This window comes from Clytia hemisphaerica, unplaced genomic scaffold (genome assembly GCF_902728285.1).
Source record: "Clytia hemisphaerica strain Z4C2 unplaced genomic scaffold, Clytia hemisphaerica genome assembly, whole genome shotgun sequence".
Classification (NCBI taxonomy): domain Eukaryota; kingdom Metazoa; phylum Cnidaria; class Hydrozoa; order Leptothecata; family Clytiidae; genus Clytia; species Clytia hemisphaerica.
In genome coordinates, this window is record NW_027103918.1 from 1,175,677 (window position 1) to 1,319,855 (window position 144,179).

General features: G+C 35.2%; 9 protein-coding genes and 2 long non-coding RNA genes across 11 annotated transcripts in view; 8 read left to right on the top strand and 3 right to left on the bottom strand.

Annotated features, from left to right (window-relative positions):
- Window positions 1–6,815: 6,815 nt before the first annotated feature.
- LOC136809645 (neuropeptide Y receptor type 5-like) lies at window positions 6,816–8,663 on the top strand. Its single transcript, XM_067066192.1, has one exon. It carries the CDS (start codon window positions 6,900–6,902, stop codon window positions 8,568–8,570), a length of 1,671 nt encoding a protein of 556 aa, XP_066922293.1. The 5' UTR covers window positions 6,816–6,899; the 3' UTR covers window positions 8,571–8,663.
- Window positions 8,664–23,460: 14,797 nt separating this feature from the next.
- Window positions 23,461–24,722, bottom strand: LOC136809693 (uncharacterized). Its single transcript, XR_010847011.1, has 2 exons — window positions 24,632–24,722; window positions 23,461–24,017 (listed from the first exon to the last, which is right to left on the bottom strand). It is a non-coding gene; the product is annotated as an uncharacterized lncRNA (long non-coding RNA).
- A 12,560-nt stretch (window positions 24,723–37,282) lies between these two features.
- Window positions 37,283–38,239, bottom strand: LOC136809677 (melanocortin receptor 5-like). Its single transcript, XM_067066221.1, has one exon. It carries the CDS (start codon window positions 38,237–38,239, stop codon window positions 37,283–37,285), a length of 957 nt encoding a protein of 318 aa, XP_066922322.1.
- Window positions 38,240–42,406: 4,167 nt separating this feature from the next.
- Window positions 42,407–47,387, top strand: LOC136809646 (aquaporin AQPAe.a-like). The gene is made up of 5 exons (XM_067066193.1): window positions 42,407–42,764; window positions 43,484–43,719; window positions 45,016–45,096; window positions 45,755–45,877; window positions 46,729–47,387. Exons 1-5 carry the CDS (start codon window positions 42,458–42,460, stop codon window positions 46,858–46,860), a joined length of 879 nt encoding a protein of 292 aa, XP_066922294.1. The 5' UTR covers window positions 42,407–42,457; the 3' UTR covers window positions 46,861–47,387.
- Window positions 47,388–52,030: 4,643 nt separating this feature from the next.
- On the top strand, window positions 52,031–52,836 carry LOC136809647 (uncharacterized). Its single transcript, XR_010847000.1, has 2 exons — window positions 52,031–52,268; window positions 52,479–52,836. It is a non-coding gene; the product is annotated as an uncharacterized lncRNA (long non-coding RNA).
- A 5,650-nt stretch (window positions 52,837–58,486) lies between these two features.
- LOC136809694 (uncharacterized) lies at window positions 58,487–63,374 on the top strand. Its single transcript, XM_067066231.1, has 3 exons — window positions 58,487–58,645; window positions 60,091–60,346; window positions 62,891–63,374. The coding sequence occupies exons 1-3, from the start codon at window positions 58,611–58,613 to the stop codon at window positions 63,053–63,055; spliced, it is 456 nt and encodes a 151-aa protein (XP_066922332.1). The 5' UTR covers window positions 58,487–58,610; the 3' UTR covers window positions 63,056–63,374.
- Window positions 63,375–67,168: 3,794 nt separating this feature from the next.
- On the top strand, window positions 67,169–81,378 carry LOC136809648 (kynureninase-like). Its single transcript, XM_067066194.1, has 15 exons — window positions 67,169–67,398; window positions 68,576–68,696; window positions 69,301–69,383; window positions 69,894–69,955; window positions 70,461–70,532; window positions 73,054–73,128; window positions 73,805–73,886; window positions 74,385–74,449; window positions 75,166–75,264; window positions 76,088–76,167; window positions 76,958–77,010; window positions 78,517–78,605; window positions 78,884–78,938; window positions 80,173–80,339; window positions 81,110–81,378. The coding sequence occupies exons 1-15, from the start codon at window positions 67,242–67,244 to the stop codon at window positions 81,233–81,235; spliced, it is 1,386 nt and encodes a 461-aa protein (XP_066922295.1). The 5' UTR covers window positions 67,169–67,241; the 3' UTR covers window positions 81,236–81,378.
- A 17,497-nt stretch (window positions 81,379–98,875) lies between these two features.
- On the top strand, window positions 98,876–103,232 carry LOC136809678 (uncharacterized). The gene is made up of 4 exons (XM_067066222.1): window positions 98,876–99,254; window positions 99,889–100,030; window positions 102,780–102,961; window positions 103,189–103,232. The coding sequence occupies exons 1-4, from the start codon at window positions 98,879–98,881 to the stop codon at window positions 103,230–103,232; spliced, it is 744 nt and encodes a 247-aa protein (XP_066922323.1). The 5' UTR covers window positions 98,876–98,878.
- A 291-nt stretch (window positions 103,233–103,523) lies between these two features.
- Window positions 103,524–107,110, top strand: LOC136809649 (uncharacterized). The gene is made up of 5 exons (XM_067066196.1): window positions 103,524–103,766; window positions 104,066–104,299; window positions 104,750–104,990; window positions 105,587–105,934; window positions 106,624–107,110. The coding sequence occupies exons 1-5, from the start codon at window positions 103,632–103,634 to the stop codon at window positions 107,052–107,054; spliced, it is 1,389 nt and encodes a 462-aa protein (XP_066922297.1). The 5' UTR covers window positions 103,524–103,631; the 3' UTR covers window positions 107,055–107,110.
- A 6,408-nt stretch (window positions 107,111–113,518) lies between these two features.
- On the bottom strand, window positions 113,519–119,553 carry LOC136809679 (uncharacterized). Its single transcript, XM_067066223.1, has 9 exons — window positions 119,550–119,553; window positions 118,678–118,900; window positions 117,958–118,109; window positions 117,386–117,763; window positions 116,795–116,983; window positions 115,276–115,431; window positions 114,784–114,874; window positions 114,254–114,345; window positions 113,519–113,694 (listed from the first exon to the last, which is right to left on the bottom strand). Exons 1-9 carry the CDS (start codon window positions 119,551–119,553, stop codon window positions 113,570–113,572), a joined length of 1,410 nt encoding a protein of 469 aa, XP_066922324.1. The 3' UTR covers window positions 113,519–113,569.
- Window positions 119,554–142,880: 23,327 nt separating this feature from the next.
- The window catches only part of LOC136809681 (uncharacterized), an 8,255-nt gene continuing 6,956 nt past the window's right edge, over window positions 142,881–144,179 (top strand). The window contains exons 1-2 of the mRNA XM_067066224.1: window positions 142,881–143,017; window positions 143,786–143,934. Of these exons, the coding sequence (XP_066922325.1) occupies window positions 142,990–143,017; window positions 143,786–143,934 (177 nt within the window). The 5' untranslated portion in view covers window positions 142,881–142,989. The remainder of the gene's footprint in view (window positions 143,018–143,785; window positions 143,935–144,179) is intronic.

Sequence of the window (144,179 nt, forward strand, 5' to 3'; positions counted from 1 at the left end):
CCATTCAAAAGTTCTCAAATCTTTTATTTTTTCTGTTATAAGAATATTGACTACCACGTTGTATACGAGGTAAGACTTGTTAGACAAACTAGGGGATTCACTAATTTTACTCTATTATACAGTAAAGTGGAGTGACTTTGGGTCACTTTCTCGCAAAAATCATGTCTCTTTAAGACCATGTTCAGACGTTACGGTTCTGTTCCGTTCCGAAACGAAACGGTTCCGAAACAAGTGTGAACGTCAAAATTCGAAACGTCAAAAAAGAAGACGTTACAAAGCAAAACAAGTCGAAACGTTTTCGCTCCACTTTTTTCATCGGAACGGAACTGCACCGTTTTCTTGCTCCGAAACGTTCCAAAACCAATAGGAACTCACTCGATCCGTAACAAAAATCGTACCGGAGCGAAACGGAACAGTGACGTGTGAACATAGTCTAAGATCACGTTCACATACTGTGGTTCCGTTTCGTTTCGGAACAAAAAGAAGCCATCAAAAAGAACCGTCACGTACGAGCATGATCTAAGGGTCGGTTTCCCAATAATTTCAGCCTCACTTGGAAGTTGATCTTGATTCCATCTCTATCTGAAATTCAATGAAAAAAATGCACTTCAAAACGTTTCCTTTTTCTCTGTTGCCCAACTAGCACATAACGTCGTTTCAACGTTTGTCTAGCGTTCACAACGTCCATGTTACGTCCTTACGTTAGGTGAAACAAAGTTGTGTGTCAGCTGGGTGGGATCAGATATAAATTTTCGTTCCACTGTGGCTTAGAGTTTCCAACCAGGGTTATGAGACAGGGGTGTTATAAAATGCCTTTCTACCTGGATAAAACAAAGATACAAAGAAAATAAACGAAAAAATTTAAGTTGAGGAGAGGAACAACTCCCTCCTTAGTACCCAATTTGACCACCGGAGGCTTTAAATAGGGCAGTTACCACTAACCTTTTCAAACAGGCCTGGCGGAACAACCATAAAAGCGCGGAGGTTGAGGGCTCAAAATGAGATAAAATTCGCTAGAAATTTGAGAAAAAAATCTCATTTGCTCAAAAGTGGGGAGGGTGAAGCCTCAAGTTATATCCGTCATTTTTGATCGGAGCTATTTTAAGGTGGTACTCTCAAAGAAGCGAATAATTAACGACAAACGGCGTTATCGCTATTAATTAGTGTTACCATTCGAGTACCACTTTCAATAAAAAACAAACGATCTAAAGTTTTTGCTTGGCCGGTATTGAAAAACTGCCTCCAGGGTATATATAAAGCTCAGTAAGAATTACTACCAATCAATCTCATTCCCGTGTATTCAAGGCTTTATTCACTTTTTTTGCCAACAGAAAATATGTTCTGGCGCACAACGTTGTTTCAACGTTTATCTAATGCTCATAACGTCCATATAACGTTGGATGAACGTTGAAACAACGTCGTGTGCCAGCTGGGTATGTTCTGGCACTATCAGTAAACATAAAAAGCCGTTCATACGCCGTTGGCTGCTGCTCAGGAAACAACAGATTAGCATAGCCAAAATATATTTTCTAGCTACAAGGAAAGTTTGAAAGAACATTCAAAAATGTATCCTTATCGAACTTAGTGTTGATTTTTGAGAGCTTAAAAGATAAAGAAAATTTCTAAAGCTTTGAAGCTTATTGGCTCATAAAATCTCTGCTCGTATACTAATGTTTTCTTTACATCACATAAACCGCAAAATATACGTAAGGACCATGGCGTTCTACAATCATGAACAGATTTGTGGAGAAAAACACAATAGGTACTATTACAAGGTTATAGCCCAACTTTTCAAAGAATTCGCCCCCCTAATCAATGTTGAAGCCAATGCTTTGATAACATTGTTGAAGTCAATCCTTGTCTTTCTCATAATATATCGTCCAATATTGTAAATCTATGATTTAGAATGCCATGGTAAGGGCACATTTGAGAAATTTGAGCTTCCATTAAATAAAAACATTTGAAAAATGAAGCACGCAAAAGTTTCACTTAACTGATGAAAAGACAAAAAATCAAAAAACGAAAAAAACCCTGGGTACGTTCGGACTTTACTGGTCGATTTTTTTTACCTTCCCAATTCTCTTTAAGGGCTATAAAAACAACAAGAAGTCAAAATAGCCTTTCTAAGGGTTAAGATTACCCCCTTAATGCGTACGAAAACTATGGAAAGTTAACCATAATACCCCCACCCCCTTAGGACAAAAATATTTGCAAAAACCTTTTATCATAGACATACGAACTCCATAGCGATGCATTGTACTTTATCTTAAGTTACAGGGGGCTTAAGGTCCCGGGGGGGGGGGGGTACTAGGGCAAGATGGGTTACGGGGATGCTCCGCTGGTCAGGGTACCTTTTTTAACCTCCACAAGTCCCAGGTAGGGTCGCAAAAACATCAAAATAGAAAAATCAGTCCCTCGTAGGGTGCCTATTTTTGGAAAATTTGGGAAAAAAGTAGAAAATTTGAGGAAATTTTGGAATTTCAGTCCCATTCAGAGTCACTTTTTTCGCAAATTTCGAGTCCCACGTAGGGTCTATTTTTCGAACCTCAGCGGAGCACCCCCGTCGGTCGACAAGGGTAGTACCCCCCCCGGGCTTAAGGTCTTATTGGAACTATAGATACCGGATAGACACCAACATGAAAAAATGAATTTTCAGAAAAATCTACACTCAGAAGGATTTGTAAGAATCTTTTTGTTTTTGACCTCAAGTGACAAGCCACACCCTTAGAAAAAAGAATTTGTGTTAGGATAAAGATAAGCCAAAAAGAAAGAGAGAAAATTATGCTTTTGTTTTTCAAAAAATTCAAAGCGGAAAGAGAACAGAAGAAAAACAAAAATATAACACAAAAAAATACAGTATCTTGCAGTCTTTCATTTGTGTATTTTGTCTTTTTCTACTGTATGGCACAGTATCTTGGATGTAATTTTTTTGAATTAAAAAAATTCTCTTTGTCGTTATATTTTTTTTGTATAAATTGGACAAAAACTTTTTCACACATTTAACTTGATTGGTGTGATATTAAATTCTATCATATTGTAGAAATTTAGCCCCACGACTTTTTCATAATACTGCTTTATATAACTTGATAAAGTTATTACAAAATTTTCTGTTTTGTACAGGAAATAGCTTTTAAAGTAAAGTAAAACTTGGAATAAGCGTCAAGATTTCTTCTCTAGGAAGTATTTCATTTCATAGGAAGTATTTTTTTCAAACTTAGATTCTCGAGCTTCTTTCTTTTTGGATTGAAAAGAATCTATTTGGTCGACTTCCTTGTCTCGATAAGCAGATGGGAATTTCTCAGTCGTTGGGAAGTTGAAGCTATAAGTATCAACTTTGGGGTGGAGCTTTCAATTTCTGGGATCTATAGAATCTGAAATATTTTTTAGTATTATTGAAGGTGAGTGTACCCTTACCGGAGGAGGGGGTACTTTGGTAAAACAGGTGATGGGTATGTGTGAGACATATAAGTTCTTATGGCACCCCCTTCTTAAAGACCCGGTGGGGGTATAAGACTAACAGACTAAGACTCGATGGGGATTGATATTCCCATGTTTTTTATGGCTGGGTATTTGAATTAAATTGTTTACTAGCCAGAAACTTCAGTGGGGATTGAAAAAATCGCACAATATTTTGCAGTGAGAATTTGATTATCTGATTATTTTCAGCGGGGACAAAATAAAGAGTATAATTTGAGTATAATTTTCCACTGGGATGATATTTTGACTAATCTTTCCAGTGGGAAGGGTTCCTAGTGGGTCTGTAAGAAGGGTTGTTTTAAGTTTGTCTCTACAGGGTCCCATAACCACTAAAATCACAAATTTCCCTCTCAAATTTTGTCACGAATTTTGACTAAAATTTGGCAAAAATCTGGGTCTCAAAAATGTCAAAGTTTTATCTCCCAAAGGGTCGATTTTCGAATTTTGACTTGGGCAAACCCGTGATGATATTTCAGGGTACTTTTAACCACTGGGCAATTATTTTATATTTCGAATGAACAAATTTTGAGTTATGAATTCGTAAATATGTTTTTCATTTTTGGTTAAGTTACGTAAATTGGCCATTATGGAATCAAATGCTCGAATCTGTAAAGGCGACCCCTACACAAATCGAATGTTTGTTTCCATAAGTTCGGAACTTATGCTACTTAAAGGTTTTCTTTTTGCATTGTAAGTGTTCCCGTTTCATATTAGCCCGGGGTCCACTTAAAGCTTTTTGATAGACTGAATGGCGCAATTAAGTGGCCCGGTAGTATATGGTAATATGCTTTTGCTTAGCCGGACTGTAAAACAGTCCGCCAGATTTTAGTTGTTTTTGGAAGGTAAAAACAGTATGAAGCAATGTTTTTTTATTTAAGGGATTGTAAATCTTTTATTGATGTTTGTTTCTCATTTTTGATTATATCTTTCAACTCCAAGTAGTTTTTTTGTTATTTGGATTTTTAACATTTTCTCTCAAAATGGCGACCTCGCCAGACCCTCCTAGTCTACTTCACTGGACTCAGCGTCATTAGAAAATTATCAAAAAGCAAAGTTCAGCCAATAGTAGATCTAGTCTACGTGATGACTAGATTACGAGATAGTTTTCAGTTTTGTCGACTCAGCTAAAATATCTTAAAATATGCTGACTCAGCAAGAGACATTTATATTTCAAAATGGCAATCTCGTCAAATGCTCCTAGTCTACTTCACTGAATTCAGCGTCATCAAAAATCATCAAAAAGCAAAGTTCAGCCAGAAGTTTCATATCAGACACATAATTCATATCAGGACAGTGTCTGCCTATTGTTATATTGTGCTGATATAAGCAAAAAAAGGTTTTTCTTTTCCTCTTTCTGACCAATCTTGCTCCACATCCGTGTCAACTCAATATCGAAAAGCTTGTAAATCAAAATCGATGAGTAAACAAACGATATCACTCTTATTTAAAAACAAAACCTGTAAGAAAAAATGAAAGACCTCTATATAGTGCGTGTAGCACGATGTCCCATGAGCCCCCCCCCCAGCGGTTGGCGTGATGGCGCGATGGAGGGTTTTTCGTGGCGTAATGACGTTAAATTTTGAAAAAAATGGCGTGATGGCGTGAAAATGAAGTGTCGGCGTGATCGTGAAATCGAGTATTTTAGACGTGATGGCGTGAAATCGAAAAAAAATTGCGTGATGGCGTGAATTTTGGGTCCGCTGGGGGAGGGGCCTCTTCCATTCCAGCAATACTATTGTCCGGGACGAAGTTGATAAGCTGCTATCAAAAAGGTATCATTTATCTTGAAATGCTTCCAAATATTTGATCCAATGAGTGAACCACAGATAAGAATTTAATTTAGTTGTGCACAGCATGAGACCAGTTAAGTGATTATGATGATGTACAAAACGGTGACATAACGTCTTTCTAACATCCAAAATAACGTCATTTAAAAAGTTTAAAACAATCGAGAAAGAAATGAGAAAGAAATGAAAGTACTTCATAACACTTTGATAGATGTAGTAGAAAGATAGCCAGTTATGGATTTATCTGATACCAGATGTGGAAATATGTAACGACACGCTTTGCTCTGAAGGTATGGCATATTTGTCCGATCCTTTAGAGCTTTAGCGTGGGCGGCCGCCAATACGCCATCGGAATATCAGATAAGTTATGGATTGAAGAGTGCACCACAAAGATCATAAATAACTGAAATTCAGCGATCTGGTGGTAAATTTATTATAGAGCTCTAAACAGATATCTGCTCTGGATCTTTTTTTCGGGGCTTGTATTTTCGTGTATTTTAGTGCTCGGGGTACCTAAGGCACTCCCAATTTCATTTTCTATATGGAAGTGCTTCCAAAAAAACAACTAAAAAACATTTACCTTAAGGGGCGGAACCTCATGCGACAATTTGGGAGTGCTTTTAGGTACCCCGAGTGGAATTATTTTTCTAAGGCAAACCAATAAGAAAGCGAGGAGAAGTGTAAAGGGACGGGGGAAGCTCAGATTTTAAAGGGTTCTAAATTTTGTTGCAAGAAAAATTCTGGCTAGAGAATTTCGAAAATAAGCAGTGCATTTAAACCCGGGAGAGGGCACTTATATAGTCCGACCCACGGCATGTGCCGCCCTTAAGGGTAGGTTTTTCGAAACCCTTGAAATGCACTGTAAGGGTGTACTTTTGATAGAGTGCACTACAAGGGTCTTCTTTTAACTGGATACACTATAAGGGTGTGTTTGGGGAATACTGAATTGCAAGACTGACAGTAAAAATCTGATGTATCTTTATAGTTTTGACTCGCACATTGTGTCGACATCTTAGGCTCATTCTCAGATGGCTTTAGCAAAATAAGATATGCAATCAAACTACACTGTAAGGGTCAGAAGCTTTCGGTAAAATGAACTGTACGGGTACCTTTTCACTGCTCAAAGGCTGCACTGTAAGGGTCCGATTTCGAAAGCCATTCTTTTGGCCGCACATCCCGTCGCTTAGAAATCGAGTGCCCCCGGGCTTTAAACTGAGTTTATCGCAAAAGAATTCAAAGAGCGTACTAGTAATTTAAAGCAGATGTTAAAAACAAAAAGGTTACTAATCAAGTTTACTAGGTGTACTAAATCACTTGAACAAATTCTCACGTAGTCTTTCTCTTAATCAAACTTAAGCGTAGCCTAAACAGGAAAGTCTATCAAAATTTGATAAATTGGTTCAGAGACGAGTACAAATTAAATAAAGAATCCTTTTTTCGTTATAATTTATCAGTCGCAGACAATGTTTTGATTAAAAAACTTTTTGAACAAAATTTTAATTTTATGTATCTTTCCAATCCTGAATATTTCTCTGTTTTATTTTCAGTTTGGATAAAAAAGAAAGAAGTTAAAACAAAAAAAAGACAAGCGGACACGAGTTTTAATACTCAATTCTACAGGAAAATACAGTAGCTATGAGCACTACAAATGCGACGCCATCATGGCCAAGCAAAACAAATATCACCACGGAAACATATGAACAAAATACGTCACTTTCAACATCCGATTTTATCGTGGTCACGATCTACATCATAATATTAGTTTTCGGATTCTCCGGAAACTTGATAGTGGTGCAATATTTCGGCTTCCGTAACAAAGTACGGCGCCTGTATCATATCTATCTTATCCATTTGGCGATCGCTGATCTTATCTCGGCTACCGTGACTTCTGTCTACTTCATGCTATCCGTTGTTTCAGGATACACGTGGTATTTAGGGGAATTCTCCTGTAAGCTGATCTCTATCATCGCTCCAGTCACGGTCAACGTATCTGCCTGGTTGTTGGTCAGTATCGCACATGAAAGGTACCGAGGCATCATAAGTCCTTTTAAGCCTCGATTAACCAAACTAAGAATCCATTTAACGGTAGCTGCAATATGGCTTGTGTCCTTTCTGATCTTAACACCCTACGCCCTCTCAGTCCGCCTTAGTGAAGGTTGGTGCCGAATGAGTTGGTCAAGCCCCGTTTACGAGCTGACGTACGCCGTCGTGACGTTAGTGTTCCAAAGTCTGTTACCAATCATATATATGACTTTTACGGTGACACGTATTTTACACGTATTACGTAACAGGATGACGGAAGGTAACGTTCACGTAAGTACGCGGTCAAAATTGAGTAATTTTTCACGGGAGACTTCGTTTATGTCAAATTCATTTCACACCTCAACAACAACAAAATATTCATCATCACAAGAAATACAACGTAGCGAAAAACAACACTGTACTCTCATGGAAGAAAATTCGCCGTGTCAGCAAAATTCCCCACATTTGACGTATGAACAGCCATCACCAAATACGCATCGTCAGCAAAATTTATCACCCATTTCACTAAACAGTACCATTTCACAATTACGAACAGAGTCTAAAGCAAAAACATTGAGTGTACCTAGTCTAGTGGTTGCTATGGAATATTCTGTAAAAAATAAACAAAAATTATATGAAGTTGCTGACTGCTCTCCAACAAACCTTGAACCTCTGTTGAAAAAAACTCAATCAGTTTTGTTATCAAGAAAACAATTTAGCCAGAATGATTCTCCTACATATTTTGATATACAGAGCACTTCAGAAAACAAGGAAACCAGAAGCCGTAGCCCCTCAGTGGAGGAGACCATACCTGAGAAATCATTCAGTAGACCTCCCTCATTTCGTCGTGGTGGTTCAGTTCGTATAACAGAACCTAGATCTAACAGGGGTAGTATTTATCGTAAGTTTTGTAAACTGTTTACATCAGACTCAAAAACTAAAGGAAATCCGGTGCGGCAACAACAACGTATCGCAATGTTAGTTGTGACATTTTCTGTCTTCGTAGTGTGTAGTTTACCGTATAACATGTTCTACGTTGCTGCAATCGTCATTTATGATTTTGTCAAGGATCATACACAATTAGATCTTTTACGACATTTTCACGTGTGGTTGTCAACTTTGGTTGTATCAAACTCTATAATGAATTGTTTTATCTATGCTGGTATGGATAAAGGATTTCAAACTTATTGTAAACGTATCATTACCTGCAAGTGTGGTCGTAAGGAAGATATAAGACGCATTGGTCGTGGTAGTCCAACGAGAGGCAGTATACGAAGACATTGAAAACTTTGATTTATGTTTTTAATTCGAGTACCTTATTGGCCAAAACTTAGTTGGCCTTAATTTTAGTCGGCCTTGATTATTAGTCGGCCCTAATTTCAGTCACCTCGTCAAAATTTAGTCGCTAAGGGCCGACTAATAATTAAGTTTTGGTCATTTTTAAATTTTTAGTCGGTCCAAATTTTAGTTGGGCTAAATTTTTAGTTGGCCCTAATTTTAGTTGGCCCAAATTTTTAGTCGGTCCTAATTTTAGTCACCAAGCCAAAATTTAGTCACTTAGGGCCGACTAAGTTTTGGCCGATAAAGTAAATGTTCTTTTTGTTTCTATAACGAATTCATTTAAAAAATTATGACGACTATTTATAAGACCCATGACTATCTAAAGAGCCATGTCTTTGTCAAAGTTCCCTAGTAAAGAACTTTTAACCCGATGTGGGCCCTACTTAGACGAACTGTCGGGTATGTCGGGTATGTGCAAGCTGTAAAGTACCTTTTTTAAACCCTTCAAAGTCTCTTTTCAAAAGGTACAAAAACCACTGTCTCTGACAGGGTCCCAATATTACGAAGTATCAAAAGTGGACTCCCCCACAGGATCATAAATTCTCGTAATTTGGATTAAAATTTGGCTAAATATTAGGAGAAATAGTCAAAAACGGGGAAAAATCTTTAAACTTTGGCTCATGCATAACTGTCACCTCCTAAACCTAGTAGGTTTTCCACTTAGAAAAAGATATACCTAGGGATTTAATTGTTCTTAGTTTATTTCAAAAGCTAAAAGGTTTAACACATTACCTACAGTTACAGATAAATAAATAGGACAATTTTACCGAATGTTTTCCGGAATATTTTTCATCCCGAAAGCCAAACTTCCAAGAATCCATTTTGATTATTTTAGAAATTTTCCAAATCCTCGGTAGAAACTCATATTGCTTCTGAAGGGAAAATTGAATATGAAAATTTCAATCTATTTATTTCTCATTCATGTATTTCAATCAATTTCATACAAATACAAAGCAAAAAATCCTTAGCATGGCAGGTTGTAAATGTTGGCTGGTAGCCATGGAATTGGTTGGAATTTTGTGCAGCAAATGGCGCGTCGTTTTGGAACGCCATTATGATCCTTATCCATCCAAAAGTTGTTGGCGTTATTTGACATGCAATGAGCCTTTCCCATTTTGGTAACCCAGACGGTCAACTTGTTCGGATATGTTGGAATACTTGCTGCTTTTTGATTGCAAATGTGGAGTTGAAGACCAGCATTGTTCAAATCCGATTGGCACTTACTTGCGACGCGGTCGTTAGCGGCCGAACATGAGAGCCCACTGAAGGATCCACAGGTCTTCTCATCCCAGTGTTTAAGATTTTTGCTGTGAATTGTTTGGCCTTCCTTCAAAAAGCAAGCTAAATTACGACAATTCCAGGGACCATTCTTCAGAAACCCAAAAGCTCCATTCGTCAACAATGGCAAAAGTACAACGAAAGTGATTGTCTTCATTTTTCTGAAAGTAGAAAATATGAATTTACTCTAAGATTCTTTTTTTGGTAAATGTTCGGTAGTCTTGGTAAGTAATCCACGAATATCAGAAAACAGACAAAATGAATTCAAAAGTGACCCGCTGGGACCCCAACCCCACTGACAAATGTCCCCGGTGGGAAAATACCCAACTGGGAAATTGACTTCTTTTCATCCCGACTCGAAATTCATGTTTAAAAATTGCACTTCAAACCCATCGTTTCTGGATTATTTTACAATAGAATTGCTATCCCCATCGGGATTTCAATAGGAATTTTTATCCCCACTGAGAAAGAATGTTCCACCGGGGCTGTGAGTAAGTAAGTCAGTAAGTCAGATAATACAAAATCTAATGTTACCTTATCTTCCAGGTGCTGGTATTTCTAAACTTCTTCCTTTTGTTTTGCGATTGTTTACTCAACAACTTGTTAAGGCTGTTATGATTTGAAGTCAAATCTGAGTCTTATTTATACTGAAGGAGTAATGAATGAGTCAGTGATAGAAACAGATTTCAAAGAGAAAAAGATTCTAATTACTATCACATGCTTTCCGCAAACTTTCTTGACGCAAGGTTCCAATTCAGTTTGAACCGCGTTAAGGAAATTCTGCTCAAATAAAGCAATGTGACTGAAAGTTTAAGATAATAACATTGATCAAACGTCTTTTGGACATCATCTTCGAATGGTAACCGAACTCCTTTTCATCGTATTTATCACCGATAGAAGAAAGAAAAATGGCGAAACCATTTCACAGGACAAAGGATGGTCTAATTACTTTGTACCACGTGCTTCCGTTAATGGAAAAGCAAAAAGAAGAAACCAAAGTTGCCAAAAAATAGGGCGATTGGAAAATTTACATCAACTGTTTTAATTGCTTCCTTTTTTACTTGTTAAACTTACATAGATGAGGTTAAAGTTTCAGAAGGAAGTTGTCCACAATGTTGAAGATAATCTGATTACCAACGAGTTAGGATATGTGCTTTAAAACTTTTTATACACCACTCAGAGACTCGGTGAGACCGTGAGTATCAGAGGTTAAGTTTTCAAAGAATATATTAACCTATGAAGCTGACCAATAATAGGAATTTAATGTCATCCTTGTTAACCCCCCTCTCTCTCCCGTCGGTGAGACCCCGACTCCATATGGAAATCGTTTTATACACCACTTTGTCATAGACTCAGTGGGACCCCTACTGGGAAATCTGGCCAAAATTCTGTCTTCGATAGGAAAAATACCCTATAATTTCAGGCCCCTTTGGGAAATTGACTTTGATTTCATCCCTCTTCGAAATCTAATTTAAGAAATTGCACCCAAAACTATCCCTACTGATTATTTTGAGCTTGGAATAATAGAATTTCTACAAGAGATTTCCAAGAAACGAGAGCAGAAAATGAAACAATCAGACTTTTTTGAAAAATTATGAATTCAGTATTTCATTATTCTAACTCGAAAATACGAGTCTAGTTCGAAACTCATGTAATTCTAACAAAATTCTCGATCCCTTGAGAATTCGAATTACATGAGTTCAACTGCAATAATAGCCGTACGTGCCTGAAGTCTTTCTCTGCAGCGTTTTGGTGTACGCCATCGATTTTAACCTGAGTTTTTTGTTAAAAAGTGCCAAGGAACCAAAAGTTATAGTTTTACTCTCAAATCCCAAAACCAAAACCCTTGATTCGATTAATTAAAAAGTAGTACTTTATTCCTTTATTACCACATGCTTCCGTGAATCGAAAAAGCAAAAAGAAGTGAAGATTGCCAAAAAAATGTGGTTGGATCGGATAATTAAACTAAACCGCTAATCATTGTTAAAAATCACATGTGAATATGGTCAATTCCATAGCTATAACTCCGATAACTTTGGAACACACGATAAAAAGTAATTATTCCATCCCTTGTCGTGTGAAAAGGTTTCGGCATTATTTCCTTTTTTAATGGGTAGATAAATACAATGAAAAGAAAACTGGTGACTAGTCAAAAATGATGTTAAAAAGACGTTCGATCGATGTCCTTATCCTGAACTTTCATCCACATTGCTTAAGTTGAGCAGAATTTCCTGAAGGATGAGGAACTTTACGTCAAGAAAGTTTGCGGAAAGCGTGTTTCTTCAAATCTTAATAGTAATTAAAATCTTTTTCACTTTGAAGTCAGTTTCTATCAATGACTCATTCATCTCTCATTCAGTATAAATAAGACTCAGATTTGACTTCAAAATCATAACAGCTTACAAAGCTTACAAAGTATCAGCAATCTCACAACAAAAGGAAGAAAATCAAAAATACCAACACCATCAACTTAAGGTAACATTTAATTTTTCATTCCCAAGGGGGGGGGTTACTACCCTTGCCGACCGAACGGGGGTACTCCGCTGAGGTTCGAAAAAGTGACCCTGAATGGCATTGAAATTCCAGAATTTTCTCAAATTTTCTACTTTTCCCCAAACTTTTCCGAAAAAGGCACCCTACGAGAGACTGATTTTTCTATTTTGGTGTTTTTGCGACCCTACCTGGGACTCGTGGAGGTTAAAAAAAGGTACCCTGACCAGCGGCGCATCCCTGTAACCCATTTTGCCCTAGTACCCTCCCTGGGTTTGCATTATCTGACTTAAACTTCATATATTTACAATATATACACCCCCTTCTCAGTGGAGATAAAAATGACGGACTGAAACTCGATGGGGATTGACATTCCCCTATTTTTTATGGCTGGGGTTTTAATTGTTTTGTTTTCAAAATTCAGTGGGGGTAGTAAAAATAGTAAATACTTTGCAGTGAGGATTGGTTTATTTGATTATTTTTAGTAAGGACAAAAATTAAACGATAACTTTCCACCGGGGACGATGTTTTGGCCAATTTTTCCAGTGGGGGACCCCTTTGTGGGTCTGTGAGAACAGTACTGGTAATAAAAGTGAAAATTTAATTTTATTGATGTTTCGGTGTATTATTTACACCATGATCAAAACACTAATCGTGAGCATTACTGAAATGAAAGTCTTTGAATTTTTTACTTGGCCGATAGAATTCTCACAAAGAACTATTTTTAGAGCTTTTCTTACATTGTTTTTTCAGGAAAATGAAGACGATCACTTTCGTTGTACTTTTGCCATTGTTGGTGAATGGAGCTTTTGGGTTCCTGAAGAATGGTCCCTGGAACTGTCGTAATTTAGCCTGTTTCTTGAAGGAAGGTCAAACAATCCACAGCAAAACTCTTAAACACTGGGATGAGAAGACTTGTGGATCCTTCAGTGGGCTCTCATGTTCGGCTGCTAACGACCGCGTCGCAAGTAAGTGCCAATCGGATTTCAACAATAATGGTCTCCAACTCCACATTTGTAAACAAAAAGACGCAAGCATCCCAACATATCCGAACAAGTTGACCGTCTGGGTTACCAAAATGGGGAAGGCTCATTGCATGTCAAATAACGCCAACAACTTTTGGATGGATAAGGATCATAATGGCGTTCCAAAACGACGCGCCATTTGCTGCACAAAGATTCAGCCAATATTGCCATGGTTACCACTTCAAATTTATAACCTGCCATGCTAGGATTATGTACGTTTCTTGTAAAAAGCTTTTTGAATAAGAAGAAATAGATGAATGAGAATTTTCATTTGTAATTTCACTTATAAGTACTCTCTGCAGATACTGACATTTAAAAACAAGATAGGTAATTGAACTCTTACCTTGAATCTTTAAAAGTAACATAATGGTTACATCTAAGTAAAAATTTCTAGAAACAAATTCTGAAAAAACCCTGATCAGAATCCAAATACAATGTTTACATATTTTCCAGATTTGCAGATCTCATTGCCTAACTTTTTCTTTCCATTACCTACTTTTTACATGTTCCTACTTTCATAAAAACATATCCTCGGGGTTTGGGGGAGTTGATTATGTTTTGCCAAGACTGTTTGAACGACCCTTAATTTAATCAACTTTAATCATCCAGTGGGAATAAAATGAAGGTTCTAAATGCCAATTACAGGCACTGGGCGAAAAAAGAGATTTCCAATGTGTGGAAAGGCGTGGAAATGTGACAATTCCACATCTTTCCAATGAGTGGAATGATTGTCTTTCCACATCCATTGGAAAGTTAATAAGGTTACCTTTCTATCTTTCCACAAGGTCATCTTTCTAACTTTCCAATCAGTGGAAAGATCATTACCCCAACTTTCCAACTATTAGAAATTTCACTTTTCAAAATGGTGGAAATACGTAAATGTCAACTTTCTACATCTTTCAACTGATCAAAAATTTCATCTTTTCACATCGATTGGAAAGTTTGTAAGGTTACCTTTCTATCTTTCCACAATATCATCTTTCTAACTTTCCAACAATTAGAAAGTCCATATTTCGAAAAAGTGGAAATACGAGGAAATATCAATCTTCCACATCTTTCCATACTGTTCAAAAATTTCATATTTTCACATTGATTGGAAATTTAGATAGGCTATCTTCAAGCATTTGAAAATTTTAGATGTTGATTGAACTTTGGAGTCATTGTCAAATTTCACACGTCTATTGAGCCTAATCAAAAGGAAAACATTTTTTAGGATAAGCTTAAAGATTAAATTGCTTGTCTATTTTCTAACCCTAAATTGAGAGTATTGAGCCGGGAGAGATTCAAAGATATGTAAAATTAAAGAATCAAAAATAGTCAAAGTACAGATTTAAAATCTCCTGTCAGATTATGAACAATTCAATTTTGAATTTTAAAGCTTCCAAGAATACCTCTCCAATAAGAAAGCACCAGGAATTTTAACATCGTAAATTGTTTTGTATGTTATGTGTGTTATGATGTTAGGTTGAAAGTATATGGAAAATTCTGAAAATAAAGGAAAAAAACAATTAAATTTTAAGAATCGTGGAATGGAGTTTTATAGAATAACGTTCTGTGTAAGACAATTATCATTTGACAGACATAATTAAAGTCTGTTCACGATAAGTGTGCACCCTGTTTCCCCCACAATTTTTTAAGCATTGCTTAAATATTAATAAGTTTGGTACCATTGGAAAGATATCAATGAGTGGACTAATTTTAGGTTTTGAAAAATTACAAAAAATGAAGATGAAAACGAAGAAGAAAAAAATGAACTTTTTGTAGAATTGAGTTATGATTATCATTTTCACAAGAATAAAATTTCAATCTTAGAGCGTTATCAATATGAAAAGATTTTTCAAAAATACTCTTTCAATCAAAAGATATTAAACAAAGTTTGCCTCCACTTAACCTCAAAAAAAGAAAAAACACGGGATTTTTAGAGGTCAATCAGCTGTAAACATTGTTTAATATCTTCTGACTGAATGAATATTTTTGAAAATTTTTTTTCACAGTGATTTTGTTCTAAGATCAAAGAGACACTCCTGTAAAAATGGTTTTTGTACAGCAATTCTACCAAAAATTGATTTTTTTCTTCTTCATTTTTCATCTTCATTTTCCATATTTTTTTGAATTTTTATTATTTGACATTATTCCACTCATAAGTGACTTTTTAACGAGCACAAAATCACAATCTACTTCAAATTCTATCAAAAGTTACAGCCTTTTTTATTTCCACTGCAAATTATTTTGAGACAGACTTTACTAATGTCACAGATTTATATGTCATTTGAAAATTTAAACTAAGTTTATGTAAGTCAGGGCACAAATCCCTTGCCAGACAGTTACCTAAGCAATGCAACAGTTATAGTTAGATTTAGGACTAGAAAGACACATAGGAGCCAAGAAAAACAGTTTGTACAAGGTGTAGTAAAACAAACACGTGCATAAAACATATCAATTTTAAAGAACTCTTCATGCAATCAGATGCGATATGAACAGAATTGACCTCAAACTTTTTCTTTCTACCTTCTTGCTTTGTTTTGTTTTTTTCTCCCGATCGAATGAATCGGATTAGACCATCATTTTGAAACGTTATTAATTCTATCGAACGTCTGAATTAAATCGAACGTTTGATTGAAAGGAATCGATTGTTTATGAAAATGATGAAATAGAGATCCATTCTCGTCAAAACTTTGATCTTATAATGACCATAAGAAGAAGTTAACTCAATATGAGTAAAAAGTAGATTTCAAGGAAACACAGAATCTGTTCTTCAGTTTTCAACCTACATAGGATTTCGGCCATTTACGAAAATATCCTCCTATATGATGGAAATAGGGTTATGCAGGTAGGCAGTGTTCATGAGACTCCACCGTACAGATAAGGATAAAAAATGTGTTCCTTAAAATAAAAAACACGCGCATACTAAATAAAAAACAACGAAAAAAGCAATTTGAGAACCTGCTCAAAAAGTTAAATTATCAAAATGAAAAAGTAAGTACAGTCCACTCGCTAAAGTCGCCACACCCTTGACATGCCACGAACATTGTAGAAGTACCACTGAAGAAATTTAACTGGAGTGGACTGCCAAATCCCACCCTGTGTCTGCCACACACATTTTACAGTCAAGGAAGAGGAAAAAGAGTGGAAAAGAAGTGGGAATTTCAGAAATGCATATGCTGCTCTGCCACCCAATCTCTTGATAGAACGATATATTATACTATATAGCTAAAACTGAAGAGTTATTTATTATTGTATTTCAAGTACTTCAATTATTCAATAGACCGATGTGTATAAAAAAGACTACCTTAACGTGTATTAATATTAGCAGATTTGGCGGTTTTTAGGCAAAATTTGCTAAATGAAATATTCGTCAAAATTTTCAAAATCGCTCAAGCGCCAATTTAAATACCTGCCAAAATTAACAAAAATTGGCAATTGCCAAATTTTATGAAAACAAATTTTTCTTTAAAACTTTTTAAGATTCTTTTCTTTTGTAAGTCATAAATTGAATAAACAATAAAACTTAAATTGAACTACTGGGTGGGCCACAAAAAAGTTTCACTCTTAAAAGTAACTTGAGTTTATAAGTTTTTGACAAACAAAGTCCTTTGCATTGGAAAGAGAGTGAAATTATGTTGATCTGAATAAAAAGTTTGCTTTCAAAAAGTGCTCAAAAACGTCCAAATTAGACCTATCAAATTTCTATAAAAAATAATAGTGTATGTAGGTGGAATTGTAAGAGTTTTTAGCTTCGTTTGTAGAAAAGGGGTAGAGCTAAATTTTTGATTGATAATGATGATAGAAGGTCTAAACAATAGAACAAAAAATATGGTGCCTTTTTCTGCATTTGGGTCCCGAGATATAACATGACGTCACTTTTCCCAGACAAAGCTCTAAGCCCTGCAAAACCCCAGAAAATTGACGAAAAATAAAAAAAATTAAATTATGTAACCACTGATACTAACAGAAAGCTCTCGAAAAACGATATAGAGGACTTATAAGCGAACATAGTTGATTTCTCAACCTAACTTGAGAAAAATGATGTCAAAGACATCAAATGTGACACTTCTGCAATGCTTTTGTCGTTTTTTGACGTCAAAAAAGTATAGAATTGACACTTTTAAGAGCTTCCACCAATTTCAACAATCAATAATTGTTTTAGTTAATATAATTGTTTTAATTACTTTAATTAAGCAAAGGGTTTTGGATATATGGTGCATAACTTCTCATTAATTTGATAGGTCGAATTTGGACGTTTTTGAGCCATTTTGAAAGAACATTTTTTATTTACTATAGCAGACTATAGTTTGACATATAATTTTTGATCCAGTGAAACCAAATTTGATAAAATGACCCATCAAATTTTAATTTAATCTTCCCTCTTTGTAATGCAAAAGATTTTGTTTGTCAAAAATTTAAAGAAGTCGAGAGAAATAACTTTAAAGAGTGAAACTTTTTTGTGACACAACCAGTAGCTATACAACAAACACTTAAGATTTGTGATATAGACACAAAATCTGTGTGTAGTAAGATTTGTTTTAACTTTAAGAACATTTTAACAGCATAATTTATTAGCCTCTTGGCCAACAGCTAAATTTTAAGTGCACACAAAAATTAATAAACTTATAATATATTAGCACCGTGGAAGGTGTCTGTGCTCAAATTTCATTTTTCGCCTATCATGAACAACTTCACACCTTAAATTTGTACAAAGTTAACTCATTATTTCCTCTTTAAGCCTTTCAAAATGATTGATTCCAAAATTTCCATCATCAGTAGATAAGTCAAAACCCCATTGAAAATCCAAGACACTTTGTGGTACATCAATTTCTTCAATTTCAACAGCTTCATCATTAAGAAATTCTGAGGAATTTGAAATCAGCTGCGCACCATACATATTGTCATTTAAGTAGGCTGATACGCCAGGCTGATCTTTGTTTTTCTTGTCCATCATTCCACATGTAAATAATTGAAATGGAGATTTATTTCTTTCCGTTGAGATTTGATGATGATTCCAACCATTGGCAAATTGATCAAGAGATGACTGAATTCTAGGTAAAAACACCTTGTGTAAGCAGTATAAGTCAAGATCATTACATCTGTCAAGGATTTCATTTTCTTCCATGAATCTAAATAAAGAAATGTAATGACTAAGGACACAATGGGTGGTATCATAGTGAAGTCTTTCAATGCGTTGATTGTGTACTGAAGGACCTTGAATGTATGCTGAATGAGAGTCTTTAACTGTTCTCATGTATTGAGCTACTTTGACATTTTCACCACCATGATCACTCCTCATTCTAGCTGGAACACCATACTTTTTTGATGCATGTAAGAATGCTTCGAGAACAGTACTTGAAAGATTATCGGGGGCACACTTGAGGTAAGTTATCAACCTGGAATATCCATCAATACAGGCATGTACAACAAACTTCCAGTGAATTAATTTGTGGAGACCGTCATTGTGCCAAAGGGCATTAGGTCCTGCAACTGAATATGCCCATCTCGGATTTTTTTTATCCACCTTATAGCAGTGTTGACAGGATCGACCCTGTGGATACTGTTTCTGATCTTGATACGTTGCAACCTTATATTCTTTGACCTCAAAATACCAATGATCATTCTCTCCCCTGCTAAAGGGTGTTCTTTCTTTAACGAAGAAATTATACAGTCCAGATCATTATCAGAAATATCGGTGTATTTGTTGGCAAGAATTTCTGGATGATTGGTATTGAGGAATCTCCACAGTGTTGACCGGTGAACTCCAATCAAATTTGCGATATCTTTCCAGTTAAAACAGAGGCTTTGCAGGTTCAACACAGTTTCAATATTGATATCATATGCTGGACGTCCTTTATTTTTCAAGTGTTTTAATTCAGATTGATATGAAGAGAAGTCGGCAGGTGAATCTTCATCTCTTTTTCTAGCTAGCATTTCACTCCATTCTGCTAATAGTACACTTACTGCATCGTACAAAGAGGGTATACAATCGTCACCAATGTGATTCAAGTCTTGAAATCCATTTTCTTTGGCCACACTAAGGAGGTTTAGGGCATTTAGAACAGTCGATGACTTACCCTTCATTAAATTACACACCTCTATGTTAGCTTCACTAAATCTTCTGTCACTCTCCTCTGTTAAATGATAAAGATAGTTGAAAAAATCAGCAATACTTTGTTCGTCAGTGTGAGCCATGTTGAAATAATTTTTTTGAAAGCCATGTGCTCTATCATCTATGTCAACAATATAAAATACGCTTAACAACGTACAACGATAAAAATACAGACCGGCGATAAATTGCAACATGTCCTCATGTCATGAAGCAATGTCTGGTCTGCTTTTTCGTGGATTTTTAACAAACGAGTTGCGAGTTGGTCCTACGAGTTGCGAGTTGCTATCAAATATGCGAGTTGCGAGTTGGTTTTTGCGAGTTGTGAGTTACGAGTTGCTTTTTTAACCAAAAGTGCGAGTTGCAAGTTGAAAATTTCACACTAGACATAAAAATCGCGAGTTGCAAATTAAAATCGCGAGTTGAAAATTAAAATCGCGAGTTGGAAAATCAAAAGTGCGAGTTGAAAAATCAAAAGTGGGAGTTGAAAATTAAAATCGCGAGTTGCAAATTAAAATCGCGAGTTGAAAATTAAAATCACGAGTTGGAAAATCAAAAGTGCGAGTTGAAAAATCAAAAGTGCGAGTTGAAAATTAAAATCGCGAGTTGCAAATTTTAATGTGTGAGTTTCAACCAGTGTGGAGAATTTTGTTGTTAGGGCGACATGTCTAGGTTCAAAATTGGAGAAAAGTTTTGTATTGGAAGCATAAAAGCTGATAGAAAACTATTTATACTGTGAAACTCGTGTAATTCGAATCTTAAAATTTCATATAGTAGGTGGTAAAATAAATATTTACGATAGAATAAAGAAAGAAAATCCTAGATTGGAAATAATAGTTGTACTCGTTCATTTGTGAGCATTGGCTCGATAGCTCTCATTCGTTCTGTCATGTCCTTGCGCTACTTTGAGAATCCCGACACTTTTATCGCAACAGTGGAACTGCACACTGAGATCATGTCAGAGGAATGTTTTGATTCACTTCAATGACCCGCCCCGCTCTGGTTTCGAACGTTTTGAGCGTTCGATTTTTATAAAGCCACTTACTTTTCGAATTACGAAAACATTCGAAATGACGAAATGAAAACATTCGAACATTCGAAAGTGTCGTGTAGATCGGGCCTTAATAAAAGAATGTTTGAAAAAGTTGAGTGTTTACCCGTAATAAAATCAAAATACCGGGAAAAATAATTCTTTTTTGAACCGAATAAAAAAGAGTGGCGTCGACTTCCTCTCAACAGTGGGAGTTTGGATTTTTTTCTGGAAAAACCAGTAGTTAACCTTCGAATTCCGCGCTGGACGCTGCTTAACCTTAAGCTATAAGCTATCAACACACACGTACACTCACGAATAAACCCCCGCCCTGTGTTGTGCCGTGCTGCTTTTTAAACCCCGCACGCGCGCGCATTATTTCATACGGATAAGCACTATTCAATATCGTAACTCAGAAAACCAGACGCTTGATGGTCTAAAAAAATATTTCTTTACCCTCAAAATATACCGTATTTCTGCAAAATAAAGACAATAAACAAACTGCAAAAATGCGAAATTCATATAATTAAGAAAGGACGAAAGCAAATTTTCATTTCAACTGTTAATTCTAATTTGCAACTCGCGATTTTAATTTGCAACTCGCGATTTCAATTTTCAACTCGCACTTTTGATTTTTTAACTCGCGATTTTAATCTGCAACTCGTGATTTTAATCTGCAACTCGCGATTTTGATGTCTTAACGTGAAATTTTCAACTCGTAACTCGCACTTTTATTTGGTTAAAATAGCAACTCGTAACTCGCAACTCGCAAAAACCAACTCTCAACTCGCATATTTGATAGCAACTCGCAACTCGCAGGACCAACTCGCAACTCGCATATTATCAATTCACGCTTTTTCTAATACTAAAAATCGGGATACGACAAACGGTGGACCCCCAATCCCTGTTTTTTTTGAAAAACGTAAATCTGCACTTTTGAGAAACGTAAATTTGCACTTTTTGAAAAACGTAAAATTATACTTTTGAAAAACGTAAATCTGCAACTTTGAAAAACGTAAATTTGCACTTTTTGAAAAACGTAAAATTATACTTTTGAAAAACGTAAATCTACAATTTTGAAAAACGTAAATTTGCACTTTTTGAAAAACGTAATATTATACATTTGAAAAACGTAATATTATACATTTGAAAAACGTAAATTTGCACTTTTTGAAAAGCGTAAAAATGTATTTTTGAAAAACGGAAAACTTCACTTTGAAAAGCGTAAAAGTGGGTTTTTCATTGTCAAACTATATATTTATTTTTGCAACATACGGCACGTCATAATACTTGTGATGTTTGACAGCCTTCTTCAACTTGACATAACCTTGTTTCCATTTAATCCCAAAACATTGTGTAGAATACTTCTTTATGGCGACCCCGATTTTAGCATTGTCCAAAATCACGATATATTGAGTATAACAATAAAATTTATCCGTGACACAAGCCGTTTTGGGGGACCGTTATTTTAGTCTTTTACTCTAACTGCTCTCCAAGCTCTTTTTGTTTTTGTTTTTTATTTTTTTGTTAGTATTCATCCTCTGTAGTAAGTTTTTTTTTCCATGCATTTATCAATTGATTTATTAATTTATTGTTAGCTTAGTTTGGGTTCCTTCCTCCTGGCGGTATGATCTGGTGGTCCTTTTGCGGGAGGTTAGGAACCCTTAGTTTTGTACTATTTGTTCGTGTTTCATATACTATAGATAAAAAAAAAAAAAAAAAAAAAAAAAAAAAATTGTTCACTCTCCTTTCCTCATTAATTGATTTTTCGAAGCATTTTTATTGCATTTCTTATCGAAAATCACTCATCCAATTCCCAAAAGAGATTTAAAACTTTCCTGTGAGAGTCAGAGGTCGTGTTCAGACATGAAAGTTTAAGTTTAAGGCGTAAGTAGTACTAAGTTGATATGGGAATTAAGAAATGCAATGACTTAATTGCTATTTCATCTTTTAGATGGATTACATAAGAGAGGAAAAAGGAATCCCCTTTTGTATGTTTGAGTGAGGCTTCGTTTTTGATAGAGGAGATCACAAACAGTTTTATTGCGGAGTATGGGAATCTCCATACTTCGATCCATGATATTCTCATTAAAAGCCCATTAACTGCCTAAATTGCTAGAGACGCTCCGAGCATCTCTAAGTCATAAATTTCACGTTCTCCTTTCATAATTTACAAAAGGAGCATGCTTTTCACTTGCGAACTCTGATTTCGTCTATTCAGAAAACTGTTTTCTGAAAACAATGAAAACACAATGATCGCTCTCCATCGTTTTATGAGTCGTTTATCCAGTGTATAATAAATCTTTGATCTAAGTGTATAGTTTTCTTTCAAATTCATTTCCCTGGTCTCATCGTCATTAAGGATTACTTTTTCACCGAAGATGTCTCTCTATGGGCCAGTTGTCTGATATCTGGATCAGTAAATACAATTGAGTCTCCATAACTTAAACGCGCACAAATTTATTCGAGTTGTGGAAAATTCAAGTTATGGAGTAAGTTTTATAAGGCATTGTTAACTGAAGGGTTGTTCAAAAGAAGACATTTCAAAATTCTCAGCCAGGGAAAATCGTGTTGAATTTCCGTCTGTAACATTTTGTTCCTCAAAGCATATGGGTATTTCGGACAAACCCCGAGAGAGTTAGCAACATTTCTAATCTAAATTAATGGCTGCGAAAATATGCTTCAGCTCAAATCATTTGATTTTTCGTAATTTAATTTAATTGTAACTAATCATAAAAGGGTTGATTTGCAGCCCCTCCCCTCGCAAAAATAAATAAAATAAATAGATTTTTTGGAAGAACCGATTTGACTCAAGATTTATACACCCCAATTCCTCTCTAACTCTAGGGTAGGGAGTAGAGATTTTAAGGAAACTCGTTCCCGACCCCCTGTCGCTATTAAAGAGAAAAAATTAAATTGAATTGTTTCTTGTATTTTAAGAATTCATTTATGTATTTCAATTGTTTTTTTCCCGTATTAAAATTACAATTAAAACTCCTTAGCATGGAAGATTGTAAATTTTAGCTGGTAACCAAGGTAATGGGGAGTACTTTGTGCAGCAAACGGCGCGCTTTTTTGGAACGCCATGATGATCCTTATCCATCCAAAAGTTGTTAGCGTTATTTGACATACAATCAGCCTTCCCCATTTTGGTAACCCAAACGGTCAATTTATTCGGCCAATTTGGGACATTTGCTTTCTTCGCATTGCAAACTTGTAATTGGATACCACCATTGTTTAAATCCGTTTGGCACCGACTTGCGACGCGGTCGTTAGCGGCCGAACATGAGAGGCCACCAATGGAGCCACATGTGCGGTATTTCCAAGTTTTGAGCGTTCTGCTATGGATTGTCTGACCCTCTTTCAAGAAGCAGGCTAAATTACGACAATTCCAGGGACCAAACTTGAGGAATCCGAAAGCTTCAGTGGCCAACAGCGGAAGAAGTGCAATAAGAATGATTGTCTTCATTTTTCTGAAAAACAAAGGATAGTTAAACGGCTCACAAAGTGATTCAGGTAGTAAAAAAAGAATTTAAAAAAATGATTGCACGTCAATATTTGGTAGCAAGTATATAGCTGCTCAAAACAATTTAGATTAGGGTAGATTTAGACACCCCCTTCTCACACACCCAGTGGACATCCTTCCCACAGGAAAAATTGTCCACAATCTCGTCCCCGGTGGAAAATTATCCTCCAATTTTTGTTCTCACTGAAATAATAAAAAAAAAACAGTCCTGACTGCAAAATATGATGCTTTTCTTCCCATTGCCACTGAATTTTTTAATTTAAAAACAAAAAAATTGAAATCCCCGGCCATATAAGATACGGGATATCAATCCCTGTCGATTTTCAGTCTGTTATTTCTATCCCCACTGGCTGAAAAAATCCTAACGGGTCTGTGAAAAGGGGGTGTATCTAGTCTCTTTAGAAAGCCTCCATTTTGTAGGGGAAAGATTCAAGATAATAAATCTTTCAGATCTGAAAGAGGCTAAATCTACTGGTTTTTATATAAGCATGGTTCAATTAATGATCAGAGGAAGGATTCGGTATGTAAAATAAAAAGAAGTTGAAAAAATTGGAAAGTTACCTTCAATTTGTTTTATTCAAGTTACTTTTCTTGTCTTGAGTTGTCTTGATCGGTTTAATGATTCAACATGTGATGATGTTTAAAAAGTCAATTCTGACTCCTATTTATACTCAATTTGAGTTGATAGGGGAGGGGTTATAAATGAATCATTGATAAGAAACGATAAAAGGTTAGGAAATCCAAAATTGCTATGATTTAAGAAAAACACGCTTTCAGCAAAAAGAATTACTGATCGTCTGATCAACGACCAACATTAATTACTTCCTACTGTGAAAGATTATCTTTCTATTCGATGAATTTATCTTTATCTCGGTTAAGATTTTGTTACACGTGGGTGAAGCGAAACTCACCCCAGATTGAAATCATAGAGACCGATGTGAAATTTGTGCTTCAAAATCAGTGAAGTGAAGATGCACTGCTTGAACCTGAAGTAAATTTTTTCTAATTCCCCGATATTGTTAACTGTTTCTCTCAACACCTATCCCGATTGCTCGAAAATCGGATTTGAGTAAATTTTGAAAACAATATCATGTTTCAATAGACAGAGTTTACTTAAAACTGACGAACTTCAACTTTTTTTTAACTGGAATCTAAACTTTTGTATCTACACAGGAGGAGATTCAAATTCAAAAAATTGACGTACACAATATGATCTTTTTCAGTTAGAAATATGAATTTTCCTGGAGAATATCCATGATGGGTAATTTTATTTTTTCTTGAAATAAACAAAGCAAGCTTAAGGGGTATGGAGCGAGCACGCTAGTTCAGATGTCAGAGATAAAATATCTAAAGAATCCAATCAAACGCAATCTAAAATTAAACCACCAAAGTTTGGTTCACAAATATATAGAAATTGGGGAAATCATTGCATGAAATAGGAGATTTTGTTTGGAGATATTTGAAACTGGGCCGACGGAATTTACATGAGGTAAATGCCTTTAAGATCAATCAACCATTTTTATTTTTTTGAACGAAGTTGCAAATTTTGCCTTTATCCAGACTTATGCCGTTTGCTTTGTACAGTTGACGCTCTTCAAATCAGTTTTAAGGGAAATTGGAGTTTCATCAAATAATTCAGCGTATCGAATAAGCGGTGTTGTTGAGAGTTTCTTGTTGAGTCTGACTTTTGGAATTATCGAATAGTAGAACGTCGAATTACAGAGCGTCAACTGTAATGTCCAAAACATGAAAATAAAAGAAAATGATTTCGGCGTTAATATATCATAGGATCTCATCCTTAATCACTTCCTCATGAAGTGAAACTTTTCAGAAGTTGATTCACAGCGGGTAATTTTCACATGGAAATGAGTCATAGATATAATTGGCCATTATTGTTTTCCAAGAATTGAAAACTGAAGATTGCCAAAAGATTCGAACGTCACGGCGTATCCTAGGATCTATTTAATTACTTCCTTCTCATGTTAACCCTATTCATACTAGGCTTTTAGGGGCGGTTCAGAACTAGGGGGGGGGGGGGCTTTTCCTGTACCACCCCTTAACTTTTGATCTAGTGGGTCTTTTTGGATGAAATTTGGCACACAAGATCCTTGTCACGTAAGGTAACTTTTGACAAAATTTTTTTTTGATGACGTCAGTCATCATGCCCAAAGTGAGCAAAAACTGAAATTTTCCATTGTTCTTATAAATAGCTATTGTATTCTAACAAAGGCTTTAGAAAAAAGTTGCCTGAGTTTAAAATGCTTATTTTATCCTAAATATTCAATAAATTACGGTTTAAACGATATATTTGACATTAAAAATAAATTTGTATTGGAAAAGTGTCAATTTTTGTGACACCTTACTGTCAGAAATGTCATCATGCTCAAGGTGTGAAAATATTTAGGTAACAAATTTTTTTTATTTTGAAGCAAAATAAAAGTTAGGAATTTACAGAAAATTTCACGGCAAAAGCTCTATTATTTCAGGAGCTATTACCAATAGTTTGACTTCCGAACAGAAAGAGCCCCCCCTAGTACGAATAGGGTTAAGCAATACTAAATTATCCATTTGATTTTCGTTTTCCGTTGAAAACTAAAGTTCGTTTGCTTTAAGTATGCACTAATTTTTATTTTGCTTGCCAGTTTTCAACAAATGCCTTTCAACCACATACCGTCTAATAGATCATTTGGATAACACTAAAATTTCTGTGAAAAATATTTCAGAAAGATTTGGGAAATGAAAAGGAAAAACAAAGATGAAAAATAATTTTTTATTCTATGGTGCTATAAACTTCATTTTTGATTTGGAGGTACTAAAGCGAATGGATTTTAATGACGTCAAATTTCACGATAAGATATCATTTATTTCCGACAGAACCCACTGCCTTTTAAGATTTACTTCCAATTCTTCCAGTCTTAGTCTGTTGACAGTGTGTAGGCGGCAGCTCAAAAATCAATCCAAAACAAGATATAGATGAGACAAGATGTCTATAAAGATCAAGAGGGTGGTTCTCTTTTCAAAAGCCTAATCATCTACACGTGACCAAACTCTTCTCCATAGAGAGTTATCACGCTGTAAGATTCTCTGGAAAACTATTCCTGGACCCATGGCTTCAGTACAAAGATCGATGAATATTCGGACTTGGAAGATTGAATACTCTTACTTTAAGAGGAGAAAATTTCAAGGAAAGAACCTTTAGAAATAAGCCTTTACAAATATGCCAATTCTCTCACTCAATTTGCTCAAAACTCACGAAGATCACAAACGTTTTTAGTTGCTCATAAAACCAGGGATATAAAACGGAATTCTAAATTAATATACGACATACTTTTGTGATATGTTATCCATCTTTCATAATGCAACCCTCTTCGTGCTTCGGAGTTAGATAGAGGGTCAGATTGAAGTTGAAATGACTGCCAAGTAGATCTCGACCAGTCCACACATAGCGCATATTTACTCTAAAGGTCACTGCCCCTTAATACACCTTTTCGACCGTAATGGCGTGCGGTCCAGGCGTGTGCCACTTTTTTGTTTAATTTACAACCTTAAACTCGATCCAATCCTTTTTTATACTTTTTTCTATTGTCTTTAGGTGCGGAAAAATAACTGGAACAGTTTTAGCGTGGTAAAACGAATAAAAAATGCCCGGGCAACAATTGGCGGCTACGGTCGAAAAGGTGTATAGCATCAGTGCAGGTTGGCTGACAATTTAGATGTTTTCATTTATAATTGGGCTTTTGAGCGCAGGGATTGGTTAAAGCAAAACGATCTCGCCAAAATCAAACACCAATCATAAACATAAACATTAAAGCTCAGTCAAGCAAGTCAATTAGCCGTTTCTGTAACTGAGAAGCTAATTCTATGAACCGGGGTAAGACATTTACATCACTTGTGATGTTGAAGCCTTCACTGTCTAAGCTGGTTACCGAAGACCCACGATTGACACATTACCCCGATGTTTGATAGAGAGCTGAGAGTCGGCTCTGGTTACAAGATGTATAACAGAATCTAGAGGTTGAGACTTCTGGGAATCGAGCCTGGGACGCCCGCTTGCGGACACAATGATTAGACAACTACGTCAATCTGAATTCATACACTCATAGACTTTTGATTTAGTTTTAGGCAAAATGCAGCGTGGTTTTGAATGATTTTGTTAAGCAGCAAAGTCAGGTTAGATAACTATATTTGCCCAATCCCCTTTAATAAATGATCTGTTTATGAGATTGGGCTATTCCAGAAATAGTCTGTACCACCTATGTTGAGGAGGTGTGACGTCCAGGGTGGTCTGGAAAATAGGAAATCCAGGGTGGTATGGCTTTTTGAACGAAAAATTCCAGGGTGGTCAGTAAAATCGGGTTGAAAATCCTGAGTGGTGAGTCTAACGGTGTCGAAAATCCAGGGTGGTCCAAAAAATGGGAGGGAAAAATCCAAGGGGGTCCTGAAAAATTGGAAAAAAACCCAGGGGGTGACCTTTTATAAAAAAAACCTCCTCGCCATAAGGGGTACATTCTTTTTCTGGAATAGCCCTTTAAGTAACGTCAAAACATATTTTGTGTCAGCTAGGAGGTTATATGCAACACTCACAAAAGATTAGAGACTTGATTGAAGCACGTGTTAAGAGCGGTAATCACTTTAATTAGAAAGAGTGGGCGAAATAATACGATGAGTTATAACCAGGACAAGTTCTGGATTTATAAAAAAACCTCGAAATGCAAGTTTCGATGTGCTTCCTAAACCAATATCCTGTGAACATGAACTTGTTGCAAAAGATTTACAGGTAAAACAGCACCAATTAGTGCTTATGTAAGTCAATTTAAGTATATGCATTCCTCGTGACCAAGAGTCTTCATCAAGACTACAGTTAAATTAACAGTTAAATAATTCGTATGAATAATATAGGCAACATTCAAAAGCACATGTCGAAACTAGTATTTGGCGCCTATGAAATTATTTGGTCAGCAATCATTTTTGCAATTTAATTACTTGAACAGCAAACTAGTATTTGGTCCTTATGAAATTTGGAATTATTATGATGAAATATCTTAAACGATATCTTTTAAGAATCACAAAGTCGACAATAATTCTATACTTGAACTACGCTGGAAAGCATACTTAGTGCTCATCGTGAGCGTAGATTGGGATGAGTGTTACCAAAAATCACAATCACTCTTGTTTCAAAGTCCGGCACTCGATTTTGAAAACGACCGTACGTTCAGCCAAAAATCAGGTCTCTAAAATCGGACCCTTACAGTGCAGGAAAAATTTGGCTGAAAATCGACCATTATAGTGCAATTTTTCAAAATATTTTGCCATTTTCAGGGCAAAGTTTTTTTAAATTTCTTAAATTTTACCTCAAAATTCGGTATTTTCTCAAATTTTACACCCTTACAGTGCACTTTCCAAAGTCCAAAAAGCCTACCCTTAAGGGCCGCACGTCCGCCCCCCCCCCCCCCCCGGGTATCCCCGGGTATCAAAGCTGGGTACCACAGCAATTCCCCTCACATGGTATGGGTTGACCCGGAAAAAATTATGTTATGATAATAATTAACCACTACGTCAACCGTGTACCATAAACTATATACACCCTTTTCTACCTACACCTCCTTCTCCCAGACTCACTGGGAACCCTTCACACTGGAAAAATTGGCCTAAACATCGCCCACGGTGGAAAATTATACTTCTATATTTGTCCCCACTGAAAATAATCTGAGAGACCAATCCTCACTGATAAATATTGCTTTTTTCCCATTCCCACTGAATTTTCTGCCTTGAAAACAGAAGAATTTAAACCTCAGCCATAAAAAATATGGGAACATAAATCCCCATCGAGTTTCAGTCCGTTATGTTTTACCCCCACCGGCTAAAGAAAATCTACTACGTCTGCGAAAAGGGGCTGTCTACCTATAACTAACGAAAAAGAAGGTTTTCTGTCACCTCTGACTGCAGTTGCAGACTTAGTTGTTAAAGATAAAACTGTCAGTAGATACCGTGAATAGCACAGGTCAAAATCATATATTGACGCTGTGCCGACGAATCGAGTTTCTATTCAGTGCGCAATCAACGGAGAGAAAAGTAACCATGACGAGCATCCAAGATCTTGGATGAGGCTCAAAGTTGATATTTTTATTCCCGTCGTTGAAAACACAACTTACAAAAAGTCATCAATGCTTTGTAAAAAGAGTCAGTGATAGAGAATCATAACATAAAGTCTGTCTATTATTTCGATTCAATTAAAGTGACATTTCCATAATTAAAAGTTTCGTAATTACTGGTTATACCTTTGATACTCAGGGTAGTCAGTAGAGTGTACGGAGAAGAAAATCTCAACAAAGAATAAAGAAAGCTCAAACTACCTCAAAAAGTCACTAATATTAGGTACCACATGTCGAAACTGGTAATTGGTCTTAATTTTATTATTTGACCTAGAGTATGTTTGTTGCTATTGGATGCTGTATTATTACCAGGACTCTATGATTGCTGTGAAAATACCGTTAATATTTTGCAAAAAAAGTGAAAGAGATTAGATGCTTAAAATATTAAAAACTTGTAAAATTGAGACTAAATTTTGAGAGTAGAGTATAGCGAATATGGCGCTGTAGACAGGGGAGTCCAGTTTACCAAATTTTGCGTCAAGTGAAAACTGTAAATGGTCTTAGGTCTATTTGAGTTTATTCTACAGCCTTTGGCAAACATTGAAAAAAGAACAAATTAATTAATCGTCTGCTGACGCGCTGACGTCAAGAAGCACATGTTGAAATTGGTTACAATTAGCTGGTTTTCGTGAATCTTTTGTTAACAACATTGCGTTTGCTATAAAAAGTTCATTCTGAAGCTTTAATGATCAGTTCGCATCGTGGAAAAGAAAAATACAACTGACTCAAAGGTAAGTGAAAAAGTAAGATTTTGTTTTTGTTATTTATTAGTATGGGTGAAGATTGACTATGACTATGGATGGGGGCAAAATATAATGAAACAACAACCTTGCTTCAGTGAGCCGGCCAAGAAATCGACGAAAAGAGTAAAACTTGCAGAGATGAGAACTGATGATTTAGTTCTTAAGGGCTCTGACCATAGTGAATTTTTAATATTTGCCACTTACAAAATATAAAGTTCTACTTGATGTAGCATGTTATACATATTCTGTTAGGCCAATTATCCGTGAGTCTGAAAATTTAAGAATCACAATGAAAAAATCTGATGAAGAAGAAAATGAAGACTTTTGCGAAGAAGAGTATTTCAACTTTGAAGAGCTTAGTTTCGGCGAAGAAAAAACATTTTGAAAATTTTTTTGCGGTAGACGGTGTATCTTTTATCGAACTAAAATTATTTTTTCGGAAAATTTTTCTAAAAGCTTATTTGCTTCAAAATCTTGAAAATAGTGCTTTTTGACCAGTTTTCCATCCCAATTTTTCATAGAAAAACAGCCATAACTTTTGATGCATTAATTTTGAAAAATTCTTTCGAAAAATTTAAAACAGTTCAATTCTTAACGGGCAGTTTGAAAAAAATTCGAAACAAAAAGGTTAATTACCCATTAAAACTTAGCACTTTTTATAAAAGAAGGTGATGCAACATATTATTAACGTCTTTTTAAAGTTCATAACGTCATTTTTGCAATTAAATTCTTAATTACTCTTAAGGGATTTGATTAAAAAGCAATTTATAAAGGCAATTCTTTGTTGAAAGTGTTAAAGAACCTAAAACATAACTTTTATGTTCAAATACTAAAATCAATTTTCCGACTATGGCCAGAGCCCTTAATTGGAAAATTTTGACCCGGTTTACTCGGCTTAAAATTAGGCTATTCTTGACATTTTTTTCACCCGGTCATCCACTGATATAGATCTGACTAGGTCACTGATACATTGGTCGAAATAAGGATTTTGCTAACCAATTCACTGGTAATTTTTTTTTGGAAACCTTAAAATATTTCTCAAACATTACCGTAACATTCAGGAGAAAAATGTCAATATGAACTGACGGCTAATTTCATATTTTTCAGTTTTGACAGATAACATGAAGCTCTTATTCGTCATTTTGATTCTTCCCTTGGTAATCGAAGCCATCCCAGTCTACAATACAATCAAATGTTACTGGAATATCAATAATCATCAAATACAACGAGCATCATTCACGCTAGGAGGATCATGCTCCTACGTTGCCAATCAAATCGAAACATGCTGCAAGACATTCTTAAATGGACCTGACAGAGTTGATATTTGTCAGAAATATGCTTTTATGGTACCAACGTTTCCAAGCAAAGGTCACTTCACAGTGGTGGCACAGGGAAAAGTTAATTGTCTGCCAACAATATGGTCACAGCAAGGAAAGTCAATCTGCTGTACAAAATACGGGACATTTGCTACTGCATGTTAAAATAAGATCTTACTTAATATAACATCAATTTCTTATTGTTCATAAGAGGGTACTACAGTTCTTTAGAGACGTAAAAACATAATTTGTTACCGTGAAAAGCACAGCTCAAAATCATATATTTACGCTGTGCCGACGAATCGAGATTCTATTCATCGCGCAATCAGCGAAGACAAAAGTAACCATGACGACCATCCAAGATCTTGGATGAGCGTCATAGTCGATATTTTTATTCCCCTCGTTGAAAACACAACTTACAAAAAGTCATCAATGCTTTGTAAAAAGAGTCAGTGATAGAGAATCATAACATAAAGTCTGTCTATTATTTCGATTCAATTAAAGTGACATTTCCATAATTAAAAGTTTAGTAATTACTGTTATACATTTGGGAATCATGTAAAAGATTTCTTTTGAAATAAACTCATTTCAACTACACTTGGAGGTTTCTGGGGAATTCGTAAACAGTAAACTGCATACTGATACAGTCTGCTAGACATTAATATGGTAATATTTGCTCTTCATCTTTGATTTTTTCTACAGTGATTAGATTGACACATGCGCGATAAAATTTCTATTATTTGTCTTCAGAGGTTACTATTTTCTTTGAAAACTTAACCTCTGATACTCAGGGTAATAATTTGTAGCTTTGTTTTGAAGTCAAAAATCTTTATCAATTTATTATCATTTACTTATCAAGCTGTATGTAAGGTTAGTTTGTTATTTGAATCCTAGAAAGCAAAGTGGAATGGGATCTTCAAGGAAAAAATTGTTCAAAGGAGTTAAAATACAAGGGTATCAAAAAATTCTGAAAACTGTCATGTTCAGGGCGTCGATATGTATATTTATAGTATGTACTTTTTATATAGTTGACATATCTTTAGCTCTAATTGAATGATTTTTTCTTGAAGAGCCCAGCCTCTAATAGACTCCTTTGAATTATAAAGCCTTTCCTTCATTCAACCTACGACTATGACTTTGACGAACGACCTTAACTATCTTTTTACCAGGGAATATTCTTTTGAATGACGACAGTTTATCACAGAGACAAAAATATTACATTTTTGTTTATGTAAATTTGAAATCATTTGATATAATTATTTTACAAACTTACGAAATCTTGAAATAAATAATGTAAAAAGGAACATAAAAACATAAACAAATATAAGTCATAAAACTCAAATCCAAATACTCGATCCTATTCCCCTAGTCCGCTCTTTTTCTGATTCTGATAACGCTCACGATTGTACCAACGTCTGTCAGTAAAAATAAGTGATGCAAGTGGTTCTGGGTACGAGATTGCAAAAAACTGTAGGTGGATGCATAGTCATTATAAAAACACTGGTCTGGAAGGCTTTGTCTCTTTTTATTGTTAAAATATAGAGATTACGTACCAAAATCGATTTACTCTTGTCTCTCGAATAGAGGGGCGGGGGGGGGGTCCGAATAAGCAGGGGGTAGGAAAATTTTCTAAATTCTAATAAGCGGGGGGGGGGGATGGAATAAGAGGAGGGGGTAATTTGAAGACATGTTTTTTTAAACTGATATCAATTTCAACAACAAAAAAGAAACTTTAACAGATGAACACGTAAAATAAGAACCAATACTAACAAAAAGGAAAGTTTTAACAAGTTTAAGGTCTATCTATACTGTAATAAAATATTGAATTATTCGAATTTAATTAGCGGGGGGGGGGGGGTCTTAATAAGAGCGGGGGGGGGTGGGGTGGATTTTCTTTCTTCATAACAATTAGCAGGGGGGGGACGTCTATTCGGGAGACAAGAGTATTTTGCAAACTTTTTCATCATGTGATTAGAAAATAGACATACCCCAAGAGGAGGTTTTGGTAACTTGATCAAAAAGTATGCAAATCGCAACTTGTTTTTTGTTTGTAACAAAAGAAAATTGAACAAAAAGCTAAAACAATAGATTGCCAGACCGGGGTTGATGGCTATGGTGGATGTCAATGTATCATAGGAAAAATACTAATTTGTAGTATTCCATAGTCTAACATTTTAGTCTTTGTTTCTGTGATATACTCTTAATTAAATGTATACGACTTTATGGATGGTACTTGCCTGATGATCACAATTTATACAAAAGACATAAGAGATCTCTTAGAAAAATCAGTTTGTATGATTTTTGTAAAAGTATCTTAAAATTCAATGTTTGTGATGGAATTTCTTCCTCTATTATTGCACCAAAATCTGTTATTCATGCCATTCCTCTAAAATATGACGAAGAAAATCAGGTCCTACTAAAATCCTTTACAGATCTTTGGCATGTGGGGCTTTGATTGAAAGTGAAGAGATTTGCTCAGCTTGTAAGCGTTGTGTCAAAAAAAATGTTTTGAAACCTAAAAAAGAAATCACTCCTGCGTCTAAATTTGCACCGCTATCAAGAACTAACCGTGCCAAAGTGATCTTAGCCTTAGTAAAGGAAAGAGCCAGAGTCAAAGAACTATCAGGGAAGGTTGAAAAATTACAAAACGAAATGGAAACAAAAGGGATTTCTGTATCATCAGGGATGGCAAAGGACATCAATAGAATCATGAAAAATAATGAAGAAAATTCATCACCCTTCATGAAGCTATTTTGGAAAGAAAAGAAGAAAATGTCAGCCCAAGGAAACTTTGTTTACCATCCCATGTTAATTCGTTTTTGTTTGTCTTTAGCCTCAAAATCAGCCAAGGCATACGATGAGCTACGGAATTCCAAAGTGTTAATTTTACCAAGCAGAAGAACACTTCGGGACTACAAAAATGCTATTCGGCCTGAAGTAGGTTTTAATCACGAGGTTGTTGAAGAATTAGCTGAGTTGACTAAGAATCTCAAAGGTCATCAAAGAAATATAACCTTGTCTTTTGATGAAGTTAAAATTCAGGAAGACCTTGTATTTGATAAACATACAGGTGAATTGATTGGTTTTGTTGACCTTGGAGATTCTGACCTAAACTCTTCTACATTCAAGGAAGTAGATACCATAGCAACACATTGTCTTGTGTTTTATGTGCGTGGCATTTCCACTGATCTTAAATTCAGCTTTGCATATTTTGCCACAGTAGGTGCAACAGGAGCCCAGTTGATGCTACTTTTTTGGAAAGCTGTCTCCATATTAGAGCTGACTTGTAAACTAAAAGTTGTTGTAACCGTATCTGATGGAGCTTCCTTCAATAGAGCTTTCTTTAAATGTCACAAAGAATTGTCTCAATCCAATTCAAGTGTTATCTACAGGACGATTAATATTTTTTCTCCTGAACGCAGGTTTATTTATTTCATATCTGATTCCCCTCATCTTATGAAGACCATGCGCAATGCGATGTACCATTCTCAGAGGGGTGGGGTAGGAACTAGAGATTTGTGGAATGGTAATCCCATATTGTGGAATCAGATTGTTCACATTGTTCAAGATGACATGAACCGCAATCTGAAGCTGCTCCCCAAGCTGACTCTGGCTCACATCAGTTTGACATCCTATTCTGCAATGACTGTTAATCTGGCAACTCAAGTTCTAAGCTCAAAAATGGCAAATGTTATCTATCACTATTACCCTGAGTATAAGACCACAGGGGACTTGTGTCAATATATGGATTGCTTTTTTGACTGTTTCAATATCAGGTGTCAAGAAGAGGGAAAATTGAAAAGGAAAATATTTTTGGAGCCATTCCGTGATGAAAATGATTGGAGGTTTGATTGGCTGCAAAATGTTTTTCTTGTCTATTTTAATAACTGGAAAGCCAAAGTTGAGGCCAGAACTGATAAAACCGACAAAGAAAAGGAGAGGATGTTCATACCATATCAGACCTTTGAAGTAAGCCGGTCTTCAAACTCCATAGGCCGTAACTTTTACACTGTTTGAGCAATTGCCCGGCAAACTTAGACATTGATAACCCATAGGTAGGGGATCATTTTGATACAAAAGTTATTTCAAAATAATTTCAGATTTTCTTGGGACGACGGATTGGTGACGACCGGGACCCAGATATAGCCTTCTTGACCAAGTCATGCAAAGAGCTAGCATCTAACTTTGAGCTGTAGTAGTTATCATAGTGATATTGTGCATGCATGCTTGACATATGCCTTGTCAGCCCCCCTTTGGATTTTGTGACCTTCTCACAATATACTGACACACAAGTTCTGGTGGTTTTTCATTCTCTACGACTTCACTCGTTGAGATCTCATCCACCATGCCCTCAACAACCTCACTATATGCTAAAGCTTCGTCTACTACCTCAAATAATATGGAAATATCTTCTTCGAGATCCAAAACATCAAATTCAAAGTCAGTTTCGACTACCTCAGCAGTTTCAAAGTGTTCAGCCATCTTGTTTGATTTATCTCCAAGGATAGAATGAAGTTTGTTTTTATTTTCTGCTCAGTCCTGAAGTAGCAAACTCGTTTCCCGCCGAAATCTGCACATACGAAACGATCACGTGACCAAAATAAAAAAAATCTCAACCTCGGAGCTGGGACTTCCCGACCATGTATAGTATTCAATTGACATTGGTTCAATGTAGTAGACTAGGGCATTCACCATTTTAAAAAAAATTCCAAAATTGCAATTAGTAAGAATGATATTGGAAGTCGAAAAAACATCTACAACGATATCTGACAGACTAAAAAGCAAAAGCTCAAAATTGAGCGCTACCATATACACTACTTGGCCCCTTAATCACACAGTCAGCCAATTATTCAGTCTATCAAAAAGGTTAACACAGACCGTTTTTTGCTTAAAACGAAACACCTTTTCAACCATAGCGCCTGTCCGTACGGCTAGGGTCCAAAAGGTGTATTAGCTGTTTAGCTCAAGGAACCAGTCCATACCACTTACACTGCCACCGGATTATAATGTTGTTTTTGTTCCTTCTTTGTTTAATACAAAGTAATCACCATCCACATGGGACGAATCGGCCATATCCCTGGTCAAACCCTCCCTGATATTTAATCCTCTATTCTTTTCAGTCACTTTGCGTCTCAGCATCTTTCTACCAAGCCCATTGTTTTTCAATACATAAACACAGGGGTCGATTATACAATTCAAAGACATAACATAGCCTCCAAATTTGACCATTTCCTTTTTTGATCTTGAAGGAGAAATAATATAAAGCAAGATACAAACGAGCAAAGTCGAACAACACACAGAGTATGCTAACAAAAGGACCAAGATGTTTTTAGTGACCTTTCTTTGTGCTATCTGCTTCTTTCTGGCCCTCATATTATTTTCAGTATTGTTACTACCAGTTTTATGACTTTCAACTTGAGTTTGTGAACGTTTCATAGTTTTCCTAATCAAGTAATATAGTACAAACAACGTAATGATAATGAACACAAAAGCTAACAGCATTAGTGCACCAAAGATTTGTATCGCTGGGAAAATGACCAATGGAATCACTGCAGAAATCAACATAACCAGTATCACTAAAGCTCGAATCCGTTTACGAGATAACAGTCGGTGGTATTTCTGTGGCCAGAAAATTTTGACGTAATTGTTTGCTGCAATCAATATTGTAATCAGAGTGGATGACCAAAAGCATGCAGCATCCATGTATCCAAAATATCTTGGTTTCTCTTTCATTGTAGGGTTGAGCAAGTAGATAGTGATTTTGATAGGTAGATAGCCAAGGCTGAAGATTGTGTCAGATATAGTCAATGTGAACAATAATGTCTCAAGATTGCCAAATTTCCGAACAACGTCTTTTCGTTGTTTACGTTTCACCAGACAATATAAAGTGTAGATATTTGCCAAACTTCCAACAAAAAACAATGGAATTAATGCTATACCGATATAGAAATACTCCATTTTTTTTCAACTAGTTCCAAGAGAGTTTAATAATCGTGTAGCTGGTATTGTGTTCTTTTTTTTTGTAAGTTTATATCTATTTGATCAATGAACTCTCCCAATCCAGTTCCTTTAGAAGTTAGGGTCATTAATATCCTTTTAAAGCAAATGCCAAGGCCTTCATCAACATGGATGCAAGCTCCCGCTCCTTTTCTTTGTGATATATCGAACGAACAGTCGATCTGGCTTTTATAGTCGAATTATTCGTACAATTTTGGTCACTTTGAACGTTTTTAAAGCATGATATTTCACAGAATGGTTCCGTTTCTTATATTTGTCTTCGAATGTTTATTTAAGTTTCAAGACCAAAAGTGTTCTTTAGATGTTCTCATTTTCCATATTTCGAAAGTCTTTCATGGCATTTTAGTGATTTCATCAAATTGAAAAAAACGGGCTTTTTTTAATTACTAGTAGGCGCACTGAAGATTTAACCATAGTTAATTTTGAATCAAATACACGATTTCTTTATAAGAGCAAACTATATAAGAACATAAGGCTTTGATGGCCAAACTACTTAAGACAAGCTAAGAACATCCTTAGGCTTTGTGGGACCTTATTAATACGCACAAAAATATTCACTAAATCGTGAAATAAAGAATATTTTAAGAACATCAAAAAGTCAAGGACACCCGAAGGCTTCAAAACTTTTGAATGTTCTTATAAAAAACTTGTGTCTGCTAGTGTTTGTGCCATCTGTTCTTTTTTTGCTAAAGCAAGAAGGTTTTCCATATTGTTCTAAATAAAGACTCTTTGAAGGCTCTTTCAAAAGCTCCAGCCGAGTCCATGGTTTTAGTTAGGTTTTCAGCTTGTTCTTGTCATCCAACTTGTCTCTATTTAGTTATTTTCATAATTTTAAAAATTTAATTTGATTCGAATCTACGATATTTTTATTCCGGATCTAATTTCCAATTTTCTGACTTAAATTAGAAAACATGCTAATTGTTATACTCGAGAAGAACCAGAAACTTCAAGCAAATAACAATTAAGAAATCTTAGCTCTGTCCCCTCTTTTCAGGATATTCTTTTAAGCTTCATTGTAATTAAATTAGGACTTATAGTAATTTACGGTATTTCGCTCTGCAAATTACTACTCTACGGAAATTGGTAATTTCTTTTTGAACCAATAAATGCATATTAGGAAATTTCACAATATCCTACCACAAGAAAATTATCGTTATATTTCATAACTAAAGTCTATTCACGATAAGTGTGCACTCTTTTTTCATTTGCCTATAACTTTTGAAGGAATTCTTCAATCTTCATAAATTTGGTATCATTGGAAAGATATTACTGAGTGGGTACTGAGTAGAACAGACTTTATATTTGATACAGTAGAGTTCTTTTAATTCGTACTCTAGAGAGGTTATAGATAACTTAAAAGTTTCTTTTAATCGAAAAGGTTTTATGGTCCCTTCACTTAACAATGCCTTATAAGCTTTACTCCATAACTCGAAATTTCCTTATTTCGAAAAAAGTTAATCCCTTTGCATGTTCCGAGGCGTGTTCGAGTTATGGGAAATCCACTGTAATTCCAAACCCATTGAAGATAAAGGATGATTTCATCCGGGGACACTTGGTTTGCGGAATGACGGTATGTGTTAGAGTGCATTTTCCCCCAAATTTAACCCTTTTCATGCAAAAAGGTTTTTGTGAACACGTGGTATTTCTTATCAAATGTTTTCTTTGGAGTGGACATACCTATATTGAACAGTACCACAGTTCTCTACCAGTTTGCTAAATATACTCCTTTTCTTTTATAAGAGCAATGATAAGTCTAAAAGTCGCTAAAGAATAAGAACAATTTAAGAACAATATTGAGCCTGGAATTACCCAGTTTCAAGCAGTTTAGCGGTCAAAGTATAGAAAATTGGTTACGGATCCTAAAATACCTTAATTTCACCCTATAAATAAGAACAGGATAAGAACAATTTCCGTGCCAAAAAATAAGAATAGCCGAGCCTCATCAAAAATTTATTGGTTCTTATAAAAAATAGTGTATAATGCACCTGCTATCGAAGAAATTCATACCATTTGAATCAAAGTATATTCAATCACATTGAACTTCAAAAGAATCAAAAATATAAAAAAAGATTGCTTTCAATTGAATCTTTTCTGGTATTTCTCAACAAAAAAAATCAAAACAAGAAAAAGAAAAGTTAGGTATTATCTTGAAAGCGGTTAAATTTTTGGTCAGTAAAATTTTTCATAATATTTTGATATTTTAAGATTTTTTCACCATTATTGGTACAAACAAAGATGGCATAATAGATACGATAGAATATACCTTTTGGGATGGAAAGAATTATATTTTCTTATCACTCAACAACCAACTTAATCAAAATTTGGAGGAAAGGATAGAAGGCTTTTCCATTGCGTTTTTTCGGAGATCTCAAATTGATGACCTATTTCACGTCTGGTGCGAGTTAAGATTCAGAACATTCGCCTTAGCTCGAAATTTTACAATATTTCATATATGAGGCCCCCCCAGCGGTTGGCGTGATGGCGTGATGGAGGGTTTTTCGTGGCGTGATGGCGTGAAATTTTGAAAAAAACGGCGTGATGGCGTGAAAATGAAATGCCGGCGGGATCGTGAAAATTATATTTATTAGTTGAATTGTATGTCTATGTCAATTTTAGCCAATTTAGAGGGTTTAAATTTCAAAATTTTCTTGGTCGGCCCCAACTGGTGGGGCCTCCTATAGATCTCATTTTAAAACATAAAAGAAACGGTGCAAACAGTTCTATTCATCTGCCATTTATCCTTGTAACTTTCGATTGTTTTTTGCAGTTGCTAGCTAGTCTTTAAAATAATAAAGTCGAACGCTATCAGAGGGTCGAAAATTGAAAATTTTCCCCGTCAGCGCAAACCATGGTTGCGCTTCCTCCGTAACTAACATTTTCCTCTCTTTCTTAGATGCTTATTCTTATAGATGCATCAAAGCTTTATTTCAGGAAAACATACATTTGTGCAAAGCCTTAAACAAAAAGAAGCAACAGGTTTATTATGAGGTGTAATTTTAAGCAGATTAATCAAGGAATCCTATGATGTTTAAACCATATTTTGGGAAAAAGAGAGTAAATGAGGCCGATTTTAGCCATACTAAGTTGAAAATTTCTCCCGTCGGCGCAAACCATGGTAGCGCCTCCTCGTTCCCCTTTTGAAATATATTCACGCTAATTCACAATTAATGCCCATGGGTCCCGTCAACGGGGGACCAGGGGGCATGGCCCCTCATGTTGCTTGTACTTTTAAAAGATTTCCATTATTTTTACATGAATTATTTTTCAAATTGAATTGAAATGGGTCCTAAAATAGCACTTTGAACCCTTCAAAATTCAAAAATTTTCTCCGTTACCCAACCACGGTGAGCTTTTTCAATTTACTCAAATATACCTCAGCCCTCAAACCGGTGCTCTTTGATGTGAACAGTTGTCCAACAATTTTTGATATGCACAAGTCAAGATTACGTCATTTTTCCTATCGAAAACACCAAAAAAAAACTGGAATTTAACCCCTGTGTATTACTAAAGATAGAAAAACAGAGATCAAATTTCTTCCAGATTTTTCGTGTGTTTTCAATAGGAAAAACGATATAATCTAGACTTACGCATATGAGAATGCCCAAACACACATATATGTGGGCAAAATTTAAGTTTATATAACAAAATATGAGCGTGAAAACTAAATTTCTAGGCGTAATGGTGGGAAATCGAAAAAAATTGGCGTGATCGTGAAAATCAAATTTTTCAGTCGTGATGGCGTGAAATCGAAAAAAAATTGGCGTGATGGCGTGAATTTTGGGTCCACTGGGGGGGCCTCATATATCTGCAGATAAATCATACTTACATAGGATAAATTTTCATGAGATTTAGTTTTGCGTTTTTTGCGATTTTTTGTCAATTTCGCAAATTCTTGTGTGATCGCTAACTTGCAAATCTGAAACCTTATGTGTTTGTGTCTTTTCAACGTGACACGCATCGCAAATTTGCTATTTTTGACACTACAAATGCCATTGGCTGGTTCGTGAAATTAAATCCACGCGAAAGCTTTCAAAACATTGATTCATAAAAAAATTTTCTGGATTTTTTATCGCTCGAAACTAAATCTCGAAGAAAGCTAACCTCCAATAAATAACAAATCTTAAAATCAGAATTCTTTAAAAAGGTAAAAAATAAACTATGGTGGAATGCTGTGAGGAAGTAAAGCTTCCCAATTTCTACGTCTCCATCATACTAGAATCGTTAGCATCATTTCTCCTCGTTTTCATCGGTGGTTCAGTTTACGTCAAGTATGAACGTCCATACAACGTTTCAAACGTGTACGAAATAGCCGTTGTTTTTGGTGGAATGTTAACAGTGTTATCTGAATGTTTAAAAGATGTTTCGAAAGCTCATATCAACCCAATCATCACACTTGCTAGCACGTTGACAAAGAGGATTTCATTGCTTCGTGCTCTTTGTTACATTGTTTTTCAGTTTGCCGGTGGTAAGAGTTGTTCCTATCTTTTTCTACAAGTTTTACAGATAATGGAAACGTTTGTATCACCTATGTTGAGACGACGCCCCTGGACTCTTTTAAAAATTTTTCAGGACCCCCTGGGAAAAAGTCCTCAGTTCTCATTGATTGACCACCCTGGATTTCTGACCTCGTCTTACTGACCAACCTGGATTTTTATACCCTTTACACCCTGGACCACACCTCCTCAACAGACTATTTCTGGAGTAGCCCAACCCACTTTTCTGAGCGTAACTTGGCTTTTAAAACAACACAGTCTAGAGTGAACTAGTCCAGTTTTTTGGGATATTTCACTCTTTTTTTATCCACTGCTATATGATCCTTGCAATCTCTAAATAATGAATTCTGTTTTCTTCGTCCACGCCTCATCGATGTGACCACCATTTTTGCTTAACCCCCTTCTTTAACCTTCCATTATGATTTGTTGTTACATGGATAGCCTATAATCTAGGAATTTTAGACATTCTTTGGATTGTTCAAACAGTACTATCTATGAACTGAACTGAATTGAACTGAACATTAGGATTAGGACCAGGAATATAAAACAAGTCCAGAGCCTCCGATTACTCTCAGTAGATCTTTGCTTTCCTTTACAAAAAGTATTGTACCATTGAAAAATATGGTTTTATACAAAATAAGCTCCTTCTATCATTAAAAGTTTCCGATAATCTGAAGTCTTTCATTTTAAGCATTGGCAGGCGTTTATGCATTAGACGCAATGGTACCTAAAGCGGCCGCGCGTGCGGTTGGAATGACCGTTTTGTCCGCCGACACAACACTACTCAAAGGATTGGTATTTGAAATGATTTTCTCCTTTATCTATACATGGATACATTTCGCTTCAAGAAATTCGAGAGACACATTCAAAGGATTCAGTGGACCACTCGCTATTGGTATTTTCTACGCTTTAAGTCACATCATTTTAGTAAGTGTATACCTTATCGGGGAAAACTTCATCGGGGAAAATCTTTATCGGGGAAAATTTTCGTCGGGGAAAAATTCGTCACTCGCTGGTAGTTGGTAAACGCATTAAGGGCTCTGACCATAGTGAATTTTTCATAATTGCCATGTTCAAAATGTGTTTTCTGACTGATGTAACCAACAAAACTATGGCATGTTATACATTTTCTGTTAGACAAACTATTCCTGAATCTGAAAATTCAAAAATTGCATTGAAAAAATTTGATGAAGAAGAAAATGAAGACTTTTGCGAGGAAGAGTATTTCAACTTTGAAGAGCTTAGTTTTGGCGAAGAAACAACATTTTGAAAAATTTTTCGCAGTAGATGGTGTATCTTTTACCGAACAATAAAAATTTTTGCGGAAAATTTTTGTAAATGCTTCTTTGTCTCGAAATCTTCAAAATAGTTGTTTTTCATCAATTTTTCATCTGGATTTTGCTTAAAAAAACAGTCATAACTTTTGACACATCTTTTTAGAAAAATTTTCCGCAAAATTTAAAATAGTTCAATTCTTTGCGGACAGTGTAAAGAAATTTTGAAACAAAAAAGTTAATTAACCATTAAAACTAAGCACTTTTTGTAAAAGAGGGTGATGCAACATATTATTAACATCTTTTTAAAGTTCATAACGTCATTTTTGCAATTAAATTCTTAATTACTCTTACTAGTAAGGGATTCGATTAAAAAGCAATTTATAAAGGCAATTCTTTGTTAAAAGTGTTAAGGAACTTGAAATATAACTTTTATGTTCAAATACCAAAATCAATTTTTGGTCTATGGTCAGAGCCCTTAAGGCCGGGGAAAATTTTCGTCGGGGAAAATATCCGTCACTTGTCCAAAATATCGTCACTTTTCCCCGACGAAGTTTTCCCCGATAAGATAATAAGTATGGAGTGAGGAGGTGAATTCTTCAATTTACTTAGTATTTTACTGTGTACAGCTGAGTCTCTCTAACTCGAATGTCTCCTAACTCGAACAAGTTTCTTTTCCCTTTCTGTTAACAACACCTTATAAACCTTACTATATAACTCGAACAAGTTTTTTCATCCCTCCCCGTGCGGGTTCGCGTTCCACTGCATAACAGCTATTGATTGAAAAGATAAATCAAACTTTTTCAAAATATAGTCAAAATTGCTAAACTAATGTTTTCGGACATCCTTCAAAAAATAATATGTGCGCATTTTAGACTCATGGCTGACTCATCGAGGAGAGTGTAACTACAAAATAATTTTTTTTTTATCATTTACATTTTCTACATAGGTTGAGCACACTGGATGTAGCTTGAATCCAGCTCGTTCACTTGCACCGGCCATCTATGAAAACAACTTCAATGAATTATGGGTAAAGAATGCTTGCATTTTTTTAATCAAGTGAATCACAGCTTGGTGATCTTTCACTTTACAAAAGCTAAGCACACCGGGTACACCGCAATGCTTGTATTTTCTAGAACGGGATGAAATTACAATCTGTCAGTCAAATTATCTGTACAATTCATTTTATTTGCTCGAAACAAGTCAAATACTGTAAGGGGGATATATACAACATCCAGGATGGGCTTTTAGGATTTGGCTAAAAGTGGGCTAAAATTTCGTCTCCGGTGGGAAAGATACCCTACAATTTCAGCCCCACTGGGAAATTAACTTAGCTTTCATCCCAGTTCGAAATTCAATAGGAAAAATTGCACTCCAAAACCATCCCGTTGAATTATTTTCTGACCTGGGAACAAAAAAAAAATTTGTATCCATATTGGGATAATTTTCATCCCCATCATGGGAAGAAGTTCCACCGGGGCTGTGAGACAAGGGTGTTTTAAAGCTGTTCAAATTTTGTAAATTAATTCTTTGCATTTTCAGGGGCAGGAATGTTTAGAAATCATCAGTTAACGGTTTTTTATAAGAACTTCAAACATTGAGTTTTGGTATCATATAGTTTATTCTTATATAAAACACGTGTATTACTTAGAATTCCAATTCCATACACTCGATTTCTTTCCCTTTAGGTTTTCATCATTGGGCCTTTTTTGGCGGGTGCTTTGTCTGGATTGGTTCATGACTTAATCATTCATAGGTCAAAAGGTCATCCCTACCCACGTGCTCGATCATGTAGTATCACATGTTGCAAGGTAAGATAGCAAAGAATTGAGAAATCTACAACATTTTTGAAGGACAATGAACATTCCAAAAATTTAACCAATATTATCTTAATATTTTCTTTGTCACATCCTCGCGGGGAATGTAAATGTTACCAAGTCACTGAGAGTAAGTCAGATGTATGTTTTATATAAAAAATCTATATTGGAAAAATCATTCTTATTTTCTGTTTTCTTTGTTTAAAAATTTCCTTAAAGAAAGGTAACCCAACTGGCACACAACGTTGTTTCAACGCTTATCTAACGTTCATAACGTCCATTTAACGTTAGATTAACGTTGAAACAACGTTGTGTGCCAGCTGGGAAACTAATCAGGTGCAAGAACCTCAAATTTTTAAAGGAAGAAAAGTTTCGTCTCTAATTGATGAACAACCAATCTCGTACCTAGAGCCACTTACTCTTAGGTGCCAAATAAACGGGTTCCCCCGCTTGTTAATTTTTCGATTTTTTTCCAACCCCCCGGACGTTATTAGGACCCCCCCCCGTTTATTAATTTTTGAAAAAATTCCCAGCTCCCAAAAGGAAAGTTTCTTGTTTTACTCTAAAAAGCCTAAATTTAGTCTATTTTGACCCTTTTTAGGGTTTTTAAAAGTCCATACCCTCCGGGTAATTAGGCCCCCCCCGTTTATTTGATTTGAAAAATTTTTCCAACCCCCCCCCCATTTATACGAACCCTCCCCCGTTTATTTGGCACCTAAGAGTATACTACTTTTCAATTTTAATTTTCAACTTTCGTGAACCTTTCTGAATTTATCAAACAGCCAGTCCCTTAGGACTGGATACGATTTTAACTAAACATCAGGATATTTCATTTTCATTCTTAGCCATCTCGTGAAGAAGTAATTATGACAAATCGAAATGCTGTAGAGAAGGTGGAGAACAAAGTACTGACTAGTCATTCATCTGGTCCTGATATTATCATCTATCCACCACTTGGCCAAGAGAAACTCGTTTAAGATCAAAAACTAAAATACAGACCGCACTGGTCAAAAAAAGTCAGAAAAACTCAAAAGGATGTAACATGGAAGGTCGTTTCAAAGTCGCAAAGCGTAATGGGTAATCAGGATCATTATGCGCTAATAACGACTTACTATTGGTCAAATGTTTTGAAAAATTTTGAAATTTTGATCTGACCGACCGGAAACCGTTATCGGGGCACAACCAGTCCTGATTACCCATGATCCATTTCGACTGTGAAATGGCCTATAAGAGCTGACAAACAAGTTTAATACTCTATACTTTAGAGATTTATGGCAATGAATTTTAAATATAAACGATTTATGTGAACGAGTTGTTTTCTTATGATAGATCACCCGGTTGATATCGACTTGGAGGGAATCAAACACCCTTTTGTGTTGTTGCCATTTTTATAAAATTGAAATATGCGTAAGTTTGTAATCTTTTTTTTGTTCAATAACTCTTTAATACTTCCAATATGAAAATTTTTAGTTTCAAGCATAAAAATATTTTTAGTATGTTCTTATTTTCCCCATTTTTTATGTATGTATTGTTGTCCATTTTCCTAAGAAATTGGCTGTTTTCAAAACCGCAAAGCCTTAAACCCTCAAAATGTTCTTAACTTGTTCTTTACATTCTAGCCATCGAACACTGCAAAAAATCATTTCTTGTTAGAAGAAAAAAAATAACGAGTTAAGTAAAAACTTACTTAAGATGAGAAATATTTTCTATTCCGATAGGTAAGAAAAATTTTCTTAAAATTCTTTTAAGATAATTTTTCTTATACCATTAAGAAAATTTTTCTTATGTCAAGTATTTTTTACTTAACTTTATAAATAAATATTTTCTTGTGATGAGAAAATATCTTCTTTAATTTTCTTAAATCAAGAAAAAGTTCACATAAATTATCGGTAATAGAATACGCTACTATTTATAAGAAAAAGGAAAATATTACTATAAGAAATATTCTTATAAATCGTTAGAGCACCAGATAAAGTAGCTGGAAGACCTGGAATTTTATACACAACATAAATAGATTTTCATGGATAGTCACTCACTTTTCACTCTATCATACAGCTGAGCTTATAAAATATTTATGGCTGGTACTAAAAACAGCACTGGTTAAAGCACTTGAAAGTAGACCACATCCATGAATTTTACTAAATACCACTGACTCGTTCTTTCCCATTTTTACCTTCATACAGCTAAGCGAAAAATCGTTATGGCTGGTACTAAAAACAGCACCGTTTAAAGTACTTGAGAGTAGACCACAAACATCCATGAATTTTCCTGAATACGCTGTCTCATTCTTTCCCATTTTTACCTTCATACAGCTAAGCGAAAAATCGTTATGGCTGGTACTACAAACAGCACTGGTTAAAGTACTTGAGAGTAGACCACATCCATGAATTTTCCTGAATACGCTGACTCATTCTTTCCCATTTTTACCTTCATACAGCTAAGCGAAAATCGTTATGGCTGGTACTACAAACAGCACCGTTTAAAGTACTTGAGAGTAGACCACATCCATGAATTTTCCTGAATACGCTGACTCATTCTTTCCCATTTTTACCTTCATACAGCTAAGCGAAAATCGTTATGGCTGGTACTACAAACAGCACTGGTTAAAGTACTTGAGAGTAGACCACATCCATGAATTTTCCTGAATACGCTGACTCATTCTTTCCCATTTTTACCTTCATACAGCCACTGCACGAAATAAGGAGTCTACGCAGTTCCGTTTACCTCAGTAAACCCGTGCGCAAACCTTTGTAAACATAATGTTTACAACGGGTTTACACTCTGCGTAAATACGAGGTTTCAGTTCTGTTGTAAATGTCTAAAAGTGAACTCCCTGCATGGCGTAAATTGGATGTTTACAAACGAATAAATATGAAGTTTCTGCATTTGTAAATGCGATCTTTACAAACAGTTGTAAATTTGGAGTTTACTGACTTGTAAATACGAGGTTTACAATGTAAAAATTATTTTTCTGTCAGTGCGCATATGTGATATTTACAGTGCAGTAATTTGAGTTTTACGCATCCTTTAAAACAGGTGAAACTATATTTGCGCATCTCAGTGGACACGAGATGATCTCGGAAGATCTCTCAGGCGTCTCGAAGACTTCTGACAGACGCACTGAGATGAAAGACCTATCAGACGTCCCTGAGATGTCTTTCTGGATGTCTGTTTGACGGATATTTGAGGTCAAAATGACGTTGAGTCTAGTCGATTAGACGTTCTGTTTTATTTATTCAAATGACTTAGTTTAAACTATTAAAAATTACAAAAATATATTTCAAGGTCTTACAACCCAAAATTATCTCAGTTACTAATGAAAATTGTGTACCAAAATTTTTTTTGGTTAAGTTTGACTAATTTTTTAATGTTCCAATAGTTTATTGAAAGTTTTTTTCTACAGTATTGTACATGTTTTCTACCAGTTGAAAATGACAGGTCACAACAGCAACACTGGGAAAAATGTAAAAATTTCAACTAGTTTCCATTTTACGAAACTTTCACATTTCAACTAGTTTCCAGATTTGGAAATTTTTACAACGAGTTTCCTATAATTTCCAACATACGGAAATCTTACACTTGAAGTTTCAAAAGGAAATTTTTGGAAACTATTGGAAACTTTCTTATTTTGACAGACTTTCAAAACGAAGGTTTATACACGGATTAATAATTACAATCAATTAATCAATGTTGTAAAAATGTCAAAGAATGATAAAAGTTGGTCGAGAACCCGGTTTACACGGCACGCTTTATCAATTTGCCGTACGACTTGCTTGAGCTCTCAGACTTTGAAATTTTTGAGAAAAATTAAAAGGGTGTCGATCGAGGGCGCTTATACCGACTGCAGAATACCGCCCGTTATCAACATTTCAAAACTCGTCCCAGTTTCCCTTTCTTTCTCTGGCTTGGCGGCAAACAAGATGGCGATGGTTGATGCACCTCTTGCTTGATATGAAGGAAAGAATCACACAGTTAAGTACAAGTTTCTTGTCTGTTTGGAGCAATTCTTTTTGTCCATGTTCTGTTTAACCCTATTTCTTTGAAGTAATATTTTAATACAGTAGAAACGTCTTAGTCTATATAGAAAATACTGGTGTCCTGTCTTTTGTGGTTTATTTTTCTGAAGTTTATTTTCTTTACATTGATTTTAAGTCGCTTTCAACACACAGGGTACAAGTTTAGTGAGCTGAAAAAAAACAAAAATTTCTTTCAACGGGTTTCTTTAAACAATAAAGCTTGGGTTTCAAGTGAATAAATTTTTGAGTGTAAGTCATATGATGATGGCTAGTAGTATATGGGTATTAGGGTTTACGACAAATAAATTTGTGGAAGAAAGAATTGGTTTTAAACCGCTTAGTCAAATACTTGTAAGTTTTAATTGTTCCCTGGGTCTACACATTTGTTGTGTATGTGGCATCTTTTGATAAAACTTGAGACCCGCTTTCATAAAAAACTTTACGTATGGCTAGTTTATGAGTTTACGACAAATGAATTTGTGGAATAAAGAATTGATTTTAAACCGCTTAGTCAGATACGTAAGTTTTATAATTGTTCTCTGGGTCTACACATTTGTTGTGTATGTGGCATCTTTAGATGAAACTTGACACCCGCTTTCATAAAAAACTTTACGTATGGCTAGTTTATGAGTTTACGACAAATGAATTGTGGAATAAAGAATTGATTTTAAACCGCTTAGTCAGATACGTGTAAGTTATAATTGTTCTCTGGGTCTACACATTTGTTGTGTATGTGGCATCTTTTGATGAAACTTGAGACCCGCTTTCATAAAAAACTTTACGTATGGCTAGTTTATGAGTTTACGACAAATGAATTTGTGGAATAAAGAATTGATTTTAAACCGCTTAGTCAGATACGTGTAAGTTATAATTGTTCTCTGGGTCTACACATTTTGTTGTGGTATGTGGCATCTTTTGATGAAACTTGAGACCCGCTTTCATAAAAAACTTTACGTATGGCTAGTTTATGAGTTTACGACAAATGAATTTGTGGAATAAAGAATTGATTTTAAACCGCTTAGTCAGATACGTGTAAGTTATAATTGTTCTCTGGGTCTACACATTTGTTGTGTATGTGGCATCTTTTGATGAAACTTGAGACCCGCTTTCATAAAAAACTTTACGTATGGCTAGTTTATGAGTTTACGACAAATGAATTTGTGGAAGAAAGAATTGATTTTAAACCGCTTAGTCAAATACGTGTAAGTTATAATTGTTCTCTGGGTCTACACTTTTGTTGTGTATGTGGCATCTTTTGATGTGTATGTGGCATCTTTTGATGAAACTTGAGACCCGCTTTCATAAAAAACTTTACGTATGGCTAGTTCATGAGTTTACGACAAATGAATTTGTGGAATAAAGAATTGATTTTAAACCGCTTAGTCAGATACGTGTAAGTTATAATTGTTCTCTGGGTCTACACATTTGTTGTGTATGTGGCATCTTTTGATGAAACTTGAGACCCGCTTTCATAAAAAACTTTACGTATGGCTAGTTTATGAGTTTACGACAAATTAATTTGTGGAAGAAAGAATTGATTTTAAACCGCTTAGTCAAATACGTGTAAGTTATAATTGTTCTCTGGGTCTACACTTTTGTTATGTATGTGGCATCTTTAGATGAAACTTGAGACCCGCTTTCATAAAAAATTTTACGTATGGCTAGTTTTTGAGTTTACGACAAATGAATTTGTGGAATAAAGAATTGATTTTAAACCGCTTAGTCAGATACGTGAAAGAAAGAATTGATTTAAACCGCTTAGTCAATACGTGTAAGTTATAATTGTTCTCTGGGTCTACACTTTTGTTATTATGTGGCATCTTTAGATGAAACTTGAGACCCGCTTTCATAAAAAACTTTACGTATGGCTAGTTTATGAGTTTACGACAAATGAATTTGTGGAATAAAGAATTGATTTTAAACCGCTTAGTCAGATACGTGTAAGTTTTAATTGTTCCCTGGGTCTACACATTTGATTGTGTATGTGGCATCTTTTGATGAAACTTGAGACCCGCTTTCATAAAAAGCTTTTACGTATGGCTAGTTTATGAGTTTACGACAAATGAATATTTTGAAACTGTTAATTCAATAAATATTTCATGTTTTATTGTCTTTCTTTTTGCAAATATCTTATGACAAAACTTGAGAAATTAATATTGCATGGGGATTGAAGATAGATCATTTTGAAGAAGGTCAATTGATGTAGGTGTTGGGCTGTTTCTACCGTTATAAAGGTTTTTTGAACTGTCTGATGTTGAAAGACTTTGCTTTCTAAAGTGACTTATAATTTTTTTTACCCATTTTCAGCACTTCAATTGGATGGTACATTCACTTTGCTGGCTCGGAATTAGAGCTGTAATTCCTAAAAAGTAAGACTTTTTTTAATTTTTGTCTTTTCACAATAAAATTTTTATTCCTTTCGAGAATATTGCTGTCTTTCTTTCCAATGTTTAATTTGATGTCTATTTAATTTTTACTGTTTAAGTAAGTCTTTAAAGAAAGTTTTATATGATTTGGATAGCCATTTATTTTCATTTTCCAAGTAGATGGTAATCAAACTTATTAATTTTTTTTTATAGGAGCTCCTTTGACGATGCTTAGGTGAATTGATCAGTCAATATGGAACTCAAAATGGATGAATTCGATACTGCCAATGGAATAACGAACTAACAAATATGGTGGACTATCATCTTTTTCGAAATCTTGACGACACGCCAAAAACTCAAAAAGTTTTTCAAGCCACAACCAAAAGAAACCTTTTTTTTTTAATGACAATGAATTTTATCCAATTCGAAGAAGTCTTATTTTATTACCTTTCTGAAACTTAAGAATCGTTCACGGCTCAAAATTAAAACATTTTGAAAGGCTTATTTATTTAATTTATTTAAAAGACAACTCGTTTGAAAGAATATAGTCAATTTTATATATTTTAATTTATTTATTCGCAGTAATATATTTCCCATATCAATCTTTATCAACTAAATCATTCTTAACATTTACAAGTTATGGAGATCATTTTTGTCCTGTGCTTAAAAGATAAAGTCGTGACATGAATGTTCTGGTTCTTACAAAGAGTCCCTCTTGATGCATTGTCATTTTTAAAAACGATGCACATTTGAAAATTTTAATCATATTTGGTATTTTGATAAAATGTAGTCTTTCTTTCCTACTTGTAGCTTTATGTTCTATATATATATTTTTTTTTGTATAGACTTTCTATGGTATGATGATGAGAAAATAAATGTAATATGAACGTATAATTTATAAATGTCTACAATTTTCTTAAAGCATTATAGGCCGTTGTATTTATTGGATATTAAATACTTCAAAGCTCAAGTTAAAAAGTTACATTATTAACAGAATGATCGCCCTATCTCACCTAAATGAAGAGAAAAATTTCGAACAAAAATCGCTCGAATTTGACTAATTTGCAAGCAATCTTTTCGATGAAACTCGGAGTTTCATGCGCAAAGTTTCTTTTCTACATGAGCAATTTCGACTAAATTTTCTCGTGGAAACTAAACATGCACAATTTCACTACCTGTAAACCACTTGCACACTAGCACTTTAGAAAGATTTTTCCATGGGAAATTTCGAATTTCGACTTTTCCCATTTTATCCGGAAACTACATTGTAAACTTCGCCATAATTTCCGCTTCGGGAAATTACCTCGGAAATTTCGCGTGTAACCTGATTTCGTTTTGGGAAAACTATTGGAAACTACTAATTTCTATATGATTTCACCTCCAGGAAACCATGGTGAAATTTTCACATTTTTCCCAGTGCAAAGTGTTCAATCAATTGATTTCCAATGCATTATTTCAACCACCTTGATAAAAGTTTTCAAATAATCAAAAAATAAGTCAATTCATAGAATTCATCCATTCGCAAATAAGCTTAAAAATTCATTTGATCTTTTAGTTTTGTCTTATTTCTCATTGAAAATCAATCCAACATCATGTTTCGAAGGCTTCGAAGACCGATTCCTCGAAGGTTTGCTTTTGTGATTTTCCTTGAAGTTATGATGATACAAGATTATATTCTGCTTTGTAATTCATTTAAACTTCATCAATTTTTATCTAAAAAAAGAAAATACATAAGAATATTAACAAGACGACTTAAAGTCGAAAATTTCGCCTAAAGTTTAAACTGCATGGGAAAAAACAAGAAGTAGAGATGGAAGCTAATCTGAAGTCTACTTTACATCGAGCCTTGACGAAACAAATTTATATGAACAACGAGGCTCAAAATCGCTAAAAAGATAAGATCAATTTACGAACAATGGTTGGTTAATTCTTAAGAACTAATAACTGAAGGGCATATCACCAACTATAAAGAGATATTAGTTTGATTCTTATAGAGTATATGCTTATAAGAAAAATACCTTATCAGGGAAAACTTCGTCGGGGAAAAGTGACGAAGTTTTGGCCAAGTGAGGAATATTTTTCCCCGACGAAAATTTACCCTGGCTAAATGCGTTTACCAACTACCAGCAAGTGACGAATGTTTTTCCGCGACGAAGTTTCCCCCGATAAGGTAAATATGTTCATATTGCGCGCCATCCCTTGATTACTTTTTAAGAGCTACTTACCGAAAGCTATATCACCTTCTATCGAGAATTATTGATTTGATTCTTATAAAGTATATGCTTATAAGAAAAATAAATATGCTCATATTGTGCGCCATCCCTTGTTTACTTTGTAAGAACTAATTACCGAAGTAGTCTGGCCGAAATACAATAAAACAGGAGTGAACGTAGAAAAAATTCCGCGTAAAACTTTCTTGGTACCGTTGGAAGCGAAATTTTATGTAGATTATTATACTCAGAGCCTCATGATGAGGCCCTTGGGGAAAACTTTTGGTAAAATCAAGACTGAAGTGTACTTCTTCGCCCCAAAACAGATACGTTTTTAGCAGTGTACTGGTCATCAGCTACACTAAAAACCTATCAAAGCTATTCAAAGTCTTTGAAAGTTAGCACTATCCCCATGTGCTTTCGCCTTGCACTTGACCCATTTGATATCATGGATGACCCTGTTTAATTGCTTGTGGTTTCCAGAAATGTGTTTGTTGGGAAATCCCCCTCCCCCAGATTTTTGAGACAGGGGTATACATATTTGAGTGTTTTGAAAGACACCTACCATTGCAAGGATAGCACTTTTCAAGGCATTTTATATCGAAAATGGGTCCTAAGTGTTTTATTTCACCAATTTTTTCCCCAAGGGCCTCAACATGAGGCTCTGAGTATGTTAAACCTCGTAAAATTCCGCTTCCAACGATACCAAGAATGTTTACGCGGAATTTTTTTCCAGGTCAACTTTTATTTCTGCCAGACTAAATAAAGGGTATATCACCGTTTATCAAGAGTTATCGATTTGATTCTTATAAAGTATATGCTTATAAGAAAAATAAATATGGCTCATATTGTGGCGCCATCCCTTGTTTACTTTGTAAGAACTAATTACCGAAGGCTCTATATCACCTTCTTCTATCGAGAGTTATTGACTTGATTCTTATAAAGTATATGCTTATAAGAAAAAAAAATATGCTCACGTTGCGCGCCATCCCTTGTTTACTTTGTAAGAACTAATTACCGAAGAGTATATCACCGTTTATCAAGAGTTATCGATTTGATTCTTATAAAGTATATGCTTATAAGAAAAATAAATATGCTCATATTGTGCGCCATCCCTTGTTTACTTTGTAAGAACTAATTACCGAAAGGTATATCACCGTCTATCGAGAGTTATTGATTTGATTCTTATAAAGTATATGCTTAAAAGAAAAATAAATATGCTCACATTGCGCGCCACCCCTTGTTTACTTTGTAAGAACTAATTACCGAAGGGTATATCACCGTTTATCAAGAGTTATCGATTTGATTCTTATAAAGTATATGCTTATAAGAAAATAAAGAACAAATCAAAACTGTGAAGCTAAAGACACAAAGATATATGACGTAATCCAAAGAAAACCCGCGAAAATCGTCCGTGGTTATACGAGCGTGTAATTTGTAAATTGAATTTAGTGAGTTTGTCCACCGTATCGAGTACTTTCGTTTTCTAATTTTTTTAAACACAAAAACAAAAATCTCACAAAACTTGATAAGTTTTTCAGAGAGAGAGAGAGAGAGAAGAGAAAGCTTTTATTCAAATTCTTCATTTTGATTGGTTAAAAAGTTAAGAGACGTTAACAGCATGAAATTGCGAAGATTCCAGAGCCTTTTTAGAAATAATTTTGATGGACATTTTGATATCAAAAATCTTCTTTTTTGATTATACAGACGATTTCATAGATATCAAATTGAAATAACTTACCTTTGAATGTTGATGCATACTTTTCACACCCCGTTGGCTTCGTCACTTCCTTTGTTTACTAGGAACAGCTACACAATCTTTTATGTTGAACTTTTTCACAAGTGGGTGTTTTTCACACATTTCATAATAGCGCGTGTCTTTTTAACATCATTAAAATAGAAAACAAAAGCAAATTATGCCGCAATAAAGGTGTTATTGCGAAAGTTTAGTTTTACAGTCCTGCGTAAAACTCGTTACTCTTTTTAACAAAATATAGATTGCGCAGAAGTGATATTTCTGCATGCGTAAACTTCACATCAAGTTTACGCTTGCGCAGAGAAGATATTTCTGCATGCGTAAACTTCATAGAAGGTTTACGCTGCGTAAACCTTTAGTAAATATCAACTTTACAAAAATGATGAAATGCGTAAACGTCTTATTTCATGCAGTGAGCTAAGCGAAAATCGTTATGGCTGGTACTACAAACAGCACTGGTTAACCCTATTATTATCAGGCTTTTTCGGATTTTGTATTCTCAAGGGGGGGTGTTTTCCACCAGCCTTGCTTAACTTTTGATCTAGAAAAGATATGGACTTGAAATTTGGCAGAGATGTTCTCTACCATAAAAGGAGTTCATAGAAAAAACTAGGTTGATGACGTCGTCATAAAGGTGATGACGTCATCACAAAGTTTCACAATTATCGCTGACCAATGAAAAAGTAGTATTCAATAAAATAGCAATTAAAGTTGAACGAATGGAGATTTTTCCATTCTGTTTTGAATTTCTAAAAGCCAAAAAGAATATCTTTGACATATTTGCCGTTTTTTAACATACTAATAAAATTGAGGTTTAAAATCTATGCAGAAAATGAGTAAATTGTTTCAAAAAATAATGACGTCATTTTTGATGACGTCAGCAGTTTTTGAAAATTTTTTAAATATTTTTAAAAATATATTATTGATACCTAAAACCTGTCAAAATTTGAAGTCAGTTGGATGGCTAGATCAAAAGTTATACTAAATTTAAGATTTTGGGATTTTACAGGGTTTTAGCTGGATTTTATGATATGCGTGCACAAAAAAGTCATAAAACCTGATCTGGTCGGTGTATAATTGTAAAATTTAGTATACATGCTGCTAATAGAATTATATTAAAAGTCAAAAACTTTCAGAGTGTTAAAAAATTTTTTCAGTGAGCTATTAGCAAAAGAGTGCAAGCCTGGTGGAAAACACCCCCCCCCTGATAAAAATAGGGTTAAAGTACTTGAGAGTAGACCACATCCATGAATTTTCCTGAATACGCTGACTCATTCTTTCCCATTTTTACCTTCATACAGCTAAGCGAAAATCGTTATGGCTGGTACTACAAACAGCACCGTTTAAAGTACTTGAGAGTAGACCACATCCATGAATTTTCCTGAATACGCTGTCTTACTTATTCCTTTCCATTTCCTTCAATAAAATTTGCTTAAAGATTTGCTTTACATGTATCAGCTTATAACTGTGGTATGTTATAGCTTTACAGGCAAAAAAGCAATAAATAAACGATAAAGTAACAATGAAAGAAAAATACTTATCTTTTAAGTTTTTGAAGACACGTCTTCTCGCACCGCGTGCTTTTTTGAAAATTAAAATTTTACACTCAACAAACCTATATCTTCTCATAGCATTTTGGTACTATCTTTTCGTCAATTTCCAGAGAAACATTTTTTCAAATGTTTATTCGAAAGATAAAAGAAATATGTTAATAGGAGTAAAAGCCTATTGTTAAAAAATACGCTTGCTATTGATTTTCGCCCTTTTTAAGAAAATTTAAGAAAATTAATATTGTAATTTTCTTAACATAAGAAAAATATTGACAAAATCTTTACAGTAAGATTATTTTTCTTGAGCGAAAAATTCAGTATTTCGACTTTTGAAAATTCTAAGAAAATGAAAAACACGTTTTCTTGTATTAAGACTTAATTCCTTATTAGGAGTTTAACTTTCTTGCTATAAGATGTGTGACTTTCTTTAAGAAATGATTTTTTGCAGTGAAGCCTTATGTTCTTATATAGTATGTTTTTATAAAAAAACGTTTTTCTTTTACACAACATTGAAAGCATAAATTTAAACATGCAAGGAAAAAGAAGAAAAGAAAAGAAAGATTTAATGAGGTGTGAAAGTTTTGTTAGCTTTCCGAACTTCATTACGACGTTTAAAAAACATTCGAATTGAAACTCGAACATGCTTCAAAAGTGTGTTTTGAGATTGCGTGTACTGAAAATGATGTGACTTTTTGTCAACAAAATCTATACTCAAGACAGCCGGCTCCAATGCAAAGATATAATAAGTAGAAGTATGAATGAAAATGAAGAAACAAATTGAAGAAAACTAAGTAAAGAGAACGCTGAAAATGTCAAAATTTTTCTGTCGATGTGTTTTATCGAGAATCAAAGGAAATTAAAAAGGTATTTATTTCTCATTTTTATATAATTTTTGTTTTTATATAAAAACATAAATATAAACCCTGGATAAAGCTATATCCACCATCTTCGATCGGAGCTTTCAAAAGTGGTACCCTAATGGAAGCATAGATTTATAAAGCCGAGGTAGGAAATCCTATCTAAATCACGTGACATTACAACAGAATTTCAGCGCTTGACCAATCAGAAGCTTCGCGGGTTTTCGAAAACAATAGCAGCAATATTTTTTGCGATATTCATTTTTTTTTCTTGGAAGAGCTTAAAGCACTCCATCTAGCCCTTCGGGCTTTATAAATCTATGAATGGAAGCACTACTCGACGTGGGTCAAATTATAATCCAATGAAATTTTCGTTTTTTCACCCACATTGAGAAATGGTTAAAAACGTAATTGTACAGATCAAATATTAATCAAACGAAACTAATCCCTGATAACTGGATAAATCGACCCTGAAATAACCTGTGGGTAGAAAGAACAACATCATTGAGAGAAAATAGTTTTTGAAAGATTTAAGCACATCCCCTTCTCACAGACCCAATGGGACCCCAAATATTGTCCCCAGTGGAAAATTATACTCCAATTTTTGTACCCACTGAAAATAATCAAATAAACCAATCCTCGCTGCAAAATAGTATGCTATTTTCCCCATCCCCACTGAATTTTCTGACTTGAAAATAATAGGAATTAAATCCCCAGTCATAAAAATAATGCGGAAAATATCAATCCCCATCGAGTTTCAGTCTGTTATTTTTAACAGACCCCCCCCCCATTGGCTAAAAAAAGTCCTACCGGATCTGTGAAAAGGGAATGTTTTAGCTAGCTTGGAACAAAACACATCAATTCTTCATAGAAAATTGAGCGAAAAAATCAATCACATAAATCCGCAACTTCTTAGGAGGGAGGAGGCGTCTATAATCTTTCACAGTGACCAGATGAGCCTAAAGACAATTTTTTTATAAGAACGTCAAAAAAAGGTCAAACTTTTAGACGTTCTGGGTTTAAAACCTAAAGATTTTCTTAAACTAAAAGCGTTATTTTTTTTAGCATCAAGTGATTGTGTATTTTGGTCTTACATCCCTAAGAAATCGTGCTTTTTTTAGGTTTTGCAAACGACTAAGATATTTTTGTCTTGCATACTGTGTTCTTGTATCAGAAAACGCGCATAATTAAGTTCAAAGAAGGTGGAAAGTTAACTGCAATCATATACGAGAATTGCGGGATAAGAGTAGAATATAAGCTTCCAGCCCCCTTCCCCAGTGGCAATGTTGAAGGACATTGGAAAAGTCAGTGGGAACAGCGCTTGCACTAAACATTGCCACTGGGGGAAGGGGGGCATTCCATTGTTTTCCAGCATTTTCCAGTGTTTTTCTCAAACATTAAAGTCCATGGTTGTAGTAAATTCAAATCTTAACTTTACAATTTCTTGATTAGTTTGGTTTTCATGATGGTAAACGGAAGACTGAAGAACAACGCTTACACAGAACTCAACAACAAGTCTTGCCAATGTCCCAAACATGATCAACGTCAAATCAACTTGACCATAAATTACTCAGCAACAGAAGAAAGGATTTCATCTTGTCCTGCTTACGACAATGTGATTACACCACCACCGTCTTATAGAAGTTTGTGTGGATGTTTTTTGACAGACGAGCCACCGAGATATCAAGTTGTAACTGGACGACAGCTAGTAAGGAACTTTTGGGACCTTAAACATATACCTTTCACCTATGAATGAATTTATGATATTTTTCTTTAAGGTGGTAGTCTACCGAGAAATGGAAAATCATCGAAAAAATTGTCTAATTTTGGTTTTTGGGTGTTTTGAGATCCTTAGGTCTTTCTGAACATCTCCTGGAAATTTCAGAGAGATATCTTTATTTTTCAGGTCGCAGTGAGCATTTTTGTCCTGCTGGGTGCTTGAAAAATCGCCCTAGCAACGGAAAAAATCCCGTTGCTAAGGACTTATTTTTTCAATCTCGGCCGAAACATAGCAATGTGATACGCCAAAAGAAAGCTCTTTTTACGCCCTTTTCGAGCGTCAAAATATTATTTTCCGTGGCATTACGTCATCCTTAAAATTAAAGATGGTAGCTTCAGTAGTGTAAACATCAAAACAAGCTGAAAAGCAAGCTGTTAGCATGATTCTGCAGATTTCTTGGCAGGTTTTAGATCAAAACTTAATTTCTTTGATGGAAATGATTTGTTTAAATGAAGAATAGACTCTACAGAAGCCATAAAGTTGCTGTACATTGGTTATGTTGCTGGATTTCTACGAAAAACATTTAAGTTGCCGCCATTTTGTTTTGAGGAGCATATAGGCGGTGAGAGGCGGTGTGTGCTTTTTGGTGGCTCACATAATGTTTTGTAGTGGATTTAAATGCAACTGAGATATTTCCAAGCACAACATGATGTAACAGAGATGGAAATGTGCATTATAATGAACTGGACCTAACTTCTGGAGACGCACATTCTCATCTGACACCCGCCACTCATAACAGCCTTCCTTCGGTCAAGAAGCCAGCTCATTGCTCATTGTCATCTAGTCTATGTGAATAAAAATATGCACACAAAAAGTTTTCATGCCTACAGAGAGTAATGCTGGACTTTCAATGAACATTTTGACACACTTATGTGGCTGTTTTCACCCAAATTTGATGTTATCGCAAGATTACCGCAAACTTTGCTATGTATACATGACTTTAGCGCAACATGTTTTTGTTGATTTTTGGATATTTTATCAATTTTTGTGAAATGTTTTACTTTAACTTTTGAAACCTGACTGGTTGGATGAGTATATTCAGTGAAGAAATTTTTTGAAAAGAGCTTTCCAACTTAAAATAATACCCATTTTTGCAGACTTTTGCCTTTTTCTTTGATTTTCTCAAAACGCGTTTCCGGGGGTTTGCATTCACCTTGTCAGAAATATCTTAGGATTGAGAGTAGCTACAGACTTGAAATTTTCAGGGAAGTTTCCTTACATGATTGTGTATTGAATGAATGGATTAAAAAGTTTTAAAATTGGTTTCCTGATTTTTAATCTCAAAAAAGCGTTTTTTTCAGTTTCTTACCCCCTGGAAAAAAATTTCAATTTTTTTTTTCACTCATTCCAGACCTTTTCTAAATATTAGTCATTTAAAAAAAAAACTAACTTCATAGGTCAAGCCGACTATTCAGAAAACCTGACACAAGCAAAATAAAGTATTTTACCCCCTGGCTGATTTTACCCCCGTCTTTGGTTATTTTTAGAATTTTTTTTTATTTTTAGAAATGTTAATAGTTGATATACATTTCCTGAAAATTTCATTACGAAATGTAAAGAAGTTCTTGAGTTATTGCAAAAAATGTGATTTTTTGACTTTTGAAATCTGGCGGTAGACTACCACCTTAAAATTAGGTCTTCTCATTTTCTGTTTCAAGCATTATTGAAGCAAACGTTCAATTTGCGTAAGGGAATGGCCTTTACAGATTTGGAAGATTGCTTCTATAATGGCGGGAAATTTTGTAATTAAGTTAAAGATAGAACAAAAAGTTAAACATCCAAAGGCTTCAAAGATTTCGGATGTTCTTATAAAAAAAAAAAACGTGTATGTTGAAAACATAGAAAGATATCTAAATTTTCGTTGTTAATAACCTGGGCGTGAACTTGGTATTCTCATTTATAAACGTTCGCCGCTTCTTATTATTTTTTTTCTTTTTTGTTCCACCCGGTTCTTAGTGTAATCTCATGCTTAGGGTAATTCGATAGACCTTTTTGAAAGCGTTAATTTGAAATATCTTGTGTTTAAGTGCTGCAATTGGCTCTGTATGCACCTTAAAACTATGTTTCCATACCTAATAAATAGCGTTCTAGGTTGTTTGGAAGGTATGTCATATTCCTCGCCCAATTATGAATGGTGCCAGTCGTGGTGGGTGACAATTTTTACAGAACTCTACTACTTATATCAAACAGCTTTCCGTGGCCTATTTAAGAACTAAAGTCTCTGAAATCTAATGTAATATAGCATCAACCAGAAATTAAATATTTATTATATTGAAATTCTGGATCAACTTCCCTCGTTTCATATTTTGAAATCTTTGAAAAAACAAATCTTTCTTAAAATTTCAAAAAAGTTTAATATGCACAGGAAATTAATTCAGAATTTCCAATCAGAATTGCTAATACAAATTGTCTCGGTAATAACGTTTTTAAGTTCAGAAATTAATATTCTTTTCAATACTATTTATTGTTCAGGATTATGGTACAGTGACAACTTCAACCATTTTCGAAACACAATTCGTCAGGACAAGCCGTAATGCATCGTTGAAGCTGTTGGTTGTTGTATTAATTCTATTGGCAATCAGTTTCATTGCTCTCTTAGTATCTTTGATATTAGGTTGTTATTCATGGAGATGTTAAAACAAAAATTAAACATTATTAGTTTCGTTGTCATTATCGTAGTGGGTCGACCGAAATTCGAGCAAACTGGGGAGGCAAGATACAAGAATATGATTTTATAAATCATAAAATTTTGACTTTAGCTCCCCCTATTAAATGTAAATATTTTTTGTAAAAATTACATGAGTGAAACGAGTACGAAAATCTTTGGGTATTTTCTCTCTTTTTGGCAAAAGACTGCCAATTCTAAGGTGCAAAAAATCAAAGGGACGCCAAAATTAGTAATCAGAGACGTCTTTTGTGCCCTTTTTATTTCCACGCCACAACGCCCCCAAAAAAGTCGGCTGGGGAGGGGCACTTTTCTCTTGAAAAAGAGTTAGAGTGTACTAGCCAACTTTGACTACAGTGACATAATTCTAGGTATGTGTATAAGTGCAAAATTATTTAATCTATTTCAATAACTATCTTACGATATGTAAATTAATTTATGTTAAGTTACAATACGTTATTTCTAATATTTTCTAAATAAAAATTTAAACTTGAGATTACTAACTCAAAACTTTTAATAAGAACTATTGTTCTGGAAAATAAGCTCTATTACCGTCCCGGGGGGGGTACTACCCTTGTCGACCGACGGGGGTGCTCCGCTGACGTTTGAAAAATGGACCCTACGTGGGACTCGAAATTTGCGAAAAAAGTAACCCTGAATGGGACTGAAATTCCAAAATTTTCTCAAATTTTCTACTTTTTCCCCAAATTTTCCAAAAATAGGCACCCTACGGGGGACTGATTTTTCTATTTTGGTGTTTTTGCGACCCTACCTGGGACTCGTGGAGGTCAAAAAAGGTACCCTGACCAGCGGAGCATCCCCGTATCCCATCTTGCCCTAGTACCCCCCCCCCCGGGATTACCGTCCTATATTCTTATAATCTGATGTTTACAGGACGGGTCTGACCTACTAAATTTTATAGTAGGATTTTCGTTTATTTTATTTTATTTCGTTTATATTTAGCATTGTCCTCTTTAACTGAAAATAAAAAAAAAGCTTAGGAGCTCGCGTTTGCTCTAACAAAGTGTGACCAGTGAAAGAATGACAAAATTTGATTGCCACATTCTCAACTGTCACTCCAAACTGGCAAATTCAATTCATAGCCCAAACCATGCTATTCATTTCACCATGGATCTCCAGGCTAACCTGGTGTTGGACCTCTGTACCCTGCTGATTGAACAGAATTGGCAGAAATATCGTTTGAGTGAAAAAAAAGATCAAACGTAAAAAGCCAAAGATCGCGAAAACCAAGAAATTAAAATGTTTAATGATCTTTCGATCTTTACAGATCTTTATCAAGTTTCCAATTGCTATAGATTTTGATACCTTTCTTTAAAATCAGTGAAAAAGATACCCTGAAAAAGATATAAGATATTTATAAGATTCTCATTTCTCCACTAAGATTCTTGTCACTTTTCTGGAATCTTTCCACTATTCTTCCCGAGATAACCGGTATGAGAGTTGAATGGGTTTGTTTTCTAGCGGTACGGAAAATCTTGTGTTTACTCATGAAACTACCTAACTTTCCGGTTTTCCGAAGCTCATTTATAAAGAAAACGACGGTTCATTGGGACGTATTTACTCACTTCCCTTGTTTAAAAACCAGTACCAAATATTTTCTGCGATTAGGCGATTCGAGTCTTTCTATAATTCGATATAATTCACTTGATGGTCGAAGTAGAGAGAGCATGAACATGAGAGAGTCAATAACTGTACCTAATCGGCTCTATACCTTTACTTTCTTATAAATAAAACATATCAGTGACAATACAGGTCAAAATACGACTGTATTATGTAATGGAAAAAACTAATATTTTTAAAAACAATAAATGAACATAAGTTATGTGATTATCAGAGACATGCATTGATGAATGATGTGATCAAAGTTTATGACTGAAAGCATGTATAGTTTCATTTGCAGAGGGAGAGAGAAATATTCGAATATGTGAAAAAGCAGTTGCAAGTTCAGTGCAGTAATGTTACGTTACTTGGCCTTGGTATAATGGAGTTGCTTGTTATAAACTTTTTTCAACTAGTGCTCGCTGAATATTAGCCTGGGTATCCAGACTCAAAATTTCAGAAAAAAAACACTCTTACCTCAACATACAAAGTTTCTAAAATCTTAGAGTCTGGTGCAACTAAAATAATTGGGTACAGTTTGTTTGATACTGCCTGTGAGTGAACCCTTGTTGACAGACTGTCAAAACTTTGTAAACCCAGGCAGACACACATAATTAACTTACTATAAGACCTCTTTTACAAACTAAAAAAACTTTCAAAACTACTTTAAGCTACATAAAAACATCAGTCACATTTATAAAGGCTCTTTTCCAGCGGCTATTTTGTTTAGAAATGAACCTGCGTTTTCATTTTCATTTGTTTATATTTTTTTGCAAGGTCAGCTTTTTCCATAAATTATGCGCGCGCATCGAAAATATCACAAACCCCGCGAAAATTTTGCTCAGTGACTGGGCGCGTACTGACCAATTAGAGACACTCGCATATGCAGGGACAGATATCCCTGCAGACGAGTTACTTGGACCAGACCGTAAACCAGAGACAAAATATTTAAAAAAACTAGAATGTGAAATAGTTTACGGTCTGGATATCCAGGCTAGCTGAATATCAAAGGTTTAAACCTTTTGATATTTTGAGCCTGGGGATTATTTAGACTAAATTGGTGTCGGGTGTATGTGTTAGCCTTATAAGGGTCCCTTTTTATGCCCTCGAAAATCTTCCATACAGGGAAAACCATAGGCATAGCGAGAGACCCTGCAAAATTTATGGATGAGAGCGGTTTTTACGACACTGTAATTATTTCTTTGTTTTATCAAATCAAAAGATGATGAATATGTTCTAAACTTCTGCACTCCCTCATAAATTTTTGCAGGGTATTTCGCTTTGCCTATGGAAAACTATAAAACAGAAATTTAGATTTCCACCGGGGACAAAATTTTCCATGGGACGTTGGGTCTAACCAGATCTGTGTGACATGGTTTTTACACTTCAATTTACGTATGACCAACAGATCTTTGGAGCTTTTAATAATGGAGCTTAAAATCCCCAGCATTACAAACAAGGAATTATTATCCCTTTTAGCATTTATCTCTATTATCTTATCCAGAATGACTCTAAACGAAAACTTTTATAAGTTTTAAAATACTTATGCATAAAATTTAAGTGTTCCTGAGTATATGAATGATCATGATCACGACTACATCACCACCTGATATCCGATGCCATCATGGGACATCTTGTTTGCACCTGCAGGTATCGTGTATTTTACAAACCGGACCAAAACTGCTATTTTTTGCCTAAATGAGTCAGTGAAATTTTGACATATATGTATGTATATATACAGGATAGATATTAGAATTTTATAGCCAAAATTTAAGCCAACCTGAAATATCAGTTATACTGAAAGTGAACACTTTGGGTAAAATATGGACCTACTGGTGAGGATTGCAAGTCAAAAGTCCCCAAGAAGTCCTAAAGTAATAGCAAATATATATGTGTGTTTTTCTGCGACGGAGACGGTTAGCTTCGAATTTGTCTAGATCCTGATCAACTGAGGATGTTGGTAAAAAAACACTTTTATAGTCCTTGATTTTTCGGGGCAGAATTGCAGTATTCTCCAGATTCCTTCATTCACTCAACTTTCTATCAATGCACTGAAAAAGAGCCTTCATTGAGTTTTACTGAAATGTAAAGCAATCAATTTTATATATGAAATACTTGGTCGAAAATACCATTTGAGTTCTCTCATTTTGTTCAAAAGAACCAAAGATGAGTTAGTAATACAACGTATAGCTTTAAAGGGACATAAGTGGTAAAATGTAAACATTGCGCGAACCACGTGTCATTAAAGAGAACAATTATTCACGTGTTCAAAACAAATTTGTGAAACAATCAAAATCAGCCATATTTGTTTTGATTTTTGATTTTGACATGTGACATTTGTTTTGATTTTGTATCCCGCTGCACACAGTTTGTTTACAAATTTCGTCAGTACTTTTATGTCCCTTTAAGAGTGGGTTGGATCCGAGATTTAAATGATTAATTCTCATTTTAAAATATATAATTTCAGCAAAATTTGCTCAATATAAAAAATAAATCGAGCTAAGTATATACATCAATCAGATTATTTGGAACACTATAATGGAACATCCCTCGGTTACTTTGAAGAACTTAGCCAAGGAAAACAATATATATGACATCACATCAAAGGATCTGGCAACTTTACTGGACAAACAAGATGAGCTGTCTAAATATCGGAAACAATTTGCTTACCCAAGAATGAAGACATTGCCAAAGGGTATGTTACATTTTAATTATTTTAATTTTGGTATCGTTTTTCAAATTTGTACTCTTGATCTTTAGATAGTGTAAAACTATGTTCAGACATTATGGTTTCGTATCTCTCCGGTATGTGGTTTACGTGTTCATACTGATTTTGGAACGTTTTGGAAAAACCATGGACATATAAAAGAGCAGTTCCATTCCGATGAAAATAGTGGAGCGAAAACGTTTTGATCTGTTTTGCTTTATAACTTCTTCTATTTGACGTTTTGAATTTTGATGTTCACACAGTGTTGGGGGACGTGTCCTTTCAGAGAGATACGAAAAAGTAACGTCTGAACATGGCTAAGATATTGCAAGTTGTTGAATCCCACATCACGGTCTGCCCCTAAAGAAATGTGGCGACTGTGTGACGTAGTTATTCAGTCAAAACAGTTAAAACCGCGTTACATACACTGACCTTTATATACCCTGGACAAAGTTTCTCAATCTCGGCCAAACAATCTTTGATTGGGTTTTTTGAAAAGTGGTACTCTAATGGTGGCACTGCTCAATAGTGGTGTAAATGCATCGAGAGCGCTAGATCTACTTTTCCTCAAAAACTTTTGATGATGTAGCGCCGTTAGACGTTAATTTTCAACACTGCAATGGCTTCTTTACGGGTACCGATTCAAAAAAAAATCGATCAAAGATTGCGGATATAGCTTGGTCCAGGGATATATAAATGTCAGTGGTTATATCAGACAATCTCCATGGCCCCTTGGTTCGAAACAGAGGATTCCTTTAAAGCTACCACCTGATCATCTCCAGCATGGCGTTCCGGAGATGAAATATTTGGTTCTCTAGATCACTTGATGAGTTTTTCTTTTCTGCCTCAAAACGAAAGTGAAAGAAGCTTGGTTCTGAAATTTATATTTGATTTGCGTTCGCGTTTAATGCAATCACTGTGCTCATAAGCTCATTTAAAATTCATCCTAAATCTGAATGAAAATAGCTCAATTTTTCAAACCAACACAAACAACTTTCATGGCGCCAAGCAAGAAAGTGAGAGAATGGTCATGATTGATCAAATTGCAGTTGCAAAGATAGGGACAGCTAGGAACAATAAAGCTCCATTTAGTATTCTATAAAAGATATCTGTGCATATTCATACTGGGCTAGCAAACTAAATACTCCCCTTATCCATTTTTCAGTTGATTTATCCATCGTGAACGGTGAAGAAGATTGCGTCTATTTATGTGGACACTCATTAGGACTGTGTCCCAAGAAAACTGAAGATGTCATGATGGAAGAAATCAAGAAATGGAAAGAAATGTGAGAAGTTTAATTCTTTCTTTCATGGTTGCGATTTCTTGTTTTTCCTATTCTTCATTTTTTGCCAGGCTTAAATTCCAGGGTATTTTCCGAAATTTTGCGACATTTTCCAGTGGAGCTGGGGTCCCAGCGGGTCTGTGACACAGGGGTATAATCTGTAATGAGAACAAGGGATTTTCTTTGATAAGCTAATTCAAATTCATGTCAAGCTCTACCCACTGCACCTTAGTTTTATTTTTGATGGTTCTGATAATTCACCTATGTCCAAAGTAATATTCAAAAAGGATCTAGAGACAAGATTTATTATCAATTGAAATAGACGTTTTCCTGGATCTTCTTTTCTCTAAGCTTTCTGACACTGACTGGTATTCCTCGGGTACACAAAATTGACAATGTGTGAATTCATGCTATGCATCATTGCATTGTGTTCCACGGACCCAACAGCTGATTGGTTGAAAGTGACGTATTGACATATTTTACGTCATTTTACAACCAATCAGTGATTGGGGCCGTGATGTAATGTCAGAAGATATTGTAATGGTGCATATCATGATTTGAAATTTCTCAATCTACCAAGTTAACCCAATTTCCTCTTTTCACTCAGGGGTGTAGAAGGACATATGAACGGCAAATATCCTTGGGCGTTCATCGAAGAATACATTTTCAAACAGATGGCGAGATTAGTAGGTAAAGGTCTTGACAAGATTCTTTTACGATTTAAAGACCATATATCGGATAACATTGCAATATTTATATAACTTGTCCACTCCTTTCTTCATTGAAATCATGAAGTAAATATTAGATATGTAGAATCAACTTTGCTTCATTATTCAAGATTATCAGTGAGTCACCAAGACTGAGAGAAATTTAAAAAAGGTCTACACTAGAACCACTACTCTCTAATACCATATTCCGTCGTATTATGCTTAAGATTCCCATTCCCGCACTATGATCCCACTGTCACCTAGCGGAAATGACCAGGAATCTGAAAATTGGGCAGTTTCATCATTAAACATAAGATTTTCCATACCTTTGAAAAAAAAACCTTTCCAACCGCATGGCGGTTTCCTGGGAAAAATAGCGGAAAAATCCCGGAAAAGTCAGGAGAATCTTAGTGTTGGAAATGAAATCTTAAGCAAAATGACGGTTGTAAGTTTTTTAAACTGCATACTTTTTTCGGACTTTTTCATCTATCAGGATGCAAAGAAATTGAAGTTTGGATCATGAATACATTGTCAGTCAACTTGAACGTCATGATGGTATTACTTTTCTGAAAATTAAGTATTCAGTGAACATATAGACATAGTCCATTGCAAGCTTAATCTGCAGCGAAATACATCAACGTGATTTATTAGTTTACAGTTTGAAAGTCGAACAATATTCGAATCTATCTCTTGTTGGAAGAAAATTCTTTCTCGAAATTTGATTACAAGAGAGAGAGTCTGATGTACTTCTCCTTTTCAATAAACTTAATCAATAATCATACTTGGTAAAAGAAAATTTCTAGCATCTAATTTTATTTTGGTCTTGATCCTCCGGCCAATATATTTGGTAAATGATGTGCATACAATCAACTCTCTTTAATTCGAATCTCTATCATTCGATTCTTCCTGTAATTCGAACTTAAATATTAGTCACCTCTGCAGAAAACTGGTTTGAATTACTCTCTGTAATTCAAATCTTTCTCTATTTCTAAGATCGAATTAGAGAGATTCAACTGTAATATTTATTTCCATATGATTATAACTTTCTACTTGTTACCAGGTGCCATTTTACAGACCTAACCCCAATCGTCATAAAATCTTGATTGAGACTGGTGCATTCCCTTCAGATCACGTAAGGATTTTTATTTAAGATTTTAAGGCTTCAAATGAGGCTTCTTTTTGAAAAGTAGTTTTTTTCAAATTTTGAAATCTTTCTTCGAAAGTCATTCAATTTCAAAAATAGCTTTCACCTCCTTGGACGAGAAATTCAGTCGGTAGAGCAATGCTTTACAATTCAAGAGTTGCGGGTTCGATTCTTGGTCACCGCAACTCAGTGAATAAGTAGCTTTGATTTAGTACAGTAAAACCTCTAATTAACGGACACTCTAAAAGGCGGACACCTCTAATTAGCAGACAATTTCATTTTCCCCGGCCGTTTCCTAGTCAAATCCTCATAAAAAAGTTTCTAAAAGGCGGACACTCAATTAGCGGACCCTCTGATTAGCGGACAAATTTTATCGCACGAAATGGCCAAAACCCCTATTTTAGCTCTCCAATTAGCGGACATTGAATATCAAACGGGTCACAGACGTTCGAAATCGAAAAAAAAAATTTTAGACATTTTTATTTCAAGCCCTTGTTAGTCTTATTATTCAAATTATTTCTACAAATGTCAAGTTTTTCCTTGACCCATTCAACGAATTTAGGTGGGCCAAAGAAATCATAAATCACTGGTACTTCAAGTCCGTACTCACCACCTCGATTTAACCTCTTGCCAGTCACTCGAGCTCTTCTATGGCCAAGTGTCTGCAGATAAGTACTCGAGACCCCAATTTTTTATTTTCGACACCCTGGGATGGCCTAATTTCCAAATTTGAGCTCCGAGATCAAAAGTTTCTAAAAGGCGGACACTTCTAATTACTGCGGTAAGATACTGGGACCTGAGAGTAGGTGTAACATTCCACCCATTGAGTTTCAATCCCGAAGGGCTAGAGGTGAAACTTTAACCCTTCTCAGACAAGAAAGTGCATAGAACTCGCCGTAATCATGACGACGGATTGTATCTAGCGGTTTCTTTGTTTACGAGGACTACATTTTTTTTTAAATCAAGCGATAGATTTTAGTTTCAATCCGGCATTTGTGTAAAAACTACGCGCGGGCGTTCTGGATGGGAAATAAGTGGTTTCATTTCCCATCCAGGATTCACGCCTCTAGCCCTTCGGGCGCTTGAAACTCAATGGTTCCACCTCAGCATTTGGCCTACCAGGTTTAGCGCAAATAGAAAAGAGGATAGTCTCGTCTTCACAACGAACAGCAGAAACGTCACCAGGAAAAGCTACGAGCTTTCTTGGAGGCAGCCGACATCAACACCAAACGAACGACGGAGACACTCAATGGAAAAGGTGTTTCAAATTGGCTGACATCCATCCCTTTGAAGTAACAAGGTTTCGAGCTAACCAAGCAAGAGTTTTGGGATGCCATCAGAATACGATACAAATGGCCTCTCGACCGACTCCCATCAACTTGCGCGTGCGGATCATCGTTCGATCTAGCACACGCACTCTCGTGCAAGAACGGAGGATTCGTATCTCTGAGACACAATGAAATTAGAGACATTACGTCCAAACTGCTAGGAGAAGTATGCGTAGATGTAAGAACTGAACCCTTATCAAACGAACTTAATAACGAAGATCTGCCAAGACATGCAAATGTCTCACGCGAAGCGAGACTGAATATAAGCGCTCTCAGTTTTTGGACTGCTGGCCAAAGAGCATTTTTTGATGTGAGGGTTTTCAACCCGTTTGCTCGAAGGTACAGCAATTCAAAAACTGAGAACTGCTTATCATCCAATGAACGCGAAAAGAAGAGACACTATTGTGAAAATATTTTACAAGCTGACAATGGGACTTTTTCTCCGCTTGTTTTTGCGGCAAATGGAGCGATGGGACGTGAATGTACGTTATTTTACAAGCGTCTAGCTAAAATGATAGCAGACAAAAGACATGAAACTTTCTCAAAAGTTACTAACAGCATTAGAACTATCATATGCTTCTCGCTAGTTAGATCTATTGTGAGATGCATCCGTGGATCGAGAGGTAGAGTACGACTCCCTCAAGATGAAATTTAAATTTTTTCTTTCTTTCTTATACAAAGAGGATAGATTTCCTCACTCTCGGCTCCACCGACCACCACCGGATGAATATACTTATTACAAGTGTTAGAAATAATAAAACGTCTATCATAAAGTTGAGCTATGGTTATAAAGGCTGGTCTCCACTTGCGCGCGCTTTGATCACACTTTGTCGATCAAAGCTATAGGTCAAACAAAATGAAAACGTTCCATTGGCACGATTTAACGTAACGGTTGAAAAAAGTTAAAAATGTATTCAACTTTTTTTTCGAGTGCGCGCTACATTTTTATGACGTTATCCTTTTTTCCAAGCAAAAATGAGTGCGAAAAGTTGCGATGGCAGCGTGAGCAAGTAGAAACCGGCCTTAAAGCTCATGAAATTCTAACAAGCGCTCCTCTTAGAGGGGTAGTCTCGAATCCTTTATATAGACCCCAGATCTGACTCAACAAAGATTTAATGAGGTTTTGATGGATCATCATCTATTATTACCTGTAGTGTTTTCTTTTATATCTATTTTAACAGATAGCAGTAGAAGCACAAATACGCTATCATGGATACGACCCAGCAACTTCTCTTCTTATTGCTAAACCAAGAACCGTGAGTAGATACTTTGTATTACAGTAAACTTCTCGCTAATTCGAACTTCTACTATTCGAATCTTTCCATAATTCGAACTTATTTCCAGTCCCCATCAAGAAGATAACGACTTATTATACTTTCTGTAATTCAAATCTCTCAGTAATTCGAAAAAATAATATTCCCTGTTTGGGTTCGAATTAGCAAGAGTCAATTGTATTTGTTTAACAACTTCATAGTCACCAGAGAATTTATATACAAAGAATCCTATCGTATAAGCGGGAGAATAATTTAGAAAAATAGTCAATTTTCAAACCGTAGATGCTGTCCAGGTAAAATAACTTTTGGAAGATGCTGACGGTCGTTATTCGTTTGTCCCAAATAGACCTTATCGGAGTTTTTAATTTTTCTAAAAGAGCGATGCATTATGGGATTGTTTCGGGAGTATTACAATAGAATTCTCTCGAGGAACTTCTAAGAGATTTCTATTGTAATACTCCCGAAACAACCCCACAATGTATCGCTTTTTTAGAAAAATCAAAAACTCAGATAAGATCTATTCTACGGCTGCTTTTTCTCAACATAGTGCCATTTCGGCTGTAAAGTATGTTTTTTCTGTGTTTCAGTACTACTTGTTAATGGACAAAAGCGCACTACTAGGACGTTCATAAATAGGTCTTTTATTTCCATTATCTAGGGCGAGGAAAGTATAAAGATGGATGACTTGATTGAATTGATCGAGAAAGAAGGAGACGAGATCGCTCTTATTCTCTTTGCTGGTATGAGTTCTACACGCTTTTTTATAAGAACATCCACAAATTTTGTACCATGCGCAATGGTTGGAAATGCTTGGAGATAATAACATTTTACGGGAATTTGGAATCAGCTACACTCTTTTTACTAAGTTATATTCACGGGGAAGTTGTGAAGTCATGAGCATGCTCTCTAACGTAATTTTCAAAAATAATTATTTTCAGATGCTGTTTTCAGCATTAAATTAGCTAGATTTTAACTTTTCAAGCACGGAACTTTTTAAATTTTCACGCTGTCAGCGCACAACATTTTTTCAGAAAATAGACATGTTCGGTTATCATATCATAACTAAAAAACTAGAAATCTTGAGATAAAAAGTAAGATATCCCTGAAAAGCTAAGTAAATTCTACAACTTTTAGACCAAGTACCAGACCAAAATGTCGAGGAAAGATAAAAAGGAGATTTTAAGATAAAATTTTAATCTGGATAAATTACATTTTTATTTTTTCATTGCGTTCTTTAGGGGTACAGTACTATACAGGACAATTTTTCGATCTCAAAAGAATCACCGATGCTGGACACAAAAAGGTATTGAATTTGTTGAGATTTTCTTTCATTCCACTGGGCTAGTCCATTTTTATATCCATACAGGGTGGACGAATATTTCCAGGGTGTAACCCAAGAAAAATGTCATGTAAGGAGTTTTTTTTTCATTTTTGCAGGGGTGAAAAGCCACTTTAAAGTACGAGGAAGAATTTTTCCAAGGGTTTCTTGCAAATTACTGAAAGGATTGTCCCCTGGAAATTCTTCTTCGCATCTCGAAGTGAGTGGATGAACTAAAATCAATCTTTTACACACAGGATATTTTAGATTGACGTTTTAAAAAGCTTTCCTCGGACATTCTGGGGATTGTTCTAGGATCAACCCCTCTCTGGAAAATTTCGTGCAATTTTATATGGATATAAAATTTAATGGCCAATTAGATAAATGTTGCTGCAAGCTAAAATGACGCTTGTTATGCTTTTGTTTCTCACGGCCGTAGCATGAAGGTAGATCATCCAGCTACGGTGCGCAAGGTTGTGGGTTCGATCCCCAGCCGGGTCATACCAAAGATTCCCAAAATGATACTTGATGCCTCTCTGCTTGATGCTCAGCAATTAAAGAGACGGATCAAGGGTAAGTGGAGAAATCCAGGGAAAGAAGTGGCGCCCTTTCCTTCCTTCGGGTAGACAGCTAGAGAAAAGGGAGCCTCCGGGTCGCCCTCGGCTGTGGCCGCAAACTAACTTACTTCTCACTTTACAAAGGGTTGTATTGTTGGATTCGATTTGGCACATGCTGTTGGTAATGTGGAATTGAAATTACATGATTGGAATGTGGATTTTGCTTGTTGGTGTACTTATAAGGTTGGTCAAAATTGTCTTCATTTTTTATTGAGCTCCCACTGTCGAGATTTATCGCTTTATTTACCTGTTAATCAATTCACCTTTTCGACCGTAGCCGCCAATTGCCGTGCGGGCATTTTTTGTCCACTTTATCCCACTAAAGCCGTCCCAGTCCTTTTTTCGCACCTATAGACAATAGAAGAATGTGTCAAAAAAGGATTGGATCGAGTTTAGTGGGATAAAAGTGGCACGTGCCTGACCGCGCGACTACGGTCGAAAAGGTGAATTAATATGAGCATTGACTTGGAACAATGAAACATTCTTACTAGGCATAACATTTCTTTTACTAGACTTCTCGTATTCAGGTCTCGCTAAACTGGACTGGTTGGGCTATCTGTGTGGCTGTGGAAAATTATACTCCAATTTTTGTCCCCACTGAAAATAATCAAACAAACAGATCCTCACTGCAAAATGTTACGTTATATTTTCCATCCCCGCTAAATTTTCTGACTTGAAAACAAAAGAATTTAAATCTCCGGTCATAAAAAATATGGGAAGATCAATCCCATCGAGTTTTAGTCTGTTATTTCATCGATGGTTATTTATACCCCGCCGGCTGAAAATATCCTACCGGGTCTTCGAGAAAGGGGGTGTATATATCAAACAGTATTAGAGTTCCTTTTTATTCCCGTTTTGAGATTGTTGGAGAGAAATTCAGTATATTCTACCTCGTGGTCGTGGTTTAGATACGCTAAATCTTTTGTCTTCCTCTTGAAAACTTAGAAAGCTAACCTATAATGAGCTCTATTATCCATATGGATTTTATTATTAATTTTTTCCTTAGTATATGAACTCTGGACCAGGAGCAACAGGTGGCGTATATCTTCACGAAAAATATGCTAATGAAAATTATAATCTAAAAAGGTATTATCCTATTTTACACTTGAAGTCTGATAAGTTTAAAAATATAATCCCGTTGAAAAATAAGAGCTGTGTTTGGCGAACGAAAGTTTCAAAATGACAAATTTGCAAAATAGTCTCTCTAAAAGGCAGGATTTTTCCCTTTTTTGGGTCATAATGGTACAAAAACCATACAATGTTAAAAATAATTCTCTAAGGTTAAGAATTTTTTCAAAAATTTATCACTTTCCCCCCAATTTTGTTTCTCCAATGTATTCCTTTCAAAAATATTAAGCCACTCTAAGAGTCGGTTTTCAGAGTTTCGGTCTACACATACTCTACCGACATTCTTTAACCTTAGTAAACCCCCTAGATATCGCATCATGTACTAGCTGTTGCTAGTTCTAGGTGTACTGCATGTTTCTCAGGAAGGTTTTACAAAATAGATCAAAGATTCAAATGTTTAGGCTGGTCTCCACTTTTGTGACGTTTTTGTAAGGACATTGGTCGGCTGAAAAATGAAACAATTCCATTGGTAGAAATTGACATAACGGATGAAAAAAATAGAAATTCCTTCAACTTTTTTTGTTCGCGCGAAAATATTTTATGACGTAATCTTTTCTTCAGGCAAAAAAGGTTAAGAAAAAAAACTGGCCTTAACTTTCTTCTGGTCGTTTTTTTATTGTCCAAGGGAATAATCTTATATTTAACTACCGGGATTTAGCATATAACAAGAGGAGTTTCTGGATCATAACCCTGTCAACGCCACAACCTTTTCTATTTTATCGTTGAAATTCTTTCGATTAACTTACAGACACGCTGGATGGTGGGGTGTTGATTTCGAAAATCGATTTAAAATGGATAACAGTAAGATTTAATCACCAGTTTTTCTGTTACACATTTTTTTATAAGAGCGTCCAAATTTTTTGAAGCCCTCGAATGTTCTTGAATCTCTTAAGCTTAAAAATGTTCTTAACATGTTCTTATTTTTACTATTTGATTGGTATATTATGTATTCTCCTAATAATTTTAGTGTTTCGGAGTCGATTAAGCGTTAAAATGTTCTCAACTTGTTCTTAATATTTTGGCCATCGGAACATTCTATTCTTAATAGTTTTTCTTATAAAAAAAAAGATTTATCAGAATAACTAGGAACTACTGATGTCTACAAGACCTTTAAAAGATGCATAAAGTTAGTTAAAGGTTTTGTTTTTATATAAGAGTAATATCGTTTGCTTACTCGTCAATTTTAATTTATAAGCTTTTTCACATTGGATTGACGGGTTGTGGAGCAAGAAGATCAGAAAGAGGGAAAGAAAAAAATACTTTTGTTTATATCAGCATAATATAACAATAGGCAGACACTGTCCTGATATGAAAAATATGTCTGATATGAAACGGAAACACTTATGTAAAAATCAGTAGCGGCCTGGCTAAATTTTCTTGGTGGTGCAAACTATGAAATTGGCGCCCCTGATATTTTTGTCATTACTTGCACCCTCCATCATTAAGTGGATGGAAATATTAAAAGTCAGAGCAGGTGACTGGTTGAATGTTGAAAGTATAACGCCCGGAATTTTTGAGTTAAAAAACTTTTATTTATACAAATCTATTTCATTGTTATAATTTGAAATGTATAATTTTTCTGAACAAGGAAAATTTTTCAATTTTCAACTTTTAAAATGTCTAAAAATATCCCAATTTATCCCGATTCAGCACCAAAAATATAAAGCTCCTCAAATAAAAAACATGAGCTGTTGATACTTGAAATGGAAATTTTATACCCAGTCGATTTAGTTTATATTTTTGTTTTCTAAAACTTTATCAGAAAAATTACCTGATAATCTTTAAACTTTTGCGCTGCTGGTCTTACTTCACTCCCCATTAAAGATCAATGGCTGAAAGAGGCCCCTAAAATTCGAAAGTTGGCAGGAAAAAGGGTTTTTTAATTAAGGCGCCGCAGGCAAAAAAATTTGTATAAGAAACGTCAAACAGTTTAAAAGATCTTCTAAAAAGGAGAAAGTTAGTCAGCATAAGACCACAAAAACCACAGCGAGCGAAAAAATTCAAGAGAAAGAAAGCAAGAGTGTAAAATAAAATGCAGCGCCACAGGCGAAAAAAATCAACATTGCACTTATACATAGAAGGCGCTATAAACTTGTCGAAGGGCGCCAAATCGCCCAATTAAACATCAACAAAATTTTGGCGCCCCCTTGAAAAACTCTTTTGACGCCCCTTTCAGATCTTTCTGGGTGGTGCACTGCACACCCTGCACCCCCTGCCAGGCCGCCACTGGTAAAAATAAAACCTTTAAACTAATCATCGATCGCTAAGATATTCTTCGAAATCTTATTTGACGATTTGACCATTCAGGTGATTTACCGTTCGTCCCTGGACCTGCTGGTTTTGCACATTCTAACCCTCCATTATTTAGTACGATGGGTCTCTTCGCAAGTTTAGAGGTAGGTTCTTTTGAAATTTTAACAATGGTTTTAAACACTCCTGTGTCACAGACCTTGTGGCACTCAAGTCCCACTGGGAAATTAGTCAAAATTTTGTCCCTAATGAAAAAATACCCTAAAATTTCAGCACTACTGTAAATTGCCTTTGTTTTTATTCCAATTTATAATTGAATGGAAAAAGTGCACTCCAAGACCACCCCTATTGGATATTTTGAGCTGGGAACAATAGAATTTCTTCCTATCCTTCTTAGTTTTTTATCATTGTATCTATTTTATAGCAATTTGACGACGTCGGTATTCAAAAGTTAGTGAAGAAACAAAGACTTTTAACAGGTTAGTTTAATGTAGGCAACAAGACGGGCAAAAAATTTATCTGTTACTAATTCTATTTGGCAAAGAACAGCAAAGATTCTTTTTTTCGTACGAAAAATATTTGAGCCCGCTGGGGGACTAAAAGTAAATGACTAAAGACTAAAGGTAAACCATACGTGCGGCTCTTAAGGGTATGTTTTTCAAAACCAAAAAAATACGCTGAAAGGGTCGAAATGAGCGAAGATGAGTTAAAGTGCTCTAAGGGTGTAAAAAATGAGAAAAATGTTCAAGAAAATGCACGTAAGGGACGGTTTTTCACCCAGTTTACTCAAATTTGACTAAATTTTCTCTGCATTGTAAGGATCAGATTTCAAAAGGTCGCACATAAGGTCATTTTTGAATCAAGCTCCCTCCAGGGCCTTACTACTAGGATAATAACACCTAATTTAGTACCTTTGTAGATATTCACATGTTCGGAACTACAATCAGCGTCGAAATGTATTGGGAATTTTGGTTAATTCCTCGTTTTCAGCAATTTAAAGTTCGGGCGAAAAAGCCGCTTTTGGGCAAATTGATAAATTTATTCGAATATTTCAATTCGGGAGGGGTTTATATACTTCCAGGCTATATTCTGAGCCCTATTGGACCATTCTTGGACTTTTAGTTCCTCAGATCCTACAGAGTTAAAACTCTACCCGTCCAACCTAATTTAGAGCGCTTCCAAATCGTTTTTGGTTGTAACATTTCGTGGGAATTTCTCAAATATTATGACTTTGATCGTAATTAGGGCTGCGCTTATGATGTACCCAGTGCCACTTATGACTTTTTGGTAGACTGGATGGCTCTGAGAAGTGGCCTAGTATCCATGCCACTTGACCCAGTTCCTTTTTTGGAGAAAATCAAACATGTGATCACGAGCAAGGGTCTTTATCATATTTTCATGAATTCAATAAGATTTATTGCTTTTGTGAAAAATATCAAATAAATCGGAATCCGTTAGTCTATTTTACTAGAATTAGCGACATCAAATCAACAAAAAAAATCAAGAAAGTTCAGTTTGAGGTAAACTCTGCGGTAATGAAAAAAAGTCCATAGAAGAATAAAGTTTTTCCATGTTTATTTCTGCCATTATGGAAGAAAACGTTCGAATCTATAAAGGGATCCCATACACAGATCGAATGTTAGCTTCCATGATGGTCGAAGTTACGTAACTAAACAAAACATAAAAAAACCTTCATATATTATTTTTAATCAGGTTATTTGGAACTATTGATCAACACTCATTTCAACAAACCAAACGAGAAACAACACGTGTCGTATATTACACCTTTATCCATCGAAGAACGTGGTTGCATGCTGTCATTTGCTTTCAGTTTTCCAATCGAAAATATCTTTGCTGGTCTTGTCAAACGTGGTGTTGTGGTAAGACTACTACTTTTGTGAAAGGAAACTTTCGCGAATAAGTATTATATTCACGAAATGTTTGCAGCGCAAATAAGCTTTCACAAATGGAGCTTTTCATAATATTTCGCGGGGGAGAAAAACTTTCGCGAATTACTGAATTTTTATTTATCATTACCCCAAATTTTACTAATTTTTGCGAAATATAAGGTAAAATTTGACGGAAAAGCTTTTAAGGAGTATATTTTTTTCGAAGGAAGAAACTTTCTCCAATCAGCTTTTTGTAATTTTCGCGATATTCACTTTCGCAAATTTGCCGAAAATCACGAAAATCGGCAACGGTTCGTGCCAAAAAAAGGTTGTCAATTGTTTCTAATAGAAGTAAGTCCCTTTATATAGGTTAGGTTTAAGACGAAACATATCAGTTATCCACCGAGTATCAGTATCGTCGTCCAAATATGATTGCCTCGGGGGATACTACCATTCCCGACCGACGGGGTTGTACCGCTGAGGCTCGAAAAATGGACTTTTTGCCGGAATTGTTCTTTTTTGAAAATTTTGCCAAAATTTGCGAAAAAAGTAAGCCTGAATGAGACAGAAATTCAAACATTTTGTTAAAATTATTACTTTTTTTTCCAAATTTCTACAAAAAGGTACCCTAAAGGTGTTTTTGCAGCCCCGCCTGGGAGTCTTGAAGGTGGAAAGGTACCGTGACCAGCAGTACATCCCCGTACCCCTTTTTATCCAAGTTATGGAACAGTTCTACAACTTATATTCTTTTCTTTTCTCAGTGTGATGTTCGTAAACCGAAAGTGTTACGTATCGCTCCAGCACCGTTTTATAACTCGTTCGACGACGTCCATCGCTTCGTTCAAATTCTTCTTGATGTCATCGAGCAAAACAAAAATGAAAATTAATTAGAATTTTGTGCATCACATGAGTCACAGTTTTGACATTCTGAAGGAGTCATGGCCAATGAATTTTATACATGTTAAAATTAATATAAATTTTATTACACTAAATTTTTAAAAACGAATAATAAGAGGCAAATAAATCTGAAAAGTATCACAAATCCACATCGAAAGGAAGGTGGCATAACATTGCAGTCACGCCGGGCGCAGACTAAATAGTTTGACGATAAGAATGAAAAATTGCCTGAAAGGGCAAGAAAATGTTTTCTGAGTTAATGTAGACTCTTCTTTTATGAGTTCCAAGCCCTATGGCCAAAGAAATAGAAAAATTGTACCACTCGATACCAAAGAAATCGCTATGTTCAATCCGTCATCAAAAATGCGGTGCACGTTTTAAAGGCTAAATCTTTTCTTGCCTGAGAAAGGTTAAATTCGTTTCTAGCTCTTCGGGTCTCTATTTCATTGGCCATAGGGCTTGGAACTCGTTAGATATTAGAGGAGAGTCTCCACCCAAATGGCACGCAGCGTTGTTTCGACGTTTATCTAATGTTCATAACGTCCATATAGTGTTATATGAACGTTGAAACAGCGATTTGTGCCAGCTGGGCATAGCTCGGTAAACATTTTCTTACTGTTGTTGAATCCATTCGCCATAGTTTATAAAAAAATCAAAATTTATTTCACTACATAAAAATAGAAGCTTTTCGGCTTACGCCATCATCAGTATACAAGAATGGTAAAAAATCACAAATTTGTATCTAAAATGTTGAAAAAAATTGCCTAATTATCTACAAATAAAAAAGTCATTAATAAGCGCTTGATAAAAAATTCGTTAAAAAACATAATGGGTAATAAAATTTTATTTTATTCCGTGGAGTAAATCAAGTGATGCCATTTCTAAAAAGTTGTAATTGTTTTGTTTCTATTTGGTTGTTTAATGATGGTCCCATAGTAGCAATAAATGAGGCTTCCAGAAATTTCCTTTCCTTATCGTTAATTGGAGCTTTTCTTACTCTTTCAGGCAAATAACTGTTATTTTATAAACAGATTTTACCGAGATCCCATGCATGTTTCAGATGTACAGACCTTACTTTATTAAATAGCAAATTGACGATTTTCCCATTAAAGTCTATTTCAAATTAGCTGGCAGTGTTTATTCAAACCTTACCAGTAATAGCTTTTGATAGAATTTGAATTAAGTAGCGATTTTGTGCTAGTTGAAAAAATGGAATATTATCAAAAGAGAAAAAAAAGAAAAAAATGTAAAAACGAAGATGAAAAATGAACGAGAAGAAAATCAACTTCTTGTAGAATAATGCTATGATTTTCAGAAACTCTTCAATCTTAGAAAAAAGATTAAAAGTATTCATTCAATCAAAAAATACACACTAAAACTTTGCCCTTTTTGACTTAAAAAAGGGTTCCTTTTTGTTGTTTTTTGATGATTTTTAAGTCAATCATTGATCAATTCATTTTTGGAAATATTCTTTCACATTAATGATGTTCTAAGATCAAAAAATCACTCGTGTGAAAATGATAATTATAGCACAATTGTTAAAGAAGTTGATTTTTTTCTTCTACATTTTCAATCTTCATTTTCCATTCTTTTTGAGTTTTTTCTTTATGACGATATCCCACTCCTGTTTGTCTTTTCAACGAGCATAAAATTACTACTTAACCCTTTAAGTGCCAATGTCGTATATCAGAGGAGGGCGAAGCCCTCCTGTAATTCTTAGTTTGAGTTTAACCCTATTCGTACTAGGGGGGGGCTCTTTCTGTTCGGAGGTCAAACTATTGCTAATAGCTCCTGAAATAATAGAGCTTTTGCCGTGAAAATTTCTGTAAATTCCTAACTTTTATTTAGCTTCAAAATAAAAAAAAATTTGACACCTAAATATTTTCACACCTTGAGCATGATGACATTTCTGACAGTAAAGTGTCACAAAAATTGACACTTTTCCAATACAAATTTATTTTCATTGTCAAATATATCGTTTAAACCGTAATTTATTGAATATTTAGGATAAAATAAGCATTTTAAACTCAGGCAACTTTTTTCTAAAGCCTTTGTTGGAATACAATAGCTATTTATAAGAACAAAGGAAATTTTCGGTTTTTGCTCACTTTGGGCATGATGAGTGACGTCATCAAAAAAAATTTTTGTCAAAAGTTACCTTACGTCACAAGGATCTTGTGTGCCAAATTTCATCCAAAAAGACCCACTAGATCAAAAGTTAAGGGGTGGTACAGGAAAAGCCCCCCCCCTAGTTCTGAACCGCCCCTAAAAGCCTAGTATGAATAGGGTTAAAATCGTTATTTTTGGTCTAAATCGTAGGAATCGGATTGTGCTTCATGGCCAAAAAAAATCAAAAGTGAGTCTTTTCAGCGAGATTTTAAGCTAAAAAGTCAAAAAAAAATGCAACAATTTGACAAAAATTCACTTTTTTAAGATTTCGACCGTTTTTTGACCATTTTTGGTCAACGAGTGATCCAAGAACATCCATATTTGACCCTGATTAACGTGATTCTGTCCTACAGCGAATCAGTTTGAAGTTTTAGCACCCGGCATCTTTCTATCATTCAGTCAGGTCTGCGCAGAAAAAATAAAATTTCTATCCTCATTGGGATTCTTATACCTAGAAATTTTCATCCATACTGTAGGAAAAAGTTCCACCGGGGCTGTGAGACAGGGGTGTGGTAAATCACTCGAAAAATCTTGTACTTTGGTTCATTGAATGTCAAAATAATCTGAAAAAAGACTAAACTTTTTTTCCAAATGATTTACCCTCCTCGTTTAATTCCTTCCCACTACCCCTATTCTTGCTAAAAAAGGATTATCCTAGAGTCATTAGGACACCCCTGTGTCCCAGACCCGCTGGGGCCTCAGCCCCACTGGAAAATCTGGCAAAAATTTCATCCCCGGTAGGGAAATACCCTGGAATTTCAGCCCCACTGAGATATTGACTTATATTTCATCCCCACTAAAAATTAAATGTTTAGAAATTGCACTCCAAAACCATCCCCACTGGATTTTTTAACTTTTGAATAATAGAATTTCTTTCCCCATTGGAGTTTCAATAGGAATTTTTATTCCCATTGAGGAAAAAATTTTCACCGGGGCTGTGAAACAGGGGTATATATTAAGACACCATTAAAAAGGGATATGTAAAGTATCAAGATAGCAAATTTTGTAAACTTAACTTTAGCCTGTTTGTTTGGAAAGTTTGATTTTATCCAAACATGTTATTGTCTGCAAACAAAACGAAAACATTCCGCATATCTGTAATTAAATTTGAAACAATAATAAGTAAGCTCAAAGTGAGTATGGAAAATTTTAGTAATAAAGTTTTCAAAAAGTATTTCAATTAATGAAATATTCGTAAACATTATCATGCAGTTATTAATTAAAGCTTTGTTTGGATAAGACCAATATTGACCATGCTGTATCTTCTTAGGAAGATTCTGCTATTTGGTTGCCTTTTTTCCATCATTCCTGGCAAACAAATCACCGACATTCGACAACATTCATTGATGTTTGACCATTCTAACGATTCACCGAGAATTAATAACAGTACAAACTCTTCATTGGAAGATCTGGTTGTCAAAAGCGACGACCCTGTTTCATCAATCACTGGTCATCGCCAACATATCAAGAACCATCATAGTAAAAGAGGGAAAAACAACAGAATCCAAGTACAAAAAGCTGTTCATCTAACTAAAGACAATAAAGCTTCAACAGAATTTTTGAAATCGTGTAACAAAATTTGTTCATGTTCAACATCATTGTTACCATCCTCTACACCTTTGTCGTCATCTTCAACAACTATCATTGGAAATGCAACAAAACTTCCAAACTATGATTACACTATTAACTGTTCATCTATGGAAACTCTGCAACGTCTTGGTAAGCTTCAATTTCATCAGAAAAGTGAAAAATCAATTTCAATGACGGTTCGCGATTCAATAAAAACAGTAATTAACGGTAGCTGTTTCTCAACAAATGAAAACAACAAAGACGGTAGCCAATTCTGTTTTCCATCTGCCACAGATTATCCTCTTCTGAAATCCGTCAAAGAGCTTAAATTTAGCAGTTTTCCAAAATTGACAAGTCTTGGTAATAAAGACACTGATTTCTTCTCTTTGATACCCAACGTTAAATCACTCACTTTGGAATTGAAGACAAGACACAACGTCAATGTTCATCTTTCAAATACTGCATTGAATCTCAAAGAACTTATCATCATTCTAAGCCCCGAGGAATCAATGAACTTTGACTGTATTAGTAAAACGTGCTTTCCAGCTGTATTAAAGACCTTTCGGATTGAATATCAAAACAAATCAAGTATTTCTTTACACAATTCAACAAAGCAGTTTTCTAGAACTGTTAAAGATGCACAAATCGATCTACAAGGAGATGTATCTAACCAAAAAATGGAAAACTTACTTGAAGGAGTCAAAATAAAAAGACTGAAAATAAACTTAATGAGTAGTGGAGATTCTGCTATTTCTTTGAAACGAGTTAAAGTAAACAAATCGTTTATTGTGACTATGACTCCGACTACCACAGACGCGAGAACACCGATCTACCATCATTACAAGCAACTGAATGAGATCTACGATAATTACAACTTGAAGAGGATTGTGAAGATCAAGTTGATCAAAAACAATAATGATACTAAACAGACATTGAATGAAGATAGAGATCAACAAGTGTCAGTTATAATTGGAAAGACTCATGAAAGATTTCGAAGAACATTTTTCGAGACGTGTCATTTTACGAATACAATCTTAACGCATTCAAATGAAACTATTTTCGATAAGAAACGTTTATACATCCGTGCTTTAAGTTACGATTTAAGTAAAATAGAAATGCTTTTCGATGTTTATGAGGAAGTTGTCGTGACAGCTTACTATGTTTTCATTTCAAGAACTTTCAAAGTGCCTCGTAAAAAGTCACTAACAGTGCATTACTTTAAAATTGGTGCTTTTTCACAAGGAAAAAAATTACAAAATAGCGTTGATGTCGATCCAGGAAAATCTGAATTTTCATTACAAGACTTGAACGTGCTTTCAGTACCTTTTCAACAATCTACTGACGTAGATCCTATTTTTACACGTGCAATAGCTTTGTGCATTTCCCAAAATATTGGAGGACTTTTAAAACGGCAAGCAGGATCAAAACTTGGTTTTAACCTTGAAATCAAAGACTTTTGGTACGTCAGTATGAACTTTCCTAGAAATTTGACTTTCAATCAGGATTTCGATTTAGACGATGAAACTATGGCTTGGGAAGCTGTTTTGAATATGAATAAATACTTACGAATGCTAAACAAAGATCGTAACACAATAAAAGAAATGTCGGGGGTCTTTTTGAGAAATCTAAACGACGGGACTTACTTGTTATCACAATATGGAACAAAAATTTTAGAAAAGGAAGAAAATGCTAAAAATTTGGGTAACGAGATTGTGTCAATAGAGGAAGTTGAAAAGGAGTATAATAAATTTCAATGGCTGACATTAGATCATGCTTATCATATCATTAACTTGTATAGAGATCGGTTATCATATGCATTAGATTCACACACCAATGGAAGACCACTGTTATACCAATTGGTATCTATGTTCAACAAGTATAAGAAGAAAGTCGATGAAGATGAAAAGGACTTTGCCAGAATCAACAAAAGTACTAACTCCTTCACCAGTACCAAAATGATCACAAGTGTTGTTAAAGCTTTAGCATTACTTTTTGAAGATCAGAATTTATTTGAACATACATTGAAATCAATTGAAAGTGAATGGAAACCCAAATCGACAGAGAATGTGGTGGAGAACCTGAGGAATATTCGGAGATTGGTGTTATCTCTGGATGACGTTTCTGTGGCGTTTAGTAAGATAAAGCCAAAAATTGAAGGACGGGAATCGAAGTTTCACAGCTATGTAGAAAACGTATCTAAATTGGTAAATCGGATTCTGAAAAAGAAAAAGTCTAATGAGACATCAGTTTATAAGAAAATCAGAGAAAATTTAAGAAGACTGGATATACTGAAACAAGAACGATTATGGCCAGATCAAATTGTGAAATTGACTATCTGCATCAATGATTTATTAGAAGCTGGAAAATCTTTAGACGGGGATATTACAGCTCGGCGTGTTTTTGATAAAATACCAGAACCTTTATCTTTCTACAATCCAACGAATGTGAATGCAATGTTTAACAAAGGTTTGAATGTCAGTATTGATACTTCATTGCAATGGTCAGGAATAAAAACTTGGTTGGTTTCTGTTCTCAATTCAACCAGTGTCAACCACATGTTTCAGAAGCTAGAAGTCAGATATCCGATATTGAATATGGTCGATATTGCTGAAGATATTGTACAGGAAATGTTATCGAATTATGGCTATCAGATGACTGTAATTGAGCTTTACCAAACATATCTGGTCAATTACCAGAAAGCTTTGGTCCTTCATACAAAAGCTTCTAGAAGTAATACCCAAAATGATGTAGAAGATAAAAACAAACTGATTCGTGAATTTAGGATGGATTTAGAATCTGAGGTTTTGAATTTAAAAATTGAGTTGATTGGTAGTATTCGCCTCTGGTGTGATACGTATTTCTACAAGAATTTTCAATCCTGCCCAGTTGATTACCGAGGATTCAATATCGTAGATTCCTTAAAAGATATCTTAAATGATGTTGATACTCTTTCGAAACAGGATCCATCAACCACCAAAGCATTGAAGCAACCCAGAACCTCGTTTACTCAAGAGATAACACACGAAGAACCAAAATATTGCAGATGTTTCAATGATGCTCAAAACCCATCTAAACGTACAGACTATATGAGTAAATTTGCATGCGCCCAACGCCAAATCAAAATAGACGAACTACGCGACACAACATCTTTAAACGATCTGCAAGACATTGCCAATGATTGTTTAAACAATAAAATCAAACAACTTCACACCTTCAATGCTTTTACATTCAAAATTAATCTAGATGATCGTGAGTTCTTCAATAAAGATACAATCATTGTTAACTCTATCGATATTGTTTTACTCGGAGCAAATACAATAAATAAAGAACTTAAATTGTTTTTAACTTCCACTGGTGTTTATCGAACACGTGTCGGGAAGGATACATTCCTCACTTACGAAGATACTAGCTTGCACGAACTTGTTTATACATTAACTGATAACCCAATGAAATCTATCATAGAGCAAGGAGATATTGATAAAAACCTACTGTTCTTTTACAATAATTGGCAACAACAGTCTTTGCAAACACCAGCAGGACAGCCATCTCCACCTTTGACTGCACGAAGTGTTATACCGACGAATGACAGTTTAAGCTCTCATGAGATCTCACCAACCAAGAGACAAGATGGAACTACAGGTACCAATGAACTTTCACCTATCAACGCAGCCAATGTGAATACTCCTGCATCAGATATCAAGGTTGAATCTAACAATATTGAGAACAAAGACAAATTAGAATCTCATGAAATTTCAACAGTCGACGTCAATAAAGTGAAATCAGATATTCATTCCTTCCAAGAAACAGTGAAAGAATTGAAAAACTCAATACTGAATTCCGAGGATTCTCAACCAACAATGAACGCTGATTCTACCGACAAATCTGGTGATACTGATAACAACATTGGGGACCAAAGCAAAGTTGAGAATATGGCAATATTACCTAAATATAAAATGAAACTGGACAAATCTCCTTTTACGACATGGACAGTCATTTTATCGAAAGACAAGAATCCTGGATTGAATATTAAAACAATTAAAAAAATCACAATCAGAATTTCAGGAACTTTCAGATCATATATACATAAGAACACCTTATTTCTTTAATAAGGTATAGAGTTAGTTGATTTTTTTATTAAGGCTGCATACTATACAATATATTGTCAGGCAATATATTGACGATGAATGTTGCTGAGTGCCGACAATATATTAAAAAGATGTTCGCAATATATTGTCACCTCTATTTTTAATATTTCTACAATATAGGAGGATTGTTTGTAGAAAGAAAATTTCTTTTTATAATAGATCACCTGTTGTTTACTTCGTACATTACGGTCCAAAAACGATATTGTCGAATATTGTTCGTCAATATATTGCGTAGTCTAAGTAGTTATAGAGTTAGTTTTTTGTATTATAGGCTATAGTTGTAAATTTTCTTGAGATAAGTTAACATTTATGATTATGTTGAATCCATTCGCCATAGTTTATGAAAAATCAAAATTTATTTCACTACATAAAAATAGAAGCTTTTCGGCTTACGCCATCATCAGTATACAAGAATGGTAAAAAATCACAAATTTGTATCTAAAATGTTGAAAAAAACTGCCTAATTATCTACAAATAAAAAAGTCATTAATAAGCGCTTGATAAAAAAAAATTCGTTAAAAACATAATGGGTAATAAAATTTTATTTTTATGTACCGTTTATCAACAGTGTCTTCAAACAATTTTCTGACAAGAAAAACAACCCAACAGATCCAACATCCGACAATGACCCGAAAGACACTGTCAAAATTTCGATTCCATTCTGCGAAAACAACGAAAATGCCTCGAAAAAGTTCCTCCGAAGATTCCATCAACTCACCGATAATCGTTATCAAGTTTCTATTATTTGGAAAACTAAGAAAGTTAAAAAAACTTATTCTTTTTAAAAGATAAGAATCCCCACTTGGCATGCCAAATTTATGAGGGAGTATGTTCATGCGGCCAAAATTATATCGGTGAAACAGAGAGAAATGTTACGACAAGATGGACTGAACACGAAAATGTTAATCACAATTCTGAGCCCGCAAAACATTTAAAGGAAAACCCCACCCACCATTTCCAATGGAGATGCATTTTAAAAGCTCCAATTAACTATAAGGAAAGGAAATTTCTGGAAGCCTCATTTATTGCTACTATGGGACCATCATTAAACAACCAAATAGAAACAAAACAATTACAACTTTTTAGAAATGGCATCACTTGATTTACTCCACGGAATAAAATAAAAATAAAATTTTATTACCCATTATGTTTTTAACGAATTTTTTTTTTATCAAGCGCTTATTAATGACTTTTTTATTTGTAGATAATTAGGCAGTTTTTTTTCAACATTTTAGATACAAATTTGTGATTTTTTACCATTCTTGTATACTGATGATGGCGTAAGCCGAAAAGCTTCTATTTTTATGTAGTGAAATAAATTTTGATTTTTCATTTATGATTAGCAATAGTTGATTTTGATCACCCTCGACTCCATGGCTTATCTAACCCCCTTACGCTATTGATGATTCTGATGGACGCGTTGACGGGGGATATAAGCCCTGGTGCACTTTAAAAACGAAAGTACTTTTAGGCATGTACGCGAAACGTATGTCGATTAGCATGATCCCGCCATTTCACAAATTCCGAGAATTTGAAAAAATCAAAACAAACTAAATATGTAATGAATGGCTGATGTAAATAGTAAATTTAAAAGTCAAAGACAGATTCTCAACATGAAGAAGTTGAAGCATGAAGAACTCTTGGCAAACCAATCAATTGACAAAATTGCAAAATGTCATTTAAATGAAACTTGATTGACAGAGAAATACTACGAGACCTTGCTTGATAAGCAGAACTGAGCGAACTGGAACTGCTTGTAAAACGATTTTTTACAGAAACACAAAATGACTATGGAAAATAGTTTAAAGATTCACTCGAAAAGACCCTCTGCTGTCCACATATAATTGTTTTGCTTGAACTGATTTCCAACAGCAATCTTGCATGTTTCTTTATAATCTGATCACTCGTGATGGATGACTGACTGATGTTTATACATACATTTATACATCTATCTTGTCTATGACCATGGGCATCAGGAGTATAAAAAGAAAAAAGCATACATCTCCAGTGATTGCTTGACTGGTAGACAAAATGAACTGATCGGTGAAGAAGCTTTTTCAGAAAAACTTGAGACTACGTACAATACAAACTCACTGCAAAAATGTTCTGGTTATGGTTTATACAATTAAAAGCTCGGCAATTATGTGAACAATTCTAATCAACTGATGAATGTGTAAAAGCAAGAAACTTCAAGTATTGAAAAAGACATAAAAACAATTCTTTACACATATCCTATTACCAGACTGAAAATTTATTTATATTGACCTTAAATGTCAAAAAGTATACAAACTAGTATTGTACAGTGTGTATATTGGACTAAATTTGACAAAAAATGTTGAAGCTGGAAGTAGTTTTTTTATCGGGATAAAATTTATGCAAACATATAACAAATCTGTCATCTAGATTATCAATTATGACATGTTAGACTTTTTTGGATTTCAGTTGAATTTATTCTGACCTAAAGATTATGTTTCACTGTCGTCATCATGTTCTGATTTGCTACATAACAAAATTTTTGGAAAGTTTTCCATAGAGTCTTCAGTTTTTAACCTATTTTGAGGATAAAATCAAATAGGAGTACAGTCATCTAAAGTAACATTGACAGATTTTTTTTCATAAGCTGTATTAAGTGTCAAATTTTATTATTTTATAGATGAATATTTCTGGACATTGTTTCAAAAGATAGCAATCAACTACATTATGGTCAAAATTCCAGAATAGAACTTTTTTAAGATTATATATGTCTTTTCAGTTCAAGTTCTGTTATTTTGATACAAAATGATTGAGAAATTTACTACAAAAAATTGAATACATATCTCTGCTTTTTTTTTGTAAATGTCACATTTTCTTTGGAGCAAAGCTGTTTATTTTAAAGCATCTGATACTTTGAAGCTGAAAGGACTGATAAAACAACATTAATTTTTGGAACTTTTTTCAATCAAAAATTAGGAACCATTAAAGGCAAAAATAAAATTTGGAATTACTGTACTTTATCTTCACTGTTCTCGAGACTTGACAAAATTGATAATAATACCTTGAAGGAAGAAATTTTGGCAGGAATTTAATTTGGCGGATGGTTGAAAAAGTTTTTTCAGAGGAATTTAATTTGGCGGATTGCTAGAAAAAAGAAATTAGGCGAGAATTTAATTTGGCAGTTGAAGGAAATTTTTTTGGCCAAAAATTGTTACCCGAATAAGCAAAAACCTGTTTTTAAGGCCTGAAATAGCACAAATTTGGAGAATACACAAGATAAATTAAATTTGGCGGGAATTTAATTTGACGTATGGCGGAATTCCTGGTAAATCAGCCAAATTTTATTTCCGTCATAATTTATTCCTTTAAGGTAGTCCTTGTTTACATTACAATCGACCTCTTTTTAATATTGAAATTCAACAAAATCTAATATTATTTTCAAGCCTTTCCCATGAACATTTTCCATAGGACCAGTAAATATTTCTAACTTTTTTTGTTAATTGAATAAAACGAAATGTTCCAAGTTTATTAAAGTTTCATGTAAAATGTATTCCTGCAGATTTCTTTTAAAATCTCTAAAAAACTTATTACACCATGTTTTTATTATTAAAACCCTGAGTTGAAAATCGTTTAAAGATTCACAAGAAAAATCTTAAAAAATGGCACGTATAAAGATTCACACAAGAATATCAAATTCATTTTACTAGTCAGAAAACTCTTATTAATCAGAATTTAATTCCAAACTCTATACAATGATTCATAGCTAGCATTAAAATTTTCATAAAATTTCAAATGGGTATTTTACATAATTCAATGTGTTCTCTAAATAAATAAATAAATTCTTAATGAATGATGATATAGTAACAGAACAAAATTCACCAAAATTAGTTATCGCCAAAATTGAAAGAATTGCTTCCTCACCTCACCCTGCCTCACCATAATAAGGGCCTCTTATAAGTTCTTGCCAGAATTAAAATTTCCAGTGATTTTCCTAAGGGGCTGTCCACATAGTACGTACGCACTAAGGGGGAGATGGGGTGTCTTCTCAAAACCATATGCTTGCGTACAGAGGGGAAGGGGAAGGGCCGGGAGGGATCGAAAGAAAAAGTAAGTACGCAGAAAAAAAATTCACAGCCCTTTTTTTGCTTGTAAAATTGGTTGAAAGAGAATAAAAAGAGAATTATTATTCGCTTGTTCCTTACAAAATATCAGCTGTTTCTCTCTCATAGAAAAAGGGGAAAACCCAAGCCTTTTGAATTTGATTTTTTTTTTAGCCAGGTGGGGGGTGTGAATGAAAAAAGTACGTACTCACCTATTTGCATCTGCTTGCCTATAGGGGGAGGGGTATATATATACGCAATTTTTGACATTTTAGTGGGTACGTACTATGTGGACAGCCCCTAAGTAACCCGAAAGTTCTATTTGAAACACTAATTTTTTAGCATAAAAGAACCACTTTATATACTGATTGTATTTGCCCAAATTAGTTTTTGCCAAAATTAAAAATTGCATTTCTCTTCAAAACCACATTTATAAAAAAATCTATTTTATTTAGCTCCTTGCCAAAAGTTCTCTCCAAAGTAATTGTATTCTCCAAATTCTTATTTTTTCACAATTTTTGCCTCTTGCTGATTTCACCATTTTATCTCCAATTGTCCCTTTTCGTTAAATAATTGTTTTTCAGTGAAGTGAAAGTACAAAGATCAAGCATTTTCACTCTTAATTGTTACACAGTCCATAAAGTGTCCATCAATCTTTTCTTTCTTATTATTTAAACCAGTTAAACATCATAACAGTGGCCAAATGTTTAAAATTAACTTCAACTGACACTGATGACTGAGCAATGCATTTAGTTACTTAGCATCCTGGAAAACCAGGGCTAACAAATAGTGCAATTTCTCAGAGTTTTTATAGCTCATGCTTATTCCAATCAGCCAATTAGTCACAAAAGCAAGATGCAATGATGATGTTGAGGACATGATACGTTTCATGTTTTTACACACAAAAACATTATGTTGTTGTACAAAAATCTGATTAAATTCATCCTACTGCTACTGTCACTGTCGTTCATCGTTTCCAGCTGTGGTGACATGATATGGGGTGGACAATTGGAGTTTACATTCTTGAGGCTGGATATAAAAATTCTATCGGCTACTTTTTGGATGAGCAGCATCAGCAGAGTCAGCCAGCAAAAGCATTAGAGCCGATGAAAATGTTTTATTTATTTTTCACATAATCTAAAAGTGAGAAAGAAAGCAATAATTTCAAGGTTGAAATTTCTTTAGATTTGCTGAGTGTGTTTAAAGCCAGTTAATTTATAGCTTTAACTGTTTAAGACCAGTTCACAGCAGTTTTATTCTGCACCAACCCTAACTAAAACTTCACCACAAAAATATCCATATCAGAGAGCCAAATTTAAAAAACAGTGATTGGAAGTTGAGACTTATTGCAAGGCTACTAATTTATTTTGAGCCAGTAAAAAACCATTAAAAGACAGAGGAAAGCCATTCTCTATTCCAAACAACAAACACAGTCATTTTCTACTTGCATTTGCAGATTTGCCTTCCAAATGTCCAAATCTACATAAATCTACATTATTTTCTTTTGCCATGCCAAATGGTCATACGGAGAAGAACTATTTACAGCATTTTGATATAAATTATTTTAGTAAGTGTGCTCGCAGCTCGGCTGTACTTGTCTTCGCAACATATTGCCCACACTCAAGCTGCCAGAGTCCAAAGGTCGAAAAATATCAAGATTCTTGATATTTTCTCTTCTAAAGTACCAGGGCCCTAAACGATTCCTCCAATTATACGGTACTGGCCTCTTTAAGTCGCAGAATCGTTTATAGGCCCTGGCTCGCGAGGGTGGATTTTGATAATTATATTTTCTGAAGATTTTTTCAGGGTACTGAGCCCAGGGGGGTTCCTTAGGCAAATGGAGGGTACAAGTATGTGCCGCCCTTAAAGATACCTTTTTTACCTCCAAAGTCCTACTAAGGGTTGGAAAAATTAAATCTCACTCCCATAAAGGGTCGGGAAAATAGTAAAATTTTTGGTTCCTAAAAATATCGAAATTTGGTCAAATTAGTCTGAAGAAGGGTCGTAAAATTCACAAAATCTACCAATCTTTCCTCTTTTTTAATCCCGCTAAGGATGCGAGGGTCGAAGGTCGGGCGGCACACCCCGTCAGCTCGTTAGTACCACCCACTCGGGGTACTAAGCGCGTTCTAAACTTCTCATGATTCTTAAACGGATAATTTTTGATTTTATATTTATCTTGCTATAAGTCGAGACCAGATGAATTTGTTGTTTTACGGGCCAATCTACCCAAAAAAGAGGGTCGGTCGGTCGGCGAAAGAATAAAAATAAAAGAGAATTTCTCCTATAAAATCTCCTAAAAAGGCAGCAAAAACTACTATACATCATGACAAAAATGCAAAATAGAAGATAAAAAGACACAAAAAGCTCGAATTCATGGATAAAATGAAAAATTGAAAATGAAATTTTTAAAACCTTGGAAAAAAAACCAAAGCTTTGAAAATTTGGCAGTCTGTCCCGGGGGGGGGGGGGGGGCACTCGTATGATCTGGCTTACGTCATTTGCCGCGCTTAAGTAAGGGTGGGGTTTTTCAGCATCCCAAAATGCACTGTAAGGGTGTGTTTCTGTGAGATTGCACTGCAAGGGTCGAATTTTAAAGCAAATTCAGAATAGTTGTTAAAAAAGGTTTTTACTTCTCGTTTGTTTGAAAAAGTTTCTATTGTCTGATAATTACAGCTGACAAGAATAATTTTCTCAGTTTTTCTTTGAAACGGAAAATTTCCCAAGCTTCTTCTTTCACGCAGATTTACAGCTGAGAAATATAGTGTACTATAAGGGTTGGGTAAATCAAGAGAAAATGCACTGAAAGGGTACCTTTTCAGCCATACTGAACTGCACTCTAAGGGTACGATTTTGAAAAACAGATTTTGCGCGGCACATACCGTCGTTTCGAAATCGATAGAAAAGTGCATATTGATTAAAAATTCAGGGCTAAAATCACAATCTTTAAAATTTCATGATTTTAGCAAAAGAATAAAAATCACAAACATGAGATATCTTCCCGGGGGTATTATGTTTACGAGATGACGGGTATGTCTGAGCCAAATTTCCAAAGTCGACCCTTACTCTAAGGTCCCGAATAGACGTCCCCCCCCCCCCCCCCGCTTATTAATTTTCGAAACTTTTTCGGACCCCCCCGTTCTTATTAGGACCCCCCGTTTATTAATTTTCTAGTTTTTTGTTTTTGAGTTGAAGTGTAAATCAGGCTTAATCCATTTCGAACGTTCGAATTTTGGTAAAAGGTAAAAGGAAACTTCTAAATATTTTCAGACCCCCCCCCCCCCCCGTTTCGTTCAGGACCCCCATTCAGACCCCCCCCCCCCCCCCCCCGTTATTATATTTTACAAAAATTTCGGACCCCCCCCCCTTTTATTCAGACCCCCCCTACTATTCGGGACCTTAGAGTAGAGAGACTGAATTTCGAAAATCTTGTCCATTTTTTGACCTTTTTTCACCCTTAGAGGGACTTTCTCAAAAATTTTCAGATTTTAGTTTAAATTTCAAGATTATTTGACCCTTTGAGGAAGAGGACTTTTGATTTTCATAATTTTGGAACCCTTACAGACTTGCTTTTTAATGACTTTTGTAACCGTTTAAGGGATTTGAGTTTGAAAAAGGGAACCCATATGGCTTGCACATACCCGGTACCCATTTGCCTAAGTATCAGACCCCCTGGATATCCGAGAACAAGTTGCAAGGGAAAATTCACGAATCAGCGACTCACGAATCACGTTCAAGAAAAATATCTCATTTCATACAATAGGATTCGAAAATTCAAATTTGGTATAAATAATCTCCGTTTTATCATCATTTATAATTAAACATGAGGTTTGCAATAACAGTTTAACAGATACACACAAATTGTTTGCTTCCCTCTACCTTGAGTCCTTGAACCATCCGAGACAGGCAGTTTTATTTTAAGATTCTCATTATAACCTCGCTAAGGTAAACAATGATTTTTTTCTCATTTTGATAATTAGAAAGTCTATTATTTAAAATTTCAATTATCTTTCCTAGGCTAGAAGGTCATTAGTTCCGGGTTCCATAATTATTTTTGGTCTATTGATGATTTTTACACTATATTACTTGTTACTTGCTGCATATTACCTTTGTATATCTAGCTAGCAGCTGTTTTCTCCAGAAAATCAAGGGTTCTTTTTAGAACCATTGGGTATATTCAGATAGCACCAGGACGAGAACCGTTGCAGATGTAAGAAGGCTTTTCCTTTTTAAACCCTCTTTCAAAATCAGTTTGCCTTTTGGCTGAAACCAAAAGGACTCTAATAATGGGCTTTAGTATATTGTTTTTACTTGATAGAGAACCCGAGGGGTATGCACTCCAGGTAATTGATCGACCGTAGGTCTTGCCGTATGTTTTTCAGGATTCTCAAAGTGCACTGTCAGGTTGTACAAAAACTAAGTGAGAAAAATGAAGTTTTTTGTGTAAAGTTTTAAGCTAAGGGGACACGGCAACAAATCTTCTCGCGATTGCAACAAAAGATTTAGAAGCTTTAGAATGTCTTACCATTCTTGCGTCAAAATGAACAAAAATTTTCAAGAAAATGCACTGTTATCCTCGCTCAAATTCGGCCGAATTTTCCCTGCTTTAAAAATTTCCAATTTTAAGAGCCTAATTCTGGGCCACATGTATGGTTGTTTATGAATCAATAGTGCCACCGGTTGTAGAACACTCCCACACCCGATGTTTCCGCCGCGGCATTTGAAACTGTCGGTACAATATCGTATACCAATTATCTTTCTTTTTCTTTAAAAAACAATAATATGTATATGTTTTGAAATGAAACTTTTTCATGGTTGAATGATTTATGGCATCACCCTTTTTCCTTCCTGGTTGAAAATAAACGTACTAATTTGAATGTTTTAATAGTAATGAAAATTTTAAATATAGTTCTTCTTGAAATTAAGAATTGGAATGTTGAGTTTTGTTAGCTCTGTTCAAAAATCTCAGAAGGAGTAAATTCGACATAAAAGGAAATTTAAAGAATGGGCTTTTCCAGAAAAAAACCGTATACCCCCTGTTGAGGAGGTCCATTTCCGTTCCAAGGGGGTAAGGTTTAATATGTGTTGGAATTCCATAGGGAGATACAAAAATCTGTCAAAAATAACTGGAATTCCATGGGGGTAGCCTTTTAAATCCTACTAAAATTCAGAATTCCAGAAGGGTTTAAACCTGAAATTGCCTGGAATTCCAGAGGGTTACAGCATTTCCAGCCACAAAATGATGGACCTCCTCAACAGGGGGTATACGGTTTTTTTCTGGAAAAGCCCAATGATAGAAATTCTAGCTTTTTCCTAGATTATGCTTATTAACAACAGGAGTTTCAACGTCCATCTGCTAACTTCGTATAAATTTTGTGAACATTAGATAAACGTTGAGACAACGTTGTGTTCAAGCTTGGAGAAGTATGTGGTAAACGGTATTTCCCAACTTCGTCCCCGTGTATCCCAGACTTTATTTACGTTAGTTGATGGACGCCGGAGAATATTATCTAGCACCTATCAATAAGCATAAAAAGCTGATAATACACAGGGAACTTGTTAAGGTATTTCCAATCTCCCACATTGGCGATATTCCACAATGACGTCAAATTTGTAGAAAACATACCAGAAACCAGTTTCTAAATTATTCGTTGTTTTTATTGCGTTTAGTTTCAATATGATTAGTCAAAAGAAAAAAACTGCCGTGTTCTTTCTCTATCTTATCATCTCAACACTTTGCCATACTGCTAATGCTAAGCAGAAGAATGATAAATTCGAGAAAGCTAAGCAGGACTTGGCAAATTTCTCTAAAAGTAATATTATCAAGGATGGAAAAGCAGCTCTGAAACATGCTGGGTTACTTCAAGATACTAAGAACTCTGGTGAAGCTGAAAGTCTTATTGATGGTATCCAGAAAAGCATTGTTGAGAAATTTGAATCATTTGAATTTGATAAGGAAGAGGTTGGATCAGCTTTGGCATCTGGTGTGTCGAAAGGTTTCCCTGATTTGGTAAAAGGCTTCCAAACTAAGCAATGGTACTACGCATTATCAGGTATATTAAGCTCTAGTTTAGATAGGCTTCCGCTCATCCTCTAGCGAAAAAAGTTTCTTATAGGAAGTATATAGGTCTGCGAATCAGACTTTAGCTTAGACGGCCCACTTTTCGCCCTGCCTATTCTAATTGTGAATTAAAGTTGACTGATAGTTGGCTGTCAATGCATTGTTCTCTTTTGACGTCAATGGAATGTCTTCTTTCAATCTTTTCCAAGCAAATATTTTACCTTCCAACTTTGCGCCCACTTTTGGCCTTACTCAAACAATTAGAATAGGCAGGGCAGAAAGTCGGCCGTCTAAACTAGAGCTAAGTTATCATTTGATGACTGAAAAAATTTACACCTTAGCTCTTTCTGTACCAAAAGGCAAATTTTTTTCTTTTTAGCTAAGATTATTTTTTCGTCTATAGTGAGAACCTTTAACAGATTTAGCGCTAAAAAATTAACAAAGATCAATTTTTTTTCAAAAAATAAGAGCTAAAAATCTTCAAAGTTTGTGAACCTACGCAGTACTACAAGAAACTCGACGCCATCCTATTCGATACAGTACAAATTCTAATTCTACTTGAAAATCGAATTAAGGAACGTCAGCTGTATTTTAGATTCTGTTTTTATCTTTTTTATCACTTTCAGGAACTTTGAAGATCTTGACAGCACTCACCACAGCTGCAGGACCTTATGGTGCAATTGCTGCTCCAATACTTAAGTTGTTGACCATCATTTTGAATATGTATGGAGCACCAGTGCAAGAATCACAAGAAGATATGATTAAAAGGTAATAAACTGACCACTCGCTATCATCATCCCTTGGAAGCATCAAGAATACAGTATGTGGCCCCCAAAACGTCGATCAAATTTAAAACTTCTCTCAAATCGAGAGGAAAAGAGGCTTTACAAAAATTTTTGCTGCATGAAAAACTTTAACATCTCTACTTTCTTTCCCGGAAGTTCTTTTTCAAAATTTTCAATTTCAACAGTATTTTGTAATCGCTTAAAGATAGGTAGCTTTTTTCGAAGGGCCCCCAAAACGGAGGTTTGCAATTTTAGCTATTTCTCGAGATATCTTTAAGATATGAATACAAAATTTATACCATAGTTTGGCAATGTGATTTAGAGGGTTTTGGGCATAAATTTTTTTTTATAAAATCTTTACAGTATACCCCTGGTTGTCAAAATGCAGGTTTGGGGCCCCCAAAATGGAGGTGTAGTTAAAATCAAATTATTAAGCCCAGTGGTAAAAGGGGGAGAAACTATAAACATATTTGTGTTTTCCATTAAATTTACGACCCGATGCATGTAAAATTAATGATTTTTATAAAATATTTCAAGATTTTCGATGATGCAAAGTCAAAACTGAAAATTTAGAAATTTTCAAAATGACAATTTTGATTTAACAACGTCTTAATCAGGTTTCTGAAAACCAATTTCTTTTGAACATAGTTCCATTCATGTATGGAATATGCTGTGAAAATTTTAGAAAAACAGCTTAACTGAAACTGAAAATATTAAGCTTTAAAGATATTTTTCTCCTATAATTTGCAAAAAAATGACAGAATTTGCCGTTTTTGTTGATTCAGCGAAAAATTTTATATGTAATATTAATTTTTTGTTATAAACTATTATTTCAAGCTGATAGGAATGGAATTCCAAGATTTTTTGCTTTTTCTCATATTTAGAATTTTATGTTTTGTCAATGCTGATTCTAGGGCTCCAAAATACTGGTTGACCTTCAAGATGCTATATCCTTTACCCAGCCTCTAAAGTCACAGATGTATTTGCATTTTCTGAACGGTATTAGGTGTAGAAAGTTTCCTATACCCCGTTTTCATAACTTATTTTCAATATCCAAGGAGCTAGAGTGAGTTGTATGCAATTTTTATCTAATGTTGGTGTTAAAATATTTCCTTTAGACGCAAATATGTTATTTTGAATCTGTCTCAAACCAGCAAAAACATGCTCATTTTTAAGTATAACCATCATTCTTTCAAAATAAACAGAAATCGTTTAATTCTGATAAATCTACAAGTCAGAATCTTCATTTTAATGAAAACCTCCGTTTTGGGGGCCGTCTCCGTTTTGGGGGCCATATACTGTAGACCTTTTCATAAATTACGCCACGAGCAACGCTTACCTCGTTTTCAAAATATTGCTCTGTGATGATAATTGATTCCCAGATGATTTCATAAAAAGTGGACTCTATTTATAAAAGTGCCACTTGAAGACTTGGGGAATTCAATTACCTTGGTAATGGTTCCAAAATGCAGTAGTTGTACTCAAAATAATTTATAAAAAGGTCTATTACCATTATTTTATTGGATGAGAAGGGGTTTTCATAAGATACTTAACAAATTGACACCTTCTTTAGAAAAAGTAACAAAGTTGTTTTAATTACAGCTTAAGGTGGTAGTCTACCGTCAGATTTCAAAAGTCAACAAATCACATTTTTTGCAATAACTCAAGAACTTCTTTACATTTCGTAATGAAATTTTAAGGAAATGTATATCAACTATTAACATTTCTAAAAATAAAAAAAAATTCTAAAAATAACCAAAGACGGGGGTAAAATCAGCCAGGGGGTAAAATACTTTATTTTGCTTGTGTCAGGTTTTCTGAATAGTCGGCTTGACCTATGAAGTTAGTTTTTTTTTTAAATGACTAATACTTAGAAAAGGTCTGGAATGAGTGAAAAATAAAATCAAATTTTTTTTCCAGGGGGTAAGAAACTGAAAAAAACGCTTTTTTGAGATTAAAAATCAGGAAACCAATTTTAAAACTTTTTAATCCATTCATTCAATGCACAATCATGTAAGGAAACTTCCCTGAAAATTTCAAGTCTGTAGCTACTCTCAATCCTAAGATATTTCTGACAAGGTGTTGCGAACCCCCGGAAACGCGTTTTTGAGAAAAATCAAAGAAAAAGACAAAAATGGGTATCATTTTAAGCTGGAAAGCTCTTTTCAAAAAATTTCTTCACTGAATACTCATCAAACCAGTCAGGTTTCATAAGTTAAAGTAAAACATTTCACAAAAATTGATGAATTATCCAAAAATCAACAAAAACATGTTGCGCTAAAGTTACGTAAATATAGCAAACTTTGCGGTAATCTTGCGATAACATCAAATTTGGGTGAAAACAGCCACATAAGTGTGACAAAATGTTCATTGAAATTCCAGCATGACTCTCTGTAGACATGTGGCGTATCACATTGCTATGTTTCGGTCGAGATTGAAGAAATAAGTCCTTAGCAACGGGATTTTTTCTGTTGCTAGGGCGATTTTTCAAGCACCCAACAGGATAAAAATGCTCACTGCGGCCTGAATGATAAAGATATAGCTCTGAAATTTTCAGGAGATGTTCAGAAAGACCTAAGGATCTCAAAACACCCAAAAACCAGAATTCGACAATTTTTTCGATGATTTTTTATTTTCTACCACCTTAACGACCAACCAAATAATAAGACTTCCACAAAGCAAATAAGACTTCGTAAAAAGCTCAAAAGAGCCCCTATTTTATCCATTTGTAGGGTCTTAAAAGATACTTTGATGGAGGAATTCAAATCAGAGGCTCATGGTGTCCGTACAGAGTATGAGACGTTACAAAGTCAAATCGAATTGCTCCGTGAACGGAAGAACAAAAATGATATGTTGAATATGATTGAACTTGAAGAACTTCACTTTTTGTCGTATGATAATTTCGCTATTTTTGGTAGGTCTCATATAATTTTCATTTTTCAAAAAATTTTCAGAGAAAAACTTGCCAGTGGAAGTACCTGTAATGCTAGAATGCATTGACTTCCAAGCCCGAAGGGCTAGACTCATGACTCCTGGATGGGAAATGAAGCCACTTATTTCCCATCCAGAACGACCGCGCGTGGTTTCTACACAAACGCTTGATTGAAAGTAAAATCTATCCCTATATTTCAAAAAATGCAGTCCTCAAAAACAAAAGAGCAGCTAAATACAATCCATCGTCATGAATGTAGCGCGTTCTAGATGGTAAATAAGTGGCTTCATTTTTTCTTGCCTGGGAAAGGTTAGAGATTCTATTCTAGCCCTTCGGGCTTTAAACTCAATGCTAGAATGGAAATAGACTTGCTCACAAAAAGTTAGGTTTCCCATATACATGTAAAATAAGCTACGCGAATTACTATTTATTTGAGGAGAGGTTCAGGGGAAAAATTCTGAATTATGAGACCAGCTATTATACAACCAATGTACCAACCTCAGCCCAGGAGATGATGTATTTCTTAAATAATTATATCAATTGTTATTTAGGAAAACTTAAAAGTAAGATTACTGAAAATTGTTATCCCGGGCGGGTGACGAACCCTGAACAGGTGTTGGCACCAGTTAAACGTTGCTTCGATGTCCTCAACATGTATTGTCAACTGTCTTTGATGAGACAAATGATGTTGGGACAACTGGCCGCATTAAGTGAAGAAAAACAACAAAAGAATCTGCAAGATAGTTTCATGAATTTGTTGAAACAAGCACAGACAACAGATCACCAGGTATATATGGCAAAAAGTAAAGTTTTAAAAAAATTGGACCCCTCCTCCCTCACTTAAAACGCTTCGGTTGGGTTTATGCTTAGAAAAAGTGTTTTATATTATATTATATTAGATATTAAAAACGAATCACCGAAAAAAACCTTTTTTACGGTATTTGCTGAAAAAATTAACCCTTATAAACCATATAGTTTTGAAATCGTCTTATCGAGATCTCTTAGAATCTGCCATTAGTTTATTAAAAAATTTGAAACGTTAATTCCCCTTTTATTCTTGTTTTTTTTTTTTTTTTTTTAATTTAGGTTTTGAATTTCCTTGCCAAGCCTATGGAGCACCCTGGCGCCCGATACGTGATTTATTTGCTTTACGCGCGTCAACACCAGTATCCAATCATTGTTGAGTACTTACAACGTTTGGCAATCCGAGATGAAGTGGTTTCAAAAGACAATGTAGAAATTCGAACAAATTTTGATAAGCAAAACGCTATGTTTTGTAGCGAAGAGTATTTACAAGGGAACTGCCGCTTAATCAAAAAGGTATTGAAAAATGACCATTGAGTATTGGACAGAAAAGCCTTTGTTTTGTGGTAAAGTAATATTTGATGTTTAATTCTTAACCATTTAACTTTTATGTGAAACCTGCTATAGCTATCAGTAAGAATATTACTCCTCAACGGACATCATTTCTTTCAGTTCAAAGCTCTGGGATTATAAGGGTTTAAGCGAAGAAATAAAAAGTCCCAAATCGACGTCCTGGACGTTGCCAAAACATGCTTTCAGTACTCAGAACCAAAGTTCGAGCATTGTATTTTTTTAAATCACCTTAATTCTTTCAGTCCCATGCACCGTAACTAAGATCAATTTCAAAGAAAATGACACTTGGATCTTGGATCGGATCTGGAGGTCACCTCTTGTTGGTTGCCTTCTTAGAGCACTTGGTTTAAAAGTGGAAAAGAAGTTTGCATGTATTACCTTGCATTTTTTCAGGAATCAGAAGGCAGTATAGGTCATCCAGACGCCTTTCCAGAAAACTGGGGAAGTATCACCAAATCTATGTTCATTTCACCAGACGTCCGCGTCAAAGCTAAAAACGTTGACAGTAAAGAATATATGGGTCCTTTTCATGGTCTTGCTGTTTTCTCTGGTGACGAACTTGAGAAGATGAGTGAGATTCAAGTACTCCCAGGAACCATTGGAACGACTGATACTGCTGTAATGGTTTGTATAAGTAAGTAAAAGTTATGTTTTATCACTCAGTCAGCATTGGATGTTAATACAATGTTCATTTGACGTTGATGGTCGTTATAGGACCATGCTCGAACGTTATAAGGTTCCACACAGTTCCGAAACAAAAAGTCCCCGAACACTGTGTGAAAGTAAAACGCTTTCGCTCCACTATTTTCATCGGAACGGAACAGCTCCGAACGTTTCTTAAATCAGTATGATTACTTCCTACCCGTAACAAACACCATACCGGAGTGATGCGAAACTGTAATGTTTGAATATGGTCTAAGAAATCTAACCAAATCCCATTAAAAAAATCAGCTAAATATCGTACCCCGTCAAAGACCCCTTCATTACTTCTGTTTCATAGGATTTGTGTTCTAGTACATGATGATTTCTACGTACTAAACTTTCTGACTGGAAAACAATGGAATTCGAATCTCCAGCAAAAAAATCGAAGGAATATAAATCCCCACGGAGTGAGAAGGGGCTAACTGTAAATTACATATAAAATAGCATGTAACAGATGCATAGATCATATGAAATAGGGTAATTGTGTTCCCGCTGTGATGTACCTCGTTTTTTTATTTAATGTTTTAGAAGAAGGCTGGTGTCAAGTTGTTGAAGAATTTTCATTTGAGCAAAACCTAAAAACACTTAGTGGCCGTGATTTCAGCTCAATCAAAACATTGATCATACCTGAAGGATACCAAGTGACATTATACGCACAAAATACCATTGCAACTAACAGACAACTTGGACCAATATTTGGCCGGATGATAGTGACAAAGTTTTGTGATAGTGATTGGGATGAGATATTGGTGAGAAAATCCGATTCTTCAGCAGCACATTATCCTGTTGTTTGTGATGAAGCAGGTTTCGGTGGATATTGTCAGCAGCTTGATCAACGGTTCTTGGATAAAAAGAAAGAGCTTGATTCTCTGGAAGGTGAGCTTTAGTCTTTTAAATGCGACCGTAGTGCAGCAGTAGAGCATTCGGCTACGATTCACAAGGTTGTGGGTACAACCCCCAGCCGGGTTATACCAAAGATTCTCAAAATGGTACTCGATGCCTCTCTGCTTCATGCTCAGCAATTAAGAGAAGGTTGAGCAATCCAGGGTAAAAAAAATGATGCCCTCCCCTACCTTCGGGTAGATAGCAATCGAAAGAAGAGCCTTCGGGTCGCTTCCGATTCCGGTCACAGATTTTCTTACTTTAGTTTTAAAGATTCTCTATTTGTCGTCATTCAAGGATGGTTTGCACGCAGAAATTTCTGGATATAGACGAAGGCCAAGTTGAACTAAATCAGAAATGAGTTCTAAAAAAGTTTGAGTTTATCGAACCAGTGATATTCATATTGGAAGTTTAGATGTGGCTTGCTCGGGTTCTGTTCAGGAATGACGTTCTATTTGTGAAAAGTTGTAATTCGAAACATTCTGATCACTTTTGCATCTCAAAGAGGTTTTTCCGAATACTCTACTTTGTAGAGCCGTTTTGATATGCCCAAGAAATCTCAGAATTTATTTGATTTAGTATCGACTGCTAAAGTATGGTCTAAATAAATTGTATCTGCTGATTAAGAGAATGTTTACGAAAAGATCAAATCCTTTAAATGATGCTTATACTTTCGATTTCAGACGTTCAAGAAAAACCACGCAGTGCTCCTGTCAAATACTCCGTGTGTTCAGCTGATGGAGTGCAATCGATGAAGATTCCGGCTGGATTCAAAGTCAACCTTTACACCAAAGATGACATTCTCAATGGGCCTCATACAGGTCCTGCTGAAATGCCGTCTCTTGGTGCCATTGATATCACAAAGGCCTTGGTGGAGAAAATTTCAGAACCACCAAAGTCACCCGTGAGTAGAAAAGACGAAGAGAAAAAATCAAAGATCGTTGATGATGAAAACGAAAAGAAAATCGTTAATTTACTTTCCAAATCAACTCATAAAGAAGTTGACGAGCACTCTTCAATTGGATCAAAACGTGACATAACGCATAAAAGAAATGCATTGACGCCAGAGGATATCACCAAAGCTTTTCGAAGATTCCAAAAAAATGAAGAATGAGAAGCTAACCCAGGAAAACTGATGAGTTGTGCCCATAAGTTCACCACGCTATCATTTCAGAACGATTTTTCTTAAAACAAGTACTTACAGTAAAGAAATCATAATGAATTTTTAATTTGATTAGAGCAAAGCTTAATACATCTTTATCAATTTATATTCTCATTCTTTTTCTCAAAAATAATACTTTTAATCAGGCTATTTTAGCCAAACTCAGCCTAGGCCTCTTTTTTCGCCAGCAGGCTATTTAGATTTGTCCAGCTTAACGTTTCTAAAACCTAATGAATCACAAAATAGATCAAGTCGACCGTAGGTCATGTAGAGCAGTTATGATGAACTGAATTTGCATCAAATGCGCCAACTCAATTCTATTGAAGATCAATGCATTTTTACTAAATTTTATATATATTGTTACATGTGAAGTTCAGAAAAGGCTTAATCAAGGTTCCAGTTCGGGGCTGTAAGCTTACAAAGTATGACCATTCAGTTCTAATGGACTAAAACCTGGCTCTATGACCAAACCAAATCAGTCGATTCTAAGCGAGCCTAACTGCTTTAGCACCATCGAGGTCATATTTTGGGCATCTGGAAGTTCACAGCTTTATAAGTTTTGGATTTTACGGAAACACTTTTAAAATTTCTAGGCCCTTGTCATCAGTATTTAAAAGATTTATCTAAATACGTCGCAACCTTCAAAGGCTATTTCGGAAAAACTTCAACCGCAACTGAACCAGCGTTTATATGTGCTATCAAATGGTTTAGTGTGCATAGCCCTTCAAGAAACCCCCTTCTCACAGACCCACTGGGACCCTTTCCCACTGGAGAAATTGGTCAAAATCTCGTCTTCAGCGGAAAATCATGCTCCAATTTTTGTATATTTTTCTATTTTTCCTATCCCGACTGAATCTTCTGACTTGGAATTTAAATTCCCAGCCAAAATATATATGAAAACATCAATCCCATCGAGTTTCAGTTCGTTATTTTTAACCCTACCACTGATTGGAAAAAATCCTACCAGGTATGTGAGAAGGGGGTGTTTCAAGTAGTATCTACAATGATTTCTATAATATTTGAAAAAGAGATAACTTTCACGAAGTGCTATAACCAGAGATTTGGGAAAAGAGGATAAGAATTGCGCTATTCAGCTTTTGTTCTCTAGGCTAGGCAACCTTTTGTTCTATTGAAATATCTGCGCCCGATCGATTGTTTTAGTTCTGAGCCAATCGGAGCGCTTGATTATTCTATGCGCACAAGACTAGAAGTACAAACAAAAAATGGCAGCCGTGGTTGATATCGAAAGTGAAATAAAATTATTTCTAATATCGGGGATTTTGGTATTTTTTATAAGCACTTTTCATTTTGGACATGGCGGATACAGTGTAAGTCGAGCCAAAAAGTTTCAGTTTTAGCCAAAATACTTTCCTCAAGGAATGCTCGAACCAATGTCACAGATTATATTGTAGAAATAGAAATAATTACTAGTAAAGAATTTAAAATTCATTGCATTCAAACACAAAACGAAGCTGGTAAAGCTAATATAGTTTTTCATTACTTCTCGGGCTAAAGTGTTTTGACAACCATATAAAAAGAGCTAGCTTGGTTGGATATTAAAACAATGAAGGAGAAGGGAAAGAATAAAACAGGACTAAAACAATGGCAATTCGTGATATCAATGACAAGAAATCAAAATTATCATGAATTTTTTTGTAAGAACTTTTTGAAGTTTACACAACAAAGCGAAAAATAATAGCAATATAATACAAAACAGTAGCACACAAAATAAACACATTAACAAAAATTATACAAAAATCTTTATTTGGTCGCGGTGTAATAACAAAAAATAATAGTAACTGGATAAATTTCTGGACTAATTTGATTCTTGTTATGTCAATTTTATTTGTCTTATTGCTTCCAAAAAGTTACTTAAATAATTGCAAGAAAATTAATTACAATAAAAAAACTTTGACTTGATCCTTCCTCACTAAAAGCACCTTGGAAAATAAACATATATTGTGAAACAGTATATGAAAAATCGGTCACTCTTGGATTTAGGGGGCTCACTAATTCCAATAGAGGTGTGATTCTAAGATAAAAAGCAATTTACCCTTTCAAATAAAATTTTAGAGAAAAAAAGTATGAATATAACCAGACTGATCATCAATGCTCAAGAAAAGAGTATTTCATAAGATGAATAATTATATAATGTGATGCATGAAAATAGTCCAGTGTCCAAACTGGAATTTCTATTAAAGCATTTTTGATATCTATATGGTTGGTTCATATAATTGTAGTCAGCCTCATTCTGGTGTCTTGTTTGGGACTATTTGCGTAATCAAGCAGGAAGTTCTGGTGAAACAGGGATAAAAAAGCCTCAATCCAACTGCAAACAAACCATGACATCAGATTCCATTGTTGTTTCCTTTGAGTTAAATATGCTTTTCACCCGTCCATCTTATTAGCAGAATTTGTTGGTGTTTGTAAAGATATTGAACCTTGTACGTGACAAATTCAGACAAATTTTAAGCCAATTCTCATTGTATACCAACCACGTGAAGGTACAAAATAATTCATGGATCTAGGTTACGGGCAGTATGATGGTAACTACCCTGAAAGTATATAATAATGAAAATGGGAATTAGGATCTTTGCAGCAAGCTATCATGAACAAATACAGAACACAAACAACAAATCTTAATTCCACCGACCACTGACAAAAACCGGTGAAATAAATCTTATATAACTGGACAATCTATTAACCGGTCAGAGCCAATCTATTAACCGGTCAGAGCCAATCTATTAACCGGTCAGAGCCAATCTACTAACTGGTCAGAGAAAATCTACTAACCGGTCAGAGCCAAACCGGTCAGAGTCATAGTTTTATAAATTACATAAGTAAAAATATTAGAACTTTGATTGCAATTTTCTGTTACATACAAAAACTTGAAATTTCAACCCCAACAAAATTATTTTTCCTCAGTGTCAGTAGAAGCTAAAAAAGCATCAAGGATAATTTAGCGTACTTACCAAATCTAAAATCCATTGCCATCAAGCAAGTTTTGCTAGGATAACATTATTTTTTCATCTAAAACTAGGAAAAAATACAACATTTTTAGTCGATTTTGCCCAACTTCAATCAAAATGCTAAGAAAGTTTGCGAGGATGTGCCATGTAAAACTAAGCTATAGGCAGTACTTAATCAACCTTACTGCTACCCATAAAAATTATGTTTGCAACACAAAAAAATTAATCTTATTCAACTTAACAAACAAAAAATACACTTTTTCATATAATTTTTCAGCTATCTTTGAAGGATGTGCCAAAAAGATCTAGAAGGTGCCAATAAAAACCAAAGCTAGGCTAGTCTCCTACAACCTTTTGCCAACCCAAAACACTTTATTTTGACTCTGAAAGACTTTCCAGTAAGGCAAACTAGCTAAAAATAAAAAGGTCCCATTTCACATCCAATTTTAGCATGCCTGCTTCCGCCATCTTTTTCTCAAAAAATAAAGCATGCAACAGCAGATTTTTTTGTCAGTTGAAACCCCAAAAGATTGTTATTTGCTTTTCAGTTGTTTATATAAGTAGGAAACCCCTCCAAAGGAGTAAATTCAGACAGTTTTTCTTGAACTGTTTTAATACTGCACATAACGCCATTTTTTTCGCAGTACCTTCTTGGCCAAGTTGTTGCCTAGCCTAGCGACTTCAGACGACGCCGATTTCAATGGTCAACAATGAGAAAACAGCGAGCGGCAGCTGCGAATCTTATCCTCTTTTCCCAAATCTCTGCTATAACTTACAGTTTGAACGTAGAGTTTTCATTCTGAGCTTTAAACATTAGACTTAAGTCTCAAAAGCCTCTGAATCTCGGGATCGAAATGATTCAATAAATTCTAGAAATATAGCTTTTTCAATAAAGTGGAATGACACCCCCTTTTTAAAGACCCGGTATTTTTTCAGTGTTAAGCTCGGTGGGGATTAAAATTCTTATACTTCTCAAGTCAGAAAATCTAGTGGGGATGGAAAAATAGCATAATATTTTGCAGTAAGGATTGGTTTATTTGATTATTTTCAGTGGGACAAAAATTGGAGTATAATATCCCACCGGGGACGATAATTTGGCCGATTTTATCCAGTAGGAAAGGGCCCCAGTGGGTCGGTGAGAAAGGGGTGTGAAATGGATAAAGTTACCATTCTCGTCAGCTTTTAAAATTTTGAAAAAACACCAAACTACAGTTGACTTTCTCTAATTCGATCTTCAAAGGGACCAAAAATTTTCTTCCAATTAGAGAAAGATTTGAATTAGAGAAAGTATTTCATACTAATTTCTAGCAGAAGAGACAATTATTTTTGTTTGAATTGTAAAAAGATTCGAATAGTAGAGGTTCGAATTAGAGAGAGTTGACTGTAATTGAAATTCCCAATATCATTTTGATCAGTATTATAGTCTGAAAAAAGCATGCCTTAATGTATCCTTTGCCTGGAAAATTTCTGTACAAAGAGAATTTCTTAAATACAATCATGATCAAAATATTGACATTATTTAGTGTGTATTAAAGTTTTTCAGAATTTAGACGGTGGTCAAAATAGGTTTTTTTATTACCACTTACTTAAAGTATGTGTACACCTTTTTTCCGATTTTTTGTCAAAATAATTTTTTTCATTCAAAGTGGAAGAAAAGTTACTGGATTTCATTTTGGTAAAATCACGATCTTAAAATCTTTTTTTGATCCAGAGTGTTATAACCATTTAAATTTCAAAACATAGTTCGTCTTATGATGGATTATTTACTCAAATAATTGTCTCTTTCGGAAACAACAAAGACAAAAGAGAGATTTCAGCTGATGTTTATTCTCACCTCTATTGAATAGTAATATTTTTGACACATTTCACTGATTACTCAAATAAACAGCAATCATCTCGTTAAAAATTTCAAATTGGTGTAGAGTAGAAAAAAACGAAATTTTACCACACTATTCTACTTTTAACGAAGTTAAAGTCACCCATAGCATTTAGATATCGACTTCATTCTTTTTTTATGAGATTCCCAAAAAATCAAACTTAAAAAGTGTCTTAGGATTTTATTTCTAACCCAGTTGTTTTTCCTCAATTGAATTGATAACTGAAAAAATCACATTTAAATTTACTTTTTTATCGATATTTTTACAGAATTTAGGATTTAAAGAGTTAAAGTCAATTCCAAAAAAAATCCCAAGACACTTTTTTAGTTCGATCTATTGGGAACATAGTATCGAAATTATTTTTTCAAAATTCAAAAGCTATGGGTGAGTAGGTAAGGTTAAAATTCTTAAGATTTTAATTATATCCTGCCCAGCTTTTTAAATTCAGCTGAAACTTTTACCATTAGAAAGAGAATATCATTGGCTTTCAGAAAATATATACTTTTGATATATAAAAATTTGTTGTTCTAAAGATACGATCACTTAAAGAGAATGTGTCAAGAAAAGGTGAACACATACCTTAATGACTTAAATCCATTATCCTGTTCTTTATCATTCTTATAGCCTTAGTATAATTTTTTTTGCCCTAAATATTTTTCAAACTTTTTTCCGAAAATAATCGAAAAGTTTTTTGAAAAAAAAGTCACCACGTGACCGAAAAATTTAACGAAAATTTGAAGTTGGTACCATATGCTTAAAGAAACATTTCCAAACGATAGATCATGACGAGTGGTGCTTAAAAATGGGGTCACTTTTAACTTCAGCTTTTGTTAAACTCAAGAAATTTAGAATTAAAGATATGACCTTATATGGTAAAAAAACGAATTGCAGAGTTTAAACTGTATGTTCCCGATATGCTTTAAAGCTGAAAATTGACATGAAGGAAGTTATGGTTAAAAGAAAATTTTCTATTTTGAGACTTACTCAATGAAGGCCTTCAATTTTCTGCTAGGTCTGATTTTTTACCAAAGACGGGGGTAAAAATGAGGCTTTCCCGATTTTCAAAATCGGGAAATCGGGATATCCAAAAATTCTAAAGACAAAAATTTTTCTTTTATTATTTTGAATTTACCTACCAAGTTTGAAGGCATTTTGACGATTCGACAAGACTCTGTAAACCTAAACATAACCTCGCATGCTTAGTCTATGTGGGCACAATACAGTTACTTTTTACCACCGTGTTAAAGTTCGGGTGAGAATTGCTATTTTAGCACTCCCACTTTCTTTCATTTAATATTTCGATTTTGGAGGGGTTTTGTGGCTTCTAGGCTATATTCCAAGCGTTATTCGAGCAAATTTGAGCTTTTAAATTCTGAGATCCTAAGGTCCTAACTTAAGTCTCATGTTAAAATTCAGAGCTAAAACTCTACTTTCCAACTGTAGTTTAAAGCTCTTAAAATCATTTGTGGTGTTTAAAATTTCGTTGGGAAATCCCCTTTTGTCTCAAATATTTTGTCCATGATTGTGCCTCTCACCATGTAAATGTAATTTTTTCATTCATGTATTTACAAAAGTTTATAAAAATATTAACGTTACTAAGAATCTTTTATGGGGAAGTAAGTCAAGTTGCGCCATTTTTGTTATTGTCTTGTTCATCCACATCAGAAATATTAGAAGTGTTTATATTTGAATCATTTCGGCTTGATGTCCCAACTGGACCAATATTACCTCCGAATAAGTAGTTACCTGAAAGAAAATATTTCTTTCGGTTTTACTTTTTATCTTTTACTCAGTGGCCCCTTTTTTATGTTGAAATTATGACTCAAAATTATGACTCAGAAATAATCGATAACAACTGTTATACATGCCATCCGCATTAAAATCTTTCAAAGACATTTTGTACAGGGAACCACAAACAGTGTCTATCTGTGATTTTTCTAAGGTTTAAATCCCGGTGGGGGGTACTAGGGCAAAATGGGTTACGGGGATGCGCCGCTGGACAGGGTACCTTTTTTAACCTCTACGAGTCCCAGGTAGGGTTGCAAAAACACAAAAATAAGAAAATCAGTCCCTCGTAGGGTGCCTTTGTTGGAAAATTTGGGGAAAAAGTAGAAAATCTGAGAAAATTTTGGAATTTCAGTCCCATTCCGGGTCATGGCACTTTTTCGAACCTCAGCGGAGCACCCCCGTCGGTCAGCAAGGGTAATACCCCCGGGGGTTTAAATTCATCATGAATCTCAGTACCAGGACCACAAAAATTTATCCCCATGAAATAAAGAACCTTGATCCCAATCTCTTGTAGTACCTTTCATGGATGTTTCTAATAATGGTTTGGATTGCTGTAAACTTTCTGCAAGTGACATGCTTCTCAGTTTATCCATGTGTCTTCGATGTCTCCTATTGGTTAAAAATAAAAGATGATATAAATCTGACACACAAATTTTCTAGATGATACATATCCAACCTCTATAAACCCTTCTAATCTAACTGTTCGTTGAGGGCATTCGATCTGTTCACGATAGTGATGGGTTATTGATTATTGATAGTACAACTGACTTTACAATCCACAGAGTGCTCAATACCGCAGAGCAGCGTCCCACTATTAACTGGTTTTTCATCAATTAAAAGCAACGCGTTGTATTTGAAACTGGCATTACAATTGTCGTTTTTATTTCTTAAAATCGTTTGAGGATGCATGCTTGAAAAAGCAAAGTATTTGAAAAAAAGTTCCTCTGTTTATTTTAAATGTATGACACCGTACAGATTCTATATTCTAATTTATAAAACTTCATCAAAGAGTACCAAGAAAAAGAATTGAAACAAGAGTGTACTCACTTCAAGGCACATAAGCATATTGTCCATGCCGTACCCAGGGTACTTATTCCAATAACCAAAGCACTGACAACCAGATAGATATAACTCCAATCTACAAAGATTAATGATTTAAAACACATAAGGGCTGCTTGAGTAAAATCTGTGTTGTGCAAGTGGTGAGCACTGGCGGATTTAAGACAATACAGCAAGTACGTCGGAAACATGGGAAGGAGTAAAACGCTCGTTAAAAGACAATGAAATTACAATTAAAAATCTCTTCCTCTGATAAGTTTGACATGGTCTAAAACTGCCTATCGTTTTTTTGATAGACTGTATGGCGCTGATAAGTTCTCAGGTGTAACATGGCAGACTTCACATTTTAGCTTTGCCTTAGCACGTGCTAAATCCATATATTATTGAATCGTTTTTATTTTGGACCAAAAACACAAATCCCAAACAACAAAAAACTACCATTTTCACCCCTTATAATACGGTAACTAAATATTATAGTACCTGAGTTAGCTGTTTTGTCTTCAGCTTTAGTTCTGCCAGGTGCTGTAATGTAGGCGATTTGTGATCGTTGTAATGAATCAGGTGGTACAGGCACAGCGGAACATAGTTCTGGACTGGTGCAATCTCCAGCATAACAGTTATCACCAATCATTAGGGCTGCAAAATAAATATGCAAATATGTAAGAGCGTAAAAGAAACATAAACTTTTGAGTTCCGATTAAGATAGAAAAGATGAACGCAGTAATCAAAAGGAACAGCTTCTCCGGTACCAAGCCCCGCAACTAAGTACATAATCATTACGTTTTAAATCAAGCTTTAAGAAAGCCATGTATAGATATCATATTAAAATATTGCCTTGTTTTACCAGAGGTCCATGTCTACCGTGAAAAGCACAGCTCAAAATCATATATTTACGCCGTGCCCAGGCTCGGATACAGAGGGAGGCTATAACCAATGGAGGAGAGTGCACTTTATTATCGTATTACTTTATATGGAAACTAATTACTCTCCATGAATAAGATAGCCTACCTCCTGTATCCGACCCTGGTGCCGACGAATCGAGATTCTATTCATCGCGCAATCAGCGAAGACAAAAGTAACTATGACGACCATCCAAGATCTTGGATGAGCGTCATAGTCGATATTTTTATTCCCGTCGTTGAAAACACAACTTACAAAAAGTCATCAATGCTTTGTAAAAAGAGTCAGTGATAGAGAATCATAACATAAAGTCTGTCTATTATTTCGATTCAATTAAAGTGACATTTCCATAATTAAAAGTTTAGTAATTACTGTTATACATTTGGGGATCATGTAAAAGATTTCTTTTGAAATAAACTCATTTCAACTACACTTGGAGGTTTCTGGGGAATTCGTAAATAGTAAACTGCATACTGATACAGTCTGCTAGACATTAATATGGTAATATTTGCTCTTCATCTTTGATTTTTTCTACAGTGATTAGATTGACACATGCGCGATGAAATTTCTATTATTTGTCTTCAGAGGTTACTATTTTCTTTGAAAACTTAACCTCTGATACTCAGGGTAGTCCATGTCTTTTATTGCACAGAAAAATAACAAAAGATATTCACGCAATCACGCAATCACGCAATCATCAATTTTTTTTTCGAAATTTACGCATTCACGCAAATATTTCTCGAGTTTCACGCAATAACCCAATTTTTCAGAAAAATTTTTGGGAAAAGTCGGGGAAACATTGGAAAATCGGGAACACTGCACACAATCGGTGTAAAAAAGGCAAAACTCACGTATTCACACACAAGTAGCCCAGATTCACGCATTCACGCAATCAAAAAGGAAGTTTTTTCAATTCATGCATTCACACATTTTATTTTTTTTCAATTTTAACGCATTCACGCAACCGAAAATGCCCATTCACGCATTCATGCAAAACGCTGGGGGGGCCATATATGCTTTCTTGTGAGGTACTCAAGATACTTATAAATATATATATCTAGTCAGAATTTACAGAAATCGATAAGTTTTTCTAACTTACCCAAATCGCAATATTTTTCTTCGCAGCATAGAGCAGCACAAACTTCAATATCATCTACAGTTGCAAGCATTGAGAAATTACCAGCTCTAAGGCCCCCTCTCAATGTGTGATTGTACATGATATGGCTCCGTTTACACCGTGGATATCTTTTATGATTGACGAAGAAATCACTCTCTGCCATATTTGTTACTGTAAATGTGAAAATAAAAAGATGCAAACCTTGAATATTGTATTATACTGACCTTACTGCGAAGCACTTTCGAAGACGTAAAATTGAGTTGTAAATTGAGCGATACAACTTTCCAAATCGGAAGGAACCTTATTTTCAGAGGTTTTTGTTTACTTGGAACAGGAAGCCAAATTTAAGTGAGAGTCGTTTATTTTTATATCTATATTTTTATATTTACTCCATTATCGGCGATATTGTTTATCACTGCACATCTTCATTCGACGGGCGAATATCTGTCACCCGTCGCGCTACGGCACTTTTCTACAAGAAAATCAGAGAGCAAGGCAGTTTTTCCCTGCGTTTAAATTCCGAGCACGGCATCTAAAACAAAAACTTGAACAGAAATATATCTCATAGCTTACTTGTATCTTGTTCAATCGGGTCTTGAGTCCAGGCAAGATAAGCCACTTTTGGTCTCAGATGACTTGGTTTAGCTGGGATGGTTTGGCAAGTTCTCTGGTTATTACACGTGACAGAGTAACAATACCGCCCAAGCATCAAAGCTAGATGACCTTCATTTAGATCACAAGCACGCCCTATACAATCTTCTAAATGTGTAGCACGCCCTAGGGCGGTATAGTTTCCAGCACGCATTCCACCAAGCAAGGTGACGTTGTTGTAGATCTTTCTAGCTTGACATGTGCTAGGGCGTAAGACGGGCGCCAATTTTTCTGGAATGTGATTGGCGTTAATTACTTGGCGGTTGCCAGATGGTTGAGGTAATGGGCGAGAAAGTTTGTCTAGAAAAAAATGTGCATTTTGAATTATTCTAAATTCTTCTAGGTGTATCGTCAAACAATTTAAGATTTCTGTGGCTGTATTTTATCTCAAGTAACCTTCCCAAAATATTGATTAAAGTCAAAAAATATAGCCCAACTAGTATTCGTCTTGTTCTTGCAGTGAAAAATCTTAAATTGAAATAAATAATTCTTACCTCTAGTTTTCTGATGATTTTCTTTCCTTCTGATGTAAGCAATTTTCGGCATCCGGTTATTTGGTTTAGCTTTGATGGTTTGACACAGCTCCTCCGTATAGCATTGCACTGCTAAACAACGTTTACCAATCATAAAAGCCAATTGGCAGGACCTATTAATAGAGTAAGTTTTGAATATCCCGGGAGAGCCTAGAACAACGAGGCTCTGAATATATGAAAACTTAAAAGTTCTACAAAAATCTAGGGGTTCCGAGGGTCTCAAAAATCACAAAATTTCGGTGCTGAAATACTTCAAACTGAAAATATTCGGGAAAGATTTTCTAAGCAATAAGTTCCCACTAGTTGTTAAAAAGTCATGCTGAATTAATAACTCTTTAACTATCCAACTAGTCTCGATTTCCAGACCACTATTCTTTTAACACAAAACGTAGGAGCAATCCTGCCTCAAAGTCAAAAAAAAAGAAAAAAGCCGTACGGGAAGTTGGTATACTAATTCAAACAATCGAAAAGTAAACAAACTTCTAGGTAAGTTTTTTCTACTACTGTAAAAGAAGTTTTTTACTAAAACTGATGTTAACTAGTAGTCTAGCTCTAGACTACCATCCAACCAATGGTAAAAAACATCTTTTAAAATAAATCTAAACGATTGGCACATAGCGTTAACTGAACGTTAATCTAACGTTACATGGACGTTGAAAAAACTATTGAGAAATTACTTACGCGATCTCGCAACATAATGAGATACATAAATCCATATCGTCTACACCACCAAGGTCTGTAAAATTACCACTCTCCGTTCCACCTTTCAAAGTCACGTTATAAGAGATAGGACTGTGGGTACATAACATTTGGCCATCGAATTGGTTGTTTAAACCATTTGGTTTGGGTTGTTGTGGTTGTTGAGGAGCTGGTGTTGATGGTTTTGCAACTTTTATTGAAGTATCTAGAAAATAGTTTAAGATGTTAGAAGCTTTTCTTACGTATATAAATAGAGTAGAGTCTCCATAACTTGAACTCGCATGAGAAACTCAAATTTGTTCGATTTAAAAGAAATTTCCACTATAGAGTCAGATTTATAAGGTATTGTTAATTGAAGGGTCCTGTTAAGGGCTCTGACCATAGTGAATTTTTCATAATTGCCATGTTTAAAATGTATTTTCTGACTGATGTAACCAACAAAACTATGGCATGTTATACATTTTCTGTTAGACAAACTATTCCTGAATCTTAAAATTCAAAAATTGCATTGAAAAGATTTGATGAAGAAGAAAATGAAGACTTTTCTGAGGAAGAGTATTTCAACTTTGAAGAGCTTAGTTTCGGCGAAGAAAAAACATATTGAAAATTTTTTCGCAGTAGATGGTGTATCTTTTACCGAACAATAAGCATTTTTGCGAAAAATTTTTGTAAATGCTTCTTTGTCTCGAAATCTTCAAAATAGTGGTCTTTCATCAATTTTTCATCTGGATTTTGCTTAAAAAAATAGTCATAACTTTTGACACATTTTTTTAGAAAAATTTTCCTCAAAATTTATAATAGTTCAATTCTCTGCGGAAAGTTTGAAAAAAGTTCGAAACAAAAAGGTTAATTACCCATTAAAACTTAGCACTTTTTATAAAAGAAGGTGATGCAACATATTATTAACGTCTTTTTAAAGTTCATATCGTCATTTTTGCAATTAAGTTCTTAATTACTCTTAAGGGGTTTGATTAAAAAGCAATTTATAAAGGCAATTCTTTGTTAAAAGTGTTAAAGAATCTAAAACATAACTTTTATGTTCAGATACTAAAATCAATTTTCTGAGTATGGTCAGAGCCCTTAAGTAGACATTCATTCATAGAGGCTCAAGTTATTTAGACTCCGCTGTTGTGAAAGGAAATATCTAATATGAAAGAATAAAAACTGCCAAGTAAAGCATGCCGAAAAAACCTAGCGAGCACTTAATCTGGATATTAAGACTAATCAGGAAAACTTTGAATACTTTTCCCGAAGACTTTTTCGAGATGCATCAAAAGTGATCAAAATGTTTTGAAATTTCTAAAAAATTTGGATCATAAGAATCAAATATCGATCGATATCTTAAACATAATAACGACACTCCTTTTTCACAGACCCGCTGGGACTCCAGCTCCACCGGAAAACTTGCCCAAATCTTTGTTATTGTAGAAATCAAACTTACTCTCATTCCCATTCGAAAATGAAATGTTTAAAAATTGGACTCTAAAACCATGCTCAATGGAAATTTTAACCCGTGACAATAAAATTTATATCTGCGTCGGGATTTTGAAAGAAATTTTGGTCCCCGCTCTGGTAAAAAGCTCCAACGGGGCTCTGAGACAGGGGTGTATAATTTACTTTTCTGACCTTTTTCTTCCTTCGTTGTGTTTGGCTTCACTTTTTCTTCTTCAATCTTTTGTTTTGCGACTGCAATCTCCGGTACCCCCGATCGACTATAGTCTTCTTCATAAAAGTCGTCGGGAGTCGGGATAACGACGCGACGGACTTTTACTAATTTGACGTTAAATGCTTCGGCAGTCGCTGGTGTCGTCTGACAGTGTTGATCAGAATAGCATGAGACGCCGTAACAATGATTCTCCGGCATAAATGCTACATCACAATCTGAAACCTGGAAATAGTTTATTTATTTAATGAAAATTTTTCTCTCTTTCCAATGAATGAAAAATAAATTATTTAGCGTCTTTGCCACTAATTTATCTAAATATTCTTTCTGACTTTTTATGATAGATCATTTTTGTCAAAAATCATTATAAGCAGACAGGGATATTTCCTAATTCTTAAGTTTCTATTGGAAACAAGGACAGAGGATCAATACAATGAAATTGTAAATTGGTCAATACACCTTTTCGACCGCAGTCGTGCTGTCAGGCGCGTGCCACTTTATTATTTAATTTATCACCCCAATCTCGATCCAATCCTTTGTTTACACTTATTGGTCAGCCTAAGCTGAGCATTCAAATAGGTAAAATTTTCCACGTCCAGTTCCATAAGACGGAAAAAAAAGTACAGCTACTGTCTAAATTTGATAAAGCCTGGATGCAATCGTGCTTTTTTGGACTTGGTTTGAAGTGTTTGATAAGGCGAATCGCAAAAAATTATTTGATTCCCGTCATTTTTTTTAAAAGTGGGGGTCGGTCGGTCGGTCGAAAATCTTTTAAGAAGCAGCTATACATCTTGTTGAAAGGGAATCCGTGTGGACTGATCTGAATTAAGAAATTGAGAAACCGTGGATAAACTGGTTTTCGGTTTACTCTCCATTAGCATGCGGCTCGCTACCGTGAAAAGCACAGCTCAAAATCATATATTTACGCTGTGCCGACGAATCGAGATTCTATTCAGCGCGCAATCAACGAAGACAAAAGTAACCATGACGACCATCCAAGATCTTGGATGAGGTTCAAAGTTGACATTTTTATTCCCGTCGTTGAAAACACAACAAAGAAATATCATCAATGCTTTTTAAAAAGAGTCAGTGATAGAGAATCATAACATAAAGTCTGTCTATTATTTCGATTCAATTGAAAGTGACATTTCCATAATTAATAGTTTAGTAATTACTGCTATACATTCGGGGATCATGTAAAAGATTTCTTTCGAAAGAAAATCACTTCGATTACACTTGGAGGTTTCTGGGGAATTCGTAAATAGTAAACTGCATACTGATACAGTTTGCTAGACATTAATAAGGTATTATTTGCTCTTCATCTCTGATTCTTTCTACATTGATTAGATTGACACATGCGCGATAAAATTTCTATTATCGGTCTTCAGAGGTTAATATATTCTACGAAAACTTAACCTTTGATACTCAGGGTAGCGGCTCGCTACTTCGATTTGAAAACTTGTAAACACAGAGCGTGCAGAGGTCGACATTGGAAATCCAGCAAAGCAGCGGAAAAGCTTTCCGACTCTCCAACTCTACCTGCTGACCGTAAATCAGGGTCGGTCAGATGACGGGAACCAAATGATGACATCACATCTCCTATTATTGGACTTGCAAAATTATGACAAATGGTCTTTGAAATTTGATCAATTATATTAATATTAATGTATACAGTTCTTGTTGAAATTGATCTAACTATTTTTCACGCAGTTCCGGACGCAGATTGTGTTTTTCTAACCTTTTCTAACCTTGGCGCACGTTTTGACTGAATGATGGAATGGAATGAATGGCGATAACTTTTTATACATATCTCTTATCAGACTTGCAGAAAGCGGACTGCAGAAAGTTATGAAAAATGGTTTCTAGAATTTAATGAATTATACCGTCAAGTTACACAACATGCACACTCACGTCACAACTTGCACAGTCATAACAAATAGATCCATCTGGTCTTCATTTAACATTGTTTTAAAGTTTAAAAAACACTGCCAGTGCTTGGCACAGAAGAGAGGACTCACAGTTGAAATTAATTGCTACTCCGCTGCCCTGTTGAATTTATTTATTATGGTCGTGTGTTTATTCTGTCAAGGCGGTAAAGCGATCGCCCAAATTCATAGACCAATCAAAAGGGAGTTTAAAGCAAAATGGGGGAAAAATGAGCTTCCTTGAATAGTTATGAATTTTAAGTTTTGCTTTCGATTATCCAGCAAAGTCTTCAAGATGGTTGTGTGCATGTTGTGTAACTCGACGGTACTAAACTACAAAATTTATTTACGAAGACTGGATGTAAATTATGTTTTTCTGACCTTGCCAAATTATGGCTTTGACTGAATAGCAGTCAGTTTTTACGTACTCATTGGCCTTGCAGACAACTGACAAATGGTTTCTGTAATTTGACCAAGTCTACCAAAATACAGTTCCTGTTGAAATGTTATAAATATGAACTACGTTTTGCAAAGATTTTGATGCAAATTGTGTTTTTCTGGAGTTTGTGCTTTGTGACTTAAAGTTTGTAGCTTGTTAGTTTAAAGTGTTATTGGAGTTTTATCAAGTAAAACAAAAAGTACAATTTCTATGTATATTTGATGGATATCTTTATTTTGGTTCTAACGTTTTGGCAATTTGCTAATTTATTTCTAGATAACACTTTGGTTAGATATGGATATTGTCTACATCCAACAGAAGAAAATGTATCATAACTGACTGGAATCAAATTAACAAAAAGTTTTAATTACACTATGTTTCTCTTTTATTTTATAGTAATGAACTATAGCTTAATTGTTTGATGTCGTAGAAACAGTTGGGGGGGGGGGGGGGTTGGAGGAGCTCTCAGGCTTGTTTTAAATAATTTTAAATCAAGTTATCAAATGTTTCACATTTTGTACATTATTCAACATTTTTGGTCTACTCTGTTTCAGTACATCTCTTACATCTGTTAACCCCCTTATTAAAGCTATCTAGCTAAGCTCTATTGGCTGACCTTCCAGCCTCGGCTGGTTTATTTCTATTAACTTTAGGTTCGAAAAAAGACTGGGGCGGTTTTAGGGTGGTAAAATGAGCAAAAAAAATGCTTGCACGGCCATTGGCGGCTACGGTCGAAAAGGTGTATAAAAAGAAATTGTAAATTGAATCTCTTCGAATTTCAAGGGACCAGTTTTCTTCGAATTCGGGAAGTCAGAAAGGGTTGATTGCATTATCTTGCTTACCTGGCAACACATTTGTTTGCACTGGTGAATATCCTTCGTGTGACCAAGGTGCGTGAACACACCTGCTTGTTTGTTCAAAATAAAAGTATGATTCGATATCACATTCTCATAAGCACATCTTTTTGGTTTGTCATGTGCATAAAATATATTCTTGTCCTTTGAATTCACTTCTTTAGTGTTTAGAGTTGATGCTGACTTAGATGTTACAGCTGTACACAAGTGTATAGTACATAATAGTATGAATGTGAATTCGGTATAGATGCAGAAATTTCGAGTTCTTGTAATTAGCATGATTTAGAATCTTTTTTTATTGGTTCCGGTTATATTTGCTAGCACTGACTTTTTCGTAATCAAATTTACGGGGATGGATGTTACGCAACCATAACACGTATATTGCACAATGCAAGTTTATTCAAAATCAATTAATTAGGTCTTCTTTAGTGCGGAGAAATTATAAATTATCAGGCCATCTCTAACTAACTGTGAAACAAAAATCCAACTACAATCAGTGACGAAAAACTTGGCACAAAAAGGAAACCACCCCCGCAGAGCAGAAATCAGCATTTTCCAGTTTTTCAAGACAATCGTGACGAAAAACTTGGCACAAAAAGGAAACCCACCGGGGTGTTTTGAAACCACAATCGATTTGCAAGTGCTCTAAAGTAGGTTCGAAGGGTAGAGTTTTAACTCTGGTTTTTAACGCTAGACTTAAGACTTAGGACCTTAGGATCTGAGGATTCAAAAGTTCAAAAATGGTCCATGTAGGGCTTGAAATATAGCCTGAAACCAATAAATCCCTCCCCCTCGAAATAATCGTTGAAATCAAGTTGAGGGCCCGAATTGACCATTCTCGCTCGAACTTCAATTTTCGAAAAATGTAAATTAGCGAAAAGTGCCAATATGTTATGGCACTGATTGTCTGAGAACTGAAAAATGCTAAATTCTGCTCAGCGGGGGGTCTTATTGCTAAGTTTCAAGCAATTTTTTGGCTCAACCCCCTTTCATCAATTTTAGTTTCATCATTTTAGGGGCTAATACTTGAAAAAAAGTCAAAATTTTCTGAAATTTTCACGTTTTGACTTTTCGTAAATGGACCTTTTCAAAAATGAAAAATATTTCACAAAAAAAGTGATTTTGGTCAGCAGCAAACGCTTCAAAATGGCAAAATCATGCTTTAAAAACTAATTTAGAAGGTTCATGTAATTTGGGGACCCCCGCCAGAGCAGAATCAGCATTTTCCAGTTTTTCAGACAATCAGTGACGAAAAATTGGCAACAAAAGAAACCCACGGGGTGTTTTGAAACCACAATCGATTTCAAGTGCTCTAAAGTAGGTTCGAAGGGTAGAGTTTTAACTCTGAGTTTTAAACGCTAGACTAAGACTTAGGACCTTAGGATCTGAGATTCAAAAGTTCAAATGGTCCAGTAGGGCTTGAAATATAGCCTAGAAACCAATAAATCCCCCAGATCGAAGATAAATAAGTTGAAATCAAGTTGAGGGCCCGAAATGACATTCTCGCTCGAACTTCAATTTTCGAAAAATGGTAAATTAGCGAAAAGTGCCAATATGTTATGGCACTGATTGTCTGAGAAACTGAAAAATGCTAAATTCTGCTCAGCGGGGGGTCTTATTGCTAAGTTTCAAGCATTTTTTTTGGCTCAAAATCCCCCTTTTCATCATTTTAGGGGCTAATACTTGAAAAAAAGTCAAAATTTTTCGGAAATTTCACGTTTTTTGACTTTTCGTAAATTGGACCTTTTCAAAAATGAAAATATTTCACAAAAAAAGTGATTTTGGTCAGCAGCAAACTCAAAATGGCCAAAATCATGCTTTAAAAAAAACTAATTAGAAGGTTTTCATGTAATTTGGGACCCCCCGCAGAGCAGAAATCAGCATTTTCCAGTTTTTCAGACAATCAGTGACGAAAAACTTGGCACAAAAGGAAACCCACCGGGGTGTTTTGAAACCACAATCGATTTGCAAGTGCTCTAAATAGTTCGAAGGGTAGAGTTTTAACTCTGAGTTTTAACGCTAGACTTAAGACTTAGGACCTTAGGATCTGAGGATTCAAAAGTTCAAAAATGGTCCAGTAGGGCTTGAAATATAGCCTAGAAACCAATAAATCCCTCCCAGGATCGAAATAATCGTTGAAATCAGTGTGAGGGCCGAAATTGACATTCGCCATTCTCGCTCGAACTTCAATTTTCGAAAAATGAAATTAGCGAAAAGTGCCAATATGTTATGGCACTGATTGTCTGAGAAACTGAAAAATGCTAAATTCTGCTCAGCGGGGGTCTTATTGCTAAGTTTCAAGCAATTTTTTGGGCTCAAAATCCCCCTTTCATCAATTTTAGGGGCTAATACTTGAAAAAAGTCAAAATTTTCTGAAATTTTTCACGTTTTTGACTTTTCGTAAATTGGACTTTTCAAAATGAAAATATTTCACAAAAAAAGTGATTTTGGGTCAGCAGCAAACACGCTTCAAAATGGCCAAAATCATGCTTTAAAACTAATTTAGAAGGTTTTCATGTAATGTGGGGACCCCCGCAGAGCAGAAATCAGCATTTTCCAGTTTTTTCAGACAATCAGTGACGAAAAACTTGGCACAAAAAGGAAACCCCACCGGGTGTTTTTGAAACCACAATCGATTTGCAAGTGCTCTAAAGTAGGTTCGAAGGGTAGAGTTTTAACTCTGAGTTTTAACGCGACTTAAGACTTAGGACCTTAGGATCTGAGGATTCAAAAGTTCAAAAATGGTCCAGTAGGCTTGAAATATAGCCTAGAAACCAATAAATCCCTCCCAGATCGAATAATCGGTTGAAATCAAGTTGAGGGCCCGAAATTGACATTCTCGCTCGAACTTCAATTTTCGAAAAAATGGTAAATTAGCGAAAAGTGCCAATATGATGGCACTGATTGTCTGAGAAACTGAAAAAGCTAAATCTGCTCAGCGGGGGGTCTTATTGCTAAGTTTTCAAGCAATTTTTTGGGCTCAAAAATCCCCCTTTCATCAATTTTAGGGGCTAATACTTGAAAAAAAGTCAAAATTTTCTGAATTTTCACGTTTTTGATTTTCGTAAATTGGACCTTTTCAAAATGAAAATATTTTCACAAAAAAGTGATTTTGGTCAGCAGCAAACGCTTCAAAATGGCCAAAATCATGCTTTAAAAACTAATTTAGAAGGTTTTCATGTAATTTGGGACCCCCCGCAGAGCAGAAATCAGCATTTTCCAGTTTTTTCAGACAATCAGTGACGAAAAACTTGGCACAAAAGGAAACCCACCGGGGTGTTTTGAAACCACAATCGATTTGCAAGTGCTCTAAAGTAGGTTCGAAGGGTAGAGTTTTAACTCTGAGTTTTAACGCTAGACTTAAGACTTAGGACCTTAGGATCTGAGGATTCAAAAGTTCAAAAATGGTCCAGTAGGGCTTGAAATATAGCCTAGAAACCAATAAATCCCTCCCAGATCGAAATAATCGTTGAAATCAGTTGAGGGCCCGAAATTGACATTCTCGCTCGAACTTCAATTTTCGAAAAATGGTAAATTAGCGAAAAGTGCCAATATGTTATGGCACTGATTGTCTGAGAAACTGAAAAATGCTAAATTCTGCTCAGCGGGGGGTCTTATTGCTAAGTTTCAAGCATTTTTTTGGGCTCAAAATCCCCCTTTCATCAATTTTTAGAGGGGCTAATACTTGAAAAAAAGTCAAAATTTTCTGAAATTTCACGTTTTTTGGACTTTTCGTAAATTGGACCTTTTCAAAATGAAAATATTTCACAAAAAAGTGATTTTGGTCAGCAGCAAACGCTTCAAAATGGCCAAAATCATGCTTTAAAACTAATTTAGAAGGTTTTCATGTAATTTGGGACCCCCCGCAGAGCAGAAATCAGCATTTTCCAGTTTTTCAGACAATCAGTGACGAAAAACTTGGCACAAAAAGGAAACCCACCGGGGTGTTTTGAAACCACAATCGATTTGCAAGTGCTCTAAAGTAGGTTCGAAGGGTAGAGTTTTAACTCTGAGTTTTAACGCTAGACTTAAGACTTAGGACCTTAGGATCGAGGATTCAAAAGTTCAAAAATGGTCCAGTAGGGCTTGAAATATAGCCTAGAAACCAATAAATCCCTCCCAGATCGAAACGATAATCGTTGAAATCAAGTTGAGGGCCCGAAATTGACATTCTCGCTCGAACTTCAATTTTCGAAAAATGGTAAATTAGCGAAAAGTGCCAATATGTTATGGCACTGATTGTCTGAGAAACTGAAAATGCTAAATTCTGCTCAGCGGGGGGGGTCTTATTGCTAAGTTTCAAGCAATTTTTTGGGCTCAAATCCCCCTTTCATCAATTTTAGGGGCTAATACTTGAAAAAAAGTCAAAATTTTCTGAAATTTTCACGTTTTTTGACTTTTCGTAAATTGGACCTTTTCAAAAATGAAATATTTCACAAAAAAAGTGATTTTGGTCAGCAGCAAACGCTTCAAAATGGCCAAATCATGCTTTAAAACTAATTTAGAAGGTTTTCATGTAATTTGGGACCCCCCGCAGAGCAGAAATCAGCATTTTCCCAGTTTTTCAGACAGACAATCAGTGACGAAAAACTTGGCACAAAAAGGAAACCCACCGGGGTGTTTTTGAAACCACAATCGATTTGCAAGTGCTCTAAAGTAGGTTCGAAGGGTAGAGTTTTAACTCTGAGTTTTACGCTAGACTTAAGACTTAGGACCTTAGGATCTGAGGATTCAAAAGTTCAAAAATGGTCCAGTAGGGCTTGAAATATAGCCTAGAAACCAATAAATCCCTCCCAGATCGAAATAATCGTTGAAATCAAGTTGAGGGCCCGAAATTGACATTCTCGCTCGAACTTCAATTTTCGAAAAATGGTAAATTAGCGAAAAGTGCCAATATGTTATGGCACTGATTGTCTGAGAAACTGAAAAATGCTAAATTCTGCTCAGCGGGGGGTCTTATTGCTAAGTTTCAAGCAATTTTTTGGGCTCAAAATCCCCCTTTCATCAATTTTAGGGGCTAATACTTGAAAAAAAGTCAAAATTTTCTGAAATTTTCACGTTTTTGACTTTTCGTAAATTGGACCTTTTCAAAAATGAAAATATTTCACAAAAAAAGTGATTTTGGTCAGCAGCAAACGCTTCAAAATGGCCAAAATCATGCTTTAAAACTAATTTAGAAGGTTTTCATGTAATTTGGGACCCCCCGCAGAGCAGAAATCAGCATTTTCCAGTTTTTCAGACAATCAGTGACGAAAAACTTGGCACAAAAAGGAAACCCACCGGGGTGTTTTGAAACCACAATCGATTTGCAAGTGCTCTAAAGTAGGTTCGAAGGGTAGAGTTTTAACTCTGAGTTTTAACGCTAGACTTAAGACTTAGGACCTTAGGATCTGAGGATTCAAAAGTTCAAAAATGGTCCAGTAGGGCTTGAAATATAGCCTAGAAACCAATAAATCCCTCCCAGATCGAAATAATCGTTGAAATCAAGTTGAGGGCCCGAAATTGACATTCTCGCTCGAACTTCAATTTTCGAAAAATGGTAAATTAGCGAAAAGTGCCAATATGTTATGGCACTGATTGTCTGAGAAACTGAAAAATGCTAAATTCTGCTCAGCGGGGGGTCTTATTGCTAAGTTTCAAGCAATTTTTTGGGCTCAAAATCCCCCTTTCATCAATTTTAGGGGCTAATACTTGAAAAAAAGTCAAAATTTTCTGAAATTTTCACGTTTTTGACTTTTCGTAAATTGGACCTTTTCAAAAATGAAAATATTTCACAAAAAAAGTGATTTTGGTCAGCAGCAAACGCTTCAAAATGGCCAAAATCATGCTTTAAAACTAATTTAGAAGGTTTTCATGTAATTTGGGACCCCCCGCAGAGCAGAAATCAGCATTTTCCAGTTTTTCAGACAATCAGTGACGAAAAACTTGGCACAAAAAGGAAACCCACCGGGGTGTTTTGAAACCACAATCGATTTGCAAGTGCTCTAAAGTAGGTTCGAAGGGTAGAGTTTTAACTCTGAGTTTTAACGCTAGACTTAAGACTTAGGACCTTAGGATCTGAGGATTCAAAAGTTCAAAAATGGTCCAGTAGGGCTTGAAATATAGCCTAGAAACCAATAAATCCCTCCCAGATCGAAATAATCGTTGAAATCAAGTTGAGGGCCCGAAATTGACATTCTCGCTCGAACTTCAATTTTCGAAAAATGGTAAATTAGCGAAAAGTGCCAATATGTTATGGCACTGATTGTCTGAGAAACTGAAAAATGCTAAATTCTGCTCAGCGGGGGGTCTTATTGCTAAGTTTCAAGCAATTTTTTGGGCTCAAAATCCCCCTTTCATCAATTTTAGGGGCTAATACTTGAAAAAAAGTCAAAATTTTCTGAAATTTTCACGTTTTTGACTTTTCGTAAATTGGACCTTTTCAAAAATGAAAATATTTCACAAAAAAAGTGATTTTGGTCAGCAGCAAACGCTTCAAAATGGCCAAAATCATGCTTTAAAACTAATTTAGAAGGTTTTCATGTAATTTGGGACCCCCCGCAGAGCAGAAATCAGCATTTTCCAGTTTTTCAGACAATCAGTGACGAAAAACTTGGCACAAAAAGGAAACCCACCGGGGTGTTTTGAAACCACAATCGATTTGCAAGTGCTCTAAAGTAGGTTCGAAGGGTAGAGTTTTAACTCTGAGTTTTAACGCTAGACTTAAGACTTAGGACCTTAGGATCTGAGGATTCAAAAGTTCAAAAATGGTCCAGTAGGGCTTGAAATATAGCCTAGAAACCAATAAATCCCTCCCAGATCGAAATAATCGTTGAAATCAAGTTGAGGGCCCGAAATTGACATTCTCGCTCGAACTTCAATTTTCGAAAAATGGTAAATTAGCGAAAAGTGCCAATATGTTATGGCACTGATTGTCTGAGAAACTGAAAAATGCTAAATTCTGCTCAGCGGGGGGTCTTATTGCTAAGTTTCAAGCAATTTTTTGGGCTCAAAATCCCCCTTTCATCAATTTTAGGGGCTAATACTTGAAAAAAAGTCAAAATTTTCTGAAATTTTCACGTTTTTGACTTTTCGTAAATTGGACCTTTTCAAAAATGAAAATATTTCACAAAAAAAGTGATTTTGGTCAGCAGCAAACGCTTCAAAATGGCCAAAATCATGCTTTAAAACTAATTTAGAAGGTTTTCATGTAATTTGGGACCCCCCGCAGAGCAGAAATCAGCATTTTCCAGTTTTTCAGACAATCAGTGACGAAAAACTTGGCACAAAAAGGAAACCCACCGGGGTGTTTTGAAACCACAATCGATTTGCAAGTGCTCTAAAGTAGGTTCGAAGGGTAGAGTTTTAACTCTGAGTTTTAACGCTAGACTTAAGACTTAGGACCTTAGGATCTGAGGATTCAAAAGTTCAAAAATGGTCCAGTAGGGCTTGAAATATAGCCTAGAAACCAATAAATCCCTCCCAGATCGAAATAATCGTTGAAATCAAGTTGAGGGCCCGAAATTGACATTCTCGCTCGAACTTCAATTTTCGAAAAATGGTAAATTAGCGAAAAGTGCCAATATGTTATGGCACTGATTGTCTGAGAAACTGAAAAATGCTAAATTCTGCTCAGCGGGGGGTCTTATTGCTAAGTTTCAAGCAATTTTTTGGGCTCAAAATCCCCCTTTCATCAATTTTAGGGGCTAATACTTGAAAAAAAAGTCAAAATTTTCTGAAATTTTCACGTTTTTGACTTTTCGTAAATTGGACCTTTTCAAAAATGAAAATATTTCACAAAAAAAGTGATTTTGGTCAGCAGCAAACGCTTCAAAATGGCCAAAATCATGCTTTAAAACTAATTTAGAAGGTTTTCATGTAATTTGGGACCCCCCGCAGAGCAGAAATCAGCATTTTCCAGTTTTTCAGACAATCAGTGACGAAAAACTTGGCACAAAAAGGAAACCCACCGGGGTGTTTTGAAACCACAATCGATTTGCAAGTGCTCTAAAGTAGGTTCGAAGGGTAGAGTTTTAACTCTGAGTTTTAACGCTAGACTTAAGACTTAGGACCTTAGGATCTGAGGATTCAAAAGTTCAAAAATGGTCCAGTAGGGCTTGAAATATAGCCTAGAAACCAATAAATCCCTCCCAGATCGAAATAATCGTTGAAATCAAGTTGAGGGCCCGAAATTGACATTCTCGCTCGAACTTCAATTTTCGAAAAATGGTAAATTAGCGAAAAGTGCCAATATGTTATGGCACTGATTGTCTGAGAAACTGAAAAATGCTAAATTCTGCTCAGCGGGGGGTCTTATTGCTAAGTTTCAAGCAATTTTTTGGGCTCAAAATCCCCCTTTCATCAATTTTAGGGGCTAATACTTGAAAAAAAGTCAAAATTTTCTGAAATTTTCACGTTTTTGACTTTTCGTAAATTGGACCTTTTCAAAAATGAAAATATTTCACAAAAAAAGTGATTTTGGTCAGCAGCAAACGCTTCAAAATGGCCAAAATCATGCTTTAAAACTAATTTAGAAGGTTTTCATGTAATTTGGGACCCCCCGCAGAGCAGAAATCAGCATTTTCCAGTTTTTCAGACAATCAGTGACGAAAAACTTGGCACAAAAAGGAAACCCACCGGGGTGTTTTGAAACCACAATCGATTTGCAAGTGCTCTAAAGTAGGTTCGAAGGGTAGAGTTTTAACTCTGAGTTTTAACGCTAGACTTAAGACTTAGGACCTTAGGATCTGAGGATTCAAAAGTTCAAAAATGGTCCAGTAGGGCTTGAAATATAGCCTAGAAACCAATAAATCCCTCCCAGATCGAAATAATCGTTGAAATCAAGTTGAGGGCCCGAAATTGACATTCTCGCTCGAACTTCAATTTTCGAAAAATGGTAAATTAGCGAAAAGTGCCAATATGTTATGGCACTGATTGTCTGAGAAACTGAAAAATGCTAAATTCTGCTCAGCGGGGGGTCTTATTGCTAAGTTTCAAGCAATTTTTTGGGCTCAAAATCCCCCTTTCATCAATTTTAGGGGCTAATACTTGAAAAAAAGTCAAAATTTTCTGAAATTTTCACGTTTTTGACTTTTCGTAAATTGGACCTTTTCAAAAATGAAAATATTTCACAAAAAAAGTGATTTTGGTCAGCAGCAAACGCTTCAAAATGGCCAAAATCATGCTTTAAAACTAATTTAGAAGGTTTTCATGTAATTTGGGACCCCCCGCAGAGCAGAAATCAGCATTTTCCAGTTTTTCAGACAATCAGTGACGAAAAACTTGGCACAAAAAGGAAACCCACCGGGGTGTTTTGAAACCACAATCGATTTGCAAGTGCTCTAAAGTAGGTTCGAAGGGTAGAGTTTTAACTCTGAGTTTTAACGCTAGACTTAAGACTTAGGACCTTAGGATCTGAGGATTCAAAAGTTCAAAAATGGTCCAGTAGGGCTTGAAATATAGCCTAGAAACCAATAAATCCCTCCCAGATCGAAATAATCGTTGAAATCAAGTTGAGGGCCCGAAATTGACATTCTCGCTCGAACTTCAATTTTCGAAAAATGGTAAATTAGCGAAAAGTGCCAATATGTTATGGCACTGATTGTCTGAGAAACTGAAAAATGCTAAATTCTGCTCAGCGGGGGGTCTTATTGCTAAGTTTCAAGCAATTTTTTGGGCTCAAAATCCCCCTTTCATCAATTTTAGGGGCTAATACTTGAAAAAAAGTCAAAATTTTCTGAAATTTTCACGTTTTTGACTTTTCGTAAATTGGACCTTTTCAAAAATGAAAATATTTCACAAAAAAAGTGATTTTGGTCAGCAGCAAACGCTTCAAAATGGCCAAAATCATGCTTTAAAACTAATTTAGAAGGTTTTCATGTAATTTGGGACCCCCCGCAGAGCAGAAATCAGCATTTTCCAGTTTTTCAGACAATCAGTGACGAAAAACTTGGCACAAAAAGGAAACCCACCGGGGTGTTTTGAAACCACAATCGATTTGCAAGTGCTCTAAAGTAGGTTCGAAGGGTAGAGTTTTAACTCTGAGTTTTAACGCTAGACTTAAGACTTAGGACCTTAGGATCTGAGGATTCAAAAGTTCAAAAATGGTCCAGTAGGGCTTGAAATATAGCCTAGAAACCAATAAATCCCTCCCAGATCGAAATAATCGTTGAAATCAAGTTGAGGGCCCGAAATTGACATTCTCGCTCGAACTTCAATTTTCGAAAAATGGTAAATTAGCGAAAAGTGCCAATATGTTATGGCACTGATTGTCTGAGAAACTGAAAAATGCTAAATTCTGCTCAGCGGGGGGTCTTATTGCTAAGTTTCAAGCAATTTTTTGGGCTCAAAATCCCCCTTTCATCAATTTTAGGGGCTAATACTTGAAAAAAAGTCAAAATTTTCTGAAATTTTCACGTTTTTGACTTTTCGTAAATTGGACCTTTTCAAAAATGAAAATATTTCACAAAAAAAGTGATTTTGGTCAGCAGCAAACGCTTCAAAATGGCCAAAATCATGCTTTAAAACTAATTTAGAAGGTTTTCATGTAATTTGGGACCCCCCGCAGAGCAGAAATCAGCATTTTCCAGTTTTTCAGACAATCAGTGACGAAAAACTTGGCACAAAAAGGAAACCCACCGGGGTGTTTTGAAACCACAATCGATTTGCAAGTGCTCTAAAGTAGGTTCGAAGGGTAGAGTTTTAACTCTGAGTTTTAACGCTAGACTTAAGACTTAGGACCTTAGGATCTGAGGATTCAAAAGTTCAAAAATGGTCCAGTAGGGCTTGAAATATAGCCTAGAAACCAATAAATCCCTCCCAGATCGAAATAATCGTTGAAATCAAGTTGAGGGCCCGAAATTGACATTCTCGCTCGAACTTCAATTTTCGAAAAATGGTAAATTAGCGAAAAGTGCCAATATGTTATGGCACTGATTGTCTGAGAAACTGAAAAATGCTAAATTCTGCTCAGCGGGGGGTCTTATTGCTAAGTTTCAAGCAATTTTTTGGGCTCAAAATCCCCCTTTCATCAATTTTAGGGGCTAATACTTGAAAAAAAGTCAAAATTTTCTGAAATTTTCACGTTTTTGACTTTTCGTAAATTGGACCTTTTCAAAAATGAAAATATTTCACAAAAAAAGTGATTTTGGTCAGCAGCAAACGCTTCAAAATGGCCAAAATCATGCTTTAAAACTAATTTAGAAGGTTTTCATGTAATTTGGGACCCCCCGCAGAGCAGAAATCAGCATTTTCCAGTTTTTCAGACAATCAGTGACGAAAAACTTGGCACAAAAAGGAAACCCACCGGGGTGTTTTGAAACCACAATCGATTTGCAAGTGCTCTAAAGTAGGTTCGAAGGGTAGAGTTTTAACTCTGAGTTTTAACGCTAGACTTAAGACTTAGGACCTTAGGATCTGAGGATTCAAAAGTTCAAAAATGGTCCAGTAGGGCTTGAAATATAGCCTAGAAACCAATAAATCCCTCCCAGATCGAAATAATCGTTGAAATCAAGTTGAGGGCCCGAAATTGACATTCTCGCTCGAACTTCAATTTTCGAAAAATGGTAAATTAGCGAAAAGTGCCAATATGTTATGGCACTGATTGTCTGAGAAACTGAAAAATGCTAAATTCTGCTCAGCGGGGGGTCTTATTGCTAAGTTTCAAGCAATTTTTTGGGCTCAAAATCCCCCTTTCATCAATTTTAGGGGCTAATACTTGAAAAAAAGTCAAAATTTTCTGAAATTTTCACGTTTTTGACTTTTCGTAAATTGGACCTTTTCAAAAATGAAAATATTTCACAAAAAAAGTGATTTTGGTCAGCAGCAAACGCTTCAAAATGGCCAAAATCATGCTTTAAAACTAATTTAGAAGGTTTTCATGTAATTTGGGACCCCCCGCAGAGCAGAAATCAGCATTTTCCAGTTTTTCAGACAATCAGTGACGAAAAACTTGGCACAAAAAGGAAACCCACCGGGGTGTTTTGAAACCACAATCGATTTGCAAGTGCTCTAAAGTAGGTTCGAAGGGTAGAGTTTTAACTCTGAGTTTTAACGCTAGACTTAAGACTTAGGACCTTAGGATCTGAGGATTCAAAAGTTCAAAAATGGTCCAGTAGGGCTTGAAATATAGCCTAGAAACCAATAAATCCCTCCCAGATCGAAATAATCGTTGAAATCAAGTTGAGGGCCCGAAATTGACATTCTCGCTCGAACTTCAATTTTCGAAAAATGGTAAATTAGCGAAAAGTGCCAATATGTTATGGCACTGATTGTCTGAGAAACTGAAAAATGCTAAATTCTGCTCAGCGGGGGGTCTTATTGCTAAGTTTCAAGCAATTTTTTGGGCTCAAAATCCCCCTTTCATCAATTTTAGGGGCTAATACTTGAAAAAAAGTCAAAATTTTCTGAAATTTTCACGTTTTTGACTTTTCGTAAATTGGACCTTTTCAAAAATGAAAATATTTCACAAAAAAAAGTGATTTTGGTCAGCAGCAAACGCTTCAAAATGGCCAAAATCATGCTTTAAAACTAATTTAGAAGGTTTTCATGTAATTTGGGACCCCCCGCAGAGCAGAAATCAGCATTTTCCAGTTTTTCAGACAATCAGTGACGAAAAACTTGGCACAAAAAGGAAACCCACCGGGGTGTTTTGAAACCACAATCGATTTGCAAGTGCTCTAAAGTAGGTTCGAAGGGTAGAGTTTTAACTCTGAGTTTTAACGCTAGACTTAAGACTTAGGACCTTAGGATCTGAGGATTCAAAAGTTCAAAAATGGTCCAGTAGGGCTTGAAATATAGCCTAGAAACCAATAAATCCCTCCCAGATCGAAATAATCGTTGAAATCAAGTTGAGGGCCCGAAATTGACATTCTCGCTCGAACTTCAATTTTCGAAAAATGGTAAATTAGCGAAAAGTGCCAATATGTTATGGCACTGATTGTCTGAGAAACTGAAAAATGCTAAATTCTGCTCAGCGGGGGGTCTTATTGCTAAGTTTCAAGCAATTTTTTGGGCTCAAAATCCCCCTTTCATCAATTTTAGGGGCTAATACTTGAAAAAAAGTCAAAATTTTCTGAAATTTTCACGTTTTTGACTTTTCGTAAATTGGACCTTTTCAAAAATGAAAATATTTCACAAAAAAAGTGATTTTGGTCAGCAGCAAACGCTTCAAAATGGCCAAAATCATGCTTTAAAACTAATTTAGAAGGTTTTCATGTAATTTGGGACCCCCCGCAGAGCAGAAATCAGCATTTTCCAGTTTTTCAGACAATCAGTGACGAAAAACTTGGCACAAAAAGGAAACCCACCGGGGTGTTTTGAAACCACAATCGATTTGCAAGTGCTCTAAAGTAGGTTCGAAGGGTAGAGTTTTAACTCTGAGTTTTAACGCTAGACTTAAGACTTAGGACCTTAGGATCTGAGGATTCAAAAGTTCAAAAATGGTCCAGTAGGGCTTGAAATATAGCCTAGAAACCAATAAATCCCTCCCAGATCGAAATAATCGTTGAAATCAAGTTGAGGGCCCGAAATTGACATTCTCGCTCGAACTTCAATTTTCGAAAAATGGTAAATTAGCGAAAAGTGCCAATATGTTATGGCACTGATTGTCTGAGAAACTGAAAAATGCTAAATTCTGCTCAGCGGGGGGTCTTATTGCTAAGTTTCAAGCAATTTTTTTGGCTCAAAAATCCCCTTTCTTCAATTTTAGGGGCTAATACTTGAAAAAAAGTCAAAATTTTCTGAAATTTTCACGTTTTTGACTTTTCGTAAATTGGACCTTTTCAAAAATGAAAATATTTCACAAAAAAAGTGATTTTGGTCAGCAGCAAACGCTTCAAAATGGCCAAAATCATGCTTTAAAACTAATTTAGAAGGTTTTCATGTAATTTGGGACCCCCCGCAGAGCAGAAATCAGCATTTTCCAGTTTTTCAGACAATCAGTGACGAAAAACTTGGCACAAAAAGGAAACCCACCGGGGTGTTTTGAAACCACAATCGATTTGCAAGTGCTCTAAAGTAGGTTCGAAGGGTAGAGTTTTAACTCTGAGTTTTAACGCTAGACTTAAGACTTAGGACCTTAGGATCTGAGGATTCAAAAGTTCAAAAATGGTCCAGTAGGGCTTGAAATATAGCCTAGAAACCAATAAATCCCTCCCAGATCGAAATAATCGTTGAAATCAAGTTGAGGGCCCGAAATTGACATTCTCGCTCGAACTTCAATTTTCGAAAAATGGTAAATTAGCGAAAAGTGCCAATATGTTATGGCACTGATTGTCTGAGAAACTGAAAAATGCTAAATTCTGCTCAGCGGGGGGTCTTATTGCTAAGTTTCAAGCAATTTTTTGGGCTCAAAATCCCCCTTTCATCAATTTTAGGGGCTAATACTTGAAAAAAAGTCAAAATTTTCTGAAATTTTCACGTTTTTGACTTTTCGTAAATTGGACCTTTTCAAAAATGAAAATATTTCACAAAAAAAGTGATTTTGGTCAGCAGCAAACGCTTCAAAATGGCCAAAATCATGCTTTAAAACTAATTTAGAAGGTTTTCATGTAATTTGGGACCCCCCGCAGAGCAGAAATCAGCATTTTCCAGTTTTTCAGACAATCAGTGACGAAAAACTTGGCACAAAAAGGAAACCCACCGGGGTGTTTTGAAACCACAATCGATTTGCAAGTGCTCTAAAGTAGGTTCGAAGGGTAGAGTTTTAACTCTGAGTTTTAACGCTAGACTTAAGACTTAGGACCTTAGGATCTGAGGATTCAAAAGTTCAAAAATGGTCCAGTAGGGCTTGAAATATAGCCTAGAAACCAATAAATCCCTCCCAGATCGAAATAATCGTTGAAATCAAGTTGAGGGCCCGAAATTGACATTCTCGCTCGAACTTCAATTTTCGAAAAATGGTAAATTAGCGAAAAGTGCCAATATGTTATGGCACTGATTGTCTGAGAAACTGAAAAATGCTAAATTCTGCTCAGCGGGGGTCTTATTGCTAAGTTTCAAGCAATTTTTTGGGCTCAAAATCCCCCTTTCATCAATTTTAGGGGCTAATACTTGAAAAAAAGTCAAAATTTTCTGAAATTTTCACGTTTTTGACTTTTCGTAAATTGGACCTTTTCAAAAATGAAAATATTTCACAAAAAAAGTGATTTTGGTCAGCAGCAAACGCTTCAAAATGGCCAAAATCATGCTTTAAAACTAATTTAGAAGGTTTTCATGTAATTTGGGACCCCCGCAGAGCAGAAATCAGCATTTTCCAGTTTTTCAGACAATCAGTGACGAAAACTTGGCACAAAAAGGAAACCCACCGGGGTGTTTTGAAACCACAATCGATTTGCAAGTGCTCTAAAGTAGGTTCGAAGGGTAGAGTTTTAACTCTGAGTTTTAACGCTAGACTTAAGACTTAGGACCTTAGGATCTGAGGATTCAAAAGTTCAAAAATGGTCCAGTAGGGCTTGAAATATAGCCTAGAAACCAATAAATCCCTCCCAGATCGAAATAATCGTTGAAATCAAGTTGAGGGCCCGAAATTGACATTCTCGCTCGAACTTCAATTTTCGAAAAATGGTAAATTAGCGAAAAGTGCCAATATGTTATGGCACTGATTGTCTGAGAAACTGAAAAATGCTAAATTCTGCTCAGCGGGGGGTCTTATTGCTAAGTTTCAAGCAATTTTTTGGGCTCAAAATCCCCCTTTCATCAATTTTAGGGGCTAATACTTGAAAAAAAGTCAAAATTTTCTGAAATTTTCACGTTTTTGACTTTTCGTAAATTGGACCTTTTCAAAAATGAAAATATTTCACAAAAAAAGTGATTTTGGTCAGCAGCAAACGCTTCAAAATGGCCAAAATCATGCTTTAAAACTAATTTAGAAGGTTTTCATGTAATTTGGGACCCCCCGCAGAGCAGAAATCAGCATTTTCCAGTTTTTCAGACAATCAGTGACGAAAAACTTGGCACAAAAAGGAAACCCACCGGGGTGTTTTGAAACCACAATCGATTTGCAAGTGCTCTAAAGTAGGTTCGAAGGGTAGAGTTTTAACTCTGAGTTTTAACGCTAGACTTAAGACTTAGGACCTTAGGATCTGAGGATTCAAAAGTTCAAAAATGGTCCAGTAGGGCTTGAAATATAGCCTAGAAACCAATAAATCCCTCCCAGATCGAAATAATCGTTGAAATCAAGTTGAGGGCCCGAAATTGACATTCTCGCTCGAACTTCAATTTTCGAAAAATGGTAAATTAGCGAAAAGTGCCAATATGTTATGGCACTGATTGTCTGAGAAACTGAAAAATGCTAAATTCTGCTCAGCGGGGGGTCTTATTGCTAAGTTTCAAGCAATTTTTTGGGCTCAAAATCCCCCTTTCATCAATTTTAGGGGCTAATACTTGAAAAAAAGTCAAAATTTTCTGAAATTTTCACGTTTTTGACTTTTCGTAAATTGGACCTTTTCAAAAATGAAAATATTTCACAAAAAAAGTGATTTTGGTCAGCAGCAAACGCTTCAAAATGGCCAAAATCATGCTTTAAAACTAATTTAGAAGGTTTTCATGTAATTTGGGACCCCCCGCAGAGCAGAAATCAGCATTTTCCAGTTTTTCAGACAATCAGTGACGAAAAACTTGGCACAAAAAGGAAACCCACCGGGGTGTTTTGAAACCACAATCGATTTGCAAGTGCTCTAAAGTAGGTTCGAAGGGTAGAGTTTTAACTCTGAGTTTTAACGCTAGACTTAAGACTTAGGACCTTAGGATCTGAGGATTCAAAAGTTCAAAAATGGTCCAGTAGGGCTTGAAATATAGCCTAGAAACCAATAAATCCCTCCCAGATCGAAATAATCGTTGAAATCAAGTTGAGGGCCCGAAATTGACATTCTCGCTCGAACTTCAATTTTCGAAAAATGGTAAATTAGCGAAAAGTGCCAATATGTTATGGCACTGATTGTCTGAGAAACTGAAAAATGCTAAATTCTGCTCAGCGGGGGGTCTTATTGCTAAGTTTCAAGCAATTTTTTGGGCTCAAAATCCCCCTTTCATCAATTTTAGGGGCTAATACTTGAAAAAAAGTCAAAATTTTCTGAAATTTTCACGTTTTTGACTTTTCGTAAATTGGACCTTTTCAAAAATGAAAATATTTCACAAAAAAAGTGATTTTGGTCAGCAGCAAACGCTTCAAAATGGCCAAAATCATGCTTTAAAACTAATTTAGAAGGTTTTCATGTAATTTGGGACCCCCCGCAGAGCAGAAATCAGCATTTTCCAGTTTTTCAGACAATCAGACGAAAAACTTGGCACAAAAAGGAAACCCACCGGGGTGTTTTGAAACCACAATCGATTTGCAAGTGCTCTAAAGTAGGTTCGAAGGGTAGAGTTTTAACTCTGAGTTTTAACGCTAGACTTAAGACTTAGGACCTTAGGATCTGAGGATTCAAAAGTTCAAAAATGGTCCAGTAGGGCTTGAAATATAGCCTAGAAACCAATAAATCCCTCCCAGATCGAAATAATCGTTGAAATCAAGTTGAGGGCCCGAAATTGACATTCTCGCTCGAACTTCAATTTTCGAAAAATGGTAAATTAGCGAAAAGTGCCAATATGTTATGGCACTGATTGTCTGAGAAACTGAAAAATGCTAAATTCTGCTCAGCGGGGGGTCTTATTGCTAAGTTTCAAGCAATTTTTTGGGCTCAAAATCCCCCTTTCATCAATTTTAGGGGCTAATACTTGAAAAAAAGTCAAAATTTTCTGAAATTTTCACGTTTTTGACTTTTCGTAAATTGGACCTTTTCAAAAATGAAAATATTTCACAAAAAAAGTGATTTTGGTCAGCAGCAAACGCTTCAAAATGGCCAAATCATGCTTTAAAACTAATTTAGAAGGTTTTCATGTAATTTGGGACCCCCCGCAGAGCAGAAATCAGCATTTTCCAGTTTTTCAGACAATCAGTGACGAAAAACTTGGCACAAAAAGGAAACCCACCGGGGTGTTTTGAAACCACAATCGATTTGCAAGTGCTCTAAAGTAGGTTCGAAGGGTAGAGTTTTAACTCTGAGTTTTAACGCTAGACTTAAGACTTAGGACCTTAGGATCTGAGGATTCAAAAGTTCAAAAATGGTCCAGTAGGGCTTGAAATATAGCCTAGAAACCAATAAATCCCTCCCAGATCGAAATAATCGTTGAAATCAAGTTGAGGGCCCGAAATTGACATTCTCGCTCGAACTTCAATTTTCGAAAAATGGTAAATTAGCGAAAAGTGCCAATATGTTATGGCACTGATTGTAGCTATTGAGAATCTATTACAACAAAAAATAATCGAAATCCTCAGGATGCAACCTTATCTAAACCAACGCCAAGTATTAACCCAAGAGGATATCACTCTCCTTGAAAATCCAACAAAAAGTCATATCAAATCCATACATTTTTAGAAACAATTTTTGCTGCCTTACATTTGCAAAAATTCGAGCATGCTGCAGAAATCAAAAAAGTTTTGGTTTCCATCGAGCTGAACTCAATCAAGTGTTTCGAAACAATTGAAACATTCGAAATACTGTTTTGCTTTTGAAAGGCGCACATTTGGTATTAAATTTAATCTGTTTTGATTTATAATATAAGTAGCTTATGACAATGAAAAAAACTGAAATTAATCAAAATTAAATAGACTTCACTTTAAACGTGATTAAAATATTTTTGGGTATTTATTTGGTATACTCGCCTATAAACCGTATGTGTCTCAAATAAGAACTAAAAATTCTGTTTTCAAATTACCCCCCCCCCTCTTATTCCTAAAATTTTCCTACCCCCTGCTTATTTGGACCCCCTCCCCGTCTATTCGGGGGACAAGAATAGTGACCCGGTGGGTTTTAAAACGCCACCGGTGTGTTTTAAGAGAAATCCGGGTATTTTAACAGAGTTCATGGAAATCTTAATCACTTCTTGATCATTTTTAATTCAATAAAAGCCATATCATTTCTATGGGCTTACTGTTTCCTCCGTTTATCCATGTATTTTTGGAATTTCAAAAGGATTTTTTATCCCGACTGACGGAAAAAGTCCCACCGGGTCTGTGAGACAGGGGTATTATAAAGGAAGACAAAAACCAATTAACTCCATTGCAAATGGATTATTGATAGACGTGAGTTTAGTGATAAGATTTCAGTCCTTTTTCAAAATATATCCGCCTTTCAAACGAATCTTTCTTAACACAATTGAACATAAACAAACAAACAGATTGTATACCTTTTCAAACTGTCAAAGAAACAAAAACAAAACAGTGTTCGAAACCAGTCATGCGTTAAATCGAATCTTCGAAATTAATACATTAAAATATTTTTATTATCTTTTTATTTAAATTTAAAATGGTAGCTGTTTGGAACATTGGAGTCTAGATTATTGCAATATAATGACGTTGTTGGAAATGTAAATAAGAGTGGTTTTGGCTTTAAAATGGAGCGCCCAATTTTGATCTACGCTGGTAAGGTTGGTTCTTCATGCCGATTACAAAAGTTAAGAATTTTGATCTCTACAACAATATAGCCTTTTGTCGCGAGTCTTTCCTTGGAAATTTGGATTATGATGTACTCTAAACTTTATGAAAAAAATAAATATACCCGCGCAGAGATGTTTGCCATGGGTTTTCTAAGGGTCTGTTTCAGGAGGTCCCATCAGAACATACCCGTCATTGGCCAACCCTGGTGCCGCAAAAAAATTGCTAAACTTAGGTGATAATGGAGTGACGCTGTATCGGTCGATTATTCGTTGATTTGATTTGGTCTCAGGCGATGTAACCCATACGGTACAAAACGTCTTTCTAGCGTTCGTAACATCTATGTGATGTTAGGTAAATGGTTAAAAATGTATGCAAGCTGGGAATCTAATCAAGCTCTTTAAGTAGAATGTCGAAGAAATAAGAACCAATAACGGTATCATTATTATTTATTGACAGTATATATATTTCGAGCAAATCTTGATCATCTTCAGGTCTAAAATCAAAATAAAAGCAAGAATTAAAATTCGTAAAAATCAAAAAATGTATTCACATATCTACAGTATCTTGCTTTTATTTTGATTTTAGACCTGAAGATGATCAAGAATTGATCGAAATATATATATTATCAATAAATAATAACGATACCGTGTTTGGTTCTCATTTCTTCGACATTCATCACTTGCCACAATGTTTTCATCAAATCGTTTCTTTAAGTAGAATTTTCCTTTAATCAATACTCATTTTGTTTTCAAGCGATATGTTGCTGGATATGTATCATCTCATCACACACTGTTTTAGAAGAATTCTATTGCAAAGATTCGAATGTTGAGTATGGTCGTTCTTTGAAAGGTGGTAATGCTGCTGGATTCTTCGATAATTATGGCAAAACTAAAAATATTCAGGTTTGTATTATGTAATGATTGAAAAAGGCTTCCGTGATTTGACAATTCAGTGATTTTAAGGCCGATGTCCACTTTTGTGCGAAATATGCGACAGTTTTTTACTCAACCGTTATTGCCTGAAGAAATTACTTCATAAAAAGTTTCGCGCAAACAAAGTTCAACTTTTTTCAACACTTACGTCAATTTTGACCAATGGAATTGCTTCTTTTTTCAACCGACCAATGACCTTACAGAAACGTTAAAAA

What these genes read in the sequence shown, in the direction of transcription:
- LOC136809645 (XM_067066192.1), top strand. Translation starts at nt 6,900, where the DNA reads ATGAGCACTACAAATGCGACGCCATCATGGCCAAGCAAAACAAATATC.
- LOC136809694 (XM_067066231.1), top strand. Translation starts at nt 58,611, where the DNA reads ATGTGTTTTATCGAGAATCAAAGGAAATTAAAAAG. An exon ending in AATCAAAGGAAATTAAAAAG is followed by an intron (nt 58,646 to 60,090) that starts GTATTTATTTCT and finishes TTTCTTGATTAG; the next exon opens with TTTGGTTTTCATGATGGTAA. An exon ending in TTGTAACTGGACGACAGCTA is followed by an intron (nt 60,347 to 62,890) that starts GTAAGGAACTTT and finishes TTTATTGTTCAG; the next exon opens with GATTATGGTACAGTGACAAC.
- LOC136809648 (XM_067066194.1), top strand. Translation starts at nt 67,242, where the DNA reads ATGGAACATCCCTCGGTTACTTTGAAGAACTTAGCCAAGGAAAACAAT. An exon ending in GAAACAAAGACTTTTAACAG is followed by an intron (nt 78,939 to 80,172) that starts GTTAGTTTAATG and finishes ATTTTTAATCAG; the next exon opens with GTTATTTGGAACTATTGATC. An exon ending in TTGTCAAACGTGGTGTTGTG is followed by an intron (nt 80,340 to 81,109) that starts GTAAGACTACTA and finishes TTCTTTTCTCAG; the next exon opens with TGTGATGTTCGTAAACCGAA.
- LOC136809677 (XM_067066221.1), bottom strand. Translation starts at nt 38,239, where the DNA reads ATGGAGTATTTCTATATCGGTATAGCATTAATTCCATTGTTTTTTGTT.
- LOC136809646 (XM_067066193.1), top strand. Translation starts at nt 42,458, where the DNA reads ATGGTGGAATGCTGTGAGGAAGTAAAGCTTCCCAATTTCTACGTCTCC. An exon ending in TGTTTTTCAGTTTGCCGGTG is followed by an intron (nt 42,765 to 43,483) that starts GTAAGAGTTGTT and finishes TTTCATTTTAAG; the next exon opens with CATTGGCAGGCGTTTATGCA. An exon ending in ACAACTTCAATGAATTATGG is followed by an intron (nt 45,097 to 45,754) that starts GTAAAGAATGCT and finishes CTTTCCCTTTAG; the next exon opens with GTTTTCATCATTGGGCCTTT.
- LOC136809678 (XM_067066222.1), top strand. Translation starts at nt 98,879, where the DNA reads ATGATTAGTCAAAAGAAAAAAACTGCCGTGTTCTTTCTCTATCTTATC. An exon ending in ATGGTACTACGCATTATCAG is followed by an intron (nt 99,255 to 99,888) that starts GTATATTAAGCT and finishes TATCACTTTCAG; the next exon opens with GAACTTTGAAGATCTTGACA. An exon ending in CAAGAAGATATGATTAAAAG is followed by an intron (nt 100,031 to 102,779) that starts GTAATAAACTGA and finishes ATCCATTTGTAG; the next exon opens with GGTCTTAAAAGATACTTTGA.
- LOC136809679 (XM_067066223.1), bottom strand. An exon ending in TCATTATGTTGCGAGATCGC is followed by an intron (nt 118,110 to 118,677) that starts GTAAGTAATTTC and finishes CTCTATTAATAG; the next exon opens with GTCCTGCCAATTGGCTTTTA. An exon ending in ATTAGAAACATCCATGAAAG is followed by an intron (nt 113,695 to 114,253) that starts GTACTACAAGAG and finishes ATTTTCTTTCAG; the next exon opens with GTAACTACTTATTCGGAGGT.
- LOC136809649 (XM_067066196.1), top strand. Translation starts at nt 103,632, where the DNA reads ATGTATTGTCAACTGTCTTTGATGAGACAAATGATGTTGGGACAACTG. An exon ending in CACAGACAACAGATCACCAG is followed by an intron (nt 103,767 to 104,065) that starts GTATATATGGCA and finishes TTTTTAATTTAG; the next exon opens with GTTTTGAATTTCCTTGCCAA. An exon ending in ACTGCCGCTTAATCAAAAAG is followed by an intron (nt 104,300 to 104,749) that starts GTATTGAAAAAT and finishes GCATTTTTTCAG; the next exon opens with GAATCAGAAGGCAGTATAGG.